The 144,179-nt window shown below is 42.6% G+C and overlaps 5 protein-coding genes and 1 non-coding gene across 12 annotated transcripts; 3 read left to right on the top strand and 3 right to left on the bottom strand.

The window, feature by feature from the left end:
• Positions 1-36,901: 36,901 nt before the first annotated feature.
• HNRNPH2 (heterogeneous nuclear ribonucleoprotein H2) lies at positions 36,902-42,908 on the bottom strand. 4 transcript variants are annotated; one of them, XM_054544000.2, is made up of 3 exons: positions 42,703-42,908; positions 39,535-39,603; positions 36,902-39,096 (listed from the first exon to the last, which is right to left on the bottom strand). In XM_054544000.2, the coding sequence occupies exon 3, from the start codon at positions 39,041-39,043 to the stop codon at positions 37,694-37,696; it is 1,350 nt and encodes a 449-aa protein (XP_054399975.1). In that variant the 5' UTR covers positions 39,044-39,096; positions 39,535-39,603; positions 42,703-42,908; the 3' UTR covers positions 36,902-37,693.
• Positions 42,909-43,010: 102 nt separating this feature from the next.
• On the top strand, positions 43,011-54,228 carry GLA (galactosidase alpha). Its single transcript, XM_002831896.6, has 7 exons — positions 43,011-43,312; positions 48,020-48,194; positions 50,222-50,399; positions 51,272-51,363; positions 53,087-53,248; positions 53,466-53,663; positions 53,932-54,228. The coding sequence occupies exons 1-7, from the start codon at positions 43,119-43,121 to the stop codon at positions 54,220-54,222; spliced, it is 1,290 nt and encodes a 429-aa protein (XP_002831942.2). The 5' UTR covers positions 43,011-43,118; the 3' UTR covers positions 54,223-54,228.
• Positions 54,229-56,244: 2,016 nt separating this feature from the next.
• RPL36A (ribosomal protein L36a) lies at positions 56,245-61,144 on the bottom strand. 2 transcript variants are annotated; one of them, XM_024240843.3, is made up of 5 exons: positions 61,013-61,144; positions 60,496-60,601; positions 60,238-60,305; positions 56,586-56,708; positions 56,245-56,317 (listed from the first exon to the last, which is right to left on the bottom strand). In XM_024240843.3, exons 1-5 carry the CDS (start codon positions 61,121-61,123, stop codon positions 56,297-56,299), a joined length of 429 nt encoding a protein of 142 aa, XP_024096611.1. In that variant the 5' UTR covers positions 61,124-61,144; the 3' UTR covers positions 56,245-56,296. The 2 variants fall into 2 exon arrangements, with proteins under 2 accessions (XP_024096611.1, XP_054400825.1); XM_054544850.2 differs by lacking the exons at positions 56,245-56,317; positions 56,586-56,708 and adding an exon at positions 59,958-60,036.
• A 366-nt stretch (positions 61,145-61,510) lies between these two features.
• On the top strand, positions 61,511-103,543 carry BTK (Bruton tyrosine kinase). Of its 2 annotated transcripts, none has more exons than XM_009235055.3 (19): positions 61,511-61,582; positions 77,698-77,865; positions 78,387-78,485; positions 81,324-81,392; positions 82,937-83,018; positions 90,254-90,382; positions 90,705-90,772; positions 92,195-92,382; positions 92,800-92,862; positions 93,635-93,689; positions 94,286-94,365; positions 94,545-94,672; positions 95,399-95,473; positions 96,029-96,200; positions 96,716-96,932; positions 98,296-98,360; positions 98,995-99,113; positions 99,632-99,789; positions 103,037-103,543. In XM_009235055.3, exons 1-19 carry the CDS (start codon positions 61,511-61,513, stop codon positions 103,106-103,108), a joined length of 2,079 nt encoding a protein of 692 aa, XP_009233330.1. In that variant the 3' UTR covers positions 103,109-103,543. The 2 variants fall into 2 exon arrangements, with proteins under 2 accessions (XP_009233330.1, XP_002831940.1); XM_002831894.5 differs by lacking the exon at positions 61,511-61,582 and adding an exon at positions 65,861-66,001.
• TIMM8A (translocase of inner mitochondrial membrane 8A) lies at positions 103,543-111,477 on the top strand. Of its 2 annotated transcripts, none has more exons than XM_002831892.5 (2): positions 103,543-104,460; positions 106,324-111,477. In XM_002831892.5, exons 1-2 carry the CDS (start codon positions 104,329-104,331, stop codon positions 106,483-106,485), a joined length of 294 nt encoding a protein of 97 aa, XP_002831938.1. In that variant the 5' UTR covers positions 103,543-104,328; the 3' UTR covers positions 106,486-111,477. The 2 variants fall into 2 exon arrangements, with proteins under 2 accessions (XP_002831938.1, XP_024096922.1); XM_024241154.3 differs by having other exon boundaries at positions 104,591-111,477.
• A 16,097-nt stretch (positions 111,478-127,574) lies between these two features.
• LOC112131129 (U6 spliceosomal RNA) lies at positions 127,575-127,681 on the bottom strand. Its single transcript, XR_002913274.1, has one exon. It is a non-coding gene; the product is annotated as a U6 spliceosomal RNA (small nuclear RNA).
• Positions 127,682-144,179: the final 16,498 nt, after the last annotated feature.

Raw genomic sequence — 144,179 nt, 5'->3', positions numbered from 1 at the left:
CCAGAAGGGACCCCACTCCCTTAAAGGGAAAGACTCTGTCCTGGCAGGACCCATCACCTGCTGACTGAAGAGCCCTGGATCCCTGAATAACCAGCAGCAATATCCAGAAAGTACACTATGGGCCTTGGGTTCTGAGATGTACTGGTTTCAGGAGAGACCCAGCACATTCCCAACTGTCGTCGCTATGGTGAAAAACTGCTTCTGTTTGAGAAAAGCAGAGGGAAAAGTAAAGAGAACTTTCTCTTGCACCTTAGGTATGAGCTTGGTCCTTGGAAGTAGAGCACAAAGTGGGTTCTTGGGGTCCCTGATTCCAGGCCTTGCCTCATGAACAGCATTTCTAGACCTGCCCTGGGCCAGAGGGGAGTTCACTGCCCTGAAGGATGAGCCTCAGGCATGGAAGCACTCACTACAAGCTGACTGAACAGCCCTTGGGCCTTAAGTGAACATTGATGGTAATCTGGAAGTACTTCCCCATGGGCCTGTGGAGGCAGTGACCATGGAGTGAGGCTTATCTGCCTGTGGGAAGCGGGGGGAAGAAAGACACAAGCCTAACTGGCTTTGCCACCTATTGATTGTAGAGCCCTAGGGCTTTGAGCAAACATAGGTGGTAGCTAGGTAGTGGTTACAGAGGGCCTTGGGCAAGACCCAGTGCTGTGCTGGCTTCAGGTCTGACCCAGAAAATTATCAGTGGTGCTGGCCACAGGTGTACTTTTCTCACTTAACCTCCAGCTCCAGGAGGCTCAGCACAAAAAGAGAGAGAAAGAAAGAGACTGTTTGTTTCAGAGAAAGTAAGGGAAGAGAAAAAGAGTCTCTTCCAGGTAATCCAGAGAACTCTTCCAGATCTTATCCAAGACCACCAAGGTAGTACCTCTATGGGTCTGCAAGAACCGTAGTGTTACTGGGCTTGGGGTGCCTCCTAATGCATACAGCTTAGATCACAACATCCAAGTCCCTTTGAATACCTGCAAAGCCTTCCCAAGAAGGATAGGTACAAATAAGCCCAGACTGTAAATAATACAATAAATACCTAGCTCTTCAATGCCCAGACACAGATGAACATCCACAAGCATCAAGACCATCTAGGGAAACATGACCTCACTGTACAAAATAAATAAGGCACCAGGCACCAATCCTGGAGAAAAAGAGACATGTTATCTTTTAGACAGAGAATTCAAAATAGCTGTATTGAGGAAATTCAAAGAAATTCAAGATAACACAGAGAAGGAATGCAGAATTCTACCAGATAAATGTAACAAAAAAATGGAAATAATTTAAAAGAATCAAGCAGAAATTCTGGAGCTGAAAAATGCAATTGGCATACTGAAGAATACATCAGAGTCCTTTAATAGCAGAATGGATGATGAAGAAGAAAGGATTAGTGAGCTTGAAGACAGGGTATTTGAAAATACAGTCAGAGGAGACAAAAGAAAAAAGAATTTAAATAAATGAAGCACAACTACAGGATCTAGAAAATAGTCTCAAAAGAGCAAATCTGTTATTGACCTTAAAGAGGAGGTAGAAAAAGAGATGGGGTAGAAAGTTTATTCAAAGGGATAATAACAGAGAACTTCCGAAACCTAGAGAAGGTACCCATATCAAAGTGCAAGAAAGTTATAATGGTGATTTGACCCAGGCGAGGTGGCTCATGCCTGTAATCCCAGCACTTTGGGAGGCTGAGGTGGGCGGATCACTTGAGGTCAGGAGTTCCAGACCAGCCTGGTCAACATGGCAAAACCCGTCTCTACTAAAAATACAGAAATTAGCTAGTGTGATGGTGCGCACCTGTAATCCCAGCTGCATGGGTGAGGCACAAAAATTCCTTGAACCTGGGAGGCGGAGGTTGCAGCGAGCCAAGATGGCACCACTGCACTCCAGCCTGGGTGACAGAGCAAAAGTCTGTAAAAAAAAAAAAAAAAAGGAAAGAAAAAAAAGAAAAAACGGCCAGGCGCGGTGGCTCTCGCCTGTAATCCCAGCACTTTGGTGGGAGGCCAAGGTGGGCGGATCACGAGGTCAGGAGTTCAAGACCAACCTGGCCAACATAGTGAAACCCCGTCTCTCCTAAAAATACAAAAATTAGCCGGGCATGGTGGCATGTGCCTGTAGTCCCAGCTACTTGGGAGGCTGAGGCGGGAGAATCGCTTGAACCCGGGAGGTGGAGGTTGCAGCAAGCCAAGATCACTCCACTGCACTCCAGCTTGGGCAACAGAGTGGGGCTTCATCTCAAAAGAACAAAAAACAAAACAAAACAAAATCCTGCAATGAGATACCATCTTACCCCAGTTATAGTTAAACTGCCTTTTAACCAAAAGACAGGCAATAACAAATGCTGGCAAGGATGTGGAGAAAAGGGAACCCTTGTACACTGTGTGGGAATGTAAATTAGTACAACCACTCTGGAGAATAGTTTGGAGATTCCCTCACAAAAGTAAAAATAGAGCTACTATGCAATCCCACTTCTGGGCACATAATCAAAAGAAAGAAAATCAGTATATTGAACATATATCTATACTCCCATGTTTATCGCAGTACTATTTACAATAGCTAAGATTTGGAAGCAACCTAAGTGTCCAACAACAGATGAGTGGATAAAGAAAATGTGGTACTTATACGCAATGGAGTACTCTTCAGCCATAAAAAGAATGAGATCCTGTCTCTTGCAACAACATGGATGGACCTGGAGGTGATTATGTTAAATGAAATAAGCCATGCACAGAAAAACAAATATCGCATGTTCTCACTTATTTGTGGGAGCTAAAAATTAAAACAATTAAGTTCATGGAGATAGAGTAGAAGGATGGTTACCAGAGGCTGGGAAGGATAGTGTGTGGTAGGGAGGAAGTGGGAATGGTTAAGAGGTACAATAGAATAGTTAAAAAGAATGAATAAGACCTAGTATTTGCTAGCACAACAGGGTGACTATAGTCAAAAATAATTTAATTGTACGTTTTAATAATAACTAAAAGAGTCTAACTGGACCGTTTGTAACACAAAGGATAAATGCTTGATGTGATGGGTACCCCATTCTCCATGATGTGATTATTACGTATTGCATACCTGTATCAAAACATCTCATGTAACCCATAAATATATACACCTACTATGTATCCACAAAAACTAAGAATTAAAAAAAAATTAAAACTTGAAAAATCCAGACACAAGCATAACAGACAGAAGGTCGCAGACACTGAATGCTGGGTGGGCAGCCGAGCTCCCAGACAGCCTTTTCCAATTCAGGGCCACCATCATCTAAGCGTCTTCTCTTCACATTTGTTTGTTTCATTATCAGATTGTTGTCTGACCACCTCTTCACCTCCCACTCTGTCTGTAGACATCAAGAGAAACCTTGTCATGGTTTAGTCGATGTTCTTACTGTTATTTCCTCACCACTGGATCCTCTGGATTTAGCATAGGACCTAGCACTAAGTAGGCATGTTCAGAAAATATTTGTTGAATGAATAGGTAATAGGTAGGTAAAATTAAGGGGACTGTGGTGATTTAAAAAGATGTCCACAATTATTTGATATTATTCCCTCTAAAAGTGTACACTAATTTCCTTCCCCTTAAGTATGGGTTGGACTTAGTGACATGCTTCCAACTAATAGAATTTGGCAAAAACAACAGTGTGTGACTAGATCATAAAAGACATCACAGCTTTCTCCTTTATCTCTCTCTCTTTCAGATCATTCCCTCTGGAGGAAGCCAGCAGCCATATCATGAGTACACTCAAGCAGCCCTGTAAAGAGACCCACATGGTGAGGAACTGAAGCATCTTGCAAACAGCTCTGTGAGCTGTCTTGGAAGTGGATCCTTTAACCCCAAACCTTCAAATGACTTCAGTTTCAGCCGACCTCTTTTTTTTTGAGATGGAGTCTCACTCTGTCACCTAAGCTGGAGTGCAGTGGCGCGATCTTGGCTCACTGCAACCTCTGCCGCCCGGGTTCAAGCGATTCTTCTCCCTCAACCTCCCGAGTAGCTGGGATTATAGGTGCCTGCCACCACACCCGGCTAATTTTTGTAGTTTTAGTAGAGATGGGGTTTCACCATCTTGGCCAGGCTGGTCTTGAACTCCTGACCTCATGATCCACCCGTCTCAGCCTCCCAAAGTGCTGGGATTACAGGTGTGAGCCGCCACGACTGGCCTCAGCCGACCTCTTAATTGCAACCTCATGAGAGACCTGAAGCCCAAAACACCCAACTTAACCACCCCTAGATTCCTGACACTCAGAAATATGTGAGATAATAAAAAATTATTATTTTAAGCAGCTAAGTTCGGGGGTAAGTTGTTATGCAACAGCAGATAACTCATAAGGGACTTTCAAACAAATTGCTCCCTTCAAAGGGCAGATATATACCACTACAGATACTAGTGGAAGCAATGTAGGAAGTTGCCATTCTATGCCCCCTTGTTTTATTCTGCCCACAGTACATACCACATGTCTATGATTCTTCATGTATTACTCAATCAGCTTTTGTGAAGGCCCTAGCATAGTTTACAGGTAAAATTGAATGAGCAAAATGAACACACTTGCTCTATGAGACTATCAAAAAGGGACTAAAAATCTGCTCAAAAAGAACCAAGAGACAAGAAATCAGGGTGGCTGAAGAAATAAAAAGTGGTTTCAAAGAGGAAGTAAAAACATTTTCAGTATATTCTGCAGGGAGTAAAATTGTTTTTCTAATCAACAAAAAATAAACTAATATCAATTGAGAAATACTAAATTGGAAACAAATGGAAGAGCCAACATTATATGTAGGAAATTTTCCTATCCAGCTCACATAAGCTTCCATAAATTTGAAGATGGTGCTATCAGCAGTAAGGTCTTCTGCAACAGAAGGAAAAAATGTAATCACAATCAATAAAGACAACTGTCAATTGGAAATAAACATGTGTTGTGTGCCTACTACGTGCCAAGCAAGGGAATCTGCATGGGGAAAGGTGGCTCACTTTAACTACATCCAACTTTGTAGCTACCACCCAAGTACAGAACTCTCCTCCCCAGGGTAGGCACCACATACCCACCCCCTCCTCTTTTCCCTCCTCACATCCTCCCTCCACAAAATAGATAGGGGTAAGGGAAAGGAATCTGGAAATAGAGCCAGAGGGGCAAATTTATGCCAGTACTGCTAACGAGACTTCATAATAATAAACACCATTTATGTAACTTGAATATGTATTCAAGATTTACATTCATTTTGTCATTTAACACCCAAACAACTTTATTCCTCCACCCTTCTCTAATCTCCAGCAATCTGTTTCTTTAACAAAGACAAAGCTGGCAAGACACTCTCCTCAAGACTTGTTTTCTTCTCCTCTAAAACTGGGTACCAATGTTCTTTCATGGGTTTGATCTGAGGATGTGGTGACATCATGTGCGTGCCAAGGCCAAGCCCTGTGAAAATTCAACCCTAGCATGCTAAAGGATTGTGGAAAAATGAAGGAATCTTTTGAGGGAGCAGAAAATTGTGCCATTTGCCAAGAGCACAGAGTTCTTGGAAAACAGGACTGAAAATGTGGTCTTGATCCATAGTGGGGGGAGCTTTGACTGCCAGCCCAGTACTCTACAAATAATGTCAGAAAATCCAGGATAGCAAATATACCATTGGCTGGGGTTGGAGATACTTTGGCATGAGAATGCCAAGAAAAGTAATATTTCAAATGATAATGATGTAGAAATGTTATCTTTTGTGTCCTTCCTCTTATTTCAAGATCTTACTTATTATGGTTAAAATACATCATGTCTTACTTTCTAAAATTTTAACTCCTAAATTTAATCTCAAATAAAGCTGTGTACATATAAACATCTGCATTTTACTCACAACTTTTTGACAGCAATGTTATTCCAAGAGCTTGGAGGATGGGGAAGGAGACAGCCAGGGCAAGCAGCACGTCCTTCTGTTGGTAGTCATAGTGATTATAGTCAACAATAATTATTGTATATTTGAAATTTGCTAAGAGAGTAGATCTTAAGTGCCTTTACCACACATACACACACAAAATGGCAACTATGTGAGGTGATGAGGCTGTAATTAACTTGATTCTGGTAAATATTTCACACTGTATACATATATCAAATCATCACAGTATATACCTTCAATATACACAATATTTATTTGTCACTTATACCTTAATAAAGCTGCAGATAACAGAGAAGTTATTCTGGCACTTATTGAAATGGTAAGGAAGACTTTATTCAAGACTATTACAAGAGGGGAGAGAGATTGCACTTACTCCAAATTCAGCAAAGATAGCTATAGATGTATTGCCAATGAGAAGAATGAAAAGGTCAGTGGATAGAGAATTAACAAAAGGAGATATCAAGGGTAGGGGGATTCTTGCTAAAATTGTCTAATAGGATTCTTGGTAAAGGGAAGCCAAAGACTTAGACATCAAGGGTGAGGAATAAGAAACTTGATCGGATATCAAAGGTGATTAGATATAAAAGGTGGGGAGATTCTCCCTAAAATAACTTAGCAGGATTCTTGCCTAATGGCAGACCAAGGTCATGCCCTGGTTAAGCAGAATGCTCAGATGAGCCCAATTAAAGTTTGGTCAAGGAAGTTGTCTTAGTCTGTATGTGCTGTTATAACAAAATACTTAGATTGGGCTGCTTTGCAGATGTCGTTGACACACAGAGACCTCTGCCACCAGCCACAGTAAAACTCACCATGTTCTTCAACATCGCCACCCATGGTGAGCCCTTGGGCTGCATCTTCTTCTAACTGTTTGTAGACAAAGTTCCAAAGACAGCAGAAAATTTTCATGCTCTGAGCACTGGAAAGAAATAATTTGGTTATAAGGGTTCCTGCTTTCACAGAATTATCCCAGAGTTTATGTGTCAGGGTGGTGACTTCACATGCCATAATAGCTGATGGCAATTCCATCTATGGGGAGAAATTTGATGATGAGAACTTCATCCTGAAGCATACAGGTCCTGGCATCTTGTTCATGGAAAATGCTGGACCCAACGCAAATGGTTCCTAGTTTTTCATCTGCACTGCCAAGATTGAGTGGTTGGATGGCAACCATGTGATCTTTGGCAAGGGGAAAGAGGGCATGAATATCGTGGAAGCCATGGAGCACTTTGGGAGCAGGAATGGCAAGACCGACAAGAACTATTGCTGACTGTAGATAACTCTAATAAATGTGACTTGTGTTTTAACCACCAGATCATTCCTTCTGTAGCTCAGGAGAGCACTCCAACTCATTTGCTCACAGTATCCTCTAATCTTGGTACTCCCACTGCAGTTTTTTGGGTTCCATATTTTCCTTATTCCTTCCATGTCTAGCTGTATTGCAGTTAAGTTTATGATTATGAAATAAAAACTAAATAACAAAAATACTTAGACTGCATAATTTATAAAGAATAAAAACTTATTTCTCATAGTTCTGGAGGCTGTGAAGTCCGAAATCATGGTGCTGGTAGGATTGACGTCTGATGAGGGCCACCCTCTGCTTCCGAGATGGCACCTTGTTGCTGCATCGTCCAGAGAGAAGGAGCACTGTGTCTTCACATGATGGAAGAGACAGAAGGGCAAGAGAGTGCTCCCTTCAACCTTGAGCCTTGTTATAAGGGTGCTAATTCCATTTATGAGGGCAGAGCCCTCATGACTTAAAAGATGTGGCCTCCCAAAGGCTACACCTTTTAATACTGTTTAATTGGGGATTATATTTCTTTTTTTTTTTTTTTTTTTTTGAGACAGAGTCTCACTCTGTCGCCCAGGCTGAAGTGCAGTGGCACGATCTTGGCTCACTGCAAGCTCCGCCTCCCAGGTTCATGCCATTCTCCTGCCTCAGCCTCCCAAGTAGTTGGGACTATAGGTGCCTGCCACCACGCCCTTCTGATTTTTTGTATTTTAATAGAGACAGGGTTTCACCGTGTTAGCCAGGATGGTCTCAATCTCCTGACCTCGTGATCTGCCTGCCTCAGCCTCCCAAAGTGCTGGGATTACAGGCATGAGCCACCGCACCCAGCCAATTGGAGATTATATTTCAACACAAATTTTGGAGGGGTCACCATCATCCAAACCATAGCAGGGTCTTTGCCAGGGGATAGTGGCCTGGAGACAGGATGATAGAGGTAGAGAGAGGTCTGGGAAGCCTTTACAGGGGTGGAAAACTGGGTGCAACGATGGGTTGCTGTCTCTGATGGGCCCTCCCAACAGGCAGACCTGCCTTTTGGTCAAGGTTGAGGCAAACCCTGTGTATTCTTAAAACATATCTCTTCTATCCTTGAGTTTCAGGAGCTTTACACAGCAGCTAAAGTCCACCATGGTCAGGACCAAGGATGTTGCGTTTGGGTGTACTCATGGATAAAGAAGGTGTATAAGAAAAGAGGAGGACATGTCTTGGGTATGGCGGAGAGTCTGACTCCCAGGGAGTCATTCATTTGCTGAATCCACCAAGGTCTTTCCCAGTGGAGTCTTGTGCTGTACTAATCTGGTGACCCCTTGGACTTGCCTGCTTTGCACCGACAAGACTGAGTGTGGGAGCAAGTTGTGAAAAGGATCTTATGACACTCCCAGCCTGGTATCAGGCACAGCAAGCAGATTTCATTCCATCGGCAGCTGTTTCACAATAGCTCTCAAGGCCTATCTTAGAGAATTCTTCATTTTTTTGCTGACAGTGCTAGGAATCCTCCCTGATGGGAAAGGAGCTTTATTTGTAAACACATTTGCAATGCATTTTCATATCACTTTGCTGGGTGAAGCAGAGAAGATATACCATGCTTACACATAGGATTGTTTCTGTTTTGGTTACCTCTTTTAGGGTTGGATGAAAAAATGCAGGAATAAATGAATGGGTGGATAACAGAATCCATGCATCCATCAGTCAGTAATTCCCTGCAGCAGAACCACCCTGAGCACTTGTTAAAACACAACTTATTGGGCTTTACCCCCAGAGTTTCTGATTTAGTCTGGGATGCAGGGAGTGGGGAGAAGAGCAAATAATTTGCATCTCTAACAAGGTCCAAGTACTGCTGATGTTCCTGGTCCAGGAACAATACGCTGAGAACCACTAGTACAAGCCATCAGTAGAGACCCTCTTAGGCCACGATTATTGTGACTGCAGACTTTCTGACTGATCTTGCCAACTAGTTCATGCACATAATTGAAAATGACTCAGTGTTTGGGGCGGTTGTGGGTGGCCTGCCTACTCTACCTCCCAGCAAACACTCCTGGGTAGTAGTGTTAGATTTGAGAGTTAGAGCACTGGTGGTGTGTGTGTCTGCATGTGTGTGTGTGTATATGTATATTAACATGTGTGTGCATGTGTGTGTACACGCATTCACACATCTGTGCTGCTCTCCTGACAGGTACTGCTGTCCTTTGGTACACCTCTAGTGCTGACCACTGACCTTATCCAGGCTCTCTCCTCTTTGCCTTTCATGGAATCAGGGCTTTTTCAAGGTGAAGGAGATGGTAGGTTGGCTGCTTTGCTGAGCCATTCAGCAAGCAGACCATCATGGTGAAGTAAGAGGATCATGGGTTTGGAGCCAGGTACTCCTGGGATTTGCATGGAAATTCTGCCTCTTAGCAGTTATGTGAACTTCTAAGACTTTCAGGGCCTGTCTGAGGCTCAGCATCATTATCAGTAAAGCTGGGATTATGTCTCTACTTCACAATATTGTTGAGAGCATTAAATTAGAAACCGTGGAGGAAGCACTTTACAGCGTCAGGCACATAGCAGGCATTCAAAAAATGTTAGTCCCGGGGGTGGAGCCAAGATGGCTGAATAGGAACAGCTCCAGTCTATAGCTCCCAGCGTGAGCGACACAGAAGACAGGTGATTTCTGCATTTCCAACTGAGGTACTGGGTTCATCTCACTGAGGAGTGTCGGAAAGTGGGTGCAGGACAGTGGGTGCAGCACACCGAGTGTGAGCCGAAGCAGGGCAAGGCATAGCCTCACTCGGGAAGTGCAAGGGGTCAGGGAATACCCTTTCCTAGTCAAAGAAAGGGGTGACAGACGGCACCTGGAAAATCGGGTCACTCCCACCCTAATACTGCGCTTTTCCAACGGTCTTAGCAAATGGCACACCAGGAGATTATATCTCACACCTGGCTCAGAAGGTCCTACGCCCACGGAGACTCGCTAATTGCTAGCACAGCAGTCTGAAATCAAACTGCAAGGCGGCAGCGAGGCTAGGGGAGGGGCGCCTGCCATTGCTGAGGCTTGAGTAGGTAAACAAAGCAGCCAGGAAGCTCGAACTAGGTGGAGCCCACCGCAGCTCAAGGAGGCCTGCCTGCCTCTGTAGACTCCACCTCTGGCGGCAGGACATAGCCAAACAAAAGGCAGCCAAAACCTCTGCAGACTTAAATGTCCCTGACAGCTTTGAAGAGAGTAGTGGTTCTCCCAGCATGCAGCTGGAGATCTGAGAACTGACAGACTGCCTCCTCAAGTGGGTCCCTGGTCCCCGAGTAGCCTAACTGGGAGGCATCCCGCAGTAGGGGCAGACTGACACCTCACACGGCCGGGTACTCCTCTGAGACAAGACTTCCAGAGGAACAATCAGGCAGCAGCATTTGCTGTTCAACAATATCCGCTGTTCTGCAGCCACCGCTGCTGATACCCAGGCAAACAGGGTCTGGAGTGGACCTCCAGCAAACTCCAACAGACCTGCAGCTGAGGGTCCTGACTGTTAGAAGGAAAACTAACAAACAGAAAGGACATACACACCAAAACCCCATCTGTACGTCACCATTATCAAAGACCAAAGGTAGATAAAACCACAAAGATGGGGAAAAAACAGAGCAGAAAAACTGGAAACTCTAAAAATCAGAGCGCCTCTCCTCCTCCAAAGGAACACAGCTCCTCACCAGCAATGGAACAAAGCTGGATGGAGAATGACTTTGACAAGTTGAGAGAAGAAGGCTTCAGACAATCAAACTACGAGCTAAAGGAGGAAGTTCGAACCCATGGCAAAGAAGTTAAAAACCTTGAAAAAAAATTAGACGAATGGCTAACTAGAATAACCAATGCAGAGAAGTCCTTAAAGGACCTGATGCAGCTGAAAACCAAGGCATGAGAACTACATGACGAATGCACAAGACTCAGTAGCCAATTCGATCAACTGGAAGAAAGGGTATCAATGATGGAAGATCAAATGAATGAAATGAAGTGAGAAGTGTAGAGAAAAAAGAGTACAAAGAAACGAACAAAGCCTCCAAGAAATATGGGACTATGTGAAAAGACCAAATCTACGTCTGATTGGTGTCCCTGAAAGTGACAGGGAGAATGGAACCAAGTTGGAAAACACTCTGCAGGATATCATCCAGGAGAACTTCCCCAATCTACCAAGGCAGGCCAACATTCAAATTCAGGAAATACAGAGAACGCCACAAAGATACTCCTCGAGAAGAGCAACTCCAAGACACATAATTGTCAGATTCACCAAAGTTGAAATGAAGGAAAAAATGTTAAGGGCAGCCAGAGAGAAAGGTTGGGTTACCCACAAAGGGAAGCCCATCAGACTAACAGCTGATCTCTCAGCAGAAACTCTACAAGCCAGAAGAGAGTGGGGGCCAATATTAAACATTCTTAAAGAAAAGAATTTTCAACCCAAAATTTCATATCCAGCTAAACTAAGCTTCACAAGTGAAGGAGAAATAAAATCCTTTACAGACAAGCAAATGCTGAGAGATTTTGTCACCACCAGGCCTGCCCTACAAGAGCTCCTGAAGGAAGCACTAAACATGGAAAGGAAAAACCGGTACCAGCCACTGCAAAAACATGCCAAATTGTAAAGACTATCGAGGCTAGGAAGAAACTGCATCAACTAACGAGCAAAATAACCAGCTAACATCATAATGACAGGATCAAATTCACACATAACAATATTAACCTTAAATGTAAATGTGCGAAATGCTCCAATTAAAAGACACAGACTGGCAAATTGGATAAAGAGTCAAGACCCATTAGTGTGCTGTATTCAGGAAACCCATCTCACATGCAGAGACACACACAGGCTCAAAATAAAGGGGTGCAGGAAGATCTACCAAGCTAATGGAAAACAAAAGGCAGGGGTTGCAATCCTAGTCTCTGATAAAACAGACTTTAAACCAACAAAGATCAAAAGAGACAAAGAAGGCCATTACATAATGGTAAAGGGATTAATTCAACAAGAAGAGCTAACTATCCTAAATATATATGCACCCAATACAGGAGCACTCAGATTCATAAAGCAAGTCCTTAGAGACCTACAAAGAGACTTAGACTCCCACACAATAATAATGGGAGACTTTTTTTTTTTTTTTGAGACAGAGTCTCGCTCTGTCACTCAGACTGGAGTGCAGTGGTACGCTCTCAGCTCACTGCAAGCTCTGCCTCCCAGGTTCACGCCATTCTCCTGCCTCAGCCTCCCAAGTAGCTGGGACTACAGGTGCCCGCCACCACGCCTGGCTAATTTTTTGTATTTTTTTAGTAGAGATGGAGTTTCACCCTGTTAGCCAGGATAGTCTCAATCTCCTGACCTCGTGATCTGCCCACCTCAGCCTCCCAAAGTGCTGGGATTACAGGCGTGAGCCACCACGCCCAGCCTGATAACGGGAGACTTTAACACCCCACTGTCAACATTAGACAGATCAACGAGACAGAAAGTTAACAAGGATATTCAGGAATTGAACTCAGCTCTGCACCAAGCAGACCTAATAGACATCTACAGAACCTTCCACCCCAAATCAATAGAATATACATTCTTTTCAGCACCACACCACACCTATTCCAAAATTGACCACATACTTGGAAGTAAAGCACTCCTCAGCAAATGTAAAAGAACAGAAATTATAACAAACTGTCTCTCAGACCACAGGGCAATCAAACTAGAACTCAGGATTAAGAAACTCACTCAAAACCACTCAACTACTTGGAAACTGAACAACCTGCTCCTGAATGACTACTGGGTACATAACGAAATGAAGGCAGAAATAAAGATGTTCTTTGAAACCAACGAGAACAAAGACACAACATACCAGAATCTCTGGGACACATTCAAAGCAGTGTGTAGAGGGAAATTTATAGCACTAAATGCCCACAAAAGAAAGCAGGAAAGATCTAAAATTGACACCCTAACATCACAATTAAAAGAACTAGAGAAGCAAGAGCAAACACATTCAAAAGCTAGCAGAAGGCAAGAAATAACTAAGATCAGAGTAGAACTGAAGGAAATAGAGACACAAAAAACCCTTCAAAAAATCAATGAATCCAGGAGCTGGTTTTTTGAAAACATCAACAAAACTGATAGACCACTAGCAAGATTAATAAAGAAGAAAAGAGGAAGAATCAAATAGACGCAATAAAAAATGATAAAGGGGATATCACCACCGATCCCACAGAAATACAAACGACCATCAGAGAATACTATAAACACCTCTATGCAATTAAACTAGAAAATCTAGAAGAAATGGATAAATTCCTGGACTCATACATCCTCCCAAGACTAAACCAGGAAGAAGTTGAATCTCTGAATAGACCAATGACAGGATCTGAAATTGAGGCAATAATTAATAGCTTACCAACCAAAAAAGGTCCAGGACCAGATGGATTCACAGCCGAATTCTACCAGAGGTACAAGGAGGAGCTGGTACCATTCCTTCTGAAACTATTCCAATCAATAGAAAAAGAGGGAATCCTCCATAACTCATTTTATGAGGCCAGCATCATCCTGATACCAAAGCCTGGCAGAGACACAACAAAAAAAGAGAATTTTAGACCAACATCCCTGATGAACATCCATGCAAAAATCCTCAATAAAATACTGGCAAACCGAATCCAGCAGCACATCAAAAAGCTTATCCACCATGATCAAGTGGGCTTCATCCCTGGGATGCAAGGCTGGTTTAACACACGCAAATCAATAAACGTAATCCAGCATATAAACAGAACCAAAGACAAAAACCACATGATTATCATAATAGATGCAGAAAAGGCCTTTGACAAAATTCAACAACGCTTCATCCTAAAAACTCTCAATAAATTAGGTATTGATGGGACTTATGTCAAAATAATAAGAGCTATCTATGACAAACCCACAGCCAATATCATACTGAATGGGCAAAAACTGGAAGCATTCCCTTTGAAAACTGGCACAACAAAGGGATGCCCTCTCTCACCACTCCTATTCAACATAGTGTTGGAAGTTCTGGCCAGGGCAATCAGGCAGGAGAAGGAAAAAAGGGTATTCAATTAGGAAAAGAGGAAGTCAAATTGTCCCTGTTTGCAGATGACATGATTGTATATCTAGAAAACCCCATTGTCTCAGCCCAAAATCTCCTTAAGCTGACAGGCAACTTCAGCAAAGTCTCAGGATACAAAATCAGTGTGCAAATATCACAAGCATTCTTATACATCAATAACAGACAAACAGAGAGACAAATCATGAGTGAACTCCCATTCACAATTGCTTCAAAGAGAATAAAATACCTAGGAATCCAACTTACAAGGGATGTGAAGGACCTCTTCAAGGAGAACTACAAACCACTGCTCAAGGAAATAAAAGAGGATACAAACAAATGGAAGAACATTCCATGCTCATGGGTAGGAAGAATCAATATCGTGAAAATGGCCATCCTTCCCAAGGTAATTTACAGATTGAATGCCATCCCCATCAAGCTACCAATGACTTTCTTCACAGAATTGGAAAAAAACTATTTTAAAGCTCATATGGAACCAAAAAAGAGCCCGCATTGCCAAGTCAATCCTAAGCCAAAAGAACAAAGCTGGAGGCATCACGCTACCTGACTTCAAGCTATACTACAAGGCTACAGTAACCAAAACAGCATGGCACTGGTACCAAAACAGAGATATAGACCAATAGAACAGAACAGAACCCTCAGAAATAATGCCACATATCTGCAACTATCTGATCTTTGACAAACCTGACAAAAACAAGAAATGGGGAAAGGATTCCCCATTTAATAAACGGTGCTGGAAAAACTAGCTAGCCATATGCACAAAGCTGAAACTGGATCCCTTCCTTACACCTTATACAAAAATTAATTCAAGATGGATTAAAGACTTAAATGTTAGACCTAAAACCATAAAAACCCTAGAAGAAAACCTAGGCAATACCATTCAGGACATAGGCATGGGCAAGGACTTCATGTCTAAAACACCAAAAGCAATGGCAACAAAAGCCAAAATTGACAAATCAGATCTAATTAAACTAAAGAGCTTCTGCACAGCAAAAGAAACTACCATCAGAGTGAACAGGCAACCTATAGAATGGGAGAAAATTTTTGCAATCTACTCATCTGACAAAGGGCTAATATCCAGAATCTACAATGAACTCAAACAAGTTTACAAGAGAAAATCAAACAACCTCATCAAAAAGTGGGCGAAGGATATGAATAGACACTTCTCAAGAAGACATTTATGCAGCCAAAAGACACATGAAAAAATGCTCATCATCACTGGCCATCAGAGAAATGCAAATCAAAAGCACAATGAGATACCATCTCACACCAGTTAGAATGGCGATCATTAAAAAGTCAGGAAACAACAGGTGCTGGAGAGGATGTAGAGAAATAGGAACACTTTTACATTGTTGGTGGGACTGTAAACTAGTTCAACCATTGTGGAAGTCAGTGTGGGGAACATCACACACCAGGGCCTGTTGTGGGGTTGGGGGAGGGGGGAGGGATAGCATTAGGAGATACATCTAAGGTTAAATGACGAGTTAATGGGTGCAGCACACCAACATGGCACATGTATACATATGTAACTAACCAGCACGTTGTGCACATGTACCCTAAAACTTATAGTATAATAAAAAATAAATAAATAAATAAATAAATTGAATAGAATAAAAAAAAAATGTTAGTCCCTTCCCACCCTATACTCATTTTGATGTTTTTTAAGAATATTCTGACCATGGCTGGGTGCGGTGGCTCACGCCTATAATTCTAGCACTTTGGGAGGCTGAGGCAGGCGGATCACGAGGTCAGGAGTTCGAGACCAGCCTGGCCAACATGGGGAAACCCTGTCTCTACTAAAAATACAAAAAATTAGCCAGGCATGGTGGCACATGCCCCTAATCCCAGCTACTCGGTCGGGAGGTTGAGGCAGGAGAATCGCTTGAGCAGCGGAGGTTGCAATGAGCAGAGATCATGCCACTGCCCTCCAGCCTGGGCGACAGTATGAGACTCCATATCAAAAAAAAAAAAAAAAAAAAAAAGAATACTCTAACCAGGCACATTGCTCACACCTGTAATCCCAGCAATTTGAGAGGCCAAGGTGGGCAGATCGCTTGAGCTCAGCAGTTCAAGATCAGCCTGGGCAACATGGTGAGACCCACGTCTCTACTAAAAATACAAAAAACAGCCAGGCATGGTGGCACGTGCCTGTGGTCCCAGCTACTTGGGAGGCTGAGGTGGGAGGATTGCTTGAGCCCAGAGGACAGAGGTTGCAGTGAGCCAAGATCAAGCAATTGCACTCCAGCCTGGGCAACAGAGCCAGACCCCATCTCAAAAAAAAAAAAAAGTGGATAACCACCCAAGATATCTTCTTTTTAAAAATTAAAATAAAAAAAAAATGCTCTAAGGCAAAATGTTTTCTGAGGTGGTTTCAAAGCCCACAGGCCCACCATGGTCTCTGCCCCAACAGTCCAAATGTGCATAAAGCAAGCGGGTTTTGCAGGAGAATAATTTTTTTTGCATCATGATTAATCACCACTTCTAAGCCCTGTCCTGTTTTCTGTACTCAATCGATAATTCTCCACACTACATCATTTATCAGGGAATAGTAATAATAACTGATATTTATGGAGCACATTCTATGTGCACATTCTATGATTAAATGAGACATTTCTCATTTAATCACCACAACAACCCAATGACTTGTTATACCTGTGATCCACATGGATCAGATGAGGAAACAGATGTGACAGATGAGGAAACTCAGACTCAGAGAAATTAAGTACTTTTCCCAAAAATGTTTTTATGAAGACCTTCCTATTGCACAACACTGTCCTAAGTACGTGTGTGTGTGTATGTATACATATATACATATATACACATATATGTATACATATATACATATATACACATATATGTATACATATATACATATATACACATATATGTATACATATATACATATATACACATATATGTATGCATATATACATATATACACATATGTATACATATATACATATATACACATATGTATACATATATACATATATACACATATGTATACATATATACATATATACACATATGTATACATATATACATATATACATACATGTATACATATATACATATATACATACATGTATACATATATACATATATACATACATGTATACATATATACATATATACATACATACATATATGTATACATATATACATACATGTATACATATATACATATATACATACATACATATATGTATACATATATACATATATACATATATGTATACATATATACATATATACATATATGTATACATATATACATATATACATATATGTATACATATATACATATATACATATATGTATACATATATACATATATACATATGTATACATATATACATATATACATATGTATACATATATACATATATACATATACACATATATACACATATATGTATACATATACACATATATACACATATATGTATACATATACACATATACACATATATGTATACATATACACATATACACATATATGTATACATATACACATATACACATATATGTATACATATACACATATATACATATATGTATACATATATACACATATATACATATATGTATACATATATACACATATATACATATATGTATACATATATACACATATATACATATATGTATACATATATACACATATATACATATATGTATACATATATACACATATATACATATATGTATACATATATACACATATATACATATATGTATACATATATACACATATATACATATATGTATACATATATACACATATATACATATATGTATACATATATACACATATATACATATATGTATACATATATACACATATATACACATATATACATATATGTATACATATATACACATAGAGGTATATACATATATACATAGAGGTATATACATATATACATATACACATATACACACACACACACACACACATATATATATATATATATATATGGGTTTTGTTTTTTTTTTTTTTTAGAGACAGAGTCTCGCTGTGTTGACAGGCTGGAGTGCAGGGGCAGGATCTCGGCTCACTGCAACCTCCGCCTCCCAGGTTCAAGCGATTCTCCTTCAAGGCTAAGTTGTCATTCAGTGAACCTGCCTACACCCATAAGAGGGAGAATATGCAAACCTTGAAACAGATGTTTATGGGAATTTTTAAATGAAAACAGGAAAATGCATATAATGTCAATTTTTAAAAGAGTAATTCAAGATTATATATTCAAGATTTGTTGAAAAACTGGAGGAAAATATGCCAGAATATCAATAGTAATTTCCTCTGGCTCATTTGTTTTCATATATATCTTTTTGTACTTTCATAAATTTCTAAAGAAAACACTGTTACTACATGATCAGCAAAACATACACTATTAGCAAAACTAGAAAAGAAAACAATCACTATATATGCCTTTAAGAAACATGGTGCAGGCCAGGCGTGGTGGCTCACGCCTGTAATCCCAGCACTTTGAGAGGCTGAGGCAGGCAGATCACGAGGTCAGGAGATCAAGACCATCCTGGCTAACACAATGAAACCCCGTCTCTACTAAAAATACAAAAAATTAGCCGGGCGTGGTGGCGGGCGCCTGTAGTCCCAGCTACTCGGGAGGCTGAAGCAGAAGAATGGCATGAAGCTTGCAGGGAGCCGAGATTGTGCCATTGCACTCCAGCCTGGGCAACAGAGCGAGACTCTGTCTCAAAAAAAAAAAGAAACGTGATGCATAAACTTTTGTAATACCAAATGTGGGGCAATTTTTTTAACTGCTTATCAGTGAATTAGGAAACGCTGTGAACTTCTGGGAAGGAAGTGTAGAATACAATAGAGCCAAAAAATGATGCTCAAGATGGAATGCAGAAAACATGTATTGAGAGCCACCTCTGTGCAAGGCGCAGTTAATCTTTAATCCATACCTAAGTCATAGTGATATGTGTCTGTTATTGTTTTTGTTTGCCTTATCCTGGGGAGTGACACCCAACTCCTTCACTCCCCCAGGTATACTATGTATCTTCACAGCCCCTCTGAAATGGCAAAGAGTTCCAGTTTGAAGTCTGACCTTCCCAAGTGAACAAGCTGTTCTTACAGCTTGGGAGGAAATAAACATGTGCCAAAAGTAGGTTTTGGATACAGAGACAAGCATGACCATCTAAGACCCAGGAGTGCAGGGAATGGAGGGCAGAAGCTGAAAGGGGAACATCTGAGCCTTAGACCCTTCGGAGTCCACCTTCAGAGAAGCCTTCCAAGATGCTGCCTAGAGCTGAGAACTAGGAATCCTCCTGTCAGTTAATGAACTTCCCAGGATCCCATGAATTGGATACAATCCATACTCTGTAAATATTTATTTTCTTCCTTCTGAGACTCTATCCTCACTTCCTACCCTGACCTCAAAGCTGCTTGCTAGTAACACAGGTCCCTAGCAGGCCATGCCTCATTTGTGGAAGATAAATAGTTCTACTCTAGCATCAACAACAACCCCTCACACAATGTCTGTCAAAGAGTCAATGCTCAACAAATATCTGTTGAATGAATGAACAAATGGATAGATGGATAGACAGAGGTTTGGTTAAAGCCTTGTCTGGAGATTATGGGCCATCAGTGTTTGATTTGCTTCTGTGGTTAAGCGGAGTCATTTTGGTTTCAAGAAGATAGTTGGTTAACAGTGACTGCAATGGGGCTAAGACAGAGAAAGGCTAGACTATTTGTCACATGCTCTTTAAATCTGAAGCAAAAAAATAAAATCAGTGGATGGGGATAAGGGATATTGCTTCTGTCACATATTAGCTGAGTGGTGGTCTAGAAACTGGTTCTCTTTTCCACAATCAAGTTTTCTCATTCTCCAAAATCCAATAGTGTTTATTACCTCAGAGTTGATTAGACCTCCTTAAAAACAACTAGCCCTATGTTTGACACAGAGCAATCATTCAACAAATATCAGTGTTCTTTCCACCGAAACTTCCCTGCAGAAGATAACTTTGAGATCAACTAAATAGCACAGCTAGCTAAAAAGCTCTCAAAAATGAGTCAGTAAGGAGAGAAATAAATAGGCATCTGTGTTATGGTTAACATTCACTGTTATTTCTATGTAGTAGGAATGAGTCATCTGGTAGAGTCTGGGGTAGGAAGAAAAACCATAGCCCTATTTTTATTTACTCAGATGTCTGTAATGTCTTATTACGTCTGCTCAAGGAAAGATATAGAACATTTGTCAGTACCAGACCTATCACCATACAAGATATAAGATCTTGGTGAAGTCAAGATGCCTCTCCTGCCTTCACCTCTGTAACAGGATAGCAACAACTAGCTGTCTCAAACCAACCACCCAGGAATGTTGTGGAAGCCAATAAAAAAGCCTTCTCCATTCTTATATGGTAAGAAACATGTTATGTGAGCCCAAGGACAGATTTAAAAGTCATATTGCAAGTATAAGTCCTCTCCCTAGTTGTTATACTAGTAACAATAAAAAAGAGTTATTTAATGTCTAATGGAGCAGGGCTAGATGTCATCCAAGAGTCAAAAGTCACAAGTTCACAATCTTGGGAAATAAGAAAGCCATCTGAAATTAAGTGGCTTCTTGGTGGCAGGCAAAGTGCTTTACCAATATTATCTCATTTAATTCTTAAGACAATTGGCTGGGCGTGGTGGCTCACACCTGTAATCCCAACACTTTGGGAGGCAGATCACCTGAGGTCAGGAGTTTGAGACCAGCCTGGCCAACATGGTGAAACCCCATCTCTACTAAAAATACAAAAATTAGCCAGGCGTGGTGGCGCATGCCTGTAGTCCCAGCTACTCGGGAGGCTGAGGTTGGAGAATCACTTGAACCCAAGAGACTAAGGTTGCAGTGAGCCAAGATCACATCATTGCACTCCAGCCTGGACGACAAGAGCGAAACTCCATCTCAAAAAAAAAGACAATCTAGGAGGTAGGCATTACTATACCCATGCTCTGGATGAGAAAACTGAGGATCATAGAAAATAAGTCATTGTATCAGGATCAAATAGCTAACAAGTGGTGCAGCAGGGATTCAAAGGCAAGTCTGTCTGATTCCTATGACGCCAGCTGTTAAAGAAATACCACAACAGAGCTGGGCACGGTGGCTCATGCCTGTAATCCCAGCAATTTGGGAGGCTGAGGCAGGAGGATTCCTTGAGCCTAGGGGTTCGAGACCAGTCTGGGCAACATAGGGAGACCCCATCTCTACAAATAACTTAAAAAATTAGCCAGGCATAGTGGCACATGCCACTCAGGAGGCTGAGACAGGAGGATTGCCTGAGCCCGAAAGGTTGAGGCTGCAGTGAGCTGTGATCACACCACTGCACTCCAGCCTGGGTGACAAAGGCTCTGTCTCAAAAAAAAAAAAAAAAAAAAAAGGAAAAGAAATACCAAAACAGAAGTGAAGGCCCAAAGATACGTATCTAATTAAAGTGCAAGGGAAAAGGAAGAAATGTTCACTCCTAAGAGCTATTCTTTAATCACAGACTTCTTCAATCCTACTTTCCTGAATAAACTATACATTTGAAGGGATGTGAACATTCAATTGGCAGGGTTAAGTGTAGAGTCAGCATGAGTGCCTGATGTGCCATCAACTCTCTCTCAAATGGATACAAAAAGTAGAGAACAGAGAGAGATGGAGAGAAAAAGAAATATAGGAAAGGGTCAAAGGAAAGGGAAAGGAGACTGACAAAAGGAGCTAAACTTTGTCTTAACCTTTTTATTGAGATATAACATTCACAGAGTAACATGCATAAATCTCAAATGCACAGCTTAATGAAATTGATATATGTATACACTGGTGTAACTAGACCAAGATATAAAACATCTCCATCACCTCATAAGATTCCTTCATGCCCCTTCCTAGTTAATCCTCATCTCCAGAGGTAACCACTGATCTGAGTACTAAAAATGAATATTAATTTGCATTTCCTATACTATATAAATGTAATAATACAGTATATACTCTCTTTTTTAATCTGACATCTTTCACCTAGCATAATTATTTTGAGATTTGTCCATGTTGGTGTATATATGAAGGATTTATTCCTTTTTATTGCTAAGTAGTATTCCCTTGTATGGATATACCACAGTTTATCTACTCACTTGTTTATACATATTTGTCTGTTTCCAGTTTGGAGCAATTATAAAAAAAATTGGTAAGAACACTGGTGTACACATCTTTATATACACATAAGCTTTAATTTCTCTTGAAATGAAATTCCTAGGAATGGAGTTGTTGAATTATAGAATGCTATACTTTGGATATAGTTTGTCCTCACCAAAACTCATGTTGAAATTTGATCCCTAATGTGGCATGTTGGGAGGTGGGGCCTAATGGAAGGTGTTTGGGTCATGGGAGCAGATACCTCATGATTGGCTTGGTGCCGTTCTCACGGTAGTGAGTAAGTTCTCCCTCTTTCAAAACTAGATTCGTTCCCTTAGGAATGAATTAGTTCCCACAAGAGTAGGATTTTATAAAGCCAGGATGCCCCTTGGGTTTTGCCTCTTCACATGTGTTCACTTCCCCTTTGACCTTCTCTGCCATGTTATGATGTGTCAAGAAAACTCTCGGCCAGGCACAGTGGCTTATGCCTGTAATCCCAGCACTTTAGGAGGCCAAGGCAGGCGGATCACCTGTGGTCAGGAGTTCGAGACCAGCCTGGCCAACATGGTGTAACCCCATCTCTACTAAAACTACAAAAAAAATTAGCCAGACACGGTGGTGTGCACCTGTAGTCCCAGCTATGTGGGAGGCTGAGGCAGGAGAATTGCTTGAACCTAGGAGGTGGAGGTTGCAGTGAGCCAAGATTGCACCATTGCACTCCAGCCTGGGCGACAGAGCAAGACTCTGCCTTGAAAAAAAAAAAAAACAAGAGAGAGAGAGAGAAAGCTCTCAGCAGAAGCTGAGGCCATGCCCTTGAACTTCCCAGCCTGCAAAACTAAATAAACCTCTAAATAAACCTCTTTTCTTTATAAATTAGTCTCAGATATTCTGTTATGGTAACACAAAATAAACTAAGACACAAAGTAAACATGTTTAGCTATAGTAGATTTTAAAAACACTGAGTCTTAGACCTCTATTCCCTTCCTAGCCTGGCTTTTTTATTTTAGAGATGTTAACTTTATTTTTCCCCATAAAATGAAAATTATATGTATTCTTTACAGAAAATTGGAAAATACAACAAACTAGAAGGAAAGGAAATCAAAACTCTTGTAACATAGGGTTCAAATAAGCTCTCTCCTTTCTGAGATTTGGCATTGACTCAAGAATGCAGCTAGAGAGTTTCTGGAAAAGTCACTGGACAGACCATCAAGCATAAAACCAACTTACAAATCCATGGAGATGATCTCTATGAAAAGTCAGAGTCTAATATACTGAAAGGCTTGGTTTGAACAGAGCCTCTACTCAGGCTCAGAAAGGCAAACAACTCCATGTTCACTGCCAGCCTTCCTAAACATTCTTACTACATAGCCCAGTGGGCAAAGAAACACAAAGCACAGTTTATTCCTATTCTGGCAACTGAGCTTGTGCCTATTGAAGGAAAAAAAAATGCTTAGATCACATTTTAACATGTACTACACCCATACAATGGAATACAATGTAGTCCTTAAATGTGATTATACAGATCTATGTTTATCAATGAAAAAGTATGATCAGGACCTATTTTTAGGATATATTTTAGAGTGATGGTTAAGATCATGGGCTTTGGAGTCAGACTACCTGGCTCCAAACCTAGCTCTTTGTCCTTAAACAAATGACATAATTTTGCTGTACCTCCATTTTACCATCTGTGACAAGGGGGTGATAATAATAATACCCACCTCATAGAGCTGTTTTGGGGATTAAATAAAACACTAGAACACTTAGAGAAGCACTTAGGAAAAAATAAAGCTTGGCTCATAGTAAATTTACCATCAATAACCAGAAGTGAGCCATCAACATTTCTCAGCAGTCCTATTTTTCTCTGGTCAACCTACAACCTGCTCTCACCCTTACAACTCATTGAACCTTCTCCATTCTCTTCAGCCTTCCAACTCCTCCTCCTTATTATCTCTACATGCAGATGATCACACCCTCATTTACAGAAAAAATAATGGGGTTGGGGGAGCCTTTAGAAGGAAGTTGTCTCTCATCTTCCTAACACCAAACATAAACCAACTATACCTGCACACATCCTACCAGCAGTTAGTTCCTCAATTAAGACAGAGATGCTCTTGCCTTCTAGTGAACACTTATTCCTCCACCTATGCTTTCGATTCCAGATGTTCCTCTTTCTTATCAAATGTACACTATGATTTATCCCATCTCTCTGCTGTATTTTTAACCACTCACTCCCTACAGACCCTTAATTGTAAACTTTACACATCCACAAAATTTCTCCATTAAAAAAAGTCCTCGGCTGGGTGCAGTAGCTCAAGACTGTAATCCCAGCACTTTGGGAGGCTAAGGCAGGCAGATTGCTTGAGCCCTGGAATTCGAGACCAGACTGGGTAACATGGCAAGACCCCATCTCTACAAAAAATGCAAAAATTGGCCCAGCGTGGTGGTGTGCGCGCCTGTAATCCCAGCTACTCAGGAGACTGAAATGGGAGAATCGCCTGAGCCCAAGAAGTCAAGGCTGCAGTGAGCTGTGATTGTGCCACTGCACTCCAGCCTGGGCAACAGCATGAGACCCTGTCTCAAATAAATAAATAAATAAATAATTTAAAAGGCCTCTCTTGACCCCTAGTCTCGCTCCTGCTTCTACCCTGACTTTTCCATGCCCTTCACAGCCAAACTGCTTCAAATAGTTGCCTATATTCTTTGTTTCCATTAACTTGCCTACCGGCTGGGCGCAGTACCTCACACCTGTAATCCCAGCACTTTGGGAGGCTGAGGTAGGCAGATCACCTGAGGTCAGGAGTTCGAGACCAGCCTGGCTAACATGGTGAAACCCTGTTTCTACTAAAAATACAAAAAATTAGTCGGGCATGGTGGTGTGCACCTGTAATCCCAGCTACTCGGGAGGCTGAGGTAGGAAAATTGCTTGAACCCGGGAGGCGGAGGATGCAGTGAGCCGAGATCGCACCACTGCACTCCAGCTTGGGCAACAAGAGTGAAACTCCGTCTCAAAAAAAAAAAAAAAAGTGCCTTCCTCTCTCTGCTAACCACACTCCAATCTGTCCCATTCTAGATTTCTGCCCTGTCATTCTATGAAAATAGATCCATCCAGGACACCAATGCCTCCATATTCTTAAATGCAACACATATTTACCAGTCCACATCTTATTTGACCTCTAAGCAGCAATGGACATTGTTAACAGTCCATTCCCTACATCTTGAAACAGTTTCTTTCTTTGGTTTCAATGACACAAGTCCCTCCTAACTTTCTTTTAAACCTCCCTGGCTGCTGTTTCCCAGTCTCCTTTGCAGGCTGACCCTGCTGTACTCCACATGAAATACTGGAGTTTCTCAAGGCTCCTTCTTTGATCTCCTACATTCTCACTCTGATACTCTTTGGCCTAGACAACCTTATCCCCACACATGGCTTGAATTATCACCTATATCCATATAGCACACAATATGGATATATATACTGGATATATATACTGGATACTGGATATATATACTGGATACTGGATACAATATGGATATATATGGATATATATGGATACATCCATATATATGGATATATATGGATATATATGGATACATCCATATATATGGATATATATGGATACATCCATATATATGGATATATATGGATATATATGGATACATCCATATATATGGATATATATGGATATATATGGATACATCCATATATATGGATATATATGGATATATATGGATACATCCATATATATGGATATATACTGGATACATCCATATATATGGATATATACTGGATACAATATGGATATATATACTGGATATATAATCCAGTATATAGGCCCCTTCTGAGCTCTAGATCCATCCATCCAACTATCTATATAAGTTCTCTTGGGTGTTCTCAAAGGTACGTCAAACACAGTATGTCTAAGACTAAACTCACAATCCTCATACCTGAACTTAGTATTCAGTGTGATCTTAAAGGTCCTGCTTCTTAATGCTGTTACTCCAAACATCCAGTTGTACAAGCCAGAAACTGAGAAGTCACCCTTGATCGCTCACTCTCACTGTAAGATATAAGGGGGAGTAAACTAAGTGTAGATTTTCCTATACTCTCTATTTAACATAGAATGCTTCTGTAGCCCCAGATGTATGGGAGAATTTTCCCATACACCAAGCAATCAATTTTGCAGTGGATGCCAGCTGGATGTCCTCTAATTGAATTCAGTTCTGTTACTACCTACCTGGAAATAGCGTCAGATCCCACAGTTTGAGAGCTCAGGCTTACAAGACTGCTCTCCACTTCAGATGCCAGGTTGTAAGCTATGCTTCTGACTGACCCACTATAAATCAGGGTTCCCATGACCCTCTCCTTGGGTTTGATTAATTTGCTAGAGAGGGTCACAGAACTCTGAAAAACATGCTTACAGGTTTATTATAAAGGATATTACAAAGCATATAGATGGACAGCCAGATGGAACAATCACATAGGGCAAGGTACAGGATAAGGGGCACCAAGCTTCCATGCCCTCTCCAAGCACAGCACCCTCTAGGAACCTCCATGTGTTCGCTATCCAGAAGCTCTCCAAACCCAATTCTTTCGGGTTTTTATAGACTTTACAGCCAGGCACGGTGGCTCATGCCTGTAATCCCAGCACTTTGGGAGGCCGAGGTGGATGGATCACATAAGGTCAGGAGTTCGAGACCAGCCTCACCAACATGGCAAAACCCTGTCTCTACTAAAAATACAAAATTAGCCAGGCATGGTGGTACATGCCTATAATCCCAGCTACTTGGGAGGTTGAGGCAGGAGAATCGCTTGAACCCGGGAGATGGAGGTTGCAGTGAGGCGAGATCACGCCATTATACTCCAGCCTGGGCAACAAGAGCGAGACTCCGTCTCAAAATATAAAAATAAAAAATAAAAAATAAAAAATAAATAAAATAGAGGCTTTACTACGTAGGCAGATTGATTACATCATTGGCCACTGCTAGTCAATTTAACCTTCAGCTCCTCTCCCTTCCCCAGAGGCTGCGGGTGTGGTGAAAAAGTCTCAACTCTCTAGTCCTGCCTTGACCAGCGCCCCCATCCTAAATCTACCTAGAAGCCTCAGCCACCAGTTATCTCATTAGTATGCAAAAGATACTCTTTTTTATTTTTATTTTTATTTTTTTGAGACGGAGTTTCACTCTTGTTGCCCAGGCTGGAGTGCAATGGCGTGATCTCAGCTCACCGCAACCTCCGCCTCCCAGGTTCAAGCGATTCTCCCGTCTCAGCGTCCCAAGTAGCTGGGATTACAGGCATGTGTCACCATGCCCGGCTAATTGTGTATTCTTAGTAGAGATGGGGTTTCACAATGTTGGTCAGGCTGGTCTCAAACTCCTGACCCCTGGTGATCCGCCCGACCCCTGGTGATCCGCCCACCTCAGCCTCCCAAAGTGCTGGGATTACAAGCGTGAGCCACCAAACCCAGGGCAAAAGATACTCTCATCACCTCAGAGATTCTAAGGGTTTTAAAAGCTGTAATTCGCGAAAATGAGGATGAAGACTACCATGGTTTGAATGTTTGTCTTCTTCAAAACTCATGTTAAAATTTAATTGCCTTATGGGCATGGTGGCTCACGCCTGTAATCCCAGCACTTTGGGGGGCCAAGGCGGGTGGATCGCCTGAGGTCAGGAGTTCAAGACCAGCCTGGCCAACATAGTGAAACATTGTCTCTAGTAAAAATACAAAAATTAGCTGGGCATGGTGGTGGGCGCCTGTAATCCCAGCTACTCGGGAGGCTGAGGCAGGAGAATCGCTTGAGCCCAGGAGGTGGAGGTTGCAGTGAGCCGAGATTGCGCCACTGCACTCCAGTCTGTGCAACACAGTGAGACTCCGTCTCAAAAAATATATATAAATAAAATAAAAATGAAAAATTTAATTGCCATTGTAATGAAACCACCTTTGCAAAATTATAACTGAGGAAATTATGACAGTGAAAGAAATCAGACCTAACCGACTCCACCTTGCTTCTAACCTTTAAGCTGTCCTTGTTCATTCCTGGGCATAGGTCAAACTAACTTTGGGAAGGAATTCAGTTTGTGGTTTGATTCTGAAACAAAATTGATCATAGGCCTTCCTTTCCTGGGGACTAGTCTGCCTGTGCAGGACTAACAAATTAGCTACAAGATTAGAAATTACAGTTTAGGGGTCATGCAGCCTCTGGCTCCAAGAGTCTGAACCTCCCCAAATTGCTCCTGGGGATAACATCACTATTGTGAAACCTAAGATCAGTGCCTGAGATACTTTTCAGACCCTGCACTCGGAGCAGCTGACACCACCCAGACCTGTAATCTGGCTCAACCAGTTCTGCCATCCCACCCAGAACACAAAACTGCAAGAAAGACTCACTTCGACCCCCTATGATTCCATCTCCAACCTGACTGATCAGCACTCCGTACTTCCCAAGCCCCTACCCACCAAGTTATGTTTAAAAACTCTGATCCCAGCCAGGCACGGTGGCTCACGCCTGTAATCCCAGCACTTTGGGAGGCTGAGGCGGGTGGATCACCTGAGGTCAGGAGTTCGAGACCAGCCTGGCCAACATGGTGAAACCCCATCTCTACTAAAAAATACAAAAATTAGCCTGGCATAATGGCGGGCACCTGTAATCCCAGCTACTCAGGAGGCTGAGGCAGGAGAATCACTTGAACCCGGGAGGCAGAGGTTGCGGTGAGCCGAAATCACATCATTGCACTCCAGCCTGGGCAACAGAGCAAGACTCTGTCTCAAATAATAATAATAATAATAATAATAACTGATCCTCCAAATGCTCTGGGAGACTGATTTAAGTAATAACAAAACTCTGGTCTCCTGCACAGCCGGCTGTGTGTGAATTACTCTTTCTTCATTTCAACTCTCCTGTCTTGATAAATCTCTGTTTAGGCAGCAGGCAAGGTGAACCCATTGGGCAGTTACAGTAACAGTATTAAGAGGTGAGACTTTTAAGAGGTGATTAAGCCATGAGGGCTCTACCCTCACAGGTGGGATTAATGCCATTATAAAAGGGCAAGATCGGTCTCCTCTTGCTCTATCTCTTGGCCCTTCTTTCTGTCTTCTGCTATGTCACAATCTAGCCTTCCTCCCCTCTGGAGGACACAGTGTGTGCAAGGACCATCTTGGAAAAAGAGAATGGCCTCACTAGACACCAAACCTGCCCACACCTTAACCTTAGACTTCCTAGCTTCCAGAACTGTAAGGCAATAAATTTCTGTTTATAAATTGCCCACTCTCGGGTATTGTTATAGCAGCACGAAACAAACTAAAGACTAAATGTGTACTTCACAATATCACACTCCCTCCCTCCCAATTCCAATCCATTGCCAAGTCCTGCAGATTTTACCTCCTAAGAAACCCTAAAATATACCAATCCCCTCCATGTAAACCATGGCTACTGTAGTGCAAGCTACTATTACCTCTACTCTAGATTGTTGAAATGGCTCCTAATGAAACTCTCCATACATTCTGACTCCTTCCCAATCCTTTATCCACACTGTAGCCAGGGCAATATTTTCTTTTTTTTTTTTTTTTTTTTTTTGAGACAGAGTTTTGCTCTTGTTGCCCAGGCTGGTGTGCAATGGCATGATCTCAGCTCACCACAACCTCTGCCTCCCGGGTTCAAGCGATTCTCCTGCCTCACCCTCCCGAGTAGCTGGGATTACAAGCACGCACCACCACGCCAGGCTAACTTTTTGTATTTTTAGTAGAGACGGGGTTTCACCATGTTGGCCAGGCTGGTCTCGACCGCCCGACCTCAGGTGATCCACCCGCCTCAGCCTCCCAAAGTGCTGGGATTACAGGCGTGAGCCACTGTGCCCGGCCCCCAGGGCAATATTTTCAAAGACAAATCTGATTCGTTCTCCCCATCCCACAGGGCTTCCAATGGCTCTTAGGATATAGACTGAATGGCTTAAGATGGCTTGTAAGGCCCTGCATGCCCTGACCCACCACACTGCTGTCCCAACTGCCTGTTGAACTCCAGCCACTTTCAGTCTCTTTTACTCACCATGCCATCTCTGAACACATAGCCTCAAACCAGCTCCTCCAACTCTCACCTCCAATCTAATTAGCACTATTCTTCCTTTAACTCTCAGCTCAATAATTGCTTCTTTGAAGCAATTCCTGACCACCTTGACTAGTCGAATACCCCTATTTTATAGGCTCTCATTGCACCATGTACCCTCCTTTTCATGATACTTGTCCTCATTGCAATTATACACTTGTATGGCTATTTGCTTGCTACTTGGCTCCCCACTGTACTATGAGCTCCTTGAGGACAGGAACTTAATAGGTGTTTTTCCTCAAATTTCCTCAGCACCTAGTACAATGCCTGGCAATAAATTGGTGGTTTTTTTTTTTTTTTTTTTGAGACGGAGGCCCACTCTGTCACCCAAGCTGGAGTGCAGTGGCACAATCTTGGCTCATTGCAACCTCCGCCTCCTGCATTCAAGTGATTCTCCTGCCTCAGCCTCCCAAGTAGCTGGGATTACAGGTGCACACCACCATGCCCAGCTAATTTTTGTATTTTTAGTAGAGACGGGGGTTTCACCATGTTGGCCAGGCTGGTCTCGAACTCCTGACCTGATCCACCCACCTCGGCCTCCCAGAGTGCTGGGATTACAGGCATGGGCCATTGCATCCAGCCAATTGGGGGTGTTTTTAAAAAGAATTGTACCCCGGCAGGTCAGGCTAATATATACTACTAGAAGCACTGTCTGAGAGTGCCTTCCGCCAATGGGAAAGAGCCAGACACTAGTCAAAAGCAATAAAGACATATTTTGAGTACTATTATAATAGGGGAAAAGAGACTTTAGTATAGAACTAAGCTCAATCCAAAGACAACTAGGACAAGTGTGGATTTACAGTCAAGCAGCAGAGTGAGGGAGTCAGTAGAAAGAAAATTCCTAAGGGGAGAGAGACATCAAGGGCAGGGGGATTCTTGCTCAACTGACTAAACAGGATTCTTGCTCAACGCAGGACAAGGTGATCAGGTATCAAGGGTGGGGGAATTACTTAGCAGGACTCTTGCTAAAACTGGGCTAGGCAGGCCGAGGACAGGGCCCAAGGACAAGCTGTAGTTGAAAAGAAGGCTCAGAGGAGCCTGTCCAAAGTTTGCTCAAAGAGAGAGACTTTGTTACTTCCTCAGGCCAGTGTATGTTTCTTTATCTTTATGTCTTACTTTGCTGCTATTCTCCCCACGAAATAGATCATATCCCCACTACTCTTTAGTTATTATTCCATAGGCATTTTAAGAGCTTGAGTCACAATTTATATTTCATAAAGTTCTCCCCCTTTTCAAGTGCAAATTCAATAGTTTTAATAATTTATAGAGTTGTGCGAACTATCACCACAATCTAAGTTGGGACATTTTCGTTATCTCTAAAAGACGCTCCATGCCCATTTGCAGCCACTCCCAGTTCCCACCCCATAGCTGCTTTTGAAAGCCATCATATTTGCCTAAGGATGAAAGGTACAGCCTCACTGGAAAAGCAAAAATCAAAACTACCACGCGTGAAATAATTTGAGAACCACCAAGCACTAATTGTGCATTTCTGATTATTTGCTCAAAAACATTTAAAGACAAGTCAATGTGAACTAAGGAGTGGGAGGAGGTTTCAAGGAAAAGGTAGAACATTTTAAGGTTTTTCTGCAGAGGAAAAAGTGAGCAAAAAAAAAAAAAGGAAAAGGAATTTAAGTTGAAAAATACTCCAACAAACGAACCAACATGTTTTCAGAACTTTTTGAAGTTCCAGTATGGCGCTGTCGTGGTTGGTGAGCTGTCTGTCCTTGATCCAGTAGGCAATGCGAGTTTCTAGAACAGAAGGATAAGGATTTATCACAAGCCATAAAAGTTGAAGCAACACTCAACTGAAAATAAACATGTATTGAGCGCCTACTGTGTGTCAAGCAAGGGGCTCTGAGTAGGAAAAAAAAAAAAGGCTCCTCGCAGCTCCCCCCTGCCCCGGCCAGGTGGCTGCGTGCCCCCTTCCGCCTACTCCCTGGACTGTCCTGGGGCTGAGAACGCCCCTGGTGCGAGAAGCTGGGCTCCCCCGGGGACCGGCCCGAGATCACTCGGAGCCGGGGCGTCCGGCACAGGCCAGACGCAAGGAGGACCCAGCTGGGGCCGGCCCTTCCTTCCCTTCTTCTGTCGCACGACTAGGCCTGTCCCACCTGCCGCCCTCCCCCTCCTCCTAGTGGGACCGAAAAGAGCCCGAAGGGCCTGGGAGGGCGGGTGAGGTTCCCAGGCCTTTCCAGATGCCCTGCCGTGTTTGGCAAAGCGATTGTCTTCCCTCTTGGAGCTCCGCGGACACCCGACCCCTCTTCCTCTCCCTCGCCACCTTCCGTCATTCGCCACGCTGGCCACTTCCCCTCTGCTGCCTCCCGCTGAAGCCCCAGCCCGGCCGCGGCCGCCATTTCCCGGCAGCCTCTTCCCTGTCCCTTTCCCTGAAAGGAAATGTACTGGGGCGGGGCGGGGCGCGGCGCTGTGTGAGGGTCTCGAGAAAGCCGCCGGGAGGAGGGATGGATTCTTTCCAAACTCTCTCTGCTCTCCCGAAGCCCCCTACCTCACCCTTTCTCCCCGAATTCTTGTGGGCTTGGGAGCGAGAGAGGAGGAGCTGGTCCCAGCGCTAGTCACCGCCACCCTCACCCCACAGATCCTAGGGCACGGGTACTCGTACACCACCCCATAAGGACCCCAGCCATGTCCTCTTTCCTTCGCCAGAGCTCATTTCCTCCTCCCCTCCAGCTTCCTGCCCTTTCCCCAAGACAAAGTTGATGTTTGCCTTCCCTGAGACTCAATTTCCTCATCTCTAAAGTGGGATGACACGTAAGGACATCTTGTATATGTGAAACATGCCCTGTGCAAAAGAGGGGGAGCAGGAAGAGGGATAGAGGGAGAAAAAGGGCCCTGGAAAAAGGGTCCTTGGAATGTACGGGTAGATGTTCTAAAGAATGTATCGGTCAGAGCATTACGATAGGTCAGTGGTTCAGAAAATAATTACTGAATATATTATTTTGATTCTTAGATGTTATCTCTCAGTACTTATCTCTTCTTTCAGAAGCCTAACATTCTCTTCTCAGAGGGCCAGATCGATGTGTGTTCTGTGCGTTTATCTGTGCTGACCACTGCTGTGACGGAGGTGGTGGGGCGTCCATTCACAGGCTGCCGGCACAGGGACAACATAACTGTGGAATCCTAATTAGAAAAAAGGAGTTAGGCTGCCTGGAGCAGGGGAAGGCAAAGAGAGAAAGCAAATAAGCTATAAGTTTGTCTTTCTTCATGGTCCAGAACATATAAACAAAAAGAGGAAGCAGATAAGCTATAGGTCTGCTTTTCTTTATGGCCCAGGACGTGTGGCTTCCTGCGCAGATAACATACATAACTCACAAACTTCCTGCTCACTATCAAACGCCTCAATTTATCAAACACCCCAGCTGACAGAAGAATGCAAGTTAGCTCCCTACTGCCTTGGTTTTCTCAATCAGCCCAAAAACCATCCTATAAAATCTCCAGCAAGCCTTTGTTTCTTTGCAGTCGGCTCCTCTCTTGCAGGCTGCCCGTTGCCTTCTCGAAATGTATTTTCCTACTTTCTCTAATAAATCTGCCTTTACCTCCAACTGTCTTGGTAAATTATTTTACCCCTGCACCACCAGCCCAGTTAATCAACACTCCCCCGCGACGATAACCCCTCACCTTCCCAGCGGAGTCCTGCACCATGCTAACCTGGGCCCCCTGGGCATGCCTGCTTTGCACTCATGAGAAGACAGTTTTGGTCAGCGTGGGAGCAGCTTGTAAAGGGCTCTTGTGACACTCCCAGCCTGGTATAAGGCACAGCAAGTGGAATTTCTTTCCATCAGCAGCTGTTTTGCAATAGCCCTGGAGGCCCATCTTGGAGAAATCTTCATTTTAGCTGACAGCGCTAGGAATTCTACCTGATGGAAAGGAGCTTGATTTATTAACATATTCGCAATGCATTTTCATATCATTTTGCTGGGTAGAGAAGGCAGAGAAGATATGTCATGCTTACACATGGGATTGTCTCTGTTTTGGTTACCTCCTTTAGGGTTGGATGAGTGAATGCAGGAATCAATGAATGGGTGGATAACGGAATCCATGTATCCATCAGCCAGTAGTTTCCTGCAGCAGAACCACCCTGAGCACTTGTTAAAACACAGCTTATTGGCTGGACAGAGGTTCACACCTGTAATCCCAGCACTTTGAGAGGCCGAGGCAGGAGGATCTCTTGAGCCTAGGAGTTCGAGACCAGCCTAGGCAACATTGTGAGATTCCCATCTCTATAAAAATCATTTTAAAAAATAACTGGGCTTGGTGGCACTCGCCTGTAGTCCCAGCTACTCGAGAGGCTGAGATGGGAGTATCACTTGTGCCTGGAATTCAAGGCTGCAGTGAGCTGAGATCGCACCACCGCACTCCAGCCTGGGCAAGAGCGAGACCCTGTCTCAGAAAAACACAAAAAACGAAACACAACTTGTTGGGCTCCACCCCGTTTCTGATTCAGTCGTTGGGGGAAAGGGGACGAGGCGGGGGGGCAAAAAGAGTCTGCATATCTCACAAGGTGGAGGTTCATGCTGTTACTGATCAGGTACCACACCCAGAGAACCACTGGCACAAGCCATCGGATACTTAGACCACGATAATTGTGGCTGCAAATTTTCTGCCTGATCCTGCCAAATAGCTCACACACGCAGTTGAAAATAAATCCTCTGACTCAGTGTTTGGGGGGTGTTGTGGGTTGGCTGCCCACTCGACCTCCCATCACTTTCCTGGGTAGTAGTGTTAAATGTGAGTGTTTGAGCACGAGTGGTGGTGTGTGTGCACGCGTGTGCACACCAGCTGTACTGCTGTCCCTTTGCACACCTCTAGTGCTGACCGCTGACCTTCTCCAGGTTCTCTCTCCTTTGCTCCCCAGAGCCCTTCTGAGTTTTCTTATCCAGCGAAGAGTAAGAGAACATCTAAGATCACAAGGAACCCTCTATTGTCTCCTGGGATTTGGTGCCATCTAGTGGCTAACTTGAGAATCTTTGCTCAGACTTAGAGAAACTTCTGGAAAATTAACTAAGTAGCCTGGGAAGGCAAAAACACCTACTTGTTTACCCTCTGAGAAAGGCTTCCTGAAGGGCAAGGACTGGCTCAACATGAGAGGCGTCAAAATGGATTTCTTGCTCTCCTGAAAGCTGTGATAAAAATTAGAAGTCATCAAAGAATCTCAATCACGTCTCACTGCATCTTCAGCTTGAATGATTTTCTAGAATTGATTTTCATTTCCTGAATGAAACGGAATCTGGTAATACCAACTTGGTATTTGCCTCCCATCTCATTTCTCTGGGCCCCAAGCCCTGAACAGCCCAAGTATAGCAATCCAGTTCCCGAGGGGTCAAACTACAACGAGATCTGTAGTTCACGGTACAGTTGGTACTGATCAGAGGGTCATCAAGGCCTTAAAGTCATTGAGGGGTGGAATTGTTAATGACCACTGTGATCCAGACAGAAATCTAACATATCAGCACACAATGCCACAGGAGCTCAAAATCCTCATAAGAGGTGCGAGGTATTGTAAATATGTGGTTTGGACTTTAACAGAAAATTTAAACTACTTGTTATGGGAACAAAGGGGAGGCAATCAGGGATCATAAAGGAAGCTGCGCCTTAAAGTTGCTGTTTGGGGAACTGTGATGGGTCTCAAAACGTGGTCTTGAGACTAGCAGCATCAGCACATTCTCAAGCAACATCCCAAAACTACTGAATTGGAAACTAGGGATGGGGCCTAGAAATGAATGTTTAAACAACCCCTGCAGATGATTCTGATGCACATGAAATGTTTGAGAACCACTGGTTTAAGCTAAGCTTTAGATGCCCTAAAATACACCTGAGAGTGTTTAGAGAATCTACTAATGAATTCATGGAGGAGACAATTTATTTCCATAACATAAACCTGCTTCTTTTTTGTTTTGTTTTTAACACATAATTGCAAGCCTACTTCTTTTTTAACATACAAACGTGCCTTCTAGTTTGTGGTGAAATAAAAATGATTATTTATTTGCTTTCACTTCTTTGGATTTTAGAGAATACTATCTTGGTAAGTACAGTCTCCAAAAGTAGCTCAATAGTCCTGTAGACATGGTAAGTTTTTTTAAAAAAAGAATGTTCACCTTTAATATTAATCAAAAAAATACAAATTAAAATAGCAATGAGATATAATTTCTCAACTAACAAACTGACAAAGATCAAAAAGAATAATGTGTATCTATAAGGAGGGTATAAGGGGGAAAACAAAACACACACTCCAGGTAGAAAGATAAAGTACCAGAATCTTTCTGGTAACACAAATCAGAAGCCTTAAAAATGAGTATATCTTTGACTCAGCAATCCCATTTCTAGGGATATATCTTAGAAATAATTAATGATATATGCAACAATTAATATATAAAGATGTTAAATATCATTTATAATTTTAAAATTAAAAATTTTAATTTTGAGGGAATTATAAAGTCAATCAGTGTGCCCATATGACAGAACATAATAAAAATCAATCAGTACAAGATTTTTTCCAGTTTTTAAAAGGAAGATTTATTTAACAAGTTTCACTTAGTACAATACATCTAAATGGAAACCACAATACAAGGAAAGATTTAAACCAAAGCCTCAGATTTTCATACAAACGACATGACCAAACTTCTAAAGTATTGGTATTACATCTTAAAATTGTCCCGTATCCTTAAAAAAAAAAAAGTGTACACTCACGTGCCTTACAGGATATTAAACCAAAAAGCTAGAATTAACAAACATGCCAAATGTTTTCACTTTGAATCGTAGACACAGCTCCTATATTTGAGTTTTACAGAAAAGCATGTTTCTCAACATGCATCCGAAGTTTTCAATGTATTTGTGGTATAAGAGCAACATTTAACATAAGTGAAACTGCATTAACCTAAATACGCTTACTGCTTAGGTACACTCCTACAACATAACTAACTTGAAGAAAGCTAAAAATTGTTTTAACAGTTATGGTCAATACTGAACTTTGTTATTATGTCCTAGATGAATGTTTCAGTGTTCAAAATTACTGAGCTTGAAGTTTTAAAATAATCTCAACTTCCACTTTACAGTAAGCATGAATCACAAGCCTGTAATGCAAAACTGTTAAACTTAACTCTTGTTTTCTTAAAAAAGGAGAAAGATAAAGAAAGAGAAGCTGACCAAGAGTGATCAGAATCAATTATATTTCCCATTTACCAATCATACTGGATATACTAGACATCCCTCCCATTCTATTTAACTCCCACAAATGTACAGCTTTTATATCTGGAGTAGCTGTTTAGTGCTCCTTCTCTACCTAAGCAAGGTTTGACTGATAGTCACTGGAGTTTTCCTGCAGAACTTGGTCATATCCACTCATACTGCTCTGACCACCATAACCACCTCCATAACCACCACTCAGCTGCTGGCTAGCAGGACCTCCATAACTAGACTGGTTGGATAAGCCCATCCCGCCCATCATTTGGCTACCATAAGCGCCACCACTTGCCCCTGCTGTAGAATTCAAAAAAAGTTCTACATAGCTGTGATCGTAAGCACCCCCACTTGTTCCTGCAGTAGAATTTAAGAAGAGCTCCACATATCTGTGTTGCATATTAGCTTTGTCTTTTGCCATAGCTGCCACAGCATCTTCATGAGTAGCAAATTCAACATCTGCCTCACCGGTAACTCTGCCATCGGGTCCAATTTCAATATGTACTCTCATGGGATTAAGAGGTGAGAAGAAATTATAAATATCATTCTCAGTGGCTCTGTAAGGTAACCCCCTCATGTGTACACAGTGCCCTGTGGTGCTCTGGAAACTGGACCCACCATCTCCGTATCTATGATCAGACATTCCTGAAAAACAGTAATTGAGGTCTCTTCCAAATCTATCAGACCCAAAGCCATATCCATCATTATAGCCACCATAGTCATCATAGCCTCCATACCCTCCACCATAGGCACCACGCCTCATCCTTTCAAACCCAGCTCCTCTGCCAATGCTATTATACCCTCTGCCAGCCCCCGGCCTATCATAGGGACCCGGCCGCTGCATAGCCATGAGCTTTCGAGGGGGATCATAGTGGGTTCGAACTTCAGCTCGGCTACTCTTGAAGATCTCAATGTACCTGTGCCCTATTCTTTCCTTGTGTTTCTTTAAGGCCTTCTCAGCTATCTCCTGTGAAGCAAACTGCACAAAGGCTTCCCCTGTGCTTCGCCCCTGAAAGTCCACTGGCAGTGTCATCCCATTTGGCACAATTTCCAACCCTGAAAAGAACTGAACAATCTCTTCCTTGCTACAGCCAAATGGGAGTCCTCTAAGCCGGACGAAGCCATCGTTGGCAGTATCAGGGCTATTCGGACCTGTATGCTTCAACACCCAATCCATTTCAACACTGTTAGACTTGAATACTTCAACGTATCTGTGTCCCATGGTTTCTCTGTCCTTCTTCAAAGCCAATTTCACTTCCTCTTCAGATTCAAGTTCAACAAATGCTTCACCACTTGGTCTGCCTTCTCTGGTGTAGATGAAACGAATACCTGATGTGCCATTTTGGATCTTGCAATCAGAGAAGAAGCGCATCACTTCATCGGCTGAGCAGGACCAGGGTAGGCCCCTGACCTTCACCACGAACCCCTCCCTGCCTTCCGTGCTCAGCATCATGGTGACTGTTGGGCTCTTGGTGGCAAGTTTGGCTCAATGCAATTTTGGTGTAGCTGAAAAAAAAAAAAAAATTAGAAGACTACTGTCATGGAAAAATGCTCGTGATATAGTAAGAGAAAAAAGCAAACTATTAATAGAAAATTCAATTATGCTGACAGCTTTTCTGTAAGACGTATGTATAAACAAAAAGAGTTCACCAAATTTTTAACTCATTCATTTTTTAGCAGTTATTTATTCAATGCCTATTACATGTTAGATACCATTAAAAATTAACAGCAATCGGCCGGGTGCGGTGGCTCACGCCTGTAATCCCAACACTTTGGGAGGCTGAGGTGGGTGTATCACCTGAGGTCAGTAGTTCGAGACCAGCCTGGTCAACATGGTGAAACCCCATCTCTACTAAAAATACAAAAAATTGGCTGGGCGTGGTGGCAAGTGCCTGTAATCCCAGCTACTCTGGAGGCTGAGACAGGAAAATCGCTTTTATGTACCCAGGAGGTGGAGGTGAGCCGAGATCACGCCACTGCACTCCAGCCTCGGCGACCAGAGCGAAACTCCGTCTAAAAAAAAAAAAAAAAAAAAAAAAAAATTTAACAGCAACAAATCAGTGGGAGATGTCAACAAATAAAAGATGGCTATGTCTGAATATATAAACATAAAAAACTTCACTAGATCAAAAGATTAAACAACAAAACACAAACAAAACACAGGTTATGTAAGTTCTTTATATAATATCCTCATTATATAAAAATGTATGCAAATCAATAAAATCAGGGAAATATTTGGGCTCCAGAGATAAATGAAAAAAAGACATTATTGGGAATTCACACATTCATTTTAGAAACATTTTTTAGTTGCCATGTCCAATATTCGGCTCTGGCATACAAGAATCAATAAGCCCAGAAAGGGCTTATGGTCCTACAGGAGCACCGAATGTCATTATTAAAGATGTAAATGCAAATATACATTATACTTGCCATGACCCTCTGAGTGGAGTGTAAGCATAGTATCAAAGAGGGACTAGTCGATCAGTTCTATTGGTTGGAGGCCAAATGGTTAAATGAAACAGACTAATCTGCCCAGGGATCCATAAACATTTTTTTTTAATTATGATGAAACACAAATAGGAGCGGGAAAAGCAAGAGAAAAGACTGGCAAGGCATAGATCAGATCCCAAAGACTTTGATATACAAACACTAAGCGCCTTTTAAGACTTTTAAACCGGGGAGTATGTAGGGTGACTTCACCAAAACTCTTTCAGACAGATCACCCTGGCAACAGCGTGGCACTCAAACAGAAGGGGGTCGAGGTGGAACTAGGGAGATTAGTTAGAACTTGTCTCTTAAATATATGTTAAAGGAATCGCCTAAGGCAACAGGAGTAAAATGGAGAAAAGATATATCTACACATACCAAAAAAAGTGGAATCTGTGGGACTTGATAACAGATTAAGTATGAGAGAATACAGGTATAGGAGGATACAGGAGAGGAATCTGGGAAATGTTCAAATTTAACCAATCTTCCAGCAAGTTAAAATCAGAACTAATCGTTATTTTTCACCCATCAAGATAATGGAAATTAAACAGCAACAGTAAATCAGTGCTATGCAGTTCACAAACTAATACACTACTAGAGGAGTGATAATTGATATAAACTATTTCCTTTTTGATAAACCCCACTATAACCTGAAAGCAATTTGATAATATGTATCACACCTTTTGACAGCAAATACATTTCAGTTATGTGCCCTAAGGAGATGATCTGAAATTCAGACAGATTTATGGAGCTATATATTCTTTGAAAAGTACTTTATCAAGAAAACGAATATTATGCATTTAATTTTAAAAGTTACAAAAATATTTAATAACATGAGAAATTACTTATGCTATAATTCTAAGTGACCCAAGAGAACAAGTGCTTTACAATATCAACTATGTACAAAATACATGTTCCCATACCCTTTGACACTGCTAGAATCCTTCCAGGAATCTAGTCAACAGAAATACTTGCAAATGTTCCTTGCAGCACTGTTAGTAATGGCAGAAAATTGGAAACCTAAATAGCCATCATTAGAGGAATGGCTGAATGAATTATACTTTATCCTTAAAATGGAATGCAATGCAGCCATTTAAAAAAAATCTATCTGCCTTGACCCAGAAAGATCTCCAAAATACATTAAATGAAAGAATATACATAGTATGATCCTACTTACAGTAAAAGATTGGCATGCATGTATATACGTATGTAAATAAATAAAAGAAGATCTGGAAGCAAACTTGTTTTTGAGAGACCTGAAGGGTAGGGGGGGTTAAGTGGGCTTTTCGCTTTTTACCCTATATACTTCTATACAGTTTTAATTCTTTAAATTTGCTGTACTGGGATTTTTTTTAAGTTAGAAAGAACATATTAGTGGTTACTCTGAGTGGTAGGTTTATGGATTTTCCATGTTATTTTTCCAATTTTTTTATGCAGCCTTAAATTTCTACAGAAATAATTACTTTTACTTCAGCAAAAAAGTAACATAAAACAAATTAAAATGTTTGCATTTCTGGGATTTGGTATAGGAAATTTTATGAAATTTTCTAATTTTGTATGTGGATGGTTTATCTGAAATGGTCTGGGAGCACTGGGCCTCTTGGAAACAAAGTACAAAGTGTAATAACGGCCATAAAACTACACTGAGGAAACGATTTAACAAACATTTACTGATTGCCTATTATGTGCCTAGCACACTGCATCTGCAGTGATAACAGTTTTCCTATTAACCATCCTAAGGTCTCAGTGACAGATTTACAGGCTGTTTTTTTATTTCATTTTGTACGATTTTTTTTTTTTGCTTGCCTTATCCCTGGGATAACCCGTCCCATTTAATTCCCTGCACCACTCTATTCCTTAAGAGCCCTTCTGTAGGGGCAGAGAGGTTCTACTTCATTACTGCGTCTCCTGGGAAGGCCATCAGGACTGTTGGCTAAAGTGGGAACCAGGACTCTTTGTGAGTTAAGAATTTGTGTATTTATATGCGTGTTAGACACATTTTTTAAAAAACTGTAACGACATGAGGTTGAGTAGTCGTCTCCGGGTGGTGAATTACGTGTATTTTTAAATTTTATACTATATTGTTATTTTTCAAATGTTCGAAATTGAATATGTAGACTGTTATCAGCAGAAAAATAAACATTATTCAAATACTCAATTCAGTAAAGTAATTTATTGGGCGCCTTTGTCAAGCACGCATTTGCCTAGATGTGACTCTACAGATAAAATTCACTTGGGGCCTCCCCCTACAGACAATCAGGCAGTGGAAACTGAGTGCCTGAATGGATAGACCAGCACTCAGACCACTATTTTCAGTATCTGTTTTTCTTAACTCAGGGTCGTGGTTTTCAAACGTTTTTCGCCTTACGGTAACCCTTAGGGGTCCCCCGAGACCGGCCCAGACAGACAGATATACAAAAACACATACACAGTCATGAGCGTCCACCATTTCCCCACCAGGCGCAGCACAGGCGGCTTCCCGGCACTGAGATGGGGGGGAGGAGGGAGAGAGCGCGAGGGGGGAGGGGAAAGCAGAGAACGAAAGAGGCGGAGGCGGCCCCCGAACCCCGCTTTGGTCTTCATCATCACCACCCCTGGGTCCCCAGTTCCCACCCACACACCAACCTCTAACGATACCGGGTAATTTTCCTCCTTCTTCCCTCAAACGGCTATAGCGAGACGGTAGACGACGACCAGAACTACTTCTGCTCACGTAAGCGAGTAATCACGTGAGCGCCTACGTCATGTGAGATCTCGGTCACGTGAGCAACTCTCGGCTTAAACTCGGGATCACTAAGGTGCCGCACTTCCTTCTGGTATGGAAATAGGGCGGGTCAATATCAAGAAAGGAAGAGGGTGATTGGTTAGCGGAACGTCTTACGTGACTGATTATTGGTCTACCTCTGGGGATAACCGTCCCAGTTGCCAGAGAAACAATAACGTCATTATTTAACAAGTCATCGGTGATTGGTCCGCCCCTGAGGTTAATCTTAAAAGCCCAGGTTACCCGCGGAAATCTATGCTGTCCGATCACCGTGACAATGCAGCTGAGGAACCCAGAGCTGCATCTGGGCTGCGTGCTTGCCCTTCGCTTCCTGGCCCTCGTTTCCTGGGACATCCCTAGGGCTAGAGCACTGGACAATGGATTGGCAAGGACGCCTACCATGGGCTGGCTGCACTGGGAGCGCTTCATGTGCAACCTTGACTGCCAGGAAGAGCCAGATTCCTGCATCAGGTATCAGATATTGGGTACTCCCTTCCCTTTGCTTTTCCATGTGTTTGGGTGTGTTTGGGGAACTGGAGAGTCTCAACGGGAACAGTTGAGCCCGAGGGAGAGCTCCCCCACCCGACTCTGCTGCTGCTTTTTTATCCCCAGCAAACTGTCCCGAATCAGGACTAGCCCTAAACTTTCTGTGCGTGACCTTTCCTGGGATGGGAGTCCGGCCAGCGGCCCCTGTTTCTTTCTCTCTCTCTCTCTCGTTCTCCTTCTCTTTCTCTTTCTCTTCTCTCCTCTCTCTTTCTCTCCCTGCCCGGTTCTCTTTTTTCACTGCTCCTTGCAGAGCAGGGCCACCCCATAGGCAGTGTGCCCAAAGTAGCCCTGCCCGGTTCTATTCAGACCCTTCTTGTGAACTTCTGCTCTTCCTCTGCCGGGTGCTAACCGTTAGAACATCTAGGGTGGGTAGGAGGGATGGGGAACCAAGATTCGTGCCATTTTTTCTCCTTTTGGGGTCGTGGATTTCTCCGCAGTATCTCGAGGGAGTTAGACCATAAGGTCGCTGAGGTCTCTCCCACCTCGCCCATGAGCGTGGCATCAGGCTGGAAGGTTGACATGGAGGAACTTTATACATTTACACCTTTGGGTGAGGGTTGAGGCTGGATTAGATAGGTATTGAACATATCTGACCCTCACAATCCTTATCTGTAAATTGGGATTACAACCTTTTAATTTCAGGGAGCTGACAAAAAAAATCTGAAAAATAGTTCTTATCTCACACAGGTGAGCTTTCAAGGAGATAACCTATTTAAAGTACATAGCACAGCGCTTGACCATTCAGTTGCGCTTACAGAGCAAATGTTCCCTAACCTGGAATCAATGGGAAAATGAATGTAAATCTACAAATCTGAATTAATATGTGTATTTTTCTGGAGAGAGGATATTTACCTTTCTTCAGATTCTCAAAGGGCTCTGTGATGTAAAAACGGTTAGGAATCACTGATAGACGTTGGTAAAAGGTGGCAGTCACAGTACACTTCTGTGTCCATAAGTTATTCCTATGAATATCTTTACAGATAAAGTCAGGATGTTGGTCAGACATCACAGAAGAAATTGGCCTTCTAAGTTTCATGTGACCCTGTGGTACAGTATGTGTGGCAATTTTGCCCATCACGGATTTTTTTTTTAGTGATATTTGCATCTGATTATAAAACTAATGCATGATCATTGCAAAAAATGTAGATAAAGAAGAGCAAAATGAAAATAAAGATTTCCCCCCACCGTTCCACCACCCAGAAATAATCATGGTTAAAATGTTAATATAAAAGCTTACAATTGTTTTCTATATAAATGAAAACATAGATTTCTTTATTTCATTATTTTCCATAAAAAATGGATCATGTTTATGTCATGTTTGGCTAATGGCAAGACCCTGGCACCCAGCCTGGGCTCAAATTCTGCCTCATTGTTACTTAGCCCTGTGACATTGGGTAAATTACACTTTTTTTTTTGAGACGGGGTCTCACTCTGTCGCCCAGGCTGGAGTGCAGTGGCGCGATCTCGGCTCACTGCAAGCTCCGCCTCCTGGGTTCACGCCATTCTCCTGACTCAGCCTCCCGAGTAGCTGGGACTACAGGCGCCTGCCACCACGCCTGGCTCATTTTTTTTTTTTTTTTTTTTTTTTTTTTGTATTTTTTAGTACAGACGGGGTTTAACCACGTTAGCCAGGGTGGTCTCAGTCTCCTGACCTCATGATCCGCCCGCCTCAGCCTCCCAAAGTGCTGGTGTGAGAAACCGCGCCCAACCTTACTTTTTTTTTTTTGAGAGGGGGTCTCACTCTGTCACCCAGGTTGGAGTGCAGCGGAGCGATCTCTGCTCAGTGCAAACTCCACCTCCCGGGTTTAAGCAATTCTCCTGTCTTAGTCTCCCGAGTAGCTGGGATTACAGGCACACCACCACGCCCAGCTAATTTTTGTATTTTCAGTAGAGACGGGTTTCACCATGTTGCCCAAGCTGGTCTCGAACTCCTGGCCTCAAGTGATCTGCCCGCCTTGGCCTCCCAGAGTGCTGGGATTACAGGTGTGAGCCACCGCGCTCGGCCTCTTTTTTCTTTTTTAGTGTATCATACCTTGCAAATACAGTGGTTCTTCCTGTGTGTTGGTTTTGATATTTATGTAATCAAACACATCAGTTTTTCCTTTCTGATTTCTGACTTTGGGGTCATGCTGAGAAAGTCCTTTCCTACCTGAAGATAATACAGTATATGCATTTCTTACTAGTATTTTTGTGGATTTTTTTTTTATACTTTAAGTTTTAGGGTACATGTGCACAATGTGCAGGTTAGTTACATATGTATACATGTGCCATGCTGGTGTGCTGCACCCATTAACTCGTCATTTAGCATTAGGTATATCTCCTAAACCTATCCCTCCCCACTCCCCCCACCCCACAACTGTCCCCAGAGTGTGATGTTCCCCTTCCTGTGTCCATGTGTTCTCATTGTTCAATTCCCACCTATGAGTGAGAATATGCGGTGTTTGGTTTTTTGTTTTTGCGATAGTTTACTGAGAATGATGATTTCCAATTTCATCCATGTCCCTACAAAGGACATGAACTCATCATTTTTTATGGCTGCATAGTATTCCATGGTGTATATATGCCACATTTTCTTAATCCAGTCTATCATTGTTGGACATTTGGGTTGGTTCCGAGTCTTTGCTATTGTGAATAGTGCCGCAATAAACATACGTGTGCATGTGTCTTTATAGCAGCATGATTTATAGTCCTTTGGGTATATACCCGGTAATGGGATGGCTGGGTCAAATGGTATTTCTAGTTCTAGATCCCTGAGGAATCGCCACACTGACTTCCACAAGGGTTGAACTAGTTTACAGTCCCACCAACAGTGTAAAAGTGTTCCTATTTCTCCACATCCTCTCCAGCACCTGTTGTTTCCTGACTTTTTAATGATCGCCATTCCAACTGGTGTGAGATGGTATCTCATTGTGGTTTTGATTTGCATTTCTCTGATGGCCAGTGATGGTGAGCATTTTTTCATGTGTTTTTTGGCTGCATAAATGTCTTCTTTTGAGAAGTGTCTGTTCATGTCCTTTGCCCACTTTTTGAGAGGGTTGTTTGTTTTTTTCTTGTAAATTTGAGTTCATTGTAGATTCTGGATATTAGCCCTTTGTCAGATGAGTAGGTTGCGAAAATTTTCTCCCATTTTGTAGGTTGCCTCTTCACTCTGATGGTAGTTTCTTTTGCTGTGCAGAAGCTCTTTAGTTTAATCTTTAGTCCATCTGAACTTTGTTCTTCTATAAGAAATGCCACACTTAATAAATAATAAGTCCCATGGTATCAGATGACTGGAAGGACCTCTTTCTAAACTTTGTTTAATTCCATTTATCTGTGTATTCTTATTCTAATGCTAATAGTTCCACACTAGCTTCCTTTATCTTTTTTTTTTTTTTTTGAGCTGGAGTTTCGCTCTTGTTGCCCAGGCTGGAGTGCAATGTCACGATCTCGGTTCACCGCAACCTCCGCCTCCCAGGTTCAAGCAGTTCTCCTGCCTCATCCTCGCAAGTAGCTGGAATTACAGGCATGCGCCACCGCACCCAGCTATTTTGTATTTTTAGTAGAGATGGGGTTTCTCCATGTTGGTCAGGCTGGTCTCAAACTCCCAGCCTCAGGTGATCTGCCTGCCTTGGCCTCCCAAAATGCTGTTATTACAGGCGTGAGCCACCACGCCCAGCCTTCCTTTACCTTTTAATGAATGTACATGTATGCAATCTTTTAGGTGAACTTTTTGTAATGTTGTGCCAAGTTCCTTAAAAAGCCATTTTGGAAGCTGGGCAGGTGGCCCACACCTATAATCCCAGCACTTTGGGAGTCCGAGGCAGGTGGATCACTTGAGGCCAGGAGATCAAGACTAGCCTAGCTAAAATGCAAAACCCTGTCTCTACTAAAAATACAAAAATTAGCCGGGTGCAATGGCGCATGCCTCTAATCTCAGCTACTCGAGAGGCTGAGGCAGAAGAATCGCTTGAACCGGGGAGGCAGAGGTTGCAGTGAGCCAAGATGGCGCCACTGCACTCCAGCCTGGGCGACAGAGGGAGACTTCATCTCAAAAAAAAAAAAAAAAAAAAAAAAGATAAAAAGGAAACCTAAGTACTCTTGGGCTTTGTTAAGGATTTTGTTAAATATACAAAGGATTGCAGGGAAAATTAACTTATTTTTAATATTGAGTATGCTTATCCAAGAGCAAAATAATATTTCTCCATTTATTCAAATCATTTAGGAGTATCATAGTTTTAACATATGGGCCTTGCACATATCTTAAATTTATCTCTAGGCATTTTAGGTTGTTCAGTTGTTCTTGTGAATGGGATCTTTTTCTCCAAATAGGATTATTGTTGATATCTGTTGATTATGTTAACTTTGTAGTTTCTTACTTTACTGAACTGTCTTCTTAGATCTAATAATCTTTTCAATTTCATCATATACTTCTCATTCCTATTTTGTTTGGGGTTTTTAGGGCGGGAATATTAAGGGGATAAGAGACAAAAGAAAATCTGGAAAAACAATTCATTTTACCTTACATTGCTTGTGATTACTACCACACTATTACTGGGTTGGATAAAATTGTGAAATCCCAAGGTGCCTAATAAATAGGAGGTACCTAAGTGTTCACTTAATGAATTGTAATGATTATTGGAATTTCTCTTTCAGTGAGAAGCTCTTCATGGAGATGGCAGAGCTCATGGTCTCAGAAGGCTGGAAGGATGCAGGTTATGAGTACCTCTGCATTGATGACTGTTGGATGGCTCCCCAAAGAGATTCAGAAGGCAGACTTCAGGCAGACCCTCAGCGCTTTCCTCATGGGATTCGCCAGCTAGCTAATTATGTGAGTTTATAGATAATGTTCTTGTTCATTCAGAGGACTGTAAGCACTTCTGTACAGAAGCTTGTTTAGAAACAGCCCTCATGGCCGGGCGTGGTGGCTCACGCCTGTAATCCCAACACTTTGGGAGGCCGGGGCGGGTGGATCACCTGAGGTCAAGAGTTCGAGACCAGCCTGGCCAACATGGTGAAACCCCGACTCTATTAAAAATACAAAAAATTAGCTGGGCATGGTGGTGAACGCCTGTAACCCTAGCTACTTGGGAGGCTGAGGCAGGAGAATCGCTTGAATCCAGGAGGTGGAAGTTTCAGTGAGCTGAGATCGCGCCATTGCACTCTAGCCTGGGCAACAAAAGAGAAACTCCATCTCAAAAAAAAAAAAAAAAAAAAAAGAAAAGGAAAAAAAGAAACAGCCCCTCGTGACACTTAGAAAGTAGAATAGCTGGCTGTTATCTGAACATTGAATTGTAAGGCTTATCAGGTGGACTTTGCATTCCATCAGCAGACAATTTTTTTCTTTTTTTTTTTTTTTTTTGAGACAGAGTCTCATTCTGTCTCCCAGGCTGGAGTGCAGTGGCGCGATCTCAGCTCACTGCAAGCTCCGCCTCCCGGATTCACGCCATTCTCCTGCCTCAGCCTCCCGAGTAGCTGGGACCACAGGCACCCGCCACCATGCCCAGCTAATTTTTTGTATTTTTAGTAGAGACAGGGTTTCACCATGTTAGCCAAGATAGTCTCGATCTCCTGACCTCGTGATCTGCCCGCCTCGGCCTCCCAAAGTGCTGGGATTACAGGCATGAGCCACCGCGCCCAGCCTACAAATGTTTTGTAATAGCTCTCGAGGCCCATCTTGGAGTTCTCCTTTTGCTAAAACCACTGAACTCTCTAGGAGGAAAAAGGAACTTGGTTCTTGACATATGTGTGCATGTATTTCCATATAACCTTTAGGAAGCTATTGCAATGGTACTATAAACTAGAATTTTAGAAGACAGAAGGAAAATATTCTGGAGATCATTGAAGAGAAATGGAGTCTAACACTAGTTAAAGATGATGAAGACAGATTTTTTTTTTTTTTTGACGGAGTCTCGCTCTGTCGCCCAGGCTGGAGTGCACTGGCACAATCTCAGCTCACTGCAACCCTCCACCTCTTGGGTTCAAGCGATTCTCCTGCCTCAGCCTCCCAAGTAGCTGGGACTACAGGCGTGCACCACCAAGCCCGGCTAATTTTTGTATTTTTAGTAGAGACAAGGTTTCACCATATTGGCCAGGCTGGTCTCGAACTCCTGACCTTGTAATCCGCCCACCTTGGCCTCCCAAAGTGCTGGGATTACAGGCATGAGCCACCACGCCCAGCCGATGAAGACAGATTTTATTCAGTACTACCACAGTAGAGGAAAGAGCCAAGTTCAATTCCAAATACAACAAAGACAGGTGGAGATTTATAGCCAATGAGCAGATTGAGGGGGTCAGTGGATGGAATATTTAAGAAGATATCAAGGGTAGGGAGCTTCTTGCTAAACGCAGACCATGTACGTAAACAAGAAGGGTGGGGGATGAGGGAAATTGATCAGATATCAATGGTGGCAGTATTGACTTAGCAGGATTCTTGCTAAGAGGTCTTGCTAGGACAGACACAGGAAGCCAAGGTGGAGGTCTAGTCGAAAAGAAGCCTCATCAGAGAAGTCTAACTAAAGTTTGGTCAAGGAGAGTCTTTGTCAAGGTAAATCTATCATTTCTCTCAAAAGGTAATTTTCAGGATCCCATCAGGAAGATTAGCAGGGCTGCTAGCTTTCTCCTCAGTTCTGGGCTATAGCTCACATGCCTAGTTTGAACTAGCTCAGCAGAACTGGGGGATTTATTCTTTGTCTTCCAACAAACTCATCTGGATGATTTTGGGGGTTTGTGGGAAAAAGCCCCCAATACCTGGTGAAGTAACCTTGTCTCTTCCCCCAGCCTGGAATGGTTCTCTCTTTCTGCTACCTCACGATTATGCTTCTACAATGGTGACTCTTTTCCTCCCTCTCATTTCAGGTTCACAACAAAGGACTGAAGCTAGGGATTTATGCAGATGTTGGAAATAAAACCTGCGCAGGCTTCCCTGGGAGTTTTGGATACTACGACATTGATGCCCAGACCTTTGCTGACTGGGGAGTAGATCTGCTAAAATTTGATGGTTGTTACTGTGACAGTTTGGAAAATTTGGCAGATGGTATGTTTCATTCCAGAGATTAGCCACAAAGGAAAGAATTTTGAGGCCATGGTAGCTGAGCCAAAGAACCAATCTTCAGAATTTTAAATACCCTGTCACAATACTGGAAATAATTATTCTCCATGTGCCAGAGCTCCCATCTCTTCTCTTTCAGTTCATTAATTAATTAATTCATTCATGTAAAATCCATGCATACCTAACCATAGCTAATATTGTGCACTTATAATTCAAGAGGGCTCTAAGAGTTAATTAGTAATTGTAACTCTCTATAACATCATTTAGGGGAGTCCAGGTTGTCAATCGGTCACAGAGAAAGAAGCATCTTCATTCCTGCCTTTCCTCAATATACACACCATCTCTGCACTACTTCCTCAGAACAATCCCAGCAGTCTGGGAGGTACTTTACACAATCTAAGCACAGAGCAACTGCCTGTCCCTGCTGCTAGTTTAAACGTGAACCTTCCAGGTAGCCTCTTCTTAAAATAGACAGCCCCAGCTGGGCATGATGGCTCATGCCTGTAATCCTAGCACTTTGGGAGGCTGAGGTGGGTGGATCACTTGAGGTCGGGAGTTCGAGACCACCCTGGCCAACATGGTGAAACCCCATCTCTACTAAAAATACAAAAATTAGCTGAGTTTGGTGGCACATGCCTGTAATCCCAGCTACTTGGGAAGCTGAGACAGAAGAGTCACTTGAACCTGGGAAACGGAGGTTGCAGTGAGCCAAGATTGCACCACTGCACTCCAGCCTGGATGACAGAGTGAACTCCATCTCAAAAAATTAAAATAAAATAAAATAAAATAACTATATATATAGCCCCAGCTGGAAATTCATTTCTTTCCCTTATTTTACCCATTGTTTTCTCATACAGGTTATAAGCACATGTCCTTGGCCCTGAATAGGACTGGCAGAAGCATTGTGTACTCCTGTGAGTGGCCTCTTTATATGTGGCCCTTTCAAAAGGTGAGATAGTGAGCCCAGAATCCAATAGAACCGTACTGATAGATAGAACTTGACAACAAAGGAAACCAAGGTCTCCTTCAAAGTCCAACGTTACTTAATATCATCCTACCATCTCTCCCAGGTTCCAACCACTTCTCACCATCCCCACTGCTGTAATTATAGCCTAAGCTAGCATCACCTGGAAAGTCATCCTTGTGTCTTCCCCTTTATTTCACCATTCATGTCCTGTCTATCAACAGTCCTTCCACCAGTATCTCTAAAATATCTCCTGAATCAACCCACTTCCTTCCATCTTCACTACGTGCACCCTGGCCTTCCAAGCTACTATCGGCTCTCACCCAGACTGCTGTGATCGCCTGATCTCTCTGCTTCCACTCTGTCTCAACCCCCATCTATTTTCCAAGCAGCACTAAAGTTATCTTATTAAAATGTAAATATCAGTTTTTTTTAAAAAGAAAAAACCCTGAGACTTAGCAGAGTTATAAAAAATATAAATGGCATCATCAGTTCCCTGCTTAAAACCCTTAACTCGCTTCCAATTGCACTTGGAATGAAACCAAACTGCACTGATCCAGCCCTTGCCTGCCTCCCCAAAGTCCAAGGGGTCATGGCTCTTTCCCTGGCTACACTGGTTTTCTTTCTGTCCCTCAACACTGCAAGCCTATTGCTGCCCCAGGGCGTTTACACTTGCTTTTTTTCTGCCTAGAACAGTTCTTCCCCAAAGATTTTTAAAGGGCCGGGCTCCTTAACATTGAAGTCTCAGACCAAACGCCACATAGGCAGACAGTTCTTCTCTAACTACTTTAAAATAGCCCTCTGTCCATTCATTCTTCATCACATTAACCTGTTTAATTTCCTTCTCAGAGCTCCACACTATTTGGAAGTATTTGTTGACTTGTTACCATGTCTCCCCACTACAGTGTAAGTTTCATGAGGGCAGGGACCTTGTCTGACTTTGACTGTATCCCTAGCATATGGTTAAGTGTTGAATAGTTATTTATGGAATGAATCCCTATTATTCCCTCATTATCTCTGCAAAATAGTCTTTTTTCTCAACATCTTAAACCTGATATCCCACCTGCCTATCTACAAACTTTTTTTTTGCGACAGAGTCTCACTGTCACCCAGGCTAGAGTGCAGTGGCGCCATCTCGGCTCACTGCAACCTCTGCCTCCCGGGTTCAAGCGATTCTCTTGCTTCAGCCTCCCAGTAGCTGGGATTATAGGCGTGCACTACCGCATCTGGCTAATTTTTGTATTTTTAGTAGAGATGGTTTCACCTTGTTGGCCAGGCTTGCCTCGAACTCCTGACCTCAGATGATCCGCCTGCCTCAGCCTCCCAAAGTGCTGGGATTACAGGCATGAGCCACCGCGCCCGGCCTCTACAAACTTTTTATTCCATTAACAAACTATATGCCTAGGATTTAAGTTTTCTTAATGCTTGATGGAGTCCTATGTAATTTTGTAGCTTTTAATTTTACTAAGATCATTTTAGTTCTGATTATAGAAGTAAATTAACTTTAAGAGATTTCAAGTTATATGGCCTACTTCTGAAGCAAACTTCTTACAGTGAAAATTCATTATAAGGGTTTAGACCTCCTTATGGAGACCTTCAATCTGTAAACTCAAGAGAAGGCTACAAGTGCCTCCTTTAAACTTAACTGTTTTCATCTCACAAGGATGTTAGTAGAAAGTAAACAGAAGAGTCATATCTGTTTTCACAGCCCAATTATACAGAAATCCGACAGTACTGCAATCACTGGCGAAATTTTGCTGACATTGATGATTCCTGGAAAAGTATAAAGAGTATCTTGGACTGGACATCTTTTAACCAGGAGAGAATTGTTGATGTTGCTGGACCAGGGGGTTGGAATGACCCAGATATGGTAAAAACTTGAGCCCTCCTTGTTCAAGACCCTGCAGTAGGCTTGTTTCCTATTTTGACATTCAAGGTAAATACAGGTAAAGTTGCTGGGAGGAGGCTTTATGTGAGAGTACTTAGAGCAGGATGCTATGGAAAGTGGTTTCTCCATATGGGTCATCTAGGTAACTTTAAGAATGTTTCCTCCTCTCTTGTTTGAATTATTTCATTCTTTGTCTCAGTTAGTGATTGGCAACTTTGGCCTCAGCTGGAATCAGCAAGTAACTCAGATGGCCCTCTGGGCTATCATGGCCGCTCCTTTATTCATGTCTAATGACCTCCGACACATCAGCCCTCAAGCCAAAGCTCTCCTTCAGGATAAGGACGTAATTGCCATCAATCAGGACCCCTTGGGCAAGCAAGGGTACCAGCTTAGACAGGTAAATAAGTATATATTTTAAGATGGCTTTATATACCCAATACCAACTTTGTCTTGGGCCTAAATCTATTTTTTTCCCTTGCTCTTGATGTTACTATCAGTAATAAAGCTTCTTGCTAGAACCATTACTTTATTTCCAAAATAATGCTACAGGATCATTTTAATTTTTCCTACGAGTGCTTGATAGTTCTGACATTAAGAATGAATGCCAAACTAACAGGGCCACTTATCACTAGTTGCTAAGCAATCACACTTTCTTGGTTTTTCAGGGAGACAACTTTGAAGTGTGGCAACGACCTCTCTCAGACTTAGCCTGGGCTGTAGCTATGATAAACCGGCAGGAGATTGGTGGACCTCGCTCTTATACCATCGCAGTTGCTTCCCTGGGTAAAGGAGTGGCCTGTAATCCTGCCTGCTTCATCACACAGCTCCTCCCTGTGAAAAGGAAGCTAGGGTTCTATGAATGGACTTCAAGGTTAAGAAGTCACATAAATCCCACAGGCACTGTTTTGCTTCGGCTAGAAAATACAATGCAGATGTCATTAAAAGACTTACTTTAAAATGTTTATTTTGTTGCCAACTACTACTTCCTGTCCACCTCTTTCTCCATTCACTTTAAAAGCTCAAGGCTAGGTGGCTCATGCCTGTAATCCCAGCACTTTGGGAGGCTGAGGCGGGCAGATCACCTGAGGCCAGGACTTTGAGACCAGCCTGGACAACATGGTGAAACCCCATTTGTAATAAAAATATAAAAATTAGCCAGGTGTGGTGGCGCACGCCTGTGGTCCCAGCTACCCTGGGGGGCTGAGGCATAAGAATCGCTTAAACCCGGGAGGTGGAGGTTGCATTGAGCCGAGATCATGCCACCTCACTCCAGCCTGGGCAACAGAGCAAGACTCCATCTCAAAAATAAAAAATAAAAAAAAAAAGCCAGGCACAGTGGCTCATGCCTGGAATCCCAGCACTTTTGTAAGCTGAGGCAGGCAGATCACTTGAGGTCAGGATTTCGAGACCAGCCTGGCTAACATAGTGAAGCCCTGTCTCTACTAAAAATACAAAAATTAGCCAGGTATGGTGGTGAGCTTCTGTAGTCCCAGCTACTCAGGAGGCTGAGGCAGGAGAATCACTTGAACCCAGGAAGTGAGGGGTGCAGTAAGCCAAGATCACGCCACTGCATTCCAGCCTGGGCAACAGAGCAAGACTCCATCTCAAAAAAAAAAAAGTTCTATTTCCTTGAATAAAATTTTCCAAAGTTTAAACTTTAGGAATAAAACTATTAAACCCGTATTTACTCATCCAGATACCCACCCCCCTTGTTGAGATTCTCTCCCAATTATCAAAATGTGCAGCATATTTAACTACCAAGAACTAAACATTAAGACTGAAATGTATTAAGAAGGATGTATAGGCCGGGCACGGTGTCTCACGCCTGTAATACCAACACTTTGGGAGGCCAAGTCGGGAGGGTCAGGAGACCCAAGACCATCCTGGCCAACATGGTGAAACCCCCTCTACTAAAAATACAAAAATTAGCCAGGCGTGGTGGCAGGCACCTGTAATCCCTGCTACTCCAGAGGCTGAGGCAGGACAATCACTTGACCCTGGGAGGCAGAGGTTGCAGTGAGCTGAGGTTGCACCAATTGCACTCCAGCCTCGGTAATGAGCAACACTCCATCTCAAAAAAAGAAAAAAAAAAAAGATGTATAATTTGGAACTGTTAGGAGGCATTTTAAAGAATGGATATTTTGTCTCTTAAGATTCTTCCACCGGGGAGTTTGGCCAGACCTGGTGGCTCACACCTGTAATCCCAACATCTTGGGATGCTGAGATGGGAGTTTCACTGAAGGCCAGGAGTTCCAGACCAGCTGAGTAACAAAGAGAGACCCCCAACACAAAAACTAAAATTAGCCAGGTGTGGTTAACAGGCACCTATAGTCCCAGCTACTCAGGAGGCTGAGGCAGGTGGACCACTTGAGCCTGCAAGCTCAAAGCTGTAGCAAGCTATGATCCATACCACTGGCACTTACGAGAGGGAGACCCTGTCTCAAAAAAAAACAAAAAAACAAAAAAACTCCACTGAGGGGTTTCATACACCAGAAAACCTATTCTTTGTAGTTATTTTGGTATGATAAATATATCTACTTTAAAATGTGAGGGGGAATGTCAAAATGTTTAAAAGAGTATAAGACCAAGTCCATAGACAATGTTATATATGTTACAGTGTACTGTGTCTGGAGAACAATGCCAAAATTCTTTATTAAATTAACTGTTATAACAAAGATCTGACACTTAACTCTTAGCAAAAACATCTCATATTCACTATGAATGTGTTACTGACTTCTCCCTATTAGCCTGAAATGTGTCTACTCACATGATAACCATTGCATAACGGCAAACTGCATCTCATAAGGCCCCTAGTGATTGAAGTGCCAAATTAGAAAATTGCAACATATGATGTGAACTCAACCAGTCAGCTTCAATCCAAAACAAGTAGTACCAGTAAGAAGCATAAATTTCCCCACAGGCGGAATTGTATTGATGGCTCTAGCTTATTCCCTCCCAAAAGATGAACGGCAAACAAATGAAGTGAACATAAACTCAAGATTTTATTGTCGTCATAATAAAAGATGACACTTAGAACTGGATCACTTGGCCCTGTAAGAGAACAGAAAAAAGTTGTTTCGTATTTTGCCATGAACTACTGCCCCATTAAGAACATTATCTGTTCCTAAAATGCTCACCATGCTGTTAAGCTGCCTCATGCTTCCTTTCCTCCTTGTAGCAAAAGAACTCACATACCTTTAGCTATAGATCTAGTATTTTTAGGATTACCCCTGAGCTCTATGCCACAATGAATAAATGTTCACCTTTTCAAATAATAAAGCTATGAAAAAGATTGCACCTTCCACCCATAATTATATACCTTTCTCTTCTTATCTCCTCCCAGTTCAAAATGCTTGCATCTTTTAATAGCCAGCATTCTCTTAGATCTGCAGTTGGGCTCAACGCACTCAAGCCTTAGCACAATCTTCTTTGTAGTTTTAGCCTGAAAAAAAATTAAATTAAAGCCTTAATAAATAACTACAGAAGATCACGTTCTTCAAAAATGACTACTTTAAGTACTATTTAAAGCAAAGCATTGCAAATGAATAAATAGTGGGGCAACTATTCTTTTGCAATGCTTTGCTTTAAATAGTACTCAGTATACTCTTAAGCCATAGGGAGAAAATAATCTAAAAATCAGTGAATTTAAGAGAAAATGTGTAGAACTTGTGGACTAAAAAAAATAAAGAGAAGGCTGGGCACAGTGGCTCATGCCTGTAATCCCAGCACTTTGGGAGGCCGAGGCAGGCAGATCATGAGGTCAGGAGTTCGAGACCAGACTGACCAACATGGTGAAACCCCATCTCTACTAAAAATACAAAAAAATCAGCCGGGCGTGGTGGCACGTGTCTATAATCCCAGCTACTTAGGAGGCTGAAGCAGAAGAATCACTTGAACCTGGGAGGTGGGCAGAAGTTGCAGTGAGCAGAGATCGCACCACTGCACTCCAGCCAGGGCGACAGAGCGAGACTCCATCTCAAAAAAATAATAATAAATATATATATATATAAAAAATATCTATTATACATAAAAATATATATAAAGAGAATAAAAATATATATATAAAGAGAAAATGTGGTAATAGCAAAGATGGCATGTCATCCAGTTGTCATCAAGTTTGAATCCAAACCCCATTCAGATCAAACATCCTAGAGCTTCCTATCAAATGGGCAACTCATCTTGCCACCCTGAACTTGGTGGCCATTCAGGAGCTCTGCATAGTTCTTTAATCCAAACAGTTTGTGAGGCTGAGGCAGGATCACTCGAGCCCAGGAGTTTGAGACCAGCCTGGGCAACATAGTGAGAACCCCATCTCTATAAAAGATCAATAAATTCTAAGACTACCTACAATTATGTCTAGAATTTATGTCCATTCAACTGAATTATTTAACTCAAACTACACTCCCCACTAATACTCAACTTTTTTGATTGTTCTTTTTTTTTTTTTTTTTGAGACGGAGTTTTGCTCTTGTTGCCCAGGCTGGAGTGCAATGACGTGATCTCAGCTCCTTCTCCTGGGTTCAAGCAATTCTCCTGCTTCAGCCTCCTGAGTAGGCTGAAAACAGGCGCCCACCACCATGCCCAGCTGATTTTTTCTTATTTTTACTAGAGATGGGGGTTTCATCATGTTGGACAGGCTGGTCTCGATCTCCTGACCTCAGGTGATACACCCGCCTTGGCCTCCCAAAGTGGTGGGATTACAGGTGCGAGCCACCACGCACGGCCTTGATTGCTCCTTTTACCTAAACAACAGAACTATTGTTTACAAGTTTTCTATTTACCAAAAAATTGCAAACATGCTACAGAGTTCTTATAAACCTTACAACCAGTTTCTCATCTTACATTAGTATGATTCATTAACAAACCAACACTGATGCCTTATTAACTCAAGTCCATACTTTTTTTTTTATTTCCTTATGTTTTCCTAATGTCCTTTTTCTGTTCTAGGACCCCACTCAGGACACCACCTAACATTTAGTCATCATGTCTCTAGACACCTTTGGCTGTGGCAATTTCTCAGACTTTTTTGATGACCTTGACAATTTCAGCACTACTGGTCAAGTATTTTGTAAAATGCCCCTCTTGGGATTTGTTATTTTTCTCATGATTAGATAGGGTTATGGATTTTTAGGTTTAAGTGTCATTTTCATCACACCTTATCAAGGGTATATATCAACATGACTCATGACTGTTGATGTTAACCTTGATTACCTGGCTGAGGTAGCGCTTGTTACGTTTCTCCACTGTAAAGTTTTACTGCATTTTTTCTTTGAGGTACAAACAAATCCAATTACACTCTTAAGTTATTTTAAAATATGTAACTAAGTTATTGACTTTAGTCACCCTGTCGTGCTATCAAACAGTTGGTCTAATTCATTCTTTTTTTTTTTGTACCCATTAACCATCCCCACCTCCCCCCACTACCCTTCTCAGCTTCTGGTAACCATCCTTCTACTCTCTCTCTATATGACAAGTCCACTTGTTTTGATTTTTAGATCCGACAAACGAGAACATGTGATGTTTGTCTTTGTGTGCCTATTTCACTTAACATAATGATCTCCAGTTCCACCCATGTTGTTGTAAATGACTGGATCTCATTCTTTTTATGGCTGAATAGTATCATTGCGTATAGGCACATTTTTTTTCCTTTTTTTTTTTTTTTTTGAGACGGAGTCTTGCTCTGTCGCCCAGGCTGGAGTACAGTGGCATCATCTCAGCTCACTGCAGCCTCTGCCTCCCAGGTTCCAGCGACTGTCCTGCCTCAGCCTCCTGGGTAGCTGAGATTACAGGCCCACACCACACGCCCGGCTAATTTTTGTATTTTTACTAGAGACGGGGTTTCACTATCTTGGCCAGGCTGGTCTCGAACTCCTGACCTCAGGTGATCCACCCGCCTCGGCCTTCCAAAGTGCTAGGCACGAGCCACCGTGCCTGGCCGCGTATAGGTACTTTTTTTTTATCCATTCATCCCGACAGACACCAAGGTTGCTTCTAAATCTTAGCTATTATAAACAGTGCTACAACAAACATAGGAGTGCAGATATCTCTTTGATACACCGATTTTCTTCTGGGTATATACCCAGCAGTGGGATTGTTGGAGCATATGGTAGCTCAATTTTTAAATACTCAATTTCTTAATAAGTTTGCCCCTTTAGCCAGAGTTCTGCTGCTGCTGCTGCGGCTAGTTTGCAGTTCTTAATAGGCCAAAACCTAGTTAGAACCTCTGTCTTCTAAACAAGTTATCCGAATGTGAAAAGGTATAAAAAAAAAGCATTCTTTTTGCCACCCTGAGATCAAACCACTTACTGCATCCAAATGAGCACTAAAGTCATTTCTTAATACTTTCTGGAGCTAAACTGCACCAGAAGCAAAGTGCCAAAAGAAATGCTGTGTTGGAGAGAATGCTCCATTCCAATCATCGTGCTAATTACTTTAAGAGTTAGCCAAAGCACCTAAGGTTTGAGAGTAAACAGAAACTCGCTCAGCCTGAGAATACAGAATTCAGGAGGCTAGCAGACAGGCCTAAATGGCTATTCTATAAGAGTTTTAAGACCACGAGAACAGGTAGCTGACTGCAGGTTTCTGTGATGAGAAACAACAGAACAATTCTTAGTGCAACCAACAGTCGAGGATTCAGACATGATGACAGATAAGGAACAAGGCAAATGAAAGGATTTACCAGTGTACTCACACTTCAGTTCTTAGGAAAGCAGGGCACATTCCTCGATTTTTTGCCTCTTCAGAAGGCAAAGGATAAAAAATCGTAAACACTGAAATAGTGCAGTATTGTGGACTAGTCAGACCTGAGTTGCATTCCCAGCTCCATCACCTACTAGATATATCAGTGCAGTCAACTGTGAAAACTTCGCTAAACTAACGCTATACCTGTATCATGAAGTGTGTGGACTAGAGACAAGTGCACATCCTTACAGCAATTAAGTAGGAAACGTCAAATAGTAACTACCACTCACCTTTTTCCGGAAAATCGGCTTAGTTTGCCCACCATAGCCACTCTGCTTCCTGTCATAACGCCGCTTTCCTGGGAAAACGAATTGGTATTTGTTATAAAATACTGAAGATCAGCAAGTAAGTCTTACAGGTTTTATCTTAATTTCGCAGCAGAAATATTAACGCTCAAGCCAGGCGTAGAGTGAATGAGACCTGGACTCGTATGTTATTCTACAACACAAATGTCACATTAACACCAAATTATGCGGAATCCATCTTACCCTGGGCATAGAGAGAATCCTTGCCCTTCTTGTACTGTGTCACTTTATGGGGTTGGTGCTTGCCACACTTCTTACAGAAAGTCCGGCGGGTTTTAGGGACGTTAACCTAGTAAAGAAACAGTTCAGAACGTGCAATGTTATTTGACCACAATGGCACAACGCCCTACCTTACCCAGCTAAAGCTGAGGCACTCCACGAGGACTCCTCATTACTTGCTACCTCTGACTACAGGGTGGGCCAGCCCCATGTGCTTCAAGCAGAGCTTCCTCCCTCCGTCGAGCCCCAAAGAGGGAAGAGACCTTATTAACTCCACCCCCGGCTAACTCTACCTCTTTTAACCCATCACTTCAATTCCTGGCCCCATAGCCCGGTCCCTTTAGGGTTGATCCCGGCAAGATCGGGTTGCTCTGGTATATCGAGTCCACACAGGAGCCTGGACCCATCCCGGCATAGCACGGGCGACGAAGGGGGAAAAGATTAAGCTGGATGTTACTCGGCCCCCACCAGCAAGTCCTACCATGCTTGCGTGAGCGCTATCGGCACGGAAAGAAAGAAGCCGCGCCGCAAACGGAAGTATATAGGAGGTTCCCGATCGCACTTCCTCATGGGAGTCGGTAGGAGCAATCATAGAGTATAAGGCTCAGCGCAGCGCCCTCGGGCGGCTGAGAGGACTCAGTTCGGAGCCGCGGGCGGGAGCTTAAGGAAGGACTCCGCCTAAAGGGTGGTCCACTCACCCCGACTTCCTCCCGCCCCGCAGCTTTGCAACGTTTCGTCAGTCTATCTCTTTTGGTGGACGCTGCTACGTAGTGGCGTTCAGTGAAGGGAGCAATGTTTTTCCCAGATCCTCTGGCCTCCCCGTCCCCGAGGGAAGCCAGGACTAGGGTCGAATGAAGGGGTCCTCCATCTCCACGTTCCATTCCTGTTCCACCTCAAGGTCACCGGCAACACCTTTCGCAGCAAACTGCTAATTCAATGAAGACCTGGAGGGAGCCAATTGCTCCAGTTCATCTATCACATGGCCAGTTGGTCCATTCAACAAATGGTTATTGGATGCCCATTATGTGTCAGGCACTGTTCCGGGGGAGGGGTACAGTAATCTAATAGGCTTATAAATGTACAATTATGAACTAAGTACTTTGAAGAAAAGGAACAATGATTGGCATTAAAGCAGCACCCTTCTGTTGAGGGAGTAAGTCAGCTGCTCTAGGTTCTGAAAAGTGACAATGGAATTGTTCGGCTCCTGTAATAGCAATCATCAAGCCTAGAAGTAGAAAGTACCTAGCGGCTCTTCCCTTCCTTGCAAACCTGGCAGAAGGCATATACTAGGTCTCAAGAGAGTCCAGCATAGAAAGACTTCAGGGTGCTAAACATTTTAAATAGATTGTGTCATACAATTCTCACAATAATTCTAGGAGACAGGTGGTACTATTATTCTCATTTTACAGATTAAGAAATTGAGGCCGTAGGATGTTAAACGATTTGCCCAATGTCAACGGTATTTAGTGAATCTAGGATACAAACCCAAGTAGACTGACTCTAGAGCCTGCGTTCCTTTAGCATTATAAAATATTGCTGTTGTGGCCTGGTAATTATAATAGCTAAAAAATTTATGGCGCACTTACCATATGCCAGGCATTCTCCTAACCACCTTACATACTACCCCTTTTAATCCTGACAGCAACCCCAGGAGGTATGTACCAGTATTAGTATTTAACAGGTGAGGAAACTGAGGCACAAGAGATGTTAAGTTTACTTACCTGAAGTCACACAGGTTGTTATTTTTTTGTGGAGCTGGAATTTGATCCTAGGTAGTCTAACACTATAGCCTTGCACTTAACCACTACATCATACAAAGGAAGCAGGGGCATCTGCAGTGTAGAGGATGGTGAGGAGACAGAATTGGGCTGAGACACAGGAGGAGGTGGCAGTGGAATAGGGGCTGAAGAACCATGAGAGTCTGGGGTATCTTGCTTGCACAGCCCTCCAGGAACACGCATGGGACCTGAGCTGACACTCTGATCACCCCCTTTTTTGTTGGGTGGTCTCTGGGAATGAGATAATAAACATATTACCACTATCTGCTACATTTCCTGAAAATTTCTTTGCCAAACTTCCAGTATTTTCTTTTTCTTTCCAGATTCTTAAGCAATCTCACTGGCCTTTAGGGGTTTATGTTAGTAACATGGAAATATGAAGACCGTGAACATGGCACCTCTTCATTTAATCAACCTTAGTTCTTTCTATCATACCTCGTGTTACGTGGCTTTGTGGGGGTTTTGCTTGTTTTTGTTTACTTAAAAATATTTAATTGACAAAAATTGTTTATATTCAAAGTGTACAACATGATGATTTGATATGTGTATACACTGTGTAATGATTACCACAGTCAAATTGATTAACACATCTATCATCCATCACCATCCATAGTTACCATGGGGGTGGTGAGGACACTTAAAATCTGCTCTCTTATCAAATTTTGGTAATACAGTATTATTAACTATGGTCACTATATTGCACATTAGATCCCCAGAGCTTATACATCCTATAAGTGAAAGTTTGTACACCAATGCTGACACTGAGGTGGGAGGATCACTTGAGCTGTTCTCTGTTTTGGACATGCTCCTGCTCATTAATTTCCCCTAAGACGAGGCACTCAGAACTGAATGCAGGACTCTAGGTGTGGTCTGGCTTTGCAGAGTAAGTGGCATGTTACCTTCCTCTGTCTAGATATTTTACTTCTGTAAGGAAGCCTCAATGTCACCTTGGCTTTTCTGGAAGCCATGTTAACTGATGACATGCCTTTTGATTACTATCAGCAAAAACCCCGAACCATTTTCACAAATGCTACTGCTACTCCACTTTCTCCTGGAGTCATTTGAAGTTCAAATTTGGGGCCCAATTATGAGACATCACCTTTAGCCCCGGTAAAATACACTTTGTGGAATTTGGCTTCTCACACCAGGTGATCAAGATCTTTTTGGGAACTAATTGCCCTCTTCTGTCATCCAGTCTAGCACACAGAGCCTTGCACCATTCATGGACTAACCGGGCTACTTTTTATATTTTCCTCAAAGATCATCAATAAAAATTCAGAACAGGATAGCACCAAGAATAGAACCTTATATTGCATTGGGAATCTGTTCAGGTGACACTCAGCTGTTCATTTGCACTATCTGAGTACAGTCTCTCTGTCAGTATGGATGAGTGTGCTAGGGGAGTGGTCATGGGCAGAGGGTGAAGAAGAGCCTACGTCTACTTGCTCTTTTCCTTTGTGCTCCTCTCTCTCTCTTGTTTAGCTCTCCCATTGGATGCCTATCACCTCCCAGTCCCCACCCCAAGATGGACCTTGAGAAAGGACAGGGCATGTGACAACAAGTAGCATAAGACTGAAGAAAAGAGGCTGGGCACGGTGGCTCACGCCTGTAATCCCAGCACTTTGGGAAGCCGAGGCAGGCGGATCACGAAGTCAGGAGATCGAGACCATCCTGACTAACATGGTGAAACCCCGTCTCTACTAAAAATACAAAAAATTAGCCAGGCGTGGTGGCAGGCGCCTGTAGTCCCAGCTAATCAGGAGATGGAGGCAGGAGAATGGCACGAACCCGGGAGGTGGAGCTTGCAGCGAGCCGAGATCGTGTCACTGCACTCAAGCCTGGGCGACAGGGCGAGACTCCCTCTCAAAAAAAAAAAAAAAAAAAAAAAAACTGAAGAAAAGAGGAGGGAAGATGAATGCCTGTGGCCAACCCTCAGGCAGGTGAGTGGAACAGCTATTGGGGGTGACTAGCGAAAGGACAGAAGTTGTCAATAAAGTAAGGCAATCATACAACACATGCTGTCCATCTGTCTTGTGCAAATGTGAGTATCAACCGCTCTATCATCAGTCTACAAATGCTTTAAATGTTTTTATTTGAAGTCCTGTTGATGGCTGGGAGAGGTGGCTCACCCCTGTAATCCCTGCATTTTGGGATGCCAAGGCAGGAGTATCGCTTGAGCCCAGGAGTTTGAGACCAGCCTGGGCAACATAGTGAAACCCCATCTCTACAAAAAATAGAAAAATTAGCCCAGCACAGTGATGTGTGCCTATAGTCCCAGGTACTAGGGAGACTGAGGTGAGAGGATCGCTTGAGCCCAGAAGGTGGAGGCTGCAGTGAGCCATGATCACGCCACTGCACTCCAGCCTGGGCTTCAGAGCAAGACCCTGTCTCAAAAAAAAAAAAAAAAAAGTCCCAGGGCCTGTTGGGGCTTGGGGGTGAGGGGAGGGATCTTAGAGGATGGGTCAATAGATGCAGCAAATCACCATGGCACACATATACCTATTTAACAAACTTGCACCTTCTGCACATATATCCCATTTTTTTGTTTGCTTGTTTGTTTGATTTTTCGACAAAATAAAGAAAAAAAATAAGGTCCTGTTGACTTAAAAATTCGGATGAAATTGTAGTGGGACCTGTGATCTGTTTCTACATTAGGATACAGTGCCTTGGGGCAAGGAAATATGGCAGTGCCCGAGGTGTCAAGGTGGGCAGCCAGATCAGTCAGCAGGGGCTCCACCACCATGGTCTGCATTCAATACTGGCTGCATTGCCTAGGAGAATCCCTAGGGGGATAATTGCAGTTGGAGCATAATGTAGGGAGCCCCCGAGAAAACCTCCAGGCTTCAAGTGACATACCTAGTCTGCTTTATCGGTTTATAGGACTCAAGAGAAAGGTGGACATTGAGAGTTAATCCCTGAGGCCGAATCTTAAATGGAGAAAGTCAACATCCACAGAAAATGGGGAAGGGCACAAGTATTTCTGTGGGCTTATATTCCGACATTTTTATCTGTAGGGGAAAAATGCTTTCTGAGAAAATGACTCAGCAGGGGGAAGTCTTGTCTCTAACTCTGTCTGGTTTTGTCCTTTGGGGTCCCTTCACTATCAAGTTCAACTGTGTGTCCCTGAGACTCCTCTGCCCCGGAGGACAGGAGACTCGAAAAATGCTCTTCCTGGCCAGTCTCTTTGCTCTGTGTCTGCCAGCCCCCAGCATCTCTCCTCTTTCCTGTAAGCCCCTCTCCCTGTGCTGACTGTCTTCATAGTACTTTAGGTATGTTGTCCCTTTACCTCTGGGAGGATAGCTTGATGACCTGTCTGCTCAGGCCAGCCCCATCTAGAGTCTCAGTGGCCCCAGTCATGTTGAGAAAGGTTCTTTCAAAGATAGACTCAAGATAGTAGTGTCAGAGGTCCCAAGCAAATGAAGGGCGGGGACAGTTGAGGGGGTGGAATAGGGACGGCAGCAGGGAACCAGATAGCACGCTGCTGAGAAGAAAAAAAGACATTGGTTTAGGTCAGGAAACAAAAAAAGGGAACTGAGTGGCTGTGAAAGGGTGGGGTTTGCTCAGACTGTCCTTCCTCTCTGGACTGTAAGAATATGTCTCCAGGGCCAGTGTCTGCTGCGATCAAGTCCCACCTTCCAAGTCCTGGCATCTCAATGCATCTGGGAAGCTACCTGCATTAAGTCAGGACTGAGGTGGGTCTGGGGTATGGCAGGGGCTGGGCAGCAGCAGCAATGTACCTTTCTTGGGACCCCTAAAAACCAGAGAGACAGCATGGCTGGTGCCATTTATCAGCTAGTGGAGGAGGCTGACGGAGGGTGGGAGTGTCATCAGCACAAGGCCCTGGCAGTCCCTTCTGGTGATTAGAGAGGCCGAAAGGGTCCTTTCCGACAAGGGCTGTGGGTGGGGGGAACAGGAAGAGAAAAATGTGACATGAGGTGACCATCCGAACAGGTAGCAAATGTTAGAAAGGGGTACCTCTGGCAAACTTAGTGGAAAAGTAATATTGCAGGGAGCAGTCAGATAAAAACAAGCCCTTCTGTCAAATAGTGCTTGAAGACTCAATAGGGATACATAGGTCAATGAAGCCCTTAGAAAAAGAAATACTAAGAGGCAGATTCTCTGAGAACATGGTAAAAGCTCACGCTCCACGTTATGAAGTTGACCTTTGTGAGCTAGGGAAAGGCCTGACTAGGCCAGGGTGTAGGCTACCTGCCTTGAACTGTACCAAGCCAAATGTCGCCAGGGTCAGAGCTGGCTTGTTAAAGGACTGTGTGGAAGCTGTGCCAACCTCGTGGTAACAATGGGTAAAAGACTGGGCCAGGAGAAAGCAGCCTCTGCCTCAGCCCAGACAGTGCGGCCAACCCCTGAGGTTGTGGCAAAGGTTTCTCCTCTTACCATTGCCCTCCATGTGCATGGCTTGCTTTTCTCTTGTCTTCATTATTTCTCCTTTCCTTTCCTCCTCTCCAACCTCCTCCTCTTCCCACTCATCCTCCTTTCTCTACCCATATCCCCTCTTCATTATACCCTCCTCTGTTCTGTTGATTACCAGGCCCTGACATACAGTTAGCACTTAACAAATTAATTGCCGAATTGCATTGACTTTTTCTTGCTCCTTTCTTCCCCCGCTCTTTTCCCTTTTCCTTTCCCTTTCCCTTTCCTCCTCCCTGCCTGCCTAGTACCTTCCCCATAAGGTGGTTGTGAGCAGTAAATGTGCAAATACATGTAAAGCTTTTAAAACAGGGCCTGGCAATAGTAAGTGCTGGATCTCAGTATTTGCTATAATTTTTACTCTGCCTCAGACCTGCCAATGTCCCCCAGACGGCCTACCTAGAGCAAATAATATGACATTTAGAATAAAAGTGACTGGTGACCCCAATCAAGACATCCTTGGATAAGTTGCCCAGACTCCAGCCTCTCTGGAGCCTCAGTTATTTGATAAAACAATGTCACTTTCCAAATAAGCCACAAAATGCAAATACTCATGGCAACCTAAAGCATTATACCCAAACAGTGTCCCTTAGGGCTTGTCCTATCTATTCTGACTCCTTTTATATTCAAACTATTTAAACTGCTTGCTTGTGTTGAAGTCCAAATTTCCATTGCATATGGCTATTGACGTTTTTGTTTGGAATTTTTTTTTTTTTTTTTTTTTTTTTTTTGACATGGAGTTTCACTCTTGCTGCCCAGGCTGGAGTGCAATGGCACGATCTCGGGATCTCAGCTCACCGCAACCTCCGCCTCCCGGGTTCAAGCAATTCTCCTGCCTCAGCCTCCCAAGTAGCTGGGATTACAGGCATGTGCCACCACGCCCAGCTAATTCTGTATTTCTAGTAGAGACAGGGTTTCTCCATGTTGGTCAGGCTGGTCTCGAACTCCCAACCTCAGGTGATCTGCCTGCCTGGGCCTCCCAAAGTGCTAGGATTACAGGCGTGAGCCACCACACCCAGCCTGGAATTCTTTGTAAACTCCTTATGGTGTGAACTAATGTAACTTTCCATCCATTATAGGGGATTGGTGCAATTTTAAATTATCACTATGATTTGCTATTTCCATTCGAGCAAATTTCCTATAGAGTTTCCTTTCAGTGGACTAGACCCATATCAGGAAGTGACTTAGGTATAAAGGGAAGATACAGCTTTCGAAAACCAAAGTTTGGGTGTTCTCCAAAGAGTTATCAGATACCCCCTTCTACCCCTGCAATGATCTGATTGCTGAGATCTGATTGCTAACTACTGAAAATAAGGAAGAACTAGAATTTTCAGTGACACAGTGCTCAACAAGAAGCTAGAAAAGAGGCCTTGACATATTTGACTCCAAAGCTACTTGGTTATGCATGAAACCATCTGGGGAGGGGAAGGAGGAGGGAGAACTCCTCTGAGGACCCTGAAACAATTGGGCCACGTGTGACTTTCAGTTTCTATGGAGATTCATGTGCAGTGGCTGAGGGTGATCTGAAAGCATTGGAAACCCAGAAGCTTTAATACCAGGCTCTTCTCTCCGCTCTTAGAAAGTTCTCACAAGATGTCTTTAGGATTATATTGGTTATTTGAATCTCAAGGAGAAGCTCATCTCACTGCCCTACCTCCCTGAACTGAAAACAAACTGTAGTCTGTTAGCTCACCCTAGAAGAAGGAAATTCTAGAGTCAAGAGAAGTTAAGTTTTAGACAAGCTGGAAGTTGGAATATACTGGAGTTTAAGATCATTGACTCAATGAAAAAAAAACAGATTGGTCTGCGGTAAAACCAGAGTTTTAAAAATGATTAGAAATGGACCAGAAAAGAGATAAGGATAATGAGAAAGGGGGCTCTCTAAAACTATTTGGAGCTGAAATTGGGACAATGTTTCTGGAAACTATTTTGGCAGTATGTATCAAAATGCAAAATGCACATACTTTTTTGACTCTGGAAATGATGCTTGTATAGAGATCCTAATAACATTGGAAAATAATTAGGAATAATGTTAAATAAGAACGTTAGATCTTTTTTTGGAAAAAGGTACCTTGAACGGATGGATGGATGGATAGATACATACACACATACATACATAGATGTTACGAAATATAGGTAAATTAACTGAATGTGCAATATGATCTCAAATATTATAAGAAACATGCACAGAAAAAAAATGGAAGGAATATGCCGAAATATTAATGCCTCTGGATGAGTTTATGAATGATTTTTTCTTTTTTATATCCCTGTACTTGACATATTTTCTACAATAAGCATGTTTTATTTTACTATATTTTGTTTTATTTTGAGATGGGGGTCTCCCTATGTTTCTCAGGCTGACCTTGAACTCTTGGGCTCAAGCGATCCTCCAATATCAACCTCCTGAGTAGCTGGGACTACAGGTGCACACCACTGCACCCAGCTGCGTGTGTTATTTTGATATCGATGGAAAAAATAAATAAAATGTTTAAGCCAAGGAAAACAAAAACTAGGTTAAAAAAGAAGGCCAAAAGGGGACACAAGTCCAGAGTGAAAGACAGACACCCCAGCAGTCACCCTCAGAGCAGAGGGAGAATATTGAAAGTATTACCACCGATCTGATCTGGCACTGACTATAAACTTGCAGATTGGCTCTCTGGCTCTCCTTCCATCATCAGTTGGCCAGAATATATTGTCGCTAATGCAAGACAAAAAGAGATGATGAATCACAGAGACCTAGAAGTTTCCAAAACCACAGAAGAAAAATGTAAAATGCTAAAAACATAAGGCCAGGTGCGGTGGCTCAAGCCTGTAATCCCAGCATTTTGGGAGGCCAAGGCAGGCGTCATGGTGTGCGGCTGTAGTCCCAGCTACTCAGGAGGCTGAGGCACGAGAATTGCTTGAAACTGGGAGGTAGAGATTGCAGTGAGCCAAGATTGCGCTACTGTACTGAAGCCCGGATGACAGAGCGAGACTCTGTCTCAAAAGTAAATAAATAAAACATGAACTGCTGTGGAAGAACCAGAGAGCCCTAAGGCCTCCTGTAAATGACTACAGCAGGAGAGTTTCCCTGGTCAGCACGCAGCCAGAAAATTGAGTTTGGCTTGATGGCTTCATCACAAATTTGGTCCCCTGTAGCCTTGACTATGAAGCTTATCATAAAAGAATTAGGTTTCACTGGGGCCTGAACAAAAGCATCTTGGGAATTTAACAAGATTAAAGGTTGCTTTGTTGCTTTTTTTTTTTTTTTTGAGACGGAGTCTCACTCTGTCACCCAGGCTGGGGTGCAGTGGCACAATCTCGGCTCACTGCAACCTCTGCCTCCTGGGTTCAAGCGATTCTCCTGCCTCAGCCTCCTGAGTAACTGGGATTACAGGTGCACGCCACCACGCCCGGCTAATTTTTGTATTTTTAGTAGAGACAGGGTTTCTCCATGCTGGTCAGGCTGGCTGCTCTCAAACTCCTGACCTTGCCATCCACCCGCCTCAGCCTCCCAAAGTGCTGAGATTACAGGCGTGAGCTACCGCACCTGGCCATATGTAAATTTTAAACATGTAAACCAATACTATATATCTTTTATAGGTACTTACATCTGTAATAATAATATGAAAACGTACCTAGGAATGATAAACACCAAATTGAAGATACTGGTAATCTCTAAGGAGGGAGAAGACTAAGATTTTGGAGTACATAAAGGGGTCTTGATTATATAGATAGTATTTCAGTTCTTAACACGTTCTCTTCTGGTCCCAAGGCCAAGGAATTCTCAATTGAAATCTCAATTAGAACGCGAAGGATGCTTCTTGGGACTGGGAAGAGATTTTCCGTAGGCCAAATTTAACCTCCCACTAGAGATAATTGATAATTCTACCACATTTCATAGTGAAGCATCAGGAAAACAAGACTGAAAAGGCAAGAAGGAATGATGCAAAGTGCATAGTCCAAAAGATAAGCTGGACCTGGGTTTGCCACTTTGTTTAAGTAACTGAGAATTCATTCTGAGATCAAAAAATCAAAATAATGTTCACAGCAGCATTGTTTATCATTGAAAACAAACAACCTAAATGTCCATCAACAGGAGAATGAATAAGTAAATTGGGATGTATTCATCATATAGAATATTTTATGCATATAAAAATGAATTAAAACGTATGAAGTAGAACTATCCAGATAAATAAATCCTAACATATTATATTGAGGGGAAAAAAGCAAGTTGCTGGAGAATGTGTACCATATATATATATAAATTTTCTTTTTTCTTTTTTTTTTTTTTTTTGCGACGGAGTTTCACTCTTGTTGCCCAGGCTGGAGTGCAATGGCAAGATCTCGGCTCACTGCAACCTCTGCCTCCCGGGTTCAAGGGATTCTCCCACCTCAGCCTCCTGAGTAGCTGGGAGAGTAGCGTTGGCCCAGCTAGTTTTTGTATTTTTAGTAGAGACAGGGTTTCTCCATGTTGGTCAGGCTGGCTGCTCTCAAACTCCTGACCTTGCCATCCACCCGCCTCAGCCTCCCAAAGTGCTGGAATTACAGGCATGAGCTACCACACCTGGCCATATGTAAATTTTAAACATGTAAACCAATAATATATATCTTTTATAGGTACTTACATCTGTAATAATAATATGAAAACGTACCTAGGAATGATAAACATCAAATTCAAGATATTGGTAATCTCTAAGGAGGGAGAAGACTAAGATTTTGGAGTACATAAAGGGGTCTTGATTATATAGATAGTATTTCAGTTCTTTTTTTTTTTTTGTTATATATATCCTTTATATAAAGATCTCTTACAAATCAGTAACAAAGAGGAACATACATAACTCACGAAGGATTTTAAATTGCCAATCTGTGTATACATACAGAAAAAAGGTCAATCTGAATGATAACAAAAGAAATTCAAATTAAAATAACAGGGCATGTGCAGTGGCTCATGCCTGTAATCCCAGTGCTTTGGGATGCTGAGGTGGGAGGATTGCTTGAGGCCAGCTGTTTGAGATCAGTTTGGGCAACATAGTGAGACCCTGTCTCTCCAGAAAATTAAAAAATTAGCCAGTCATAGTGGCATACACCTGAAGTCCCAGGTACTCTGGGGGCTGAGGTGGGAGGATCGTTTGAGCCCAGGAGTTTGCAGTTACACTGAGCTGTGATGGCACCACTGTACTCCAGCTTAAGTGACTGAGCAAGACCCTGACTCAAAAAGAAAATAACAATGATATATTATTTTTGTGTGTCTAAAAAATGACAATATTAAAAACCATTAATACCACAATTTGGCAAGAATGTAGAAAAACAAAGACTCTTCAAGCACTATAAATTGTTTTAAAATGTGCAGTATTTTGGAGGGCTAATTAGGCAACACAAATCAAGAAACAAGAGTGTCCCTACTTTTCAAGCCACTTATTCTACTTTCAGAAATCTTTCTCAGATAGTAATTAATGTTTTATCACAACACTGCTTATGTTGAGAAAAACTTTGCATTTATTCCAATTGTTTTCATAAATCATTAATCATTAGAATTCTATGTAGCCATTTAAACTCACGTTGCAGGACAGTGCTTTTTAAGCATTTCTTTTTTTTTTTTATTTTTTTTATTTTTTTTATTTTTTATTTTTTATTATTATTACTATTATTATTATTATACTTTAGGCTCTATGATACATGTGCGCAACGTGCAGGTAAGTTACATATGTATACATGTGCCATGCTGGTGCGCTGCACCCACCAACTCGTCATCTAGCATTAGGTATATCTCCCAATGCTATAACATGTGAGGCAATATGGCACAATGTTAGGATTTTGTAGAGCTAAGCGGTGAGTCCAAGATTGTAATGTTATAGCCTCTGTACTTTCCATTTGAAATATTTCATAATATAAAACAAAGTATATTTGAGGCCAGGTGTGGCAGCTCACGCCTGTAATCCCCACACTTTAGAAGGCTGAGACAAGAAGATCACTTGCATCCAGGAGTTTGAGACTAGCCTAGGCAACAAAGTGAGACCCGTGTCTCTACAAAAAAATTAAAAATTAGCTAGGTGTGGTAGTGCACACCTGTAGTCCCAGCTACTTGAGAGGCTGAGGCAGGAGGATCGCTTGAGCCCGGGAGGTGGAGGCTGCAGTGAGTGGTGATCCTGCCACTGCACTCCATCCTCGGTGACAGAGTGAGACCCTGTCTCAAAAAAATAGAAGGTATATTTGATCAAAGTTTTATATTCACAGTAAGCAATAAGAACCCTAGGGACAGAGAAGGGTGGATGTTCCACCTAAACACTGTGCTTTCATTCCATCAACAATGAAACATCCAGGAAAGGAAACAACAAGTGACTCTAGAAATTCACTAGCTAGACAGAATCTCCTTGGGAATGATTTAAAGAGGGAAAATGTAAGAAAACCTGGCAAGACTAAGAAGAGTCCTCAAGTGCAAAAAAAGTATAGTTGACAGTTAACAGGGACAGATCATCCTTACCAGCCTGGAGGAATATTGCAGAGGAAAGAGCTTAGGATCTTGAATACTCTCTTATCTCCTGTATTTACCACCATTTCCTCTCTTGCTGAACATTCCTAGAAAACGGAGAGGAGTTTGTCACAACTGCTCTTTGATGATAGCCATGGAGAATGACAGGGGCCCCAAGGCAGATGGCATCAACCTCATCAAAGACCAAAAAACAAATAAACGAACAAAAATCCCTCCAGTAGGCAATGAAACACCACAAAAAAAGCAAGGGCTATAGATGATATACCAAGAGCTATAGATGGATGAGGTTGGACAAGTCACATAACCTCTGTGAGTGTCAGTTTCCTCATCTATTTGTTGTGAGGAATAAATGAAATAATGCCTGTAAAATGCCTGACAGGTAGAAGTCACTGAAAGGAACAGAAGTTCCATTCCATCCCCCTAAGGAAAGACGGGAATGGCCAGAATCTTCCTAGCCAATTGAGTAGTACTTTCAAGGAGAAATCAAGAGAAAACACTACTTCTTGGATATTTTGGCTAAGTAGTCATTTGAAGTACAGTTGACTGGTTATTTTAAGTCATATCTCATAGACTCTTCCCAATCATAGGCTGGCTGTGTAGTTTTCTGAATTTTGCTCTGGTATTCTTCTTCTTCTTTTTTTTTTTTTTTTTTTTTGAGACTCCAGGCTGGAGTGCAGTGTCACGATCTTGGCTCACTGCAACCTCTGCCTCCCAGGTTCAAGTGATTCTTCTGCCTCAGCCTCCTGAGTTGCTGGGACTACAGGCGCCTGTCACCACACCCGGCTAATTTTTTGTATTTTTAATAGAGACGGGATTTCATCATGTTGGCCAGGCTGGTCTCTAACTCCTGTCCTCAAGTGATCCGCCAGCCTCAGCCTCCCAAAGTGTTGGGATTACGGGCGTGAGCCACCGCGCCTGGCCTTATTATTCTTAATAGTATTTTATCTTATGAGCGAAGATAAGAGCCCAAGATGGTTTAGTTTACTGATTCTGCAAGTGCTATTTCTATTAATTCCTTGGCATAGTGCAGTTTGTATGATGGCTGAACTCTTGTTAATAAGCTTCGTCTTTCTGAATTCTGCTGCTCCATAGGGAGCTGGGAGGCTGCAAAAGGTGGCCCTGTAAAAATCTTTGCATTTATAATTTAATAAAGAGAACATTATAACACTGGAACTCCATATTTTAAATGAAGAGCTCTGTGTCTATTATTTCTCCTCCCCCATTTCTTTCTTTCTATAAACAACAGTGGGGTGTGTGTGTGTGTGTGTGTGTGTGTGTGTTTGAGACATTCAAGTCACTTCCATTTCCACCCTTCACCCCGAGTGGATCTCAGGGTCAGCCATCATTGTGCATATTTTGTGGTCAAACCGACTCTGTAGGCTACTGAAATTGTTTAAAAAAAATCAGAGCCTTTACTGGCCAGGCACGGTGGCTCATACCTGTAATTCCAGCACTTTGGGAGGCCAAGGTAGGCAGGTCACCTGAGGTCAGGAGTTCAAGACCAGCCTGGCCAACATGGGGAAACCCCACCTCTACTAAAAATACAAAAATTAGCCAGGTGTGGTGGCACACGCCTGTAATCCCGGCTACTTGGGAGGCTGAGGCAGGAGAATTGCTTGAACCCAGGAGACGGAGGTTGCAGTGAGCCAAGGTCGTGCCACTGCGCTCCAGCCTGGGCAACAAAGCAAGATTCCGTCTCAAAAAAAAAAAAAAAAAAAATGGGGCCTTTCACAATAAGTACCCACAGAAGCTTTACCCTCTAACTACTTTTTAACTCAGAGCTGTGTGTTACACACCAACCTTCTGGAGGACTCAAAGATGGATCCCTTTCCTTTCACATTATTGAGTGATGGACCAGTGGCACCTAAGGAAGAGCTACCACATTTTCAGGCTGCGTGAGTCTGGACTGGATCACAAGAAATAGGAGAAAAGCAGTCAAAGAAGGTGATACCAAATCATGGCAATTCTGGTAGACCTCTAGCTCAATGATCTAGAGGTGGAGGCCATTTCACCTTTTGCTCAGAGGGGCGATGGCTAGTGAGAGACTTGCTTACTTCCTCATAGTCAGAGCAGCATTAAACACTGCCCAAACACAGATACTTGAGAGAGAAGAAGACTTCCTCTTGTACAAACTGGATTTGTTCTAAAACAGAAAAAGAGTAGAGGCAGCTTCCAGAAGGACCTGTCTTACAGGAAGTAAGAGCAGGGGACAAGAATGAAACAGATGGTGGGTCTAAGCAGGGAATGTATCCACCAAGAGCCTGCAACAAAACTAAAGATAAAATGCTGCCTGTGATTTATTCGGCTAAGAGAAGTACACCAGACGTGGTTTGCTGGGGTGCTTCTGACCCCATTTACTGGTCACGGTACTCAATTTGTTTAGGGTTTTATTTTTTATCCTGTAATTTGAGTCTTTGATTGTGAAGAGGTACTTAATTATAATTTGCCACAAGAACAACTGTGGTATGATTACAGGGATCTCAATGAGTTGGTAGTTCCTGAGAATAGAGTAGTATTATTTGGTTACCACTACTCCTGAGTAAATGCATAATTGTAATGTTAAAATGAACCTCTTTTAGTTTACAGCTAAAACTGAGTGTTGGGAAGGGCTGATTGTAAACTCTTCAATTTGTCACTCCAGTGAGAGACCATTTAAACCAGGGAGTCAGGGTGTGTGGCAGGGTGGAGGGAAAGGTTTGCGCTCTTGTCCAATTTTTCTCAAAATCTAATTTACAAAATATTGAATTAATCCACCTCCAGAAGATAGTGGCATACACATGGTAGCTAAGTGGCAAAGCGATCTTCCAGAACACCCCTGGTGCTCCTTTCACCTATTTTCGTCTCCCCAGCATGAGAACAGAACCTCCTACACCACAGGAAAGAGCAAAATAACAGTGTGGATAGCCCCCAGGCTTTGATAAAATTCACTCCCTTGCTTTCCTAGTGTGAGCAATAATCTGCTTAAAAAGTAGAAAAAAACTGCTGGCTTTATTCATTCTGCTTCCATGGCGCCACCAAAAGCATAAGGAGTTTACTTAAAAAATAGACAAATTCCCACCCCCACCCCTCCGCCAGAGGAAAAATCCCTACCTCTAAGAAAACTTGAGTGGAGGGCTGGTGGTTTTTTCATGACTTACTTAGTGTTTTTTTGTTGTTGTTTTTGGTCTTGTTTTTTGAGACAGAGTTTCACTCTTGTTGCCCAGACTGGAGTATAATGGCACAATCTCAGCTCACTGCAACCTCCGCCTCCTGGGTTCAAGCGATTCTCCTGCCTCAGCCTCCCGAGTAGCTGGGATTACAGGCACCCACCACTACGCCCGGCTAATTTTTGTATTTTTAGTAGAGACGGGGTTTTGCCATGTTGGCCAGGCTGGTCTTGAACTGCTGAACTCAGGTGATCCGCCAGCCTCGGCCTCCCAAAGTGCTGGGATTACAGATGTGAGCCACCACGCCGGCCTAGCGTTCTATTTTTATGACAGCATTTGTTTTCACTTTATCTTTCCAACGAAAGTTCGGAATTAGTAATAATATTACACTGTGCATAAACTGTAAGTGAATAACTGATATGAAGTATTGCTTGGTGTGAATAAAAAAGCTAGTGGTGACTTTGGGAACTTTATTTGTCTTTCTGTGTTTCAGTTACCTAAATTGAATCCTTCTGGAGTATTGTAGGTTTGGGGAGGCTAAATAAGTTGTGTTTCATAAATGAACAGAGGTGGCATCTATATCAGTAAGACAGTTGCATCACTTTTGCATGATGCTGTGTAAAAGAACTAATTTAAGCTAAATGGGGAAAAGGTCAGAAAACAACAACTACCCCCACCCCAAACCCACCAAAAAAAATTATGTTTTCAACTTTAGAACAAAGCTTCTATCCTTTGTAGCTCAGTAAGTGGGTGTGGGCAAAATCAGTTGGGCAGCAGTTAGTGTGTGTCCAGAACTGCAGGTGCAGCCTCCATATCCTTATTAGTTCCCTTGGTTACAGACCCCAGTGGGACAATGTTTGAAAAATTATATTCACCGTCTAGGAAATTGGGAACTGAAAGTCCAGTATCTGCCTCAGTGGAGTTCTGGCACCTGCATTATCCCTTCTGGGTATAGCAAGATCAACAGCTGCACAGATACTTTTGCTTTTCACAGATTCTACACATATCATATAAAGGTGAATAGTGTAAAGCTACCTCTACACCTTACCAAGCACACAGGTGCGTGCCATTTAACATCTAGAGCATTCCATTGCCTTATACAAGAACTCAGTTTATATGAGCTCACAACATCGAACCAATCCCCACCCCCCAATTCAGTGTGCATCCATTATACCTGAAACCTGACAGAGCTGGGGGCTGTGGTAGGAGGTTGGTAGGAAGAAATTATTTTGTGAGCTGTGCACATTTGTGTTCCATTTGAAACTAGGTAGCTAGGCTGAGGGGGAACCAAGAGGGATGAGGATTAATGTCCTTGGTCCTCCGGAACTTTCATTATCAACAGCACACAGGTGAACTCCAGAAAGAAGCTATGGCCGCAGTGATTCTGGAGAGCATCTTTCTGAAGCGATCCCAACAGAAAAAGAAAACATCACCTCTAAACTTCAAGAAGCGCCTGTTTCTCTTGACCGTGCACAAACTCTCCTACTATGAGTATGACTTTGAACGTGGGGTAAGTTTCTCGACTATGAAACCTGAGTTTCAAGATATCAAGGACTTGGCCTTAGATCTTTCTTGGGGAAGAGGTAAATTTTCATTGGTAGGAGGAAGGGAGTAGAATGGACCTAAGTTCTTTCAAATTCAGCAAAATATTTCCTAGCCTATAACTAGCTAAAGCCGGAAAGTCAAAGGTCCTAAGAAGCCACAAGGAAAATATTACCATGGAATCTTGGAATTGATGAGCACTCATTAAATGATATTTGAGAATGAAATCGAAGAGTTGGAAATTGCTTCCTTACTTCCTATGAGGAAGGTACATACAGTCATTCACTCTTCCATGGTATTTGCCCTCCATTTGGTAGTCATAGACTTATAGATCTGGAAGGATTTTTTTTCTTCCCCCACATGACAGGTCCTGATGTAGCCTGTGGGTGCCACCTCACTTTGTTGAATGATTAGATAACAAAATCTAATCATCTGGTTGCTTAATCCCTTTTAATCTTTCTCTGTTTTCTTCCTCATTCTATTTCTCAGAGAAGAGGCAGTAAGAAGGGTTCAATAGATGTTGAGAAGATCACTTGTGTTGAAACAGTGGTTCCTGAAAAAAATCCTCCTCCAGAAAGACAGATTCCGGTAAGAAGAGACCAACGTCTGAGATGGGGAACAGCAGATTTGAAGAAATTTGCAACATTTAAATTCTCTGTAAATAGACTGGTGATGCTGTGCAACGTGGAACACAGTCAAGTTTCCTTTAAAAATTCTTCACTCTACCACATTGGTTATAAAGAATCTTAGCTTCTTTCCTTCATATTCAGAACATCTCACTAAACCTGGAAAATTTGTTAACACAAGCTTTTAAATGATAATATATCTAGTTTTCAAACTGGTCAGAGATCATTGGTTTTATTCCCTCAGTTCCCTCAGGATCAGATTTAGAGGATTAAGTAAGTCTGAATGCCATAATCCTAGGGCTCTGAGTCACATGATATCCTTTAATACCTTACTATTTATTCTCTTCTCACTTTCCAGAGCGAGAGGTATAAAACCCACTGATTTTTGAGTTCACTTTTAAAAAATATATATCAATTTCAGTATTTTCTTTTTTTCTTTTCTTTTTTTCTTTTTTTAGACAGTCTCGCTCTGTTGCCCAGGCTGGAGTGCACTGGTGCCATCTTGGCTCACTGCAACCTTCACCTCCCGGGTTCAAGCAATTCTCATGCCTCAGCCTCCCAAGTAGCTGGGATTACAGGTGTGCACCACCATGCCTGGCTAATTTTTCGTATTTTTTTAGTAGAGACGGGGTTTCACCATGTTGGCCAGGCTGGTCTCGAACTCCTGGCCTCAAGTGATCTGCCTGCCTCAGCCTCCCAAAGTGCAGAGATTACAGGCGTGAGCCATCCACTGCGTCTGACCATTTTCAGTATTTTCTTGATCACAGGAGAATTGCGTATTTATTATAGAAACTCTGGAATATATAAAAAACACAAAAAGATTAAAATGATGCATAATCCTGTTACCCAGTTAAAACAACTATTAACATATTGGTGTACATAGACTTACAGATGTTTTTCTTCACTAAGAACACGTACACATACACTTATATATATGTTATATATTTAAAACATAGACTCATAGTACACATCTTGCTTTGTAACCTACTTTTTCAATGTAACGATATGTGGGAAACTTTTCCCCATGGCAATAGATATTCTTTAATAACATGATTTTAATGACTGCATGGTATTCCCTATTATGGGTGTATTGTAATTTGTTTAATCTCTCATTATTACACATTCAGTTTGTCTACAAGTACTTGATAGTATAAACCATGTTGAGAGGAACAATCTTGCATACATCTTTCTGTACTTTTTTTATTCTTTTCCTTATGATAATTTCCTAGAAGGAAAATTTTGTTCTTCTCTTTAAGAAAATCTGTGCACTTTGGTTATTTTTATCTTTTTATTTCATTTTCTAGAAGTGGAATTGAATTTCATACACACCTGCAAGCTATGTATGAGAGTGCCTGTTTCTGTACATTTTTTCCAACACTAGATATTTTGTTATTTTTATTGTTATTATTATTTTTTGAGATGGATTCTTGCTGTGTCGCCCAGGCTGGAGTGCAGTGGTGCGATCTCCGCTCACTGCAACCTCTGCCTCCGGTTCAAGTGATTCTCCTGCCCCAGCCTCCTGAGTAGCTGGGACTACAGGCGCCCACCACCACGCCCCGCTAATTTTTGTATTTTTAGTAGAGATGGGGTTTCACCAGGTTGGTCAGGCTGATCTCGAATTCCTGACCTCAAGTGATCCTCCCACCTCGGCCTCCCAAAGTGCTGGGATTACAGGCATGAGCCAGTGTGCCCGGCCCAACACTAGATATTTTAAATATTAGTTAATTTGACAGCCAAGAAAAATAGCATTTCAAGTGGGGCACGGTGGCTCACGCCTGTAATCCCAGCACTTTGGGAGGTCAAGGCAGGCGGATCATGAGCAGGAGTTTGAGACCAGCCTGACCAACACGGTGAAACCCCGTCTCTACTAAAAATACAAAAATTAGCTGGGCATGGTGGCGCGAGCCTGTAATCCCAGCTACTCAGGAGGCTGAGGCAGGAGAATCCCTTGAACCCAGGAGGTGGAGGTTGTAGTGAGCCGAGATCGCACCACTGCGTGTCCAGGCTGGACGACAGAGCAAGACTCCGTCTCAAAAAAAAAAAAAAAAAAAATAGCATTTTATTGCTAACTTATTTTGCTATTTCTTTTACTCATAAAGTTGTTCTACTGCTCATTTATATTTTATTTGTGAATTGCCCATTAATTTTTAGTCCGTTGTTTACATTGAGATGTTTACCTCATTTCTAATACTTTTAAAGAGATCTTGATATAAGAACATTTATCCTTTAACTGTAAAGTATGTTGAAAATGTTTTTCAGTTTATCCTTTATCTTTCAATTTTGTTTATGATGCTTTTTGCCATATAGGGATTTAAAGTCTGTGTCATCAAATTAGTTCAGGTTTTTCTTAATAGTTCTAAGTTTTATCATTATATTAGAAAAAGCTTGCCTCCCACAGGATTATATAAATAATTGCTTATATTTACTCTCAGTCATTCATAGTTTTATTTTTTATATTAAGCTCTTGAATCCATCTGGAATTTTCTTTGGTGTATGGTGTAGCATAGCTACCTAACTCCTCTCCTCCCCACGTTAGTGGTTAAATATTTGTCCCAACAACAATTTTTAGAAACCTCCATTTTCCCAATTATTTGAAATACCTGAGTCTCTCTTGACTGGGTATGTGTTGGGTCATATTGGATATGTGTCCCTATTGGCCTATAGAAAGTAATCACTAAGAATCAGCCTTGTCTGTGCAGGAGAAACTTCTGAAGCCACAGCAAAAGGCTTCTAGTACCTGAGGAAATTCAGAAAAGAGCAATGCATCAACCAATAACCATTTTTTCTTATTTCATTACAGAGAAGAGGTGAAGAGTCCAGTGAAATGGAGCAAATTTCAATCATTGAAAGGTTCCCTTATCCCTTCCAGGTGAGTTATTTTCTCTCACCAAATCTCGAAAGGCCCCTATAACACAATTAGAAGGGGTAGTGGGGTGCAGGGCAGAGGGAAGGCTACGAGGACCCAGTGAATAGAAGTTGAGGTGCACAAGGATACTGAACCGAGACTGGCATGGGCTAAGAATGTTTGCTTTTCTATTTACCTAATCTAATATAGTTTCTTTTAGTCTCTATACCTCAAAAAGAATACATAGCAGCACCAATTCTATCACAGTGTGTCTTGTCTATGATAACTGCATTGAGAAAGATGCTCTGCTTGTTGAGTGAGCATTTCACTTCCTTGTGGTTCTGACTATCTGTCTAATAGTGGTCATGTGGGTTGAAAAGACAGAAAAGGGGAGTAGTATTAGGAAGTTCAGTATGAGGAAGACTTATTATACTTATGCATAAACCTAAATTCTGTTGTAATCTGGAAGAGCTGAAGTGCCACATATGCATCTGTTTAGGAGAGCAAGAACTACAAATTTGGTCTTCAGTTTGGCTTGCTTACATCCTGAGAACTCTGTAGGCCACATGTCGTGAATATAGCAGCCTCTGCAACAGTGAAAGCCAGAAAAGGAAGTGGAAAGTCTCAGGGGAGGGGGCTTTCTGTCATGGATTTATGAGCACAGCAAGACTAACAAGCAAAAAGAAAAACGTAAAAGGATCTTGTTCGTGTCCCTGACTATATCAAAGTTACAAAACCTTTGAAAGAGGGGTATTTCAGACACAGTTTTTACTACCAATGCCTTTCAACAAGATGACATTGTTTGGCTGCACTAGTGAACAATGCTGAACAGCAGATAATTTTAAATTAATTTATATTTGACTTTAGAATTTATTATGTGATGTCTATAAACTCTGTGAGGGTTGGAACCACATCTTATATATTTCATGCATCTTCGTAACACCTAGCATGATGCCTTGTACATGGTTAAAAAAATACTATTTGACTTGATGATATTGCTTATTATATACTTTACCCTTTTCGAAGTAGGTTTGTAGTTCCAAATTTGATTTATTTTGGCTAATATTGGTGAGGGGAGGCCACTAGGTAGTGGAGGTGGAGGTACTTAGCCATGAATTAAAATTTTACTCCATATTATCCAAGTGAATAACCCATATGTACTAATCAAGACTTAATTTATATATAATCAGTTCAATTCTCTTCTATACAAAGTCAGAATTTAATAATAAGATAAAATACCCTTTGTTGGATAAACAAAAATGTTATCTCCAGCAAGGGCAGACGAAGACCTTATAAAATAAGTTTATGCACGAATTGAAGCACAAGTCAGGAGGACCTAAGAGTATGAAAAATTCTAAGAGCTTTTAAACGCTACATTCCTAGATATGAAGAGTTCAGGAATCCTTCAGATAGTTCACATAACCTGAACACCACTGCTGACTGAAGATTCTGCCTTTCTTTGTTTTCTACAATAAGTATACAAATTGTCCCCTAAGATTAGTACCTTCAAGGTCTTTCTCCTTTTTTCTTAATCCTAACTGCTGAAGTCTGTGTTTTCATTGACCCAGGTTGTATATGATGAAGGGCCTCTCTACGTCTTCTCCCCAACTGAAGAACTAAGGAAGCGGTGGATTCACCAGCTCAAAAACGGTAAGAATTATTTGGAAAATAAATGTTTCCAAAGAAAGAAGGAAAGGAAGGAAGAGGAGATAGACGGGAGGAAAAGGAAAGAAGGAAGAGAGAAACGAGAAAGAAAGAGAAAGGAGAAACGTAGAGAGAAAAGAAGAAAAAAATGGATAGAAGGGGAGAAAAGAAAGAGAGAGGGAGGGGAGGAGGGAGACAGGAAGGAAGGAAGCAAGGAAAGAAGGAAGAGGATGAGGGAGGAAAGAAAGACAAATAGAAGAAAATAGAAGAGAAAGAAACAAAGGAAAGTTTGTATTTTGTTTCAATATTAGTAATACAATTGAGCTTAGTATTCCATCATATGAATAAAAGATAAAATATTAGACTAAGACTTTCCCAGTTCTATCACTATCTCTCTAGTGCAATTTTGTAATTTTAGGCACCTCCATTTCTCTATTTATTAAAAAAAGTCCCATTTTTTGCACTGAATACAAGGGTGGTGTGGCATTCAATGGTTATGCAATATTTAGAATCCTAAGTATAAAATACCTAGCTCCAAAAAATTAAATAGATGATGTATGAAAGTGCTTGAAGTCAGAGTCAGAGAACCTGGTTTCAAGCCCTCTTTTACCACTTACAAACTGGGTGATTTCTGGCAAGAAGGCCAACAAGCTTCTTTGATGCTCAGTTTCTTCTTCTCAAAGGAGAATAATGGTAATTCATGCCACACCTACCTCTGGGGTTGTTGTAAGGATCAAATGAAGTAATAATGCATGTAAAAGCACATGGAAAACTGTAAATCACTGTATACGAAAGCACTGTACATCTCTTTGTTGTGGATAAATATTTCCCAAGGAAATATTTTATATTCCTTGCTTTGTGAGGACCTAAACTTGAACAGTTTCAGCATTTCACATCAACCATACAGTGTGTTCAGATAAACTTGACTGTAAATGCTTGCAGCACAGGATGCATGCACACATATTTGCATGTATATATAGCCACATGTCAAGTGACTGAGAGATTAACTGGTTGAGTTGACATCAGGAAAGGCTGCCTAGAGAAACAGGAAGGATGGCAGACTGATAATGGTATGGTTGGGTTATTGCATGACAGCCCTTTGTCTTAATAAACATTTAGATTCTGATACTCATTGGCTGGCTATACCAGCCTTGTACACTCCCTTGAATGCAAGTTCGGTTGGTCAAAATTATATTAGCCAAGTCTTTCAAACTGAAAGGGAACAGGAGGAACGAAGATGAAGGATCATCTATTCAATTATTGCTATGTGCCAGACATTGAGCTAAATACCTTGTATATATTATCTCATTTAATTTTCACAACAACCTTGGGCTAAAAACAATAACAATGATAACTAACACTTAATGAGCACTTACTATGTAGTAGGCTCTGTGCCAAGTGCTTCAAATGTATTACTTATTTGATCTTTGCAGTAGCCTTAAGAAGTATGTATTATTCCCCTATTTACAGATGAGGAAACTGAAGCTCAAAGATGTTATGTAACTTGCTCATGGGCACACAGTGAATGGTGGAGCCTGGATTCTTATCACATCCCTGTGTCTGTATGACTCCAAAGCCCAAGCTCATTGCATAGTTTTGCGCTGCTTGGTTTCCAAGTCCAGAAATTTCACATGTAGTTGGTTGCAAAATATTCTATAGTAAAGCTATGTTGAATATTACAAATAGGTGATATCCTGCAATACACAGTTCAGTTCTTGGCATATTTTAAGATAAGGGGTCTGCTTTAGCCCTGGAGCTAAAAAATGAGCAAACTCTTTAATACTGCTTATTGTGATACAGGCTCTTCTTTAAGTTCTTTACATATATTAACTTTGTATTAACCATATGAGGCAGTTATCTTGTCATCCCCATATTACAGATAAGAAAGCTGAGGTACAGAGAGGTTAAGTAATTTGCCCAAAGGCCCTCAGTTAGTAAATGGCAGGGTCGGGCTTTGAATTCAGGCTCCAGACTCCATGTCCTGAACCAGTATACTATCTCCAGCCACAGAAATATTTGCAGAGACTGGGATAAGAGCTCTGCAGGACATGTATACTTGTACTTCTGTAGTTCTCTCCACAATGCCTCATACAGCGCCTTGCACACAGAAAGGGATCAATAGTTGTGTTAACTGATTTATCTGTGGGAATAAACAACCACCACCAGCTTGGGCTCCACATCGATAAGTGGCTGGGTTTTAGTCTGGAAATGGGGGAATGCAAGGCAGACTAGCTGAAGGAGAAATAAGGGAGAAACTGGCATGCTCAAGTTGGTAACTTCTTTACACTTCATATACTAATTTCAAAACCAGTCATAGTTTAGTCCAACAAATATTTATTTATTTATTTATTAATGTATTTATTTTGAGATGGAGTTTCGCTCTTGTCACCCAGGCTGGAGTGCAATGGCACGATCTCGGCTCACTGCAACCTCCGCCTCCCGAGTTGAAGCGATTCTCCCGCCTCAGCCTCCCGAGTAGTTGGGATGACAGGCGCCTGCCACCATGCCCAGCTAGTTTTTGTATTTTTAGTAGAGACAGGGTTTCACCACGATGGCCAGGCTCGTCTCAAACTCCTGACCTCAGGTGATGCACCCGCCTCTGTCTCCTAAAGTGCTGGGATTAAAGCATGAGCCGCCACGCCTGGCCCAACAAATATTTATTGAATGTCCGCTATATTCAAGGGTGAGTAATGACCGAAGATAAGGATATCCAGCTTGTGAGCTTGTGAGCTTTCTTTTTTTTCTTTTTTTTTTTTTTTTTCTTGAGATGGAGTCTCACGCTGTTGCCTAGGCTGGAGTAGAGTGACGTGATGTTGGCTCACTGCAACCGCCGCCTCCTAGGTTCAAGCGATTCTCCTCCCTCAGCCTCCCGAGTAGCTGGGACTACAGGCATGCACCATCATGCCCGGCTAATTTTTGTATCTTTAGTAGAGACAGGGTTTCATCATGTTGGCCAGGCTGGTCTTCAACTCCTGACCTCAGGTGATCCACCTACCTCAGCCTCCCAATGTGCTGGGATTACAGGTGTGAGCCACTATGCCCAGCCGAGCTTGGTTTCTTAACTCAGATGTTAACCTTAAATCTTCATTATGTGCTGATTTTAAAGTTCATTAGCCAAGTAAATTCACAACAGGCTAAAAATAAAGCCAAAATAAACAAACAGAAACACCATCACTTCAGCTGGGTCACCAGTGTGATCAGGGAGTGTGGCTAGGCACCTCTTTGCCTTCTCTTATGTTTCACCAAAGGCATATTTTTCCCAGTAGTTCCACCTGGGTATAGTCTTGTTGAACCGTCCTGGGCTAACAACAAAAGCCAAAAAGTAGGCACCTTCCGACAAATACCATGATTGCTGGGAGATTTAGGTGCAAGTCCTAACAAATCCCAGGACAGTCCCAGGTGCTGCCAATGTCAATAGTGAGTTACCCTAGGAGCCACAAAATAATGATATTATTCTACTCTTTCTGTTTTTTTCTTGTTTGTTTTTATGTTTTTATTATCCTACTCTTGGGTAAAATGCACCAATAAGAAATCATTGACATGAAAAGGGGACCTCATGAGAATACTGGTTACCTTTGCAGGCATATTGACTGAAGAGGCATGAGGTGCTGGATCTCAAGGAGGTTAAATGGGTGTGGAAAAATATGGTTTGCTGTACACATTAGATCTGTGCCTTTATTATATGTAAATTATACCTCAATTTTATTTATTTATTTTTATTTATTTTGAGACAGAGAGTCTTGCTCTATCGTGCAGGCTGGTGTGCAGTGGCACAATCTCGGCTCACTGCAAACTCTGCCTCCTGCGTTCAAGCGATTCTCCTGCCTCAGCCTCCCGAGTAGCTGGGATTACAGGCGCTCACCACCACGCCCAGCTAATTTTTGTATTTTTGGTAGAGACGGGATTTCACCATGTTAGCCAGGCTGGTCTCAAATGCCTGACCTCAAATGATCCGCCCACCTCGGCCTCCCAAGGCGTGAGCCACTGCACCAGGCCTGTACCTCAATTTTAAAAGCACAGCCTCAGATACCTCATATCCAGCTGCCACATTTTCTCAATGGTGCTTGCCATGGAAAGGTTGTATTCCTGAGGGCTTAGCCACAGACTCTCTCTTTCCATTTCCTTAAATACGGCAGTGGGCCCTTCTATGTTCCAGCACCACAAATATTTGCCTATACTTATTCTTGAATCTTTGGTCAAGCTCAATAGAACCTATCCTAATTGCAAATTCAAAAGTAGGCAAATGACCTGACCTCACCAAAATGAATAAGAGAATAGCACTGGCAAATCTCCTACAAACAGTATGGAAAGGAATGATTCATGCATGCCTGAAACAGAATTTTAGACATTAACCTCCTAAATATGGATAGAAAAGACCAGCCCATCAAGCGCATGGAGAATGTGTACTAACCATTAGTGCTTCCCAATAGGGGAATGTGCATTGGTGAAGCAAGCAGTCTCCCCCAGCCCTCCCACTTGGACACCCTGCTTTTGCAATCCTCTCCTAAGTAGCTGGAAATACCAGCTTTGGATTAGCCAACAAAAGAAGGGGTGTCATCTTCAAGGGACCTCTTAAGAGGCAGACATTATTTTAGAATGTAGGGAGGTTTCTTAATGAGTGTGCTAGGGGTGGGGAAGGCAAGAAGCCTTATTTCCTCTCATTATTGTATTAGCAAGCTTAGTTTATTACAGTGGCTAATTGTCGATTAGGTATTCTTTGGCATGTCTACTGGTGCCCAGCCCTGCAGAAGACAGAGCAAACTTGAGGGTCTTCAAATCCCTAGGTGACAGGGAGTGGCATAGGGGGAGGGGCCAGAGTGTGGATGTGGTAGGAGTAATCAATCCTGGCAGGGAGGAGTATCAATGACATTGTTCACAACTACCAGTGCTTAGTAATAACAAAAGGCAGACAGACTTTGGGTCGGTTTTATTATTGTTTTAAAATTCTCTCTAGGGGCCGGGCGTGGTGGCTCACGCTCTGCTAAAAACACAAAAATTAGCCGGGCTTGGTGGCGTATGCCTGTAGTCCCAGCTACTTGGGAGGCTGAGGCAGAAGAATCGCTTGAACCCAGGAGGTGGAGGTTACAGTGAGCCGAGATCGCACCACTGCACTTTAGCCTGGGCAACAAAGCGAGACACTGTCTCAAAGAAAAAAAAAAAAAATTCTCTCTATGCAATGCAGTCCCTTATAGCCTGCACTCTGTCTGAACAGCTCCCACCATTCTGTCCTTGGTACACTGGTGAAGAGGAGTGCTGGAAAAGTCAGGGTGAGGGTGGGCGGGGGAGAATGGTTTGAAGTTTTCAAATCTACGTGGAGAAAAGTATCAAAATGGCTCTTAAAAAATAAAAAAGAACTTTTGTTCATTTGCCTGCAAAATGCACCAGCTACTAGAAGCTTTTAGGCTTTCCCACAAAGCCTTAAGTGAGTGAAGTGTGACTAGCAAGCCCTTAAGGATTTGAGTTGTTTCTTTTTCTTTTTTCTTTTCTTTTTTTTTTTTTTTTTTTTAGTTGGAGTTTCGTTCCTGTTGGCCAGGCTGGAGCACAATGGTGCCATCCTGGTTCACTGTGACCTCCGCCTCCTGGGTTCAAGTGATTCTCCTGTCTCAGCCTCCCGAGTAGCAGGGATTATAGGTGCATGCCACCACGCCCAGCTAATTTTTGTATTTTTAGTAGAAACGGGGTTTCATCATATTGGTCAGGCTGGTCTTGAACTCCTGACCTCAGGTGATCCACCCGCCTCTGCCTCCCAAAGTGCTGGGATTACAGGCATGAGCCACCACACCCAGCCGGATTTTAGTTGTTTTCTACAGTGGAAGGTTTTGTTTTGTTTTTGTCTTTTTTAAAAAAAGTTATGCCAGCCACTGGACCTGGTGGTGAGTGCTTGTAGTCCCAGGTATTTGGGAAGCTGAGGTGGGAGGACTGCTTGAGTCTAGGAATTCAAGGCCTGCCTGGGAATCACAGGAAGACCCCATCTCCAATAATAATAATAACAATAATAATAATAATAATAATAATAATAATGATGTTATGCGGGATTCTTCTTAGCTGTAAATGCTGAAATGTGTATGTTATCAAATGTGCGTGTTCTTGGACCAGCCTGGGTCTTTGCTCCAGTGTTTGCTGCTATCAGTTATTTCAATTGTCTTTGTTTCTCTCAGTTATCTAACACTATGAACCCTGGATGACTTTTCTTTTTTTTTTTTTTCTTGAGACAGAGTCTCACGCTGTCACCCAGGCTGGAGTACAGTGGCGCGATCTTGGCTCACTGCAACCTCCGCCCGCCAGGTTCAAGCAATTCTCCTGCCTCAGCCTCCCGAGTAGCTGGGATTACAGGCGCGCTGTAATTTTTGCACTTTTAGTGGAGACGGGGTTTCACCATCTTGGCCAGGCTGGTCTTGAACTCCTGACCTCATGATCCACCCACCTCGGCCTCCCAAAGTGCTGAGATTACAGGCGTGAGCCACTGCGTCTGACCGACTTTTCTAATTGACTTCATGTTAAGGTTTTTGATATGCCATAGTATTACAAACACCAATACTAATTCCTCCTGTCTGCATCCACTCTATTCTTTGCAAAATACTTTTACTCTGGGAGATCTTTTGGGCCTCACAACTCCATGAGGGAAAAGAAGCTGCTGTGTTACCTCTGGCAATGAGCTCAGTCTACCTCAGTGGCCCTAGGAAGATTCAAATCATGTTGATTCTAGAGGCAAAGTCACCTTCATTTGCCCTTGAGATCAGCTCTGTTGACTATTCTATACAGAAAGCCCCATGCAGAAGTTCTCACTAAGGCTAATTATCCCTAAAAGATCACTCAAGGAACTGAGAAATCAGTATTAAAAGCTGGGGAGATTGGCTTGGGCACATTGTTTCCCTTATCTGGGAAACAAGCACCACGATGAACACCTGCCTTACAGGAAGATTGTAATGGCTACTGGGAAAACATAGATAACATATTTCTGTTATTGGGCTCTCAAGCCACCAGATAGTCTTATCTTGTTGATTGGGAGATACTCCTCATCACAGACCACTAAAGAAAACTGCACAGGAACTGTCTGGGACCAGGGCACAGTCAGGCAGGCCAGTCATGTGAGCCAACTGGTCCTGTGATCTGCTCTCCTTCAGGGTGGCCAAGGAGGGGGCAGTTGTTTGAAGTTCACCACTAAGCTCAAAGAGGAAAACATGCAAATGGTGGCTTCTCCTCCATGTCAGATGTGATCTCTCTCTTCTTTCCTGCTACAGTAATCCGGTACAACAGTGATCTGGTTCAGAAATACCACCCTTGCTTCTGGATCGATGGGCAGTATCTCTGCTGCTCTCAGACAGCCAAAAATGCTATGGGCTGCCAAATTTTGGAGAACAGGAATGGAAGTAAGCAATCTGATCGATATAATTTCTTCCTCCTTTGACTCTGTTTCCATCACTCTCCCAAGGGTCTGTCAAGCCCAGGGACATAGCATAAGGTTGTACATTTTGGGTGCTAAACAAAGGGTCCTGGGGGAGGGAGGAGGAACATGGGGGCTGAAATCCAGCTGGTAATCTGCTCTCCGAGCTATGTGACCTGGCATGCCTAGCTACTTTTTCTAACTTGCCTAAAGGCACTCAATATGGACGGCAAAGTCCCTGACCAAACCTGTCCTTGGGCCCTTTCCTAAAGTGCATTCCATATCATCACTGGCTTCTTGTTTTGCAGGCTTAAAACCTGGGAGTTCTCACCGGAAGACAAAAAAGCCTCTTCCCCCAACGCCTGAAGAGGACCAGGTATAGAGGGAAACTGGGTGCTGCCACTGCTTAAATGGAAATTTATAGTCAAACCCTAAGAACACACCAGAGTCTTAGAATTACCCTGGGACTTGGCAGTGTTAATTGGTATTCTTGCTAAGATTGGGGATTTGTTCTTCTAATTAGGATTTCCTCCTCAATGGAAAGATAGAAGGCTCTCAGCAACCATGTAATCCAATCACCTGTTTAGAACAAAGCCTGATTTTTTTAATGGAAAGTTTTTGTTGTTGTTGTTTTGTTTTGTTTTTGTTTTTGTTTTTGTTTTGAGACGGAGTCTTGCTCTGTTGCCCAGGCTCGAGTGTAATGGCATGATCTCGGCTCACTGCAACCTCCGCCTCCCAGGTTCAAGTGATTCTCCTGTCTCAGCCTCCTGAGTAGCTGGGATTACAGGCACGCACCACCACGCCCAGCTAATTTTTGTATTTTTAGTAGAGACGGGGGTGTCACCATGTTGTTCAGGCTGGTCTCGAACCCGTCTCGGCCTCCTAAAGTGCTGGGATTACAGGCGTGAGCCACCGTGCCCAGCTGGAAAGTATTTTCAAACATACAGTAAAGTTAGAAGAATTTAACATTTAATACCAACATACTCAACACTTAGCACTAACACCACCTATCCCTAACACTTTAGAAGTTTTTTTTTTTTTTTGGTTCCTTCCTGAGGTCTAGAAAGCCCTTTCTCACGTATTGTAAGTAAGTAGAGCAAGTATTATTATACTCATTTTACAAAGAAGGAAACCAAGGTTCTGAGCCACTTGGTAGATTCACATACAAGTTTAGTGCCAAGCCGGTTTCCTATAAATGGTTTTTGTCTAGTGAGCTTTAAAAATAGTAATGTTTGGGTCCCATTCCTGAGAGTTTGATTTTGATGTATGTAATTGGTCTGTGAGGAAACTGACTGGGTATTGGAATTGGTTTTTTGTTTTTTGTGGTTTTTTTTTTTTTTCAGACAGTCTCACTCTGTCACCCAGGTTGGAGTGCAGTGGTGTGGTCTTGGCTCACTGCAACCTCTGCCTCCTGGGTTCAAGTGATTCTCCCGCCTCAGCCTCCTGACTAGCTGGGGCTATACGCACACACTACCATGCCCAGCTAATTTTTGCATTTTTAGTAGAGATGGGGTTTTGTCATGTTGGCCAGGCTGTTCTCGAACTCCTGGCCTCAACTGATCCGCCTGCCTTGGCCTCCCAAAGTACATTGGAATTTAAAAGTTCCATAGATGGTCTTTATATGTATGCAAGGCTGAGAACTCCTGCACTGGTGCTTAAAAATGGTTGTTGAATGACTGCTGAGTAATATTTTAGTATGCCTGATTTGGGTGTCTTGAGTAAGCCAGAGAGTTGGGAGAGAAGAGAAGAGTGCTTGGTATCTTGACAAACCCTCCTACCTTTTCTCCTAACTACATAGATCTTGAAAAAGCCACTACCGCCTGAGCCAGCAGCAGCACCAGTCTCCACAAGTGAGCTGAAAAAGGTTGTGGCCCTTTATGATTACATGCCAATGAATGCAAATGATCTACAGCTGCGGAAGGGTGATGAATATTTTATCTTGGAGGAAAGCAACTTACCATGGTGGCGAGCACGAGATAAAAATGGGTGAGTCCACACCAGCCCTTCCTGAGCCTGGTGCCTGCCCACTCCCTACACGCGAAAAGTGCTGCGGCATAATTCCCCTGATCAGCATCCTCATCAGAGACTGTTCTTCCCAAACCAGACTGAACATGCTCTCCCTCCAAGTACTTCCCAGCGTGCAGCTCCCTACACATGGCCTCTGCCACATCTCTGAGCCTCTGTTGTTGGGCACATATAACCAATGCGACATATGCAGAAGCTCTGCACCTCACTGGCTCACTGCCTAACCATGCATCAGAGACGTGATTGTCTTTGAGGGAGGTGCATGATACATATACCTCCATTTGAGATTTGTTCTGAGCTCAGGGATGTGGGCATATGAATCTGTCTCCTGGAGGATGAGGAGGTGCTGGATGAACTGCCACATTGTCTCCTTCACAGGCAGGAAGGCTACATCCCTAGTAACTATGTCACTGAAGCAGAAGACTCCATAGAAATGTATGAGTAAGTATGTTTATGTCAGTCCACAATCTTCCAGGAGGAACTCTCTCTCTCTATATATATATATATTTATATATACTTTTTATATATTTATATTTTATATATATTTTTATATATTTATATATTTTTATATATCTATATATTTATATATTTTTATATATAACACACAAGTGTACATATGTATACATACACTGGTGTATATATAGGTATATTATGTATACATATGTATACATACACAAGTGCATATATATATACACTTTTTTGTACTTTCAACATATTTTTTATTTCAAGATATATATTAAAATTAGTGCCATCTGAATCAAATGATGCTACCACCTCAAATTAGTGTATCTGTCTTACCTTTACCCCCCAAACACCCTCCACTTATGAGAGCTGGAGAGGTCACCATGCCCTCAAATCTAGAAGAATCACACTCAAAGAAAAAGGAGTTGACGACCTGATGAAAGAATTAAAATGTCAAACTGCTACTGTTGTCCTTTCCTCCCTAATCATGGAAGTGGATGCCCTAGTCCCTGATCTCTTCCCTGCAACTCCCTGCTGCCTGCCTTTGCCTGCTACTCTCCATTTCCATGAATCTTCAATGCCAGCCTGGGTTTGGGAAAGGGATACAGTGTGCTATGCACATGACAGATGCTCAGTAAGTAGGGTTTGAGTGAGTTGACTGAATCACCGACATGGACAAGCCCTGGAGGGTGCTGTAACCTCCATTCTGCTTATGACCAGGAGCCACTCAAGCAGCACTCTCCCTTCACAGGTGGTATTCCAAACACATGACTCGGAGTCAGGCTGAGCAACTGCTAAAGCAAGAGGTAAGTGTGGAACCACTAGCACACAGCATTCTCCTTGCATAAGTGAGGATCTTGAACCGAGGGCCTGTTCTGCCCCCCACCTTTGGGCAAGGCAGTGTCAAAGCTGCCATCGTCTGGGGTCCCAATTACACCATTTTTTTTGTTTTTGTTTTTCTGAGACGGACTCTCGGTCTGTCACCCAGGCTGGAGTGCAGTGGCATGATCTGGGCTCACTGCAACCTCCGCCTCCTGGGTTCAAGTGATTCTCCTACCTCAGCCTCCCAAGTAGCTGGGATTACAGGCACATGCCACCATGCCCGACTAATTTTTGTATTTTTAGCAGAGACGGGGTTTCACCATGTTGGCCAGGCTGGTCTTGAACTCCTGACCTCAGGTGATCCGCCCACCTCGGCCTCCCAAAGTGCTGGGATTACAGGCATGAGCCACCACGCCCGGCCTGCACCTTTTAATATTAAAAGCAATGAGGCTGTAGCTCAAGCGTGGAACTTGGCAGTAAAATCAGGGGTTGTTCTATTTTCTCTCTCAAGTTCGGGCAGGTGGGATGCAGGTGTGAGCACCACTTCCTCCTACAGACAGCTTCTTTTTCGTTGTTTCAGGGGAAAGAAGGAGGTTTCATTGTCAGAGACTCCAGCAAAGCTGGCAAATATACAGTGTCTGTGTTTGCTAAATCCACAGGGTGAGTGTTACTATTCCAAGGCCCTGAGAACAAAGAACAGGGGTACCCTCCTAATAGCTCCTTGATGGTGTGCCCGTCCCACTTCCTCTGTCTCTGAAACTCAAAACTCATCTCACTTCACTTCCTGGGTTCTGTTGACCTTTGTGCCCAAGTTACTGACTAAGCATCCACTTCTTCAGGGACCCTCAAGGGGTGATACGTCATTATGTTGTGTGTTCCACACCTCAGAGCCAGTATTACCTGGCTGAGAAGCACCTTTTCAGCACCATCCCTGAGCTCATTAACTACCATCAGCACAACTCTGCAGGTGAGTACCAGGGGCAACTGAGAAGGGAGTTACAGACACCAGGATAAGCAATGCAGGACAAGGTGATAAGAGGAAGAATCCACCTCACAGGACAATGTGAATTCGCTGTGAAAGGAAATCCCTGTGATACTGGGTAGAAGCTGGTAAAGAGGTGGTCAGAGGCAGACCTACACCCAACAGGGACTGACCCTTTATTTGGCGATTGATGCTCAGTGTTAAGAGAAGACACAAAAGAGGCTGGTGACTGATTCATCAGCAAGTATTCATCGAGTTCCTACTGTGTACTCAGCGATTTCCTCAGTTCTAGAGGAGAACATGGGAACATTCTGAGTCGAGGTCCTTGTCCTCAAAGAACATAGAGGTTAGACAACATCAGAAGAAAGTTTCTAAGCACTGTAAAATTTCTAAAAACTGAGACATTAGTGAGGGCATGGATATGGGGGAACAGCTTCATCAAGAAGGTAGGATGTGAGCTAAGCTTGGGCTGGGAGGTGGGAATATATTCAGTTAGGCAGTGTATTTCAATTAGTATTTTCTCTTTTTTGTCCCTGAAAAGTATTTTGTGAGAGGAGAAACCTCTGGAAATATGTGGGTTCATGGAGGTCTTCTGGAATTCAAAATGTACTAGAAAGATACACACCGGAAGTGTGAGGCTTTAAGTGAGGATGTGTGAGGCATCCCACCTCCTACACCACACCAACAGCATGACCTCTCTCTCTGTTTCAGGCCTCATATCCAGGCTCAAATATCCAGTGTCTCAACAAAATAAGAATGCACCTTCCACTGCAGGCCTGGGATACGGTAACTCCTTATTTCTCTGGGGTAGGGTGGACTGGCCAGTTGCAAAAACTACCTGTGCTGGCCTTGCCTTAGGGAGTGTCCTTGAGGTACACTGTTCTGCAGCAGCTGCCTCAAGGACGCTCAAGACAGATCCAAGCAAAAGTTATTCACTGATTTTCTTCCTCTAGTGGCTACTACTGGGACTGCAAAAACATAGATTCATAAAGGGCTTTGTCATTGTCTTGGGTCTTTTTGTCTTTTATTTTTAATTGTGGGAAAATTTTCAGTACTATCCCTGAGTTCATTAACTACCATCACTAACATAATCATAAAGGGATTTGGGGAGGTTGCTTAGTCTATCTTCTTGCCTTATGGCCACCTTGAACCTAAAATTCCCAGATTCCTCTAACCAGTGAATCCCCTGTTTCTGAGATTGACTTAAGCAAAGACATATTAGTACTTCTAAAAATTTCCCTTTTACTAGTTTTCCTATTTCTACCCCAGTAGGGATTTTTATCTATTGTAAGAATTATACATTCATGACCCCAAAGAATCACACCAAGACTTTGTTGTTAGGATCATGGGAAATTGATCCAAAGGACCTGACCTTCTTGAAGGAGCTGGGGACTGGACAATTTGGGGTAGTGAAGTATGGGAAATGGAGAGGCCAGTATGATGTGGCCATCAAGATGATCAAAGAAGGCTCCATGTCTGAAGATGAATTCATTGAAGAAGCCAAAGTCATGATGTGAGTTATAGCCCAAACTCAACTCTCAATCTATTTGCTGGAGTCTAGGAATTCACACAACAACCCACTGAGGCTTAAAGATGACTTACAGTAAGAGAGGTTTGGGACGAGGGACTGAAGTTTATCTTTAACTGGCAGTAGTCCTAAGTGCTAAGATAATAGTTTCTGGGCCTTAGATATTGGTTGAGAATAGTGGTGATCATGGGTGTGTACCATCTCAGTAGCATTTGGGGGTAGATGTAGAAAATTAAACTTTCAAAAGAAAGATTCTAATTTAGCCTTACCGTTCTTTCATTCCTGGACTCGTTTCTTTTTCAACTGATGGGCTCCAAATCCCTGCTTACTTCCACATATTAAGCATTTTTGAGATTTAGGGTGGGAAAGAGGAAAATAAACTTGCTGGTGTGACCCCTTATCTGATGCTCTACTCCTAGGTCAACCCCTTCCTTCCCAGCCCCTTTGTTGCTAGTATGCAGAGCCAAAAGGGGAAGACTAGTTCCTTGCCTTTCCTGTAGGAATCTTTCCCATGAGAAGCTGGTGCAGTTGTATGGCGTCTGCACCAAGCAGCGCCCCATCTTCATCATCACTGAGTACATGGCCAATGGCTGCCTCCTGAACTACCTGAGGGAGATGCGCCACCGCTTCCAGACTCAGCAGCTGCTGGAGATGTGCAAGGATGTCTGTGAAGCCATGGAATACCTGGAGTCAAAGCAGTTCCTTCACCGAGACCTGGTGGGACCTTAGAAGGATTGGCCTAGGACCAAGGGCTGATGGGGTGGAAGTAGCAGTAGAAGATATATCATACATGGTTGAGGGGGGCTGCTGGTGCCATCATTTCAATTTTATCTAGAAAATACTATAAGTTAGGCGTGCCTCTGCCCCAGTGCTGAGCCCATCAAATATCTCCAGCCTCAGCTCCATGAAGTCTGCCGTGGTGGGAATCAGAGCAGTCACTCACTCCCAACTCCCTACCACCCACAAGAAAATGGTGGGGTCTTTCAGTGGCCATTCTGGATTTGGAACAGAAGGGACTGTGCTTCCCAATGGGACTGCTCCTGGCATGGGGCCATCATTTGGTTCCTTCAGAGTCACATACTGGGGCCTGTGGATGCATTTGGCCCACATGTGTGTGTGTGTGTGTGTTTTTTTTGTTGTTGTTATATAATAATTAGCAAACCCTTAAAAAGAAACATTTCGCTTAAAAAAAAAAAAAACCCTGGAATTTCCAGCTTCTCTTGAAAATCTACACCGTCTGGAAATACCAGGCCCACATTCTCATGAACCACCTCCTTTCCTTTAGACCAGGCATGTACTCTCCATTTCCTGCAATCTCCATCCACTTCACTTCACTCTTAATTAACTTGCCTGGCCCCTGTAAGCATCAGAGTTTGTGCCCCTGTTTCTTTCAGTCAGGCCAAGGCTCAAATTGTCCTAGTCTCACTGGCAGAAAAGCAGAAAGCAAAACAAACTTACTTCTCATTCTCCCTTCTTTGTTTTTTGTTTGTTTTGTTTTGAGATGGAGTCTCACTCTGTTGCCCAGGCTAGAGTGCAATGGCACCATCTCGGCTCACTGCAAACTCCGCCTCCCAGGTTCAAGCAATTCTCCTGCCTCAGCCTCCCAAATAGCTGGGATCACAGGCGCCCAACACCATACCCAGCTAATTTTTGTATTTTTAGTAGACGGGGTATCGCCATGTTGGCCAGCCTGGTCTTGAACTCCTGACCTCAGGTGATCCACCCACCTCGGCCTCCCAAAGTGTTGGGATTACAGGCGTGAGCCACTGCACCCAGCCTCTCCCTTAATTCTTTCAGCATATCAGTGAGGGAATGGGGTGGTGTGGAATTGCCCATGAGAATGCAATCGTTCTGTATGTCCTCAGTGCTTTACCTAGGACTACACAGCAGGTTGCTTTCCACATGGTGGAAATGAATCAAAATTTCTTGGTGGCATCAACAGATTCCTATTAGGTGGGAAGGTGTCTGTAGTCAAAGGAGATGAAGCTTCCCTGGCTTCATTCTACTGGTCAGCAGAAGCTTTGTGCCTTTAACCTCTGTGCTGGGGACGGAGTCTCACTGGTCTCTGTTTGCACTACAGGCAGCTCGAAACTGTTTGGTAAACGATCAAGGAGTTGTTAAAGTATCTGATTTCGGCCTGTCCAGGTGAGTGTGCCTTTTTCATCTTTCCCTCCAGAAGTAAAAATAGTGTGAAACATGGGTGGGTGTTATAGTTTTAATCCTCTCCTTTTCTTTTTTCTCATTCTAGCGTTTTCTGCCGATCTTTCTATTCTTTTTCTTCCTCTGAGTTATTTAAGCCACCTCTTTCATCCTTTTCTTTTATTGTCATATCCCTTTCCTTCCTTTCTCCCTTTATCTCTACCTCCTCTTTTTTAAATCTATTTCCCCAATACCTTATCTTGATCTATTAATCCTGATGACTTTACTCCATTCCTCCTTCTTTCTTAATCAGTCTAATTCCCAGTGACAACTGCAGATAAAAGGAAGTGAAGGAGAAGAGCAGAGAAAGGAAAGGTGGATAGAGAAGAGGAAGGGAGTACCTACTACACCTTATTTCACTTCATCCTTCTTGTAACCATATTGTCAATTAGGAAAGCTCAATCAGATACAAAAACAGGAAATTCGTTAAAAGTAACATTTGTAGAAGATACTAGTTGAGGAGGAGAGACTTTTGAGGAAGGCTGTGTGTGTTTGTGACACTCTTGTGACCGTGCCAAGAAAACGTAAGCAAATACCAAGCCTCCAAATCCTAATGCAACAAGTCCTGAATCCCTTGCAGGTATGTCCTGGATGATGAATACACAAGCTCAGTAGGCTCCAAATTTCCAGTCCGGTGGTCCCCCCCGGAAGTCCTGATGTATAGCAAGTTCAGCAGCAAATCTGACATTTGGGCTTTTGGTAAGTGGATAAGATTACACAGATTATACAGCTCAAAGGATAAGAAATGCAATGGGAAAATTCACACTTTGCAACCTCCACAGAGAGATTGTTCTTGCTTTCATTCATCCAATCCTTGGGGAGTGCTTACTGTGTGTCAGCCACCACAGGGGTTTCTGAGGATGAAAACTAAACTGGACATGATCTCTGCCTTTTTAGAACTTAAACCATGTTAAGGAAAACAATTCATTCAGTTTTCAACAGCTTCTGAATACTGATTATGTACCAGGCACTCTGCCAGACCCTATAACTACAAAGACAAATAAGATGCTGTCTCTCTTCTAGAGGAGTTAATAGTCTAGTACGACCTTGATCTCCATCTAGTGTGGTCAGTACTATAGCAGAAATTTGGGCAAAATGTAAAAAGCACAGAGCGGGGAACCAGCTGATTCTAATCTTTGAGGTTGATCTAGGAAGACTAGGACTCCTGCTATCCAAAAAGACTGCAAACCAATTTAATAATATTTTTCATCTTCTAGGGGTTTTGATGTGGGAAATTTACTCCCTGGGGAAGATGCCATATGAGAGATTTACTAACAGTGAGACTGCTGAACACATTGCCCAAGGCCTACGTCTCTACAGGCCTCATCTGGCTTCAGAGAAGGTATATACCATCATGTACAGTTGTTGGCATGAGGTAAGTGCTTTATTAGGACCTCTTAAATTATTTCCTTGAATCTACTTGCCCATTTAGCTGGCCATTCAGCCACAGACTGATAGCTGCACACATTCTCTTTTTTTTACTTTTTTTTTTTTTTTTTAATTTGAGACAAGGTCTCGCTTTTTCACCCAGGTTGGAGTACAGTGGTGTGATCTCGGCTTACTGCAACCTTCGCCTCCCAGATTCAAGCGATTCTCATGTCTCAGCCTCCCAAGTAGCTGGGATTATAGGCGTGCATCACCACACTGAGCTAATTTTTTTCTTTTTTTTTTTGGTGACACAGTCTTGCTCTGTCACCCAGGCTGGAGTGCAGTGGCACGATTTTGGCTCACTGCAACCTCTGCCTCCTGGGTTCAAGTGATTCTCCTGCCTTAGCCTCCTGAGTAGCTGGGACTACAGGCACATGCCACCATGCCCAGCTAATTTTTGCATTTTTAGTAGAGACAGCATTTCACCATGTTGGCCAGGCAGGTCTGGAATTCCTGACCTCAGGTGATCCACCCACCTCGGCCTCCCAAAGTGCTGGAATTACAGGCGTGAGCCACCGCGCCTGGCCAATTTTGTATTTTTAGTAGAGATGGCATTTCACCATGTTGACCAGGCTGATCTCGAACTCCTGGCCTCAAGTGATCCACCCACCTCGGCCTCCCAAAGTGCTGGGATTAGAGGCGTGAACCACCATGCCAGGCCTTGCACACATTCTCTGACCTTGGTCTGCAACTTGATCATCTGATGGCCAGAGGCTTTCCCAGGCCCACTCCAATTCTCACTAGAGTGTCATTAGTACACTCCAATGCCAACTCGGCTTTAGGGAGTGAGGTGTTGTGGGGCCATGTCATCTAGCATAAGCAGGCAGCCAGGGGCACTCAGACAAGTGAATAGGCATTACAAAAGAAAAGTCATGAAAGTTTGTTCATTCCTTTGTATGTCATTGGCCCTTTCTTCTACTTTGTTAGCTGCCAACCGTTTCTGGCTGAGGTCCTAAACGAGATTTTTTTTTTGAGACTGAGTCTTGCTCTGTCGCCCAGGCTGGAGTGCAGTGGCGTGATCTCGGCTCACTGCAAGCTCCGCCTTCCGGGTTCACACCATTCTCCTGCCTCAGCCTCTCGAGTAGCTGGGAGTACAGGCGCCCGCCACCACACCCGGCTAATTTTTTGTATTTTTAGTAGAGACGGGGTTTCACCGTGTTAGCCAAGATGGTCTCAATCTCCTGAACTTGTGATCCGCCCGCCTCTGCCTCCCAAAGTGCTGGGATTACAGGCATGAGCCACAGTGCCCGGCTAAATGAGATTTTTTAAAAAACCCTACTGCTTGAAAGGGAACTAAAACAGGTAGTGGGTTTTTTTGTTTGCTTTGTTTTGTTTTGCTTTTTAATATAGTGCATCGTGGGGTATGTGGGTAGGTGTGGTATTTTGGAAATAAGGAAATCTGTCCTACTACTATTAAACTGCTTTGCTCTTCTTACCTCGAGTTCTTCCCAAGATGCCTTCTCTACTTTTCAGTAGATCCTTGGCAACCTAAATTTCTAGTAGGAAATAAATGCTCAACTCTTCAGAGTGTCCAACAAGTGCATTTGTGAATCTGGAGCCTTCTTGGTGAGGTGAAAAGTGGGTATCTGGATCTGAGCATGGCTCGTTTCCCTCGAAAAAATGACAGATCACAGAGAAAGTGCAGAAAGGGAGGACTCCTTTCTTCTGTGTGATGCAGGATTAAGGGTGATTGGCTATGCTCCCTCCCAACCAGGACCTTCTTACTCTGCTAATTAAAAATGATTTCAGACAGGTACTTTATCCACAGCCTGTTTAAAGGAGTGGTCAAAATTGGATGCATATCAGAAACCCTAAGGAGCTCTTAAAAATGCAGATTACTGGCTGGGCATAGTAGCTCATGCCTGTAATCCCAGCAGTTTGGGAGGCCAAGGCAAGCAGATCACGTGGTCAGGAGATCGAGACCATTCTGGCCAACATGGTGAAACCCTGTCTCTACTAAAAATACAAAAATTAACCAGGCGTGGTGGTGTGTGCCTGTAATCCCAGCTACTCAGGAGGCTGAGGCAGGAGAATCACTTGAACCCGGGAGGCAGAGGTTGCAGTGAGCCGAGATCCTGCCACTGCACTCTGGCCTGAGTGACAGAGCGAGACTGTGTCACAAAAAAAAAAAAAAAAAAATTCAGATTACTGGGCCTTTTCTCCAGAAATTCTGATTAGGTATGCCTGAAGTGGAACCCAGAAATCTCTTTTTAAACTTCCCAGGAAATTCTGATACTCAGCTAAGTTTAAGACTGAGTCAAGGAATCAAGAAATTGATGACCATTGGTTCTGACAGATTGAGAGCATTCTGGCATGAATGTTCCCTGAACCACTAAATACCAAATACCTCGGGGGCTTATGGGCCATGGCCATCAAAAAGAACCTTAATCTTAGGCCGGGTGCGGTGGCTCACGCCTGTAATACCAGCACTTTGGGAGGCTGAGGCGGGCGAATCGCCTGAGGTCAGGAGTTCGAGGCTAGTCTGACCAACATGGTGAAACCTGGTCTCTACTAAAAATACGAAAATTAGCTGGGCGTGATGGCGTGCACCTGTAATCCCAGCTACCTGGGAGGCTGAGACAGGAAAATCGCTTGAACCTGGGAGGTGGCAGTGAGCTGAGCTCACACCACTGTACTCCAGCCTGGACAACAGGGTGAGACTCTGTCTCAAAAAGAAAAAAAAAAAAAACCTTAGTCTTTTTGTTACCAGAGAGTGGTAAAAAAAAAAAAAAAAAAAAAAAAAAGGTCCCAGGTACTTAGAATCCCTACTCAGTGATACAGCCTGTGGTTTAATCACTAAATATTAATCACTAAAAATTATCACATGGGATTTCTGTTCTGCCAACCACTTGAACTTGTTTGGTAGCCATTTTTCACTTGAGGATCCAAAATAAGAATGTGTTGTGTACAGTTACATAATGAACTTGCCCTCAATTTTGATCAGTGTGATTGTCAGTTTAATTTGCAAATTGTTCTTATCACACTAATAACCTGAGCTACTAAAGATGAAAAGTGCACAAAGACTTTATGGAGAGCTATTTCTTTCTTTTTTTTTTTTTTCCTTTTGTAATCGACAGGGCATGCTACTGGGCATAGAGCATATATTTAATAAACATTTGCTGCTTACTCATTGCATTTCCCTTGAATTCTGGGTTCTAGCCACTCTTAATACTTTACTTTTTCTTTGGTTTTAGAAAGCAGATGAGCGTCCCACTTTCAAAGTTCTTCTGAGCAATATTCTAGATGTCATGGATGAAGAATCCTGAGCTCGCCAATAAGCTTCTTGGTTCTACTTCTCTTCTCCACAAGCCCCAATTTCACTTTCTCAGAGGAAATCCCAAGCTTAGGAGCCCTGGAGCCTTTGGGCTCCCACTCAATATAAAAAGGCCCCTCTCTACATCTGGGAATGCACCTCTTCTTTGATTCCCTGGGATAGTGGCTTCTGAGCAAAGGCCAAGAAATTATTGTGCCTGAAATTTCCCGAGAGAATTAAGACAGACTGAATTTGCGATGAAAACATTTTTTAGGAGGGAGGATGTAAATAGCCGCACAAAGGGGTCCAACAGCTCTTTGAGTAGGCATTTGGTAGAGCTTGGGGGTGTGTGTGTGGGGGTGGGCCGAATTTGGCAAGAATGAAATGGTGTCATAAAGATGGGAGGGGAGGGTGTTTTGATAAAATAAAATTACTAGAAAGCTTGAAAGTCTTTGGTATCTCTATTAATCATGCAGCCTCCCTGAAGCGCCCTATCTCAGTATTCCAGAAAGCTGCTGTGTGGCATTAGTTTGGCATATTCCTACACTGAGAACTCGACAGGATCCTCCGGGTTTAAGCCCTCTTGTTAACTCCTGCCTCTGAATCAGAGATGCGTTAAGCCAAAACAGTGCCTGTCACAGCACGCATGCAATGTTATTTGAATGAATCTGAAAGTTGGGCACAAACTGCCATAGCCTCATTTCCCTACGTCGGGAGAGGAAAACTCCATCAAAAAACGAAAGCCAGGGGCCCAGGATAGCCAACTAAACGACCCAGCCAACTAACTGACCCAGTGCACAACTCTGGTAGCTCAGAAAACGCGGGCCAATTTGGAAGTGGACAGGGGCGGAGCTGTGCGGCCAGCACGGAATGGATCACGTGGTCTTAAGTAACTTCCTTTTCTCCTTTCTTTTCTTTTTGGAGTAACATCTCAACGGCACCTCGGCTCTGGGCTGTAAGCCCTGCGAGCTCAAGGCGCAAGGCTGGGCGCAACCGCAGGGTTGCGGGGTTACGGGATTGCGGGGTCTGGGGAGTGGGACCCGCCGACTCCGGGAACGAAGCACCAGCGCCAAGGCGTGGGAGGCGGCGGGGTGGAGTTGGGCGCCTGCCTCGCGCCGACGCAGTGCACTCACGGGGGCGGTCCCAGAGGCAGCGAGCTGTGGTTCCGGTTCCGTCGCGAAGACACGTGAAGGTCGGTGCGGAGTTCGTCTCTGCAAGCGTGGTCGCCCTGGGATGGATTCCTCCTCCTCTTCCTCCGCGGCGGGTTTGGGTGCAGTGGACCCGCAGTTGCAGCATTTCATCGAGGTAGAGACTCAAAAGCAGCGCTTCCAGCAGCTGGTGCACCAGATGACTGAACTTTGTTGGGTGAGGAGCCTGGGGCTGGGACCTGAACACTGTACCTACTTTCCCTCTGTCCTTGTACCGCGGGACTCGCGACAACGTCGGGGATTCGGGGAGGGGGCGGGCATCTGGCAGCAACCCTTGATTTTCTCAGGTTCCTGTGGCCTAGCCGGATGGGAGAAGGGTGACTCCGCTTCTCTGGGGACTCATTCCGGACCTCGGCTTTGTTGGTGCAGAGGACTGGGTATCAAAGAAGACTTATGCCACTGGACACCCAGCACTTTCAGGCACCCGAGGTTGAAGCTGCCTAGTGCTGGTCACCAAGACTGATCGGAGCTCCCAGTACTGGGATTTTATTTTTGGCAGCCCGAGTCCCAGAGAGTCAGTGAATCAGTGAATCTGCTATTCCTGGACTCCTCGGGATTTACCTTCATTACCCAGTTCTAACCCTCTCCGCTGAGAAATGAGTGGCTCCAGCCCACTAACTATAAAAGTGGTGTAATCTCTTCCAACGTACATACTTATTTGCTTTCTTGTTGGATTGTTGTGTAATACCAAGCCGTTTCGGGTCTGAAGGTTGAGGAATTGAGCCTGCCCTGTGAGGGGACTTTGGCAAAAGGGTGGAAGGCATTTGCAGCTTGCCAACAACGTGTTCTGCTTGCCAAGGACAGATCTCCCTTAATGTACACAATTCACAGAATTCAGAGGCCAAGGATAATTTTCCTTGGAATTAGAGGGTCTGAGGCTTGTGTACATGGCAGAGAATAATGAACGAAATTTTTGAACTACTTAACTTTAACTATATACAGTCATTGGTTTCCATAGGCCCTTTCCCATAAACTTACAGTATTGCTGGACTATGACACCTACCAGATGCTTACTTAACTCTGGTCTGCCTTGAACCAGAGTGCTTTGATTCTTTTTAAAAAATATCTGTGATTCGTTACTTTGGTGCCAGGAGGACGTGTAGTTAAGTACTATTGCAAGAATCTGTAAGCTGCCGGGCGCAGTGGCTCATGCCTGTAATCCCAGCACTTTGGGAGGCGGGTGGATCACTTGAGGTCAGGAGTTCGAGACCAGTCTGGGCAACACGGCGAAGCCCTGTCTCTACTAAAAATAGAAAAAATTAGCTGGGCGGGGTAGCACCCACCTGTAATCCCAGCTACTCAGGAAGCTGAGGCACGAGAATGGCTTGAACCTGGCGGAGGTTACAGTGAGATCATGCCACTGCACTCCAGCCTGGGTGACAGAGCCAGACTCTGTCTCAAAAAAAAAAAAAAAAAGAAAAGAAAAGAAAACTGCAAGCTATGAACCCTTTAGGAAAATGCATTCAATTTTCCATTCATCATGACAGGATTCAAGAATCTCTAGCTTAAGTAGACAAGGTTATAGAATCTCAAGTCATATATTTTTTTCTTCTTTGGTAGGTTTTAGGGTATCTTGCTGAAATGATTTATCCTTTCACCCTTTTATTCTGTAGTTAACTTAAAGGCATTTAGTGCAAACAGCATTGTGGAGTTACAACCAAATTCATCGAAAGGTTACTTCACTTGTATTTTGCCATTTTCTTGCTCTGGAATATCCCAGCTCTGCCATTTCTGGCCCTATGATTTTGGGCAAAGTATCTCTGTGCCACAGTTTTCCTCTTTGTAAAATGAGGATTTATAATAGTATCTATTCCATAGGATTGTTGTAAGAATTTAATGTAAGGCTAGAGAACATTGCCATATACTTGGTCAGCTGCCAAATGTGAACTATCGTTAACATATAAGATACTGTTTTTAGGTAAAGTTTTTTTTTTCTGTAAGCAACAAAAAGGGACCCCTGCCCCCAACCGTCTTTTTCTTTCCAAGTTCCCTTTGTGATTCTGTATCTTGTCCTGAGCAGGAGAAGTGCATGGACAAGCCTGGGCCAAAGTTGGACAGTCGGGCTGAGGCCTGTTTTGTGAACTGCGTTGAGCGCTTCATTGATACAAGCCAGTTCATCTTGAATCGACTGGAACAGACCCAGAAATCCAAGCCAGTTTTCTCAGAAAGCCTTTCTGACTGATCTCAGCATTACCTCATTGGAAAAGGAAGGTAGTTCAAGAAATGAAGAGCTGTTGATGGGATGATTGAAGAAACAGCTATGAGAGGATTGGCTCCCATCTTTTGTTACTCTTGGGACATCCTGTCATCTGAGAATGAACAAAGACCAATTTTTTGTGTGTGAAGCTTAAGGGTCATATGTTTGCTTGTATTTTTTAATGCTAATCTTGTGAAAATAATTGACAGGTGAATGGAAAACTATTTAGATGCATATTACTGTACATGGGACTATGCTTTTCTCAAAGCCCCATTAACTGCTTCCTATAATTTTGATAGTGGGACCACATACGTAAAAATCTCTCATTTGTGTGGAGTCATTTCTGATTTCAGGGGAGATCCTTGTGTTTATCAGAAAGGGCAGAAGTGGGGCAAGAATAATTTGGTATCCTTATCTAGTGTTTGATTATCAATGCTGGAGAAAAATATCTGTAAGAGTGTTTATACAGTACACTTCAGTTTTCTTGATGATCTCCCTTTCCTACATGATGATTTGCTTAAATATCCATATTAAGTACAGTCTCAAGGTAGGGTAGGCAGCCTGAGCGTCTAGAGGCCTTTAGTTATAAAGGAATCTAGCCAGTGAACATAATTATTATTATTAGACTGCCAAAAGGAAGAAATTAACTTACCCTGTATATCAGGGTACAAAAAATTCAATGACGTGCCTAAATAAGTTATAAAGATTTAGGCCAATCAGAAGCTAACAGCAGTTTCAGGTAGAGGTGCATGCCTAATGTTAATTAGTGTAGATTCCATTTACTGCATTCTTTTGATCACTGAAATAAAAGCTATATAAGATTCAACTCTGTGATTGAGAAGGCATCCTATTGCAGTTATTATCTGCAACCCGGAGAGATTTAGCATGGGCTGATTCCAAGGTTAAAATGTAGTCAGTCAGTCTGGGTGCCTGCTCTGTGTAAGGTACAGCACAGTATTCCAGGGGTTCCTGACCTTTTTGAGAGAAAAGAGAACCTAGAGATGAGATGGGGAGGGAAGCGGTTATGTGCTGGCAGTCAAGTCTGTGAGTACAGTAGAGGTTGTATTGACTGGATTCTCCTCTTATTTCAAATCCTTGTAGACTGGAGTATAGACCTAAAATGGACCTACTTGTTGGGAGCCTCTAGTGCAAATCCATGAAATCTGGGGAAATGAACATCTCTAAAAGCTTCAAGTTCCTGTTTAGATTTTCCCCATAAAGGTGCTAGAAGGACATTTTTTTTTTTTTTGAGACGGAGTCTTGCTCTGTCACCCAGGCTGGAGTGCAGTGGTGGGATCTCGGCTCACTGCAACCTCTGCCTCCCGGGTTCAAGTGGTTCTCCTGCCTCAGCCTCCTGAGTAGCTGGGATTACAGGCACACGCCACCATGCCTGGCTAATTTTTGTATTTTTAGTAGAGACGGGGTTTCACCATGTTGGTCAGGCTGGTCTCGAACTCCTGACCTCATGATCTGCCCACCTTGGCCTCCCAAAGTGCCGGGATTACAGGCGTGAGCCACCGCGCCCAGCTGGAATTTTTTTAAAATCATTATGAAAACACAGTTAAACATTTAAGTTCATACTCTGTGCTGTTGTTTTTAGTGACAGGATTTCAGCAGTGCACAGAAACAGTCCCTGCCCTTGAGGAGCTTGTGGTCTAGTTAGGGGAGGTAGACAATAAACACATAAATATGTCAGTGTAATAAGTGCCATGGAGAAACAGCAGAGTAAGGGTGTTAGGGAATATTTATGGAGTGTGATTATTTTATATAAGATGGTTTGAGAAGGCCTCCTTGGGAAGGTGGCATTCCAACAGAGACCTGGATGAGCTAAGCAACCAAACCTTGTGGGTGTTGCCAGGCACGGTGGCTCACGCCTGTAATCCCAGCACTTTGGGAGGCCGAGGCAGGCAGATCACGAGGTCAGAAGATCAAGACCATCCTGGCTAACATGGTGAAACCCCATCTCTACTAAGAATACAAAAAAAAAAAAAAATTAGCTGGGCGTGGTGGCGGGCACGTGTAGTCCCAACCACTTAGGAGACAGGCAGGAGAATGGCGTGAAACCGGGAGGCAGAGCTTGCAGTGAGCCGAGATTGCGCCACTGCACTCCAGCCTGGGTGACAGAGCAAGACTCCGTCTCAAAACAAACAAACCCCACAAAACTTTGTGGGTGTCTGAGAGAAGAACACTTCAGGCGGGAGTAACAGTAAGTCCAAAGGCCCCAAGGTAGGAACTGCATGCATGATGCCATGGAGAACAGTCAAGAGGTCATTATAGCTGGAGTAAAGTGAGTTAAAGAGAATGGTAAGAAATAAGGTTGGAGAGACCGGGTGCGGTGGGCTCATGCCTGTAATCCCAGCACTTTGGGAGGCCGAGATGGATGGATCACCTGAGGTCAGGAGTTCAAGACCAGCCTGGCCAACATGGTGAAACCCTGTCTCTGCAAAAAATACAAAAATTAGCCAGGCATGGTGGCAGGTGCCTGTAATCCTAGCTACTTGGGAAGCTGAGGCAGGAGAACCGCTTGAACCCAGGAGGCAGAGATTGCAGTGAGCTGCTCCAGCCTGGGTGAGAGAGTGAGACTCCATCTCAAAAAAAAAAAAAAAGAAAAGAAAAGAAATAAGGTTGGAGAAAAACGCATGCAATGGATCAGGGTGAGGGGTGTGTGTGCACTGATTATGTGGGGCCTTGTAGGCCATGGCAAGGACTTTGGGCTTTTACTAAGCAAGGTGGGGAGCCATTTGAGGGATTTTAACAGATGAGTGATGTAATATAACAATTTTAGGAGGGTCTGGCTGCTCTTTGGGCAACATCACATGGTGAAGAAGTTGTAACAGTAGCAGTAGCAGTAGCAGTAAGAATAATGGCATTTTGAAATCCAGGAAAATGAGACTTTAAAATGCATATACCTTGTAACTATATGTCCCTGTTGACTTTTTTTTTCCTACAAAATTTAATGTGAGGCCAGGCACGGTGGCTCACATCTATAATCCTAGCACTTTGGGAGGCTGAAGTGGGAGGATTGCTTGAGTCCAGGAGTTTGAGACCAGCCTAGGCAACATGCCAAGACCCCATCTCTACAAAAAATACAAAAATCAGCTGGGCATGGTGGCACATACCTGTAGTCCCAGATACATGGGAGGCTGAGGTGAGAGGATCACCTAAGCCTGTGGAGGTCGAGACTGCAGTGACCCATGGTCATGCTACTGCACTCTAGCCTGGATGACAGTGAGACCTTGCCTCAAAAATGAAAAGAAAATGTGTTCTTAAAACCTCAAGTCATAGGAACGGTTCTTTAGTCTTTTCCTTATTATTATATTTATTATGTTATTTATTACTATATTATTGCTTCTTATTTAGTTTTTTTTTTTTTTTTTTGAGACGGAGTCTCGCTCTGTCTCCAAGCCAGTGGCACAATCTCGGCTCACTGCAATCTCTGCCTCCCGGGTTCAAGCGATTCTTCTGCCTTAGCCTCCCGAGTAGCTGGGATTACAGGCACACACCACCACACCCAGCTAATTTTTGTATTTTTAGTAGAGACGGGGTTTCACCATGTTGGCCAGGATGGTCTCGATCTCCTGACCTTGTGATCCACCTGCCTCGGCCTCCCAAAGTGCTGGGATTACAGGCATGAGCCACCGCGCCCCACCTTATTTAGTATTAAAGTGTTCTCATTACTTGTACACACAAACTTAAATGTCTTTGCTTTACAGTATTGCTTGCTCAGTGAATATATATCATGAGAACTGTCAGATTCATACAGTAAACTTGAGCACCAATTATGTGTTTTGACACTACTGGGCACAAAGACAATGGAAAAGAAAAGGTGTAACAAATCCCCTGTCTGAGATTAATAAGCCCCAAGGCAACAATTTGGGCTTTTGTTTGTTTTGTCAATCTGAGAAATGCATTTTCAGAACCTTGATAGGTGGTACTGTTAGCCCTGATGACATTCAAAGTCCTCATTTCAAATATTCAAGGTAGAAAATTCAAAACTCAGTTGTAAAACAAAAGAATTGGATTAGCAGACCCTTTTCATGAAATGAAATCTTACTTAGAAGCCTGATATGTAAAGCAGAAAAGCCAAGCTGCTCTGGTGGTTGGTATCTGGAAGCCTTCCTACTGTTGTGTTGTCACCCACCTGCACTGCCAGTGATGCCTAAGGCTCGTCTTCAAGCTTCCAGGTTTTACCAAGCACACTCTGAAAGTGAGTCTATGTACGATCATTAGGGATAACAGAAGGAAATCAAGCAAAAACTTGCTCTTTATTTATAATAAACTCCATAAGGAATTTGAATTCTAAAGTTAATAAATCAATGAACTCCATGTAAAATAGTCTTCACATGGAATAATGGAAAACAATCGATGGTCCTTTTCTTAAAAACCAATTTTTCCCCATTGTAATACCTTTTTTTTAAAAAAAAAGATGAGATCTCGCTCTGTTTCCAAGGCTGGAGTGCAGTCATTTCCATGTAGTATGTACTTTTCCCGACTACTGCCATGACTCGCTTGCCATTTTCAAGGAATAGCAGCCCACTGACTCAAATGTTAATCTGCTTTGGCAACACCCTCACAGACACACCCAGGATCAATACTTTGTATCCTTCAATCCAATCAGGTTGACACTCATTATTAACCATCACAAACTTCTTTATAAATTGATGTGGAATGAGCTCCAATACATATTGTTAAATTTAAAAAGCAAGATTAAAGACTACCATTTGTGTAAAAGGGGAGGGGGGGATTAAAATATATGTATGCATATTTGCTTGAATAAGCATTAATTAACTCTTGAAGGATATTGTTAATATTGATTGCCTCTGAGGAAAAGAACTGGGTGGTTGGGGAGTAGGGGTGGGAGACTTTTTGCCATGTATCTTTTCTTTATGCCTTTTGAGTTTTGAATCATGTGAACGAATTACCTATTCAGAAAAATACATATTATTTAAAAAAATAAAATAACAAAATTTCTCTCCATTTCAGCACTATAAACTGTACTAAAAAGTGGGGATGTGTGATAGAAACCACTTTTAGGAATAAAAAACTTATATTTCAACTACAGTACTTTCAGATATCCCTTAGTCTCAAATAGATTTTTTTCTTTTTTTAACTTTTATAAATTATTTTATTTCTTCCATGATGATTTAAATGGACTTTTTTTCTTTTTTTTTTTTTTTTTGAGACGGAGTTTTGCTCTCCTTGCCCAGGCTGGAGTGCAATGGCGTGATCTCGGCTCACTGCAACCTCTGTCTCCCGGGTTCATGCGATTCTCCTGCCTCAGCCTCCTGAGTAACTGGGATTACAGGCATGAGCCACCATGCCCGGCCTGACTATCTTCAAACAAGTACAAATATTTCATAAATAATATCTGGTCGTTTCTAGCCAATCGAGTAATTTGTTGCACAATAAGCCACCTCACATCTCTCAGCAAGAAATACATTAAATTTAAATAGTAAAGACATTACACAATGAATTAGGACACTTTTAAAATTTGTTTTAATTTTTATTAGGGAGAGGGGACAGCACACTTCTACTTAATGAAGAGAAACATTTTTACAGTCCAGAGGTCTTTTATGTTTTTGCACCTATTATGCTTGAATTCATAGGGGATAGGTTCCAGCAGCCCAGACTCCTTTCCATTGGTTCTCACAAAGTAAACTTCTCTGGGTGGAGCAGCCTGGCACTTGAGTTGAACCCAGGTACCTCTCTTTTTGGCTTCCTTCTTTTTCTGATCATTTTCCCTCATGCGTTTCTGGAAGCTATCTTGGCTCTTAGAGCGCTTAATGTACTCAATCCTCACATTAATTCTCTTGGCAAGAATCTTGCCCTTAGTCCTTTGTTTACAACAATGCCAACAGCATGCTGGTTAACAGTGTAGACGCTTACAGTTTTGCCATGGTAACACTTATGGGACATTCCTTTTTGAATAGTATGCATTCCCTCGATGTCTCTATATGTGTGTGTGTATATATATTTTTTCTCTATATATAGAATATATATAAATAGATATAGAAATATATATAGTCCATAATGAACATATATTTTTCTCTCTATATATATAGAAAAGAGATATATATATATATATATATATTTTTTTTTTGAGACGGAGTCTCGCTCTGTTGTCCAGGCTGGAGTGCAGTGGTGAGATCTCGGCTCACTGCAACTTCCACCTCCCAGGTTCAAGTGATTCTCCTGCCTCAGCCTCCTGAGTAGCTGGGACTACAGGCACGTGCCACCACACCCGGCTAATAATATCGCCTTTCTTATAGATTTGCGTGTACGTGGCCAAAGGAACAACTCTGTGTTTTCTTTTTTTTTGAGACAGAGTCTTGCTCTGTTGCCCAGGCTGGAGTGCCGTGGTGTGATCTTGGCTCACTGCAACCTCTGCCTCCTGGGTTCAAGTGATTCTCTTGCCTCAGCCTCCCGAGTAGTTGGGATTACAGGCATCTGCCACCACGCCCAGCTAATTTTTGCATTTTTAGTAGAGATGGGGTTTTGCCACGTTGGCCAGGCTGGTCTCGAACTCCTGACCTCAAGTGATCCTCCCGCCTCAGCCGTTTTCTAAAAGGCCTAGAGAACATCTATCGGGTGCCTCGCCTCTTACCCTTTGTGTTTGTCATTTTGGCAAATTACTGAAAGATGGCAGTTCCGGCCAAAAGGAAGCTCTTTTTTAAAAAAAGAATTATACTTCCCACACAACACTGGCATATCAAATAGATTATTTACATCTAAGGACCTTGAGCAGGGCTGGGAATAGGGTAGGGTGAATGAGGCACTTGTTTCATGTGCAAAATTTAAGGGGGTACCAAAAAATTCAGTTACCAAGAGGAATAATTTTTTATTTGTTTGGTTGTTTTTTTGTTTTGTTTGTTTTTTGAGATGGAGTCTCGCTCTGTCGCCCAGGCTGGGATGCAGTGGCACGTTCTCAGCTCACTGCAAGCTGTGCCTCCTGGGTTCATGCCATTCTCTTGCCTCAGCCTCCCGAGTAGCTGGGACTACAGGCGCCCACCACCACGCCTGGCTAATTTTTTTGTATTTTTTAGTAGAGACGGGGTTTCACTGTGTTGGCCAGGATGGTCTCAATCTCCTGACCTCGTGATCCGCCCACCTCGTCCTCCCAAAGTGCTGGAATTACAGGCGCATGAGTCACCATGCCTGGCCTGAGGAAAGATGTTTTAATGAATTTTAAAAATCAAATTAATGCAAAAGTCCATAATGAACAAAATATCAATATTTTTAATAAAGACAGGACCAGTAACAGTGCCATACTGAACCAACCATATTGGAGCCTGAGGCAAAAGGCAAAATACAAGTTCCATATACAGGCTTTTATGTATTCTTGAATAGTTAACATTTTCCCGGAACATTACAGGAGTTGAAAAAATATTGAAAAATAGATAAATTATAACTCACAGCAATTAAGTTTAAAACATGTTATTTACACCAAAACTAGAATTTATTAAATTCTACTTTCTTGGCTTTAGTGGAAGCAAACTTATTGAAATTTTTTTTTCTTTTTCTTGAGACAGAGTCTCGCTCAGTTGCCCAGGCTGAAGTGCAGTGGTGTGATCTCGGCTCACTGCAACCTCCGCCTCCCTGGTTCATGCCATTCTCCTGCCTCAGCCTCCCGAGTTGCTGGGACTACAGGCGCATGCCACCACACCTAGCTAATTTTTTTAGTTTTTAGTAGAGATGGGGTTTCACCATATTGGCCAGGCTGCTCTCGAACTCCTGACCTTATGATCTGCCCACCTCTGCTTCCCAAAGTGCTGGGATTACAGGCATGAGCCACCGAGCCCAGCCGGGAAATATTTTCATTAAAACAGAAGCTTGGATCCTTTCAGACTGGCCAATACAGTTCCTACAATTGTGATTTTTATGAGGTGAAACCATCTGGAGCTGAGAATTTTTCTTTTTTGAAAAGGAGTCTCGCTCTGTCGCCCAGGCTGGAGTGCAGTGGCACGATCTCGGCTCACTGCAAGCTCCGCCCCCTGAGTTCACGCCATTCTCCTGCTTCAGCCTCCCGAGTAGCTGGGACTACAGGCGCCTGCCACCACGCCCGGCTAATTTTTTGTATTTTTAGTAGAGACGGGGTTTCACCGTGTTAGCCAGGATGGTCTCGATCTCCTGACCTCGTGATCCGCCCACCTCGTCCTCCCAAAGTGCTGGGATTACAGGCATGAGCCACCGTGCTTAGCTGATAATTTTTTTATTTCTAAAAATCAAACAGAGCCTCTAAGGGAGAAAACCCAAAGCAAAACAATCATGGATCTAAATCAGCAAGGGCTGGAAGGTGGTGATAACTTCACAAAATTGAAGAGTTGGGATCTTGTTATACAGAAACAACCAGCTATGCCTTGGGATCAAAATCCAGAACAATCAAATGGAAATTACAGTGAAGATGTACAAAAGGGAAAGCAGAAATGGAGAGAAGGAGGAGGAGAAGCAGGCGGAAAGAGAGACAGAGAAAAAGAAGAAGAAAATGAAAAGGAGCTGGAAGATGAACAGGAAAATAAAAAAGGGAAAGGGAAAATGAGAAACAATATCCCAAGAAAAGATTAGTCAGCAAATCCCTCATGGACACTCTCTGGGCAAAGCTGAAGTTAAACAGGTGCCCCACAATACAAGAGAGTTTATCACTCTCATTTGAATTTGGCATGACACATAAACAGATAAGTCAATGGTTTTGTAAAAAGAGGAAGAAATGTAATAAAGAAATGTCCAAGAGAAAGCATAAGAAAAAACATAAGAGATGGGGGGAGGAGTGGGTCTCTCTGAGTTGCCAAGGCTGGTCTCAAACTCCTGTCCTCTGGGGATCTTCTTCCCACCTTGGCCTTCAGAAGTGCTGTGATTACAAGCATGAGCCATTGTGCCTGGCTAAGACATTTTTTCTTTTTCCTTTTTTTTTTTGAGACGGAGTCTCGCTCTGCCTCCCAGGCTGGAGTGCAGTGGTGCGGTCTCAGCTCGCTGCAGCCTCTGCCTCCCAGGTTCAAGCGGTTCTCCTGCCTCAGCCTCCTGAGTCTAGATAAGAAGTTTTATATGACACCATTCTCACCAATAAATGGAGTTCTGAAAGGATAAACAAGGACATATTAACAACTGTTAATTCCGTGGGGTAGAACTAAATGAGGGGAGTGCAAAGGAGTTCCTAAATATCCTATTTTTACACTACTGTGGTTTTTAAGTTTTTATATGGATGTTAATTGATTTTATTTCAGAAAAAAATCAATAAAGAAATTACCAACCTCCGGAAGTGTTTTGAGACTGAAAGGGAAATCCATTGTAGAAGTTAATGGGTTCGGTGCATTCTCCAACTTGTCAGTATATCTCTAAACATCCCTTCCAGGCTAGGCGCGGTGGCTCACGGCTATAATCCCGCCACTTTGGGAGACCGAGGCTGGAAGATAATTCGAGGTCAGGAGTTCAAGACCAGCCTGACCAACATGGTGAAACCCCATCTCTACTAAAAATACAAAATTAGCTGGGCATGGTAGCCCATGCCTGTAATCCCAGCTACTCGAGAGGCTGAAGCAGGAGAATTGCTTGTGCCAGGAGGTGGAGGTTGCAGTGAGCTGAGATCACGCCATTGCACTCCAACCTGGACGACAAAAGAGAAACTCTGTCTCTAAATAAATAAATAAACATCCCCTCAAAAAAAAAAATCAGAAGCTTGGCTGGGCACGGTGGCTCATGCCTATAATCCCAGCACTTTGGGAGGCCTAAGTGGGCGGATCACTTGAGGTCAGGAGTTCAAGACCAGCCTGGCCAAAATGGTGAAACTCCAACTTTACTAAAAATACAAATAATTAGCTGGGGGTGGTGGCACATGCTTGTAATCCTAGCTGCTCAGGAGTCTAAGGCAGGAGAATCGCTTGAACCTGGGAGGCGGAGGTTGCAAAGCCGAGATGGCCCTATTGCAGTCCAGCCTGGGCGACAAGAGCGATACTCTGTCTCAAAAAAATAAATAAATAAATAAATAAATAAATAAATAAATAAATAAATAAAAATCACAAGCTTAGGTCTAATATATAGAATTTGGGGGAAGTTCTAGTAATCTGGTGCAATGTAAATGTGAGGCAGACATCGGAGAATCTCTAGAAATGAGGACCACAAGGTAGACGTGGACTACATAGTTATGCCACGCTAAGGAGTTTAGATTTTATTTTGAAGGTGATGGGGAACCTCTCAAATATTTTAAGCACCTAATTCCAGAAGATTACAATCACGTGAGTGAGTGCTGAAGTCAAAAAGGACAAGACTGGAGTAGAGACTTAGTCGATTTCTAAGGTAGAAATGTAATTCCAAGACAGACAGACTAGGTTCTGAATATGAGTAAGAGGAAACAAAAGAGGATGACCACTCAAGACTTACCATAAACAATCTGCTCTTTATCCATATTACATTACATCTTCTTCCTGACATGTGTGAAAGGAAATAAGTTACTCTCTCTTTTCTAAGAAGCATGCCAAGCGCCTTTTATTTGTGGGGCAGAGTTCACCATAAAAAGTTGAGAACTGCTGGGCACGGTGGCTCATACCTGTAATCCCAGCACTTTGGGAGGCTAAGGTGGGCAGATCACGAGGTCAGGAGATCGAGACCATCTTGGCTAACACATGGTGAAACCCCGTCTCTACTAAAAATACAAGAAAATTAGCCGGGCGTGGTGGCGAGGGCTTGTAGTCGCAGCTACTTGGGAGGCTGAGGCAGGAGAATGGCGTGAACCTGGGAGGCGGAGCTTGCAGTGAGCTGAGATTGTGCCACCGCACTCCAGCCTGGTCTACAGAGTGAAACTCCGTCTCAAAAAAACAAAAAAACAAAAAAACTTGAGAACCATTAATCTGATCAAGATTCTCATACCCATCCAGAATACACATGCACATGTGTAAGATGTATCCTTCTCCTCACCCCCACTACAGTCCATTTCAAGAAAGTCTTCTTTTAAGAAACTGGCAAGAAAACTGTTATTCTGCCAAATATGCCAAGATTCATATATAGATAGAGAGGTTCTCCATCACCTTCAAAATAAAATCTACACTCCTTAGCGTGGCATAATTATGTAGTCCATGTCTACCTTGTGATTCTCGTCTCTAGAGATTCTTCAATGTCTACCTTGCATTTAAGTTGCACCAGATTACTGGAACTTCTCCCAAATTATTCTACATAAATATGAATGTATATATTCATATTATATATAGTGACTGGCAGGTCGACTGTTTTGTTTACTTTTTTAGGCAAGCCAAAATATTTAAAGATAAAATAGGGCAGAAAAAAAATCCATTTACCTTCTTCTATGAAAGAAAGGAGGATGTCCTTCTAAATAAAAATTCTTTAAGAATTCAATCTAATATTGGCATCTAAGCCAATGCTGCTTGCCATCCTAAAATTATTTTCCACTTAAAATAATCTTTGATGTCCATTTCCAGTAATATGGTAGCCAAAATAACCTGAATGAAAGTCCTCCCACACTACAAAACACTTAGAAATACCAAATACAATATAAAATCCTTTTAAATGTACAGCTGAACTTGCAAGTAAGTAAAGGAAGTCCCCAGGGGTCAAAACAAAGTGGAAAAACCCAAAACCAGAGCATTGGGTAGGAGTTAAAATGTCAGTTGCTCCACTAGGGGTGGGGGTGGGGTGGGGTGCAGGTTGCTTGGTTATCTCATTAAATAAGGTGTTCAGGTTTTTTTGTTTGTTTGTTTGTTGTTTTTGTTTTTGTTTTCCACAGGTTATCGGGGAACAGGTGGTATTTGGTTACATGAGTAAATTCTTTAGTGGTTCATTTGTGAGATTTTGGTGCACCCATCACCCGGGCAGTATACACTGAACCCAATTTGTTGTCTTTTATACCTCACCCCCTTCCCACTCTTTCCCCCTGAGTCTCCAAAGTCCATTGTGTCATTCTTATGCCTTTGCATCCCCATAGCTTAGCTCCCACTTATGAATGAGAACATACAAGGTTTGGTTTTCCATCCCTGAGTTACTTCACTTAGAATAATAGTCTCCAATCCCATCCAGGTCGCTGTGAATGCCATTAATTCTTTCCTTTTTATGGCTGGGTAGTATTCCATTGTAGATATATACCATGGTTAATTTATCCACTGGTTGATTGATGGGCATTTGGGTTGGTTCCACATTTTTGCAATTGCAAATTGTGCTACTATAAACGTGTGTGCAAGTATCTTCGTATAATGACTTCTTTTCCTCTGGGTAGATAGCCAGTAGTGGGATTGCTGGATCAAATGGTAGTTCTACTTTCAGATCTTCAAGGAATCTCCACACTGTTTTCCATAGTGGCTGTACTTGTTTACATTCCCACCAGCACATAAAAATGTTCCCTGTTCACTGCATCCACATCAACATCTACTGTTTTTTGATTTTTTGATTATGGCCATTCTTGCAGGAGTAAGGTGGTATTGCATTGCAGTTTTGATTTGCATTTCCCTGATCATTGGTGATGTTGAGCATTTTTTCATATGCATTTGTATATCTTCTTTTGAGATTGTCTTTTCATGTCCTTAGCCCACTTTTTGATGGAATTGTTTGTTTTTATCTTGCTGATTTGTTTGAGTTCATTGTAGATTCTGGATATTAGTCCTTTGTCAGATGTATAGATTGTGAAGCTTTTCTCCCACTCTGTGGGTTCTCTTTACGCTGTTGACTGTTCTTTTTTCGTGCAAAAGCTCTTTAGTTTAAGTCCCAGCTATTTATCTTTGTTTTTATTGCATTCGCTTTTGGGTTCTTGGTCATGAAGTTCTTGCCTAAGCCAATGTCTAGAAGGGTTTTTCTAATGTTATCTTCTAGAATTTTAATAGTTTCAGGTCTTAGATTTAAGTCCTTAATCCATCTTGAGTTGATTTTTGTATAAGGTGAGAGATGAAGATTCAGTTTCATTCTCTGACATGTGGCTAGCCAATTATCCCAGCATCATTTGTTGAAAAGGGTGTCCTTTCTCCACTTTATGTTTTTGTTTGCTTTGTTGAAGATCAGTTGGCTGTAAGTATTTGGGTTTGTTTCCGGGTTCTATTCTGTCCCATTCATCTATGTGCCTATTTTTATACCAGTACCATGCTGTTTGTCTGACTATGGCCTTATAGTATAGCTTGGAATCAGGTAATCTGATGCCTCCAGATTTGTTTTTTGCTTAGTTTTGCTTTGGCTATGTGGGCTCTTTTTTGGTTCCATATGAATTTTAGAATTGTTTTTTCTAATTCTGTGATGAATGATAGTGGTATTTTGATGGGAATTGCATTGAATTTGTAGATTGCTTTTGGAAGGATGGTCATTTTCACAATATTGATTCTACCCATCCATGAGCATGGGATGTGTTTCTATTTGCTTGTGTCATCTATGCTTGCTTTCACCAGTGTTTTGTAGTTTTCCTTGTAGAGGTCTTTCACCTCCTTGGTTAGGTCTATTCCTAAGTATTTTATCTTTTTTGCAGCTATTGTAAAAGGGGTTGAGTTCTTGATCTGATTCTCAGCTTGGTCGCTGTTGGTATATAGAAGAGCTACTGATGTGTGTACATTAATTTTGTATCTGGAAACTTTGGTGTACTCTTTTATCAGTTCTAGGAGCTTTCTGGAGGAGTCTTGAGGATTTTCTAGGTAAACAATCATATCATCCACAAACAGCGACAGTTTGACTTCCTCTTTACCAATTGGATGCCCTTTATTTCTTTCTCTTGTCTGACTGCTCTGGTTAGAACTTCCAGTACTATGTTGAAGAGGAGTAGTGAGAGTGGGCATCCTTGTCTTGTTCCAGTTCTCAGAGGGAATGCTTTCACCTTTTCCCCATTCAGTTTTATGTTGGCTGTGGGTTTGTCATAGATGGCTTTTATTACATTGAGGTATGTCCTTTGTATGCCGATTTTGCTGAGAGTTTTAATCATAAAGGGATGCTGGATTTTGTCAAATGCTTTTTCCGCATCTATTGAGATGATCATGTGATTTTTGTTTTTAATTCTGTTTATGTGGTGTATCACATGTATTAACTTGCGTATGTTAAACCACTCCTGCATCCCTGGTATGAAACCAGCTTGATCATGGTGGATTATCTTTATTTTTTTTTTCTTTTTGAGACAGTTTCGCTCTTGTTGTCCGGGCTGGAGTGCAATGGCGTTATCTTGGCTCACCGCCACCTCTGCCACCTGGGTTCAAGCAATTCTCCTGCCTCAGCCTCCCGAGTAGCTGGGATTACAGGCATGCGCCACAACGCCCAGCTAGTTTTGTATTTTTGGTAGAGATGGGGTTTCTCCATGTTGGTCAGGCTGGTCTCGAACTCCTGAACTCAGGTGATCGGCCGGCCCTGGACTCCCAAAGTGCTGGGAATTACAGGAGTGAGCCACCATGTCTGGCCCCTGGATTATCTTTTTGATATATTGTTGGATTTGGTTACTAGTATTTTGTTAAGGACTTTAGCATCTATGTTCATTAGGGATATTGGTCTGTAGTTTTGTTTTTTGGTTATGTGCTTTCCTGCTTTTGGTATTAGAATGATACTGGCTTCATAGAATGATTTAGGGAGGGTTCCCTCTTTATCTTGTGGAATAGTGTCAATACAATTCTTCTTTGAATGTCTGGTAGAATTCTGCTGTGAATCCGTTTGGTCCTGGACTTTTGTTTTTTGTTGGTAATTTTTTTTTTTTTTTTTTTTTTTTTGAGACGGAGTCTCGCTCTGTCACCCAGGCTGGAGTGCAGTGGTGCGATCTCAGCTTACTGCAACCTCTGCCTCCTGGGTTCAAGAGATTCTCCTGCCTCAGCCTCGTAGCTGGGATTACAGGCGCGTGCCACCATGCCTGGCTAATTTTTTTGAATTCTAAGTAGAGACGGGGTTTCACCATATTGGTCAGGCTGGTCTTGAACTCCTGACCTTGTGATCCACCCACCTCAGTCTTCAAAGTATATGCTGGGATTACAGGCGTAAGCCACTGCGCCCGGCCCTTTTTTGTTTTTTGAGATGGAGTCTCACTCTTTTTGCCCAGGCTGGAGTGCACTGGCGCGATCTCAGCTCACTGCAACCTCCGCCTCTGGGGTTCAAGCAATTCTCCTGCCTCAGCCTCCCAAGTAGCTGGGATTACAGGCACCCGCCACCACGCCCAACTAATGTTTTTGTATTTTTACTAGAGATGGGATTTCACCATGTTTGGCCAGGCTGGTCTCGAACTCCTGACCCCAGATGATCCATCTGCCTGGGCCTCCCAAAGTGCTGGGATTACAGGCGTGAGCCACCACGCCCAGCCCTTTTCTTGGTAATTTTTAAATTACCATATCAGGCTCACTGCTGGTTATTGGTTTGTTCAGAGTATCTAATGCTTCCTGATTTAAGCTAGGAGGGTTGTATCTTCCCAGAAATTTTTCCATCTCTTCTAGATTTTCTAGTTTAAGCATGTAAGGTGTTCATAGTAGCCTTGAATGATCTTTTGTATTTCTGTGGTGTCAGTTGTACTATCTTCCCTTTGGTTTCTTATTGAGTTTGTTTGGATTTTCTCCCTTCTTTTCTTGGTTAATCTTGCTAATGATCTATCAATTTTATTTATCTTTTCAAAGAACCAGCTTTTTGTTTCATTTATCTTTTGTATTTGTTTGTTTGTTTGTTTCAATTTCATTTAGTTCTGCTCTGATCTTGGTTATTCCTTTTTTCTGCTGGGTTTGGGTTTGGTTTGTTCTTGTTTCTCTAGTTCCTTGAAGTGTGACCTTAGATTGTCTGTCTGTGCTCTTTCAGACTTTGTGATGTAGGCTTTTAGGGCTATGAACTTTCCTCTTAGCACTGCCTTTGCTGAATCCCAGAGGTTTTGATAGGCTGTGTCACTATTGTCATTCAGTTCGAAGAATTTTTTAATTTCCATCTTGATTTCATTTTTGACCCAATGATATTCAGGAACAGGTTATTTAATTTTGATATATTTGCATAGTTTTGAAGCTTCCTTTTGGAGTTGATTTCCAGTTTTATTCCACTGTGGTCTGAGAGAGTGCTTGATATGATTTCATTTTCCTTAAATTTATTGAGGCTTGCTTTGTAGCCTATCATATGGTCTGTCTTGGAGAAAGTTCCATGCACTGTTGAATAGAATATATAGTCTGAGGTTGCTGGATGGAATGTTCTGTAAGTATCTGTTAAGTCCATTTGTTCCAGGGTATAGTTTAAATCCCTCATTTGTTTACTTTCTGTCTTGATGACCTGTCTAGTGCTGTCAGTGGAGTATTAAAGTCTCCCACTATTATCGTGTTGAGGTCTATCTCATTTCTTAGGTCTATTAGTAATTGTTTTACAAATTTGGGAGTTCCGGTGTTAGTCCTTATATGTTTAGAATTGTGATATTTGCCTGTTGAACAAGGCCTTTTACTGTTACATAATGTCCCTCTTTGTCTTTTTTAGTTGCTGTTGCTTTAAAGTTTGTTTTGTCTAATATAAGAATAGCTACTCCTGGCCAGGCAGCATGGCTCACGCCTGTAATCCCAACACTTTGGGAGGCTGAGGTGGGTGGATCACAAGGTCAGGAGTTCAAGACCAGCCTGGCCAATATGGTGAAACCCCATCTCTACTAAAAGTACAAAAATTAGCCAGGCATGGTGGCAAGTGCCTGTAGTCCCAGCTACTCAGGAGGCTGAGGCAGGAGAATAGCTTGAATCCAGGAGGTGGAGGTTGCAGTGAGCTGAGATCGCACCACTGCACTCCAGCCTAGGCGACAGAGCGAGACTCCATCTCAAAAAACAAAAACAAAAACAATAGCTGCTCCTGCTCGCTTTTCATGTCCATTTGCATGAAATGTCTTTTTCCATCTGTTTACCTTAAGTTTATGTGAGTTCTTATGTGTTAGGTGAGTCTTTTGAAGGCAGCAGATAGTTGGTTGGTGAACTCTTTTTTTTTTTTTTTTTTCTTATGGAATTCTTATCCATTCTGCAATTCTGTATCTTTTAAGTGGAGCATTAAGTCCATTTACATTCAATGTTAGTACAGAGATGTGAGGTACCATTCCATTCATCATGCTATTTGTTGCCTGTATAGCTTGTTTTTTTTCTTTTTGTTTTTAATTTTTTTTTTTTCTTTTTAAGACAGAGTTTCGCTCTTGTTGCCCAGGCTGGAGTGCAATGGCATCTTGGCTCACTGCAACCTCTGCCTCCCAGGTTTAAGTGATTATCCTGCCTCAGTCTCCCAAGTAGCTAAGATTACAGGCAAGTGCCACCATGCCCAGCTAATTTATGTATTTTTAGTAGAGATGGAGTTTCACCATCTTGGCCAGGATGGTCTCGAACTCCTGACCTTGTGATTCACCCTCCTCAGCCTCCCAAAGTGCTGGGATTACAGGTGTGAGTCACCGCACCCGGCCTGTATTTTTGTTTTATTGGTCCTATGAGATTTATGCTTTAAAAAGTTTCTGTTTTGATGTGTTTCCAGGATTTGTTTCAATATTTAGAGCTTCTTTTAGCAGTTCTTGTAGTGGTGGCTTGGTAGTGGCAAATTCTCTCAGCATTTGCCTGTCTAAAAAAAAAAACCTATCTTTCCTTCATATATGAAGCTCAGTTTCACTTGATACAAGATTCTTAGCTGGGCACAGTGGCTCACGCCTGTAATCCCAGCACTTTGGGAGGCCGAGGCAGGTGGATCACCTGAGGTCAGGAGTTCGAGACCAGCCTGACCAACACAGAGAAACCCCGTCTCTACTAAAAATACAAAATTAGTTGGGCATGGTGGCGTATGCCTGTAATCACAGCTACTCAGGAGGCTGAAGCAGGAGAATCGCTTGAACCTGGGAGGTTGAGGTTGCAATGAGCCAAGATCGTGCCATTGCACTCCAGCCTGGGCAACAAGAGTGAAACTCCGTCTCAAAAAAAAAAAAAAAAAAGATTCTTAGCTGATAATTGTTTTGTTGGAGGAGGCTGAAGATAGGGCCTCAGTCCCTTCTAGCTTGTCTAGCTTGCAGGATTTCTGCTGATAAATCTGCTGTTAATCTGATAGATTTTCCTTTATAGGTTACCTGGTACTTTTGTCTCACAGCTCTTAAGATTCTTTTAGATAAGCTCATGACAATGTGCCTAGGTGATGATCTTCTGGCAATGAATTTCCCAGATGTTCTTTGTGCTTCTTGTATTTGGATGTCTAAGTTTCTAGCAAGGCTGGGGAAGTTTTCCTCGATAATTCTCCCAAATACATTTTCCAAACTTTTAGATTTCTCTTCTTCCCCAGGAACACCAATTATTCTTAGGTTTGGTCATTTAACATAATCCCACACTTCTTGGAGGCTTTGTTCATGTTTTCTTATTCTTTTTTCTTTGTCTTTGTTGGATTGGATTAATTCGAATACCTTGTCTTTGAGCTCTGAATTTCTTTCTTCTACTTGTTCGATTCTATGGCTGAGACTTTCCAGAGCATTTTGCATTGCTATAAGTGTGTCCCTTGTTTCCTGAAGCTTTGATTGTTTTTTATTTATGCTGTCTATTTCATTAAATATTCCTCTCTTCACTTTTTTTTTTTTTTTTGAGATGGAGTTTCACTCTTGTTGCCCAGGCTGGAGTGCAATGGCACTATCTCGGCTCACTGCAATCTCTGCCTCCCGGGTTCAAGTGATTCTCCTGCCTCAGCCTCCTGAGTAACTGGGACTACAGGCATGCACCACCACACCTGGCTAATTTTGTATTTTTAGTAGAGACGGGGTTTCTCCATGTTGGTCAGGCTGGTCTCGAACTTCTGACCTCAGGTGATCCTCCCGCCTTGGCCTCCCAAAGTGTTGGGATTACAGGCATGAGCCACCATGCCCGGGCTTCTCTTCAGTTCTTGTATCATTTTTCTTAATTTCCTTTTTTTTTTTTTTTTTGAGATGGAGTCTCACTGTCGCCCAGGCTGGAGCGCAGTGGCGCAATCTTGGCTCACTGCAACCTCCGCCTCCCAGGTTCAAGCGATTCTCCTGCTTCAGCCTCCGGAGTAGCTGGGACTGAAGGTGCGTGTCACCACACCCAGCTAATTTTTTTGTATTTTTAGTAGAGACGAGGTTTCACTGTGTTAGCCAGGATGGTCTCGATCTCCTGACCTCATGACCTGCCCGCCTCAGCCTCCCAAAGTGCTGGGATTACAGGTGTGAGCCACCATGCCTGGCCAATTTTTTTATTTGCTTACATTGGGCTTCACCTTTCTCTGGTGCCTCCCTGAGTAGCTTAATTACTAACCTCCCGAATTCTTTTTCAGGTAAATCAAGGATTTCTTCTTGGTTTGGATCCATTGCTGGTGAGCTAGTGTGATCTTTTGGGGGTGTTAAGGAACCTTGTTTTTTCATATTACCAGAGTCAGTTTTCTGGTTCCTTCTCATTTGGGTAGGCTCTGTCAGAGGGAAGGTCCAGGGCTGAAGGCTGTTGTTCAGATCCTTTGTCCCATGGCATGTTCCCTTGATGTAATACTCTCCCCCTTTTCCTGTGGATGTGGCTTCCTAAGAGCCAAGCTGTAGTGATTGTTACAGCTTTTCTGGATCTAGCCACCCAGCAAGTCTACCAGGCTCCAGGTTGGTACTGGGGGTAGTCTGCACAGAGTCCTGTGATGTGAACTGTCTATGGGTCTCTCAGCTGTGGAAACCAGCACCTGTTCTGGTGGAGATGGAAAGGGGGTGAAATGGACTCTGTTAAGGTTCTTAGCTTTGGTGGTTTAATGCACTATTTTTGTGCTGGTTGGCCTCCTGCTGGGAGGTGGCGCTTTCCAGAGAGCATCAGCTGTGGTAGTATGGGGAGGAACAGGTGGTGGGCGGGGCCCTAGAACTCCCAAGAGTATATGCCCTTTGTCTTCAGTTACCAGGGTGGGTAGGGTAGGACCATTGGGTTGGGGCAGGGCTAGGTGTGTCTGAGCTCGGAGTCTCCTTGGGCGGGTTTTGCTGCAGCTGCTGCGGGGGATGGGGGTGAGGCTCCCAGGTCAATGGAGTTATGATCCTAGAAGGATTATGGATGTCTCTACTGTGTTGTGCAGGTTGTCAGAAAAGTGGGGGAAAGCCGGCAGTCACAGGCCTCACGCAGCTCCCACAGAATCCAAAGGGCTGGTCTCACTCCCACTGTACCCCAACCCCCACCCCACCAACAGCACTGAGTCTGTTTCCAGACAGTGAGTGAGCAGGGCTGAGAACTTGCCCCAGGCTACCCACCTCCCAGATGTGAAAGCAAGTATGGCTTTCCTTCTTCCCCACCTGTGGAGTCTGCACACCAGATTCATGCCCCACCCCCCACCAAGTTCTGGCCAGAAGACTTCTCGATCAGTTCAAAATGTTTTTTTGTTGTTTGTTTGTTTGTTTGTTTGTTTTTGAGATGGAGTTTTGCTCAGTCGCCCGGGCTGGAGTGCAGTGGCATGATCCTGGCTCACTGCAACCTCCGCTTCCCCGGTTCAAGTGATTCTCCTGCCTCAACCTCCCGAGTAGCTGGGATTACAGGCATGCGCCACCACGCCTGGCTAATTTTTGTATTTTTAGTAGAGACGAGGTTTCACCATGTTGGCCAGGCTGGTCTCGAACTCCTGACGTCAGGTGATCCACCCTCCTCACCCTCCCAAAGTGCTAGGATTACAGGTGTGAGCCACTGCCCCCAGCCTCAGTTCAAATTGTTACAAAGTTCGGCTGGAGATTTCTTTCTCCCTGTGACCTTTTCCAAGCGCCTCTGGCCGCCCTACCAAAGGACCCCTGTAAGGCCAGGCAGAAATGGTTTGCTAGGGGACCCAGTGAGCTCACAGGGCTTTTCCCGCTCTTTCCTCTACTCCTGTATTTTGCTCAGTATCTAAATTGACTCAGCTCCAGATAAGGTCAGAATCTTCTCCGGTAACCTAGGCCTTCAGTTTCCCCAGTGGGGGTGTGTGTTCAGGGGCAGACGATCTCCCTTTCCCACTTCCACAATTTGGGCACTCACAGTATTTGGTGTGCCTCCTGGATCCTGCAGGAGCAGTCTGCTTCCTTCAGAGGGTCTGTGGGTCCTCTTGGGTTTCCTGATTTATTCCTGCAGTCGTTCTGGAGCAAAAATTCATGATGCGAGCCTCCACATGCTGCTCTGTTCGTCCAAGTTGGAGCTGCAATCTAGTCTTGCCTCCCGTCTGCCATGATCCACCTTCTTCTTCTTTGTTTGGAACACTTCACGGATTTGTGCATTATCGTTGTGCAGGGACCATGCTAATCTCCTCTGCATCATTCTAATCCCAGTACATGTGCTGCTGAAGCGAGCACACGCACTTAGGTTCTGATGGCCTGTAGAGGCAGGAGACAGAGCCTTGGGCCTAAGTAAGGCAGGAGGTTGGAACTGAAACATCTGTAGGAAGTTGGGAGTTTCAAAGGACTACACATTCAATAAGGTTGAACTAGACAAAAATTCATTCACTAGCACAGGAAGACAACCTGGGCTGTAACAAGGTAGAAAACAGGGTCTCCCTCTGAGGCCTGCTTTCACATGGGTTTGGGATTCAAAATTTATAACTCCTACACTGTCCAGGAACCCTCCACACCAAAAAATGAGTACAAAGTGTATACTCACTTAAGAGTATAACTATTGTTATTCCTACCTAGCAGAAGCAACATAAAACAGCTCTAGAGAGACATATCCCTCACAAGATCCCCACAAGTAAAGCTGCACTGAACACAATTTAAAATAAAAAATTACAAAACACATGAAAAAACACCACACCATAATCAAATGTCTGAAGACACAACACATAGAATTAGACCCCGAAATATGCAGTCTAATACACACTATAAAATTGCTTAAAATGATTAAAGATATAATTGAAAACGTAAGAAAAGAACAAGACATTATTTTATTTTTACAGATTTGAGGATACAAATGCAGCTTTGTTACATGGATATATTGTGTAGTGGTGAAGTTTGGGCTTTAAAGTGTAACCATCACTCAAATCATATACATAGAACCCATTAGGTAATTTTTTTTTTTTTTTTTTTTTTTTTTTGAGACAGAGTTTCGCTCTTGGTGCCCAGGCTGGAGTGCAGTGGCGCCATCTTGGCTCACTGCAATCTCTGCCCCTTGGGTTCAAGCGATTCTCCTGTCTCAGCCTCATGAGTAGCTGGGATTACAGGAGTGTGCCACCAAGCCCAGCTAATTTTTCATATTTTTAGTAGAGACGGGGTTTCATCATGTTGGCCAGGCTGGTCTCAAACCGCTGAACTCAAGTGATCCACCTGCCTTGGCCTCCCAAAGTGCTGGGATTACAGGCGTGAGCCACTGTGCTTGACCCATTAGGTAATTTTTTATCCCTTACACCTCTTGCACCTCCCACCTTTCTGGGTCTACAATGTCTATTATTCCACTCCAGTACACTATTTTTAAAAGGCCAGGTAGTATTGAAAAAGAACTCTAGACATGAAAAAAAGTTTCAAATTTAAAAACTCAATGGACTTGTTGAACACAGATTGGGCACAATTAAACAGAAAAGTGGTAACTGGAAAAATAGATATATAGAATGCAACACAGAGAGATTAAGAAATAAAAAATATGAAAAGAGGTAAAGAAACATGCAGGACAAATTTTAAAAGTAATATTCAAAGAACTAATGACTGAGGGTATTCTAGAACTGATTATTTATTTATTTATTTATTTATTTATTTATTTTTTGAGACGGAGTCTTGCTCTGTCACCAGGCTGGAGTGCAGTGGCGCGATCTGAGCTCACTGCAATCTCCACCTCCTGGGTTCAAGCAATTCTCCTGCCTCAGCCTCCCGAGTAGCTGGGATTACAGGCACGCGCCACCATGCCTGGCTAATTTTTTGTATTTTTTCAGTAGAGACGGGGTTTCACCATATTGGCCAGGCTGGTCTCGAACTCCTGACCTCGTGATTCGCCCACCTCGGCCTCCCAAAGTGCTGGGATTACAGGCATGAGCCACCGCGCCCGGCCAGAACTGATTATTTAAAAATGTGAATTCTCGGGCCGGGCGCGGTGGCTCACGCCTGTAATCCCAGCACTTTGGGAGGCCGAGGCAGGTGGATCACCAGGTCAGCAGTTCAAGACCAGCCTGGCCAAGATAGTGAAACCCCGTCTCTACTAAAAATACAAAAAAATTAGCCACGTGTAGTGGCAGGCACCTGTAATCCCAGCTACTCAGGAAGCTGAGGCAGGAGAATTGCTTGAACCCAGGTGGCAGAGGTTGCCGTGAGCTGAGATCACGCCACTGCACTCCAGCCTGGGTGACAGACTGCGACTCCGTCTCAAGAAAAAAAAAAAATTAAAATTAAAAAAAATAATAAAAATGTGAATTCTCAAATTCAGAAACTATGAGTCCTGAGCAAGATAAATACAACTAAATTCACATTTAGACCATTTTATTGAATCTTTAGAACATCAAAACAAATGATCCTGGAGATAATACTTAACATTTTCTATGTGCCAGGATTGTTCTAAACACTGTACCCAAGAGATAATGATTTTAATATATTGGTATATTTTCTTCCAGTGTTTTATCGATGCATGTATATGCACAATACAAAAATTCAAAACAAAATCAGAATAATCCTATACATAAAAACTTGTATTCTTTTTTTTTGCTCAACATTTTACCGTAAGCATTTTCCTATGTTATTAAGCAGCAGCAATAGCTGCAACAACGGCATAAATGACAACTAACATTTTAGTGTTGTTGTCAGGAGTATGGGTTTTGAAATCAAACTTTCTGGGTTTGAGTCCCAGTTCACCACTTACTAGCCATGTGGCATTGCACAAGTGACTAATCCTCTCTCTGATTCCATGTCCTCAGTAGTAAAAACCTACATCCTGGGGTTATTGTGAGTTACTATTTACTTTTTTTTTTGTTTTTTGTTTTTTTTTTTTTTGAGACAGAGTTTCGCTTTTGTCACCCAGGCTGGAGTACAATGGTGCAATCTCAGCTCACTGCAACCTCCGCCTGCCAGGTTCAAGCGATTCTCCTGCCTCAGCCTCCCCAGTAGCTGAGGAGTAGGCGCTCACCACCACACGCAGCTAATTTTTGTCTTTTTAGTAGAGACGGGGTTTCACCATGTTGGCCAGGCTGGTCTCGAACTCCTGACCTCAAGTGATCCACCCGCCTCAGCCTCCCAAAGTGCTGGGATTACAGGTGTGAGCCACTGTGCCCCCAGCCTTGTGAGTTCCTGTTTACTAAGCTATTTGCTGGGCACTGTGCTAAACACATGAATAATGCCATTTAATAAAAAAAAAAAAAAAAAAAAAAACCCAGTGGGTTAGAAACTGCTCTTGGTCCTATTTTTATAGATGAGAAAAGTGGGGCTTAGAAAGACTCTTAGGTGATTTGCCCAAAATCATATGGCCAATGATGGAGCTTTGACTTGAATTCAGATCTATCCCCAAAACCTATGCTCTCGATTGTTGTGCTACACTGTTCTTCCATATCATTTTATTTTATTTTATTTATTTATTTATTTAGAGAGGAATCTCTCTCTGTCACCCAGGCTGGAGTGCAGTGGCACAATCTCGGCTCACTACAACCTCCGCCTCTCGGGATCAAGCAATTCTCCTGCCTCAGCCTCCTGAGTAGCTGGGATTACAGGCATGCGCCACCACGCCCAGCTAATTTTTGTATTTTTTTAGTAGAGATGGGGTTTCACCATGTTGGTCAGGCTGGTCTCGAACTCCTGACCTCGTGATCCGCCTGCCTCGGCCTCCTAAAGTGCTGGGATTACAAGTGTGAGCCACCGCGCCAGCCTCTTCCATATCATTTTAAAGGCTTCATAGTAAGTACAAGTCATAAAGTTCACCACAATATTCCTCAAATGTTGCACATTTAGATCCTTTCCATTTATTTCCTATGACAAATAACCTGGTAAAGCACATCTTTGCCCATAAAATATTGTGTGCACTTCAGATAAACCCTTTTAGGGGAGTTACTCTGAAGTGGACTTACTAAGTAAAAAAAGTATGACATTTTAAGGGTCTTAATATATGTTAGCAAACTGCTTTTCAGAAAGGTTAAAACCATTTACATACTCACTGGCAGTGTATGAGAGCAAAGTTGAGTTTTTTATTTTTTTATTTTTATTTTTTGAGATGAAGTCTCACTCTGTCATCCAGGCTAGAGTGCAGCGGCATGCTCTTGGCTCACTGCAACCTCTGCTTGCCGGATTCAAGCGATTCTCCTGCCTCAGCCTCCCGAGTAGCTGGGACTACAGGCACGCGCCACCATGCCCGGCCAATTTTTTGTATCTTTAGTGAAGACCGGGTTTCACCATGCTGGCCAGGCTGGTCTGGATCTCCTGACCTCGTGATCCACCTGCCTTGGCCTCCCAAAGTGCTGGGATTACAGGCGTGAGCCACTGTGCCTGGCATGTCATTTCTATATGTTGGTAATGTTTCAAGTATTCTCTTCTAGCTACTTTGAAATATACAATATATTGTTGCTAACTCTAGTGACCCTACTCTGTCATGGAACATTAGAACGTATTTCTTCTAACTGTATGACTGGATCCGTTAATCAACATTTTTTATCACCCCCCTCCCACCCACACACCCTTTCCAGCCTCTGGTATCTATGATTCTCTTCTCTATTTCTATGAGGTCAACTTTTTTCGTTTCCAACATATGAGTGAGAATATGTAGTATTTTTCTTTCTGTGCCTGGCTTATTTAATATAATGACATCTAGTTAGTTCCATTTATGTTGCTACAAATGACATGATTTCATTCTTTTTTATAGCTGAATAGTATCCCACTGTGTATATATACCACATTTTCTTCTTCTCTTTTTTTTTTCTTAGAGATGGGATCTTGCGATGTTGCCCAGGCTAGAGTGCAGTGGCACAATCATGTCTTCAATATCCCACTTTCAGCATTGGACAGATTTTCCAGACAGAAAAATCAACAAAGAAATGTCAGACTTAATCTGCACTATAAAAAAAGTGAATCTAATAGATATTTACAGAACATTTCATCCAACAGCTGCAAAATACACATTCTTCTCCTAGCACATGGATCATTCTCAAGGACAACCATATGTTAGGTCACAAAGCAAGTCTTAAAACATTTTTAAACATTGAAATAGCATCAAGCATCTTCTCTGACCACAATGGAATAAAACTAGAAATCAATAACGAGAGGGATTTTAGAAACTATACAAACACATGGAAATTAAACAGTATGCTCCTGAATGACAAGTGGGTCAATGAAGAAATTAAAAAGAAAATTGAAAAATTTTTTGAAACAAATGATAATGGAAACACAACATACCAAAACCTATGGGATACAGCAAAAGCAGTAGTGAGAGGGAAGTTTATAGCTATAAGCACCTACATCAAAAAAGAAGAAAAACTTCAAATAAATAATCTAACCATGAATCTTATAGAACTAGAAAACTAAGAGCAAACAAAATCCAAAGTTATTAGAAGAAAATGAATCATATAGATCAGAGCAGAAATAAAATAAAAATGAAGAAAACAATACAAAAGATCAATGAAAGGAAAAGTTGATTTTTTAAAAAGATAAACAAAATTGACAAACCCTTAGCCAGAACAATGAGGGTAAAAACCAAAGAAGACCCAAATAAATAAAATCAGAGATGAAAAGGGAGACATTACAACTGATACTGCAGAAACTCAAAGGATCATTAGTGACTACTATGAGCCAATAAATTGGAAAATCTAGAAGAAACGGATACATTTCTAGACATATATAATCTACCAGGATTGAACCAGGAAGAAATCCAAAACCTGAACAGACGAATAACAAGTAATGAGATCGACGGCATAATAAAAAGTCTCCCAGCAAAGAAAAGCCCAGGACCTAATGGCTTCATTAACGACTTCTACCAAACATTAAAAGAAGAAGTAATACCAGTTCTACTCAAACTACTCCAAAAAAAGAGGAGGAGGGAATACTTCCAGTCTCATTCTACAAGGCTAGTATTACCTTGATAACAAAATTAGACAAAACACATAAAAAAAAAAAAAGAAAACTACAAGCCAATTTCTTTGATGAATATGGATGCAAACATCCTGAACAAAATACTAGCAAACTGAATTCAACAACACATTAAAAAGGTCATTCATCCTGACCAAGTGGGATTTATCCCTGGGATGCAAGGTTGATTAGACATACACAGATCAATCAATATGATTCATCATATCAACACAATGGAGGATAAAAACCATATGATGTGGGTGGGCATGGTGGTTCACGCCTGTAATCCCAGCACTTTGGGAGGCCGAGGCAGGTGAATCACTTGAGGTCGCAAATTTGAGACCAGCCTGGCCAACATGGTGAAACCCTGTCTCTACTAAAAATACAAAAATTAGGCTGGGCACGGTGGCTCACGCCTGTAATCCCAGCACTTTGGGAGGCCGAGGCGGGCGGATCACGAGGTCAGGAGATCAAGATCACGGTGAAACCCCGTCTCTACTAAAAATACAAAAAATTAGCCGGGCATGGTGGCGGGCGCCTGTAGTCCCAGCTACTCAGGAGGCTGAGGCAGGAGAATGGCGTGAACCCGGGAAGCGGAGCTTACAGTGAGCTGAGATCACGCTACTGCACTCCAGCCTAGGCGACAGAGTGAGACTCCATCTCAAAAAAAAAAAAAAAAATTAGCCAGGTGTGGTGGCACACATCTGTAATCCCAGCTACTCAGGAGTCTGAGGCAGGAGAATCACTTGAAGCTGGGAGGCAGAGGTTGCAGTGAGCTGAGATCATGCCACTGCACTCCAAACTGGGCAACAGAGCAAGACTCCATCTCAAAAGAAACAAAAACAAAAACAAAAAAACACCATATGATGATTTCAATTGATGTTGAAAAAGCATTTGATAAAATTCAACATTTCTTCATGATAAAAACCCTAAAAAAACTGGGTATAGAAGGAACATACCTCAACATAATAAAGACGATATATGACAGACCCATGGCTATTATTATACTGAATGGGGAAAAACTGAAAGCCTTTCCTCTAAGATGTGGAACACAACAAGGACGCACACTGTCACTATTGTTGCTCAACATAGTACTGGAAGTCCTAGCTACAGCAATCAAAGAAGAGAAAGATATAAAGGGCATCCAAATTGGAACAGAAGAAATCCAATTATCCTTGTTTGCAGATAATATGATCTTATATTTGGAAAAACCTAAAGACTCCACCAAAAAACCATTAGAACTGATAAATTCAGTAAGGTTGCAGGATACAAAATTAATATGCAAGAATCAGTAGCATTTCTATAAGCCAACAGTGAACAATCTGAAAAAGCAAACAAGAAAGCAATTCCATTTACAATAGCTACAGAAAAAAAAAAAAAAAAAAAACCCCACCTAGGAATTAACCAAAGACGTGAAAGATCTCTACAATGAAAACTATTGGGCTGGTAAAAAGTAATTGCAGTTTTTGCCATTACTTGTTTTTTGTTTGTTTTTTTGAGACAGAGTCTTGCTCTGTCACCCAGGCTGGAGTGCAGTGGTACGATCTCGGTTCATTGCAATCTCTGCCTCCTGGGTTCAAGCGATTCTGCTGCCTCAGCCTCCCAAGTAGCTGGGATTACAGGTGCATGCCACCATGCCCGGCTAATTTGTGTATTATTAGAGATGGGTTTCACCATGTTGGCCAGGCTGGTCTTAAACTCCTGACATCAAGTGATCCACCTGCCTCGGCCTCCCAAAGTGCTGGGATTACAAGCATGAGCCACTGCGCCCAGCTGCCATTACTTTTAATGGCAAAAATTGCAATTACTTTTGCACCAACCTAATATAAAACATTGATGCAAGAACTTGAAGAAGACACAAAAAAATGAAAAGATATTCCATGTTCATGAACTGGTAGAATAAATGTTGTTAAAATGTCAATACTGGCCAGGCATGGTGGCTCATGCCTGTAATCCCAGCACTTTGGGAGGCTGAGGCAGGTGGATCACCTGAGGTCAGGAGTTCGAGACCAGCCTGACCAATATGATGAAACTCCCGTCTCTACTAAAAATACAAAAATTGGTGGGGCATGGTGGCACATACCTGTAATCTCAGCTACTCAGGAGGCTGAGGCAGGAGAATCACTTGAACCTAGGAGATGGAGGTTGCGATGAGCTGAGATTGCGCCATTGCACTCCAGCCTGGGCAACAAGAGTGAAACTCCATCTAAAAAATAAAAATAAAAATAAAAGTCAATACTATCCAAAGCAATCTACAGATTCAATGCAATCCCTATCTAAATACCATTGACATTCACAGAAATAGAAAAAAAAATCCTAAAATTTTTATGCAACCATAAACTACCCACAATAGCCAAAACCATACCCAGCAAAAAGAACAAAACTGGAGGAATTACATTACCTGACTTCAAATTATACTACAGAGCTATAGTAACCAAAACAGCATGGTACTGGCATAAAAACAGACATGTAGACCAATGGAACAGCATAGAGTACCCAGAAACAAATCCATACATCTACAGCAAACTCATTTTTAACAAAGTTGCCAAGAAAATATGCTGGGGAAAAGACAATCTCTTCAATAAATGGTGCTGGGAAAACTGGATATTCATAAGCAGAAAAAATGAAATTAGGTCCCTATCTGTCACCATCTACAAAAATCAAATCAAAATGGATTGAAGACTTAAATCCAATACCTCAAACCATGAAACTACTACAAGAAAACACTGGGGAAACTCTCCAGGATGTTGGTCTGGGCAAAGATTTCTTGAGTAACCCACAAGCACAGTCCAAAGCAAAATGGACAAGTGATTTAAAAAGCTTCTGCACAGGAAAGGAAACAATCGACAAAGTGAAGAGACAACCCACGGGTGGGAGAAAATATTTGCAAAGTACTCATCTGACAAGGGATTAATAACCAGAACATGTAAGGATTTCAAACAACTCTATAAGAAAAAAAAATCTAATAATCCAATTTAAAAATGGGGCAAATATCTGAATAGACGTTTATCACAAGAAGACATACCAATGGCAAACAGGTTTATGAAAAGGTCATTGATCATCAGAGAAATGCAAATCAAAACTATATTGAGATACTAGCCGGGTACGGTGGCTCACGCCTGTAATCCTAGCACTTTGGGAGGCTGAGGTGGGTGGATCACTTGAGGTCAGGAGTTCGAGACCAGCCTGGCCAACATGGTGAACTTCTTCTCTACTAAAAATACAAAAAACTAGCCGGGTGTGGTGACACATACCTGTAATCCCAGCTACTCGGGAGGCTGAGACAGGAGAATCACTTGAACCCAGGAGGCGGAAGTTGCAGTGAGCCGAGATTGTGCCATTGCACTCCAGCCTGGGGCACAGAGCAAGACTTTGTCTAAAAAAAAAAAAAAAAGAAAGAAAAGAAAACTCCCTAAAAAACCATAATGAGATACCATCTTACCCCAGTTAAACTGGCTTTTATACAAAAGACAGGCAATAACAAATGCTGGTGAGGATGTGGCGAAAAGGGAACCCTTGTACACTGTCGGTGGGAATGTAAATTAGTACAACCACTATGGAGAACAGTTTGGAGATTTCCTCAAAAAACTAAAAATAGAGCTACTATACGATCCAGCAATCCCACTTCTAAAGAAAGAAAATCAGTATATTGAACATATATCTGCATTCCCATGTTTACTGCAGCATTATTTCACAATAGCCAAGATTTGGAAGCAACCTAAATGTTAATCAGCAGATGAACAGATAAATAAAATTTGGTACATATACACAATGGACTACTATCCAGCCATAAAAAGAGTGAGATCTTGTCATTTACGACAACAAAGATGTACTTGGAGGTGATTATGTTAAGTGAAATAAGCCAGGCACAGAAAGGCAAACTGCATGTTTTCACTTATTTGCGGGAGCTAAAAATTAAAACAATTGAACTCATGGAGATACAGAGTAGAAGGATGGCCACCAGAGGCTGGTAACGGGGTGGTAGGGGAGTGGAGGGGAAATGGGGATGGTTACTGAATACGAAAAATAGAAAGAATGAATAAGACCTAGTATTTGATAGCACAACAGGGTGACTATAGTCAACAATAATTTAATTGTACATTTAAAAATAACTAAAAGAGTATAATTGGATTGTTTGTAACACAAAGGATAAATGCTTGAGGTGATGGGTACTCTATTTACCCTGATGGGATTATTATGCACTACATGCCTCATCAAAAATATCTCACGTACCCCATAAACATATACACCTACTATGTACGCACACACACAAAATAATGAAAATGAAAAAAAGAAAGCGAAAAGAGAAAAAAGAGGAAGAAAAAATTACTCTGTTTTCAGGCTAGTTTTGTACTGGGGGACTCAATGCTTAGCCAGTTCGTTTACAGCTCTCCCTTGGCGTTCAGTTCCTGCTTACATGGATCCTGACGTCAGCCAGAGGTGAAAACTTAGGTTCTTCTCGGCCCTTTTCTGAGCATGTTTCTGAGCATGAGCGCCTGGCATGCATGTGGCCTTTTTCAACTCTCTGGTATACACAGGAGCTGTTAAAATCCCTTATTTCCCCACATATTTCCTTTCCGATGTTCTTCCTGCCTTCAATCTATTATTTGTTCTGACTGTTATCTCTTTCCCCAGGCTGCTCCAGACAATACTGTGCCTTCAAATACTTTCAGCAAAAGCTACCTACTTCTGAGAATGCTCCAAGTTGGGTGAAATGAGGCAGGTCTTTGCACCAGTTCTTGAGAGAACCACTAGTCAGGTTGAAGCATAAAATCACATTTGGAAATAAGGTCTGCATTGCTCCCTCCAGCACTATAAAGTTATACCAGGAGTGTGGGATGTTACCTTCATGGCTGCTGCTGATCTAAAGCAGGGAGTTGGCAAGCAGGTGATTAAAAACACCACAGCATTCTTTTACTGCAACGTAGCTGCTTCTTTCTTCATTAAACTTTCCCTTGCTTGTTGTAAGTTTTCGACTAAATTCCAGAGTTCTGCAAAAATTGACAGTCTTTGCCAGCTTATTGTTTGATTTTGGAGGGATGGAGCCCTGGGGTTCCGTTTTGCCATTTTCCATGACATCATGAACAAGTATAGTTGTCATAAGCTTTTGATTAGTTTCCAGAGCTCTGATAAAGTTGATTTTGACACTGTTTGCCGGTTTATTTTCTGCTTTTGTGAAGGGATAGACTTTTGGAGTTCCCTACTCTGCCATTTTTGCTAATGTTACTTAAATTCAGGAATCTTTATTAGGGAAAATTGTCCATTTCAGTATTTTACTCCAACAGGGAGTCATTGCTGGAAGAAAACAATGTCTGACCACTCTGGCTTCTACAATGGTCTAGTCATAACTCTCAGATCCAGCAATTTCATTGGCAGAAGCTTTACCTTACAGAAGATGGGCCTTATTAAAACGATAAGCAGTAGCTCCATTGAAACAGGTACAACAATGTCTAAATTTTTTTTTTTTTTTTTTTGAGATGGAGTTTCACTCTTGTTGCCCAGGCTGGAGTGCAATGGCTCGATCTTGACTCACTGCAACCTCCGCCTCCTGGGTTCAAGCAATTCTGCTGCCTCAGCCTCCCGAGTAGCTGGGATTACAGACATGCGCCACCACGCCCGGCTAATTTTGTATTTTTAGTAGAGACAGGATTTCACCATGTTGGCCAGGCTGGTTTTGAACTCCTGACCTCAAATGATCCACCCGTCTTGGCCTCCCAAAGTGCTCGGATTACAGGTGTGAGCCACTGTGCCCAGCCAATAATGTCTAAATTTTTAAAAGGTTGATTATTTAGCTTTTATTCTCTTCCTCTTGCTTTCTTTTTTCCCCACTAACACATTTTCTTCCTTGCACTTTTCTGTATTTTTTTTTTTTGAGATGGAGTCTTGCTCTGTTGCCCAGGCTGGAGTGCAATGGCACGATCTTGGCTCCCTGCAGCCTCTGCCTCCCGGGCTCAAGCAATTCTCCTGCCTCAGCCTCCTGAGTTGCTGGGATTACAGGCGTGCACCACCATGCCTGGCTAATTTTTGTATTTTTAGTAGAGACGGGTTTCACCATGTTGGCCAGGCTGGTCTCGAACTCCTGACCTCGTGATCTGCCCTCCTCTGCCTCTCAAAGTGCTGGGATTACAGGCGTGAGCCACCGCACCTGGCCTCTGTATTTTTTTAAAAATGTTTTATAGTCAACATGCATTTAAATTTTATAAAAAGACATGTAAATATCTTGTTTTATAAGTGGAATAAAAGAAGATTTGTGAATGTAATAAGAAAGAATTCAAGCTCCTTACTACAGCTTATGAAGAACAGTTAAATTTTTAAATTATCTTTTCCCCTGAAGAAAAATATAAATAGTTGTAGTTTTACTTTATTATACTACAGTATTCTAGAATTGATAGATTACTACTTTTTATCCCTTTCTTTAGTTCACAGTGGTGATGGATACCTGAAGAAATGATTCTGGTGGGCTAGATTAATATTCAGCAAGTGTTCTTCACTTTACAACCTATTGGAATTACAATTAACACAACGCTAATTTAAAAATAAGTTTGTGTTGAGAAGCCAGCAGAACAATATTTTAAAAACTTTTTTTTTTCATGGATCACGGTCAGGTTTAGAATAAGTCAACAAGCATTCAGAGTTTCTCCTTTTCCAGAATATATTCAATAAAATTTCATTTTTTCCCATACACAGACAGAGTCACATAAGCCTAGACACATATTTACTTACTTTTCTTTCTTTCTTTCTTTCTTTTTTTTTTTTTTTGAGACAGAGTGTCGCTCTGTCTCCCAGGCTGGAGTGCAGTGGCGCAATCTTGACTCACTGCAAGCTCCGCTTTTCTATAATAAAAAAATTATCAAGATTATATCCCAGGCTGGGCACGGTGGTGGCTCTAGAACTGATAGATTACTACTATTACTATAATCCCAGCACTTTGGGGGACCGAAGTGGGAGGATCCCTTGAACTCAGGAGTTCAAGACCAGCCTAGGCAACATAGCAAGACCTCCATCCCTATAAAAATTTTAAAACTAGCCAGCTGTGGTGGCATGCACCTCTAGTCCCAGCTACTCTGGAGGCTGAGGTGGGAGGATCACTGGGGCCCAGGAGGTAAAGGCTGCAGTGAGCTGCAATGACATAACTGCACTCCAACCTGGGTGACAGAATGAGACTCTGCCTCAGGAAAAAAAAAAAAAGAATTATTTCTCCATACATTGGTCAGCATGATTTTCAGAAAATGCAAATCAGATCATGTTACTATCCTGCTTCAAACCCTCCAATGAGAAATATATCTTGTTCATGGATTGGAAGATTCAGCAGAGTAAGATGTCAATTCTCATCAAATTGATATAGCGGGGATCCTATCAAGATCCGCACAAGAGGCTGGGTGCAGTGGCTCACTCCTGTAATCCCAGCACTTTGGGAGGCCGAGGCAGGTGGATTACCCGAGGTTGTGAGTTCGAGACCAGCCTGGACAACATGGTGAAACTCCGTCTCTACTAAAATACAAAAATTAGCTGGGCATGGTAGTGTGCACCTGTAATCCCAGCTACTCGGGAGGCTGAGGCAGGGGAATCACTTGAACCTGGGAGGCGGAGGTTGCGGTGAGCCGAGATTGTGCCACTGCACTTCAGCCTGGGCTACAGAGGGAGACTCTGTCTTAAAAAAAATCCTCACAAGATACTTTATTTTATTTTTATTTTTGTTTATTATTTATTTTTATTTATTTATTTATTTTGAGATGGAGTCTCGCTCTGTCACCTAGGCTGGAGTGCAATGGCTCACTCGGCTCACTGCAAGCTCCGACTCCTGGGTTTACGCCATTCTCCTGCCTCAGCCTCCCGAGTAGCTGAGACTACAGTCGCCTGCCACCATGCCCTGCTAATTTTTTTTTTTTTTTTTTTTTGTATTTTTAGTAGAGACAGAGTTTCACCATGTTAGCCAGGATGATCTCGATCTCCTGACCTCATGATCCGCCTGCCTTGGCCTCCCAAAGTGCTGGGTTTACAGGCGTGAGCCACCACGCCCTGCCTATTTTTATTTTTTTGAGACGGATTTTTGCTCTTGTTGCCCAGGCTGAAGTGCAACGGTGCAATCTCGGCTCATTGCAACCTCCACCTCCCATGTTCAAGAGATTCTCCTGCCTCAGCCTCCTGAATAGCTGGGATTACAGGCATGCACCACAACGCCCGGCTAATTTTTGTATTTTTAGTAGAGATGGGGTTTCTCCATGTTGGTCAGGCTGGTCTCGAACTCCCGACCTCAGGTGATCCACCCGCCTCAACCTCCCAAAGTGCTGGGATTACAGGCATGAGCCACCGCACCCGGCCAAGATATTTTATTAATACAGACAAGATCATTCTAAAAATCATAAGGAAAGGCAAAGGAATTAGAATAGCAAAAACAATTTTGCAAAGGAAGAGAAAAGTGGGAGGAATCAATATACTTAATTTCAAGACATTAGAGAACTACAGTAATCAAGACTCTGTGGTAGTAGTGGAAGGGCAGACAGACAGATAAGAAGAACAGAATGGACAACCCAGAAGCAGACCCACATAAATATGTCCAACTGATTTTGACGAAGGCACAAAAGAACTCAAATGGTACTGGAGCAATTGGACAAAATGGCAAAAATGAACCTTGACTTAGACCTCACACCTTATACAAAAATTAACTCAAAGTGGATCACAGACTCAAATTTATAATATAAAAGTATAAATTTAGGCCGGGCACAGTGGCTCACTCCTGTAATCCCAGCACTTTGGGAGGCCAAGGCGGGTGGATCACCTGAGGTCAGGAGTTCAAGACCAGCCTGATCAATATGATGAAACCCTGTCTCTACTAAAAATACAAAAATTAGTCGGGCATGGTGGCATGTGCCTGTAATCCCAGCTACTCGGGAGGCTGAGACAGGAGAATTGCTTGAACCCAGGAGGTGGAGGTTGCAATGAGCCAAGATCACACCATTGCACTCCAGCCTGGGCAACAAGAGCAAAACCCCATCTTAAAAAAAAAAAAAAAAGTATAAAACTTTTAGGAAAAAATACAAGAAAGTGTTCAAGATCTAGGGTTAGGCAAAGAGTTCTCAGATATGACATGATCCATAAAAGGAAAAATTGATTAATTGGGCCTCATGAAGATTTAAAACTTTTGCTCTTTAATAGAGCCTGCTAAGAGGATGAAAAGACAAACTACGGACTAGGAGAAAATATTTCCAAACGATATAACTGTCAAAAAATTTAGTATATATATATATATATATATATATATATATATATATCGAAACTCAACAGCAAAAAAAAATCCATTTAGAAAATTGGCAAAAGACGTGAACAGAAATGTACCAACCAAAGAAGATAGACAGATGGGCTGAGCGCGGTGGCTCACGTCTGTAATCCCAGCACTTTGAGAGGCCAAGGTGGTCAGATCACGAGGTCAGGAGTTCAAGACCAGCCTGGCCAACATTGGGAAACCCCATCTCTACTAAAAATACAAAAAAATTAGCCGGGCGTGGTGGTGGGCACCTGTAATCCCAGCTACTCAGGAGGCTGAGGCAGGAGAATCGCTTGAACCTGGGAGGCAGAGGTTGCAGTGAGCTGAGATCACGCCATTGCACTCCAGCCTGGGCGACAGAGCGAGACTCCATTTCAACAAAACAAAACCAAAAAACAAAAAAAGAAGATAGATTGCAAATAAACAGATGAAAAGATGTGCAACATCATCAGCCATTAGGAAAATGCAAATTTTTAAAAGATGTCCACAAGATATCACTACATACCTATCAGAATGGCTTAAAATAAAAAACAGTGAATGCATCAAATGTTGGCGATGATGCAAAGAAACTTGAAAGGAGCATAAAATGGTACAGACACTCCAGAAAACTGCTTGGCAGTTTATTAAAAAACTAACCATGCTATTACTATATAACCCAGAAATCACACACTTGGGAATTTATACCAAAGAAATGAAATTGATGTGCACACAAAAACCTGTACACAAATGCTCATCGCAACTTTATTCATAACAACCAAAGACGAGAAACAACTCAAATGTCCATAAGAGGTGAATGGTTAAATAAAACTACTCAGGCATAAGGCTAGGTGTAATGGCTCACGCCTGTAATCCCAGCACTTTGGGAGGCCAAGGAGGGTGGATCACTTGAGGTCAGGAGTTCGAGACCAGCCTGGCCAACATGGCAAAACCCCATCTCTACCAAAAGTTAAAAAAAATTAGCCAGGCATGGTGGCACACACCTGTAGTCCCAGCTACTTGGGAGGCTGAGGTGGGAAGATCGCTTGAGCCTGGGAGGCAGAGGTTACAGTGAGCCAAGATCGTGCCACTGCACTCCAGCCTGGGCAACAGAGCGAGACTCTGTCTCAAAATAAATACATAAATAAATAAATAAAAGAAGAGTCTATTCCTGTCTCTGCCCTATAATCTGATCAGTTTCTGTCTAAGCAAACTTTCTTTTTTTTTTTTTTTTTTTTTTTGAGACGGAGTCTCACTCTGTCACCCAGGCTGGAGTACAGTGGCATGATTTCAGTTCACTGCAACCTCCGCCTCCCTGGGTTCAGCAATTCTCCTGCCTCAGCCTCCCAAGTGGCTGGGATTACAGGCCACGTTACCATGCCCGGCTAATTTTTGTATTTTTAGTAGAAATGGGGTTTTGCCTTATTGGCCAGGCTGGTCTCGAACTCCTCACCTTGTGATCTGCCCGCCTCAGCCTTCAAAGTGCTGGGATTACAGGCATGTGCCACTGCGCTCAGCCTGTCTAAGCAAACCTAACTTTAGCTTCTGTTGCTTGACCTGGAGTTACAGTTCAATCTCACAACTCAAGGCTATACT

The sequence above is a fragment of the Pongo abelii genome, chromosome X (assembly GCF_028885655.2).
Source record: "Pongo abelii isolate AG06213 chromosome X, NHGRI_mPonAbe1-v2.0_pri, whole genome shotgun sequence".
Taxonomy (NCBI): Eukaryota; Metazoa; Chordata; class Mammalia; order Primates; family Hominidae; genus Pongo; species Pongo abelii.
The sequence above is the reverse complement of the archived record's forward strand: the minus strand, read 5'-3'. Positions and strand labels throughout refer to the sequence as shown.

Excerpts from the sequence above, each read along its gene's own strand:
- HNRNPH2 (XM_054544000.2), bottom strand. The coding sequence starts at position 39,043 with ATGATGCTGAGCACGGAAGGCAGGGAGGGGTTCGTGGTGAAGGTCAGG.
- GLA (XM_002831896.6), top strand. The coding sequence starts at position 43,119 with ATGCAGCTGAGGAACCCAGAGCTGCATCTGGGCTGCGTGCTTGCCCTT. Across the intron at positions 43,313-48,019 it reads GAGCCAGATTCCTGCATCAG|TGAGAAGCTCTTCATGGAGA; the intron begins GTATCAGATATT and ends TTTCTCTTTCAG. Across the intron at positions 50,400-51,271 it reads TTTGGAAAATTTGGCAGATG|GTTATAAGCACATGTCCTTG; the intron begins GTATGTTTCATT and ends TTTCTCATACAG.
- RPL36A (XM_024240843.3), bottom strand. The coding sequence starts at position 61,123 with ATGATTGCTCCTACCGACTCCCATGAGGAAGTGCGATCGGGAACCTCC. Across the intron at positions 56,709-60,237 it reads AGCCGATTTTCCGGAAAAAG|GCTAAAACTACAAAGAAGAT; the intron begins GTGAGTGGTAGT and ends ATTTTTTTTCAG. Across the intron at positions 56,318-56,585 it reads GAGGAGATAAGAAGAGAAAG|GGCCAAGTGATCCAGTTCTA; the intron begins GTATATAATTAT and ends GTTCTCTTACAG.
- BTK (XM_009235055.3), top strand. The coding sequence starts at position 61,511 with ATGGCCAGTTGGTCCATTCAACAAATGGTTATTGGATGCCCATTATGT. Across the intron at positions 83,019-90,253 it reads GATTCACCAGCTCAAAAACG|TAATCCGGTACAACAGTGAT; the intron begins GTAAGAATTATT and ends TTCCTGCTACAG. Across the intron at positions 92,863-93,634 it reads GACTCCATAGAAATGTATGA|GTGGTATTCCAAACACATGA; the intron begins GTAAGTATGTTT and ends CTCCCTTCACAG.
- TIMM8A (XM_002831892.5), top strand. The coding sequence starts at position 104,329 with ATGGATTCCTCCTCCTCTTCCTCCGCGGCGGGTTTGGGTGCAGTGGAC. Across the intron at positions 104,461-106,323 it reads AGATGACTGAACTTTGTTGG|GAGAAGTGCATGGACAAGCC; the intron begins GTGAGGAGCCTG and ends TGTCCTGAGCAG.